Below are 121,896 nucleotides of genomic sequence, written 5' to 3' on the forward strand. Positions count from 1 at the left end.
CCGACACTGCGGAGCTGGCAAGCACTGCGGAGCTGACCTTCCAGTCACCAAAACGGAAAATCTGATGAAATAGAGGGCTTAACTAAGGAATACAGCTAACTGGTTAAACTACAGTCCTGGAGACCTTTTCTTTCATGAGCTGGTAAGGTAATTTTTAAGTATAGTCCCGATAATCAACATGCATTTTTTCCCCTTTTCTTGGTCAGTCCCAGTGATTTTCCTTTAGGCATTTCAGTGTTTCAGCCACTGCTTTCCTTTGCCTTTGATGTTTACAGCACAACCTGAATGGAGTCGAAGACTATGAAAATAGCTGGCAGATGCAATTTACAGTCTTTCCCAACACCCTGATATCCACATCAGCTAGGCAACAAGTTTCAGAAGATAATAATAGTTTCCTCTTGGTGTAGGCAAATGTCCTTTGCAAACATCTGCAACAGTAGAATCAGCTGCTACGCCCATTTCTCATCCCTATTCTCAACTGCCAAAGATGACTGCCTCTTCAGGTCTTCCACCAGATACTCTCTTCTTCTCATTCACTACTTATTTCAGTTGGGACAACCTCAAAAAACACCTAGTATTCCAATTTTTTAAGCTAATCCCTGTCTCTATGACTGAAACAGGTTGAAGAGCAATCACACAAGCCACTCCAATGGCAAAGGTGCAAAAAGAAAGGAATGAGGAAAAGGCTGAACACAGAAATATCATCCATGAGCACAGCTGGATCCAAAACCTCATCCCATCTAACACCCTCCCTCCTCCCGCTCCTGCCAAGCAGATAACTATTCACTGCCTCAGAGTTTCAGCATGTCCTTTAGGGAGATTCACACCACCTATGATTGTGCTTTGAATTTTCTGCTCTCTTACATCCTCTCAGTAATATTTAATCTTTTTTCTTTTCTTTTGGCAACATGAAGAATATCCCATATCTGTTCTGAAGAAGGAGAATTATTTGTTTGAGGACTGACTTGCCAGAAATACCTGTATTTTTGTTAATGAACCTCAGAGACTGTTTCCTTTAAACAAGGAATTCTGTGAGAAAAAAATAACCGAAATATGCTCCTGTTTTTCATATCAATATTGAAGCAGTTTGCCCTTTTTCTTTATTAATTTTTTACCGTTATGAAATGATCAAATCCCTTCTTTGCCCCTCAATCTCATAAATTCTAATTTAAGCTGCCATTCTGGAGAAGAAGAAAAATTAAAATTTATTATTTTTATTTCATAAGGTAAGGTGGCCCCAAACATGAGCACATCTGAGTAGAAAGGTGGTTGTTGACCACCTAGTACACTCCCTGCTACCATGCTGGGAGGAAGTTTATTGCATATGTGAAGTATCAGACTGGTAGAAAAATCAAGACCTATATTTTTCATTGATGCAGTACAGCACATACAGCAAGAGAGAAAAAAAAAATCAAGCTCTATATGCATACACAGACCTTGTCCTTCCACTTGAGACTCCTGACAGAGTGCAAGCTACTGCCAACATAACAACAGTTTTCCTGTTACAGATACCACTCTGCTTTGAGCCTGATTTGTCATCAACAATTCACCTCACATAGGACACCAAATAGTGTCCCTCATGTGAAAACAACTTGTAAACTAATAAATAAGAGGAAGAGATATTTAATAATTGATAATGAAATGGAGTAAAACCAGTGACCTTGGCAGGAAACATGCTGCGTCTTATTAGCAATTGCCAGAGCCAGTCATCCATCCTCCTTAAATCCATTTCCTGAATGCGTTGCATCTCTTGAATTTATACTGCTCTGGCATCAAACCATGAACATCACATTTCTGATGTTGGCTGTCTTGCAGTCTGAATCCAGCAGAATTTGCTCCTCCTACTAGCAATGGCCTCTTTGTCTATTTTTCCTACATACAGATATATATGCTTCTCTAAATTTTCCACAAAAGTCTAGCTGTAGAAATATTTGTGGGTTCAATAATTTTATTGATCTTGGTAGCCTCAGGTTGCATAGTGCCTAGCACAACTGGAGTTTATGGACTGCTGGCATGAGGTATATATTTTAGAGTTCTCCTTAGAAGCTAGAGGAAAAATGAGGGCTGTATCACTCCTTCTACAGGTTTTATGGTGGAAAAAAGTGCATTGTAGACAATGATTACTCAGTACGTTGTGCAAAAATCATTGCCAGGGACCAAAAAATCACCTCCTATACAGTGTTGTTGGCAGTACAACAAACATTCTACACCAGGATTTTTATAAGTAATATTAATCTTTCCTGCTGGAATTGGCCACTGTTATTGCACTGTCATGGTAAGGCTGTATGTTTAAGCCATTCAGAAGTGCTCTCATTTTAAATAAACTATTTTTCAAGTATCTTTCAACCATACCAATTGCATCTACATTTCCTTTCTGCATCTTCTAGAGACTTAGCAGGAGCGTTCAGCCTTTTGGAAGGGATGCAAGATTAACCATGTTTACTGTGTATGTACATATGAATATATATTCATACAAATGCAAATGAGCATATACATGTTTATATTTGTGTGTTTCTATTTTTATATATACATATACATACATGCCATAGATGTGGATATAGATACATAAAACTTTTCAGTTGTGGCCATTGTGGCCATTGTAGCCACCTTTGAATCCATTGCTGGACAAATGGTTGACCCACTTAATCTTTTCCTAAAGAAATGCCTTGCTATGTTATTTTTGGCTTCACTTGCATTTTAAAGCACTCACCCCTAAATTAGAACTGGGGAGGTTCCAGGCTTCAGAAAAAGGCTAGCATTCACCAGTGTCCAGAACAAGAGCAGCCTGTTCCCTCAAATAAACCTTCCTAATCATTTTTCTTAATGTGTTTGTGTATCTTAAGGGCTCAGCAGCAGCATGGGAACGGGTCAAGTATTTTTGATGATTTCATTCCTTACACCACACAGCTAATTATTTTGGAAGGTTTTTTTTTTTCTTTTCATCTTTTCATTCTGTACAAATATGGATTGATTTTTTTTCCTCTGCCATTGCCTGCAGCAAAGTGAAATGCACACATAAAATAACCATATAAAAGTCTAACAACTTTTTTCAAAGTGTTCTCTTACACATCCTCCTGGAAGAAAATTCACAGAGGTTTGTTGTTGGAGGTGTAGGTGATGTTGCAAGAGGAGGGGGGCTAGAGTATTTATACAGCTGCCTAGATTTGGAACAGTTTTAAAATAATAAAACTTCTTATGAGGATCTGCAAGGAAGGGAGTGAGCAGGAGAGAATTTGGATTCCATGAGATTAGACTATATGCAGTGTCAATGGTACTAAAAAATAAATGAGACTTGAATGAAAACTGGAAAAAAAATTCTCTGCATGTGTGTTGAAACTCATTAGTGAATTTTGATTAGTGACTTTTCTGTGTTTGCTTTCTGAAGACATTTGGGGGTTTGAGCTGCAGTGCCATCTTTATTGTCCAGGTCTAAAACTGAAATAACCTCTTACACTAAGTTTCAAGTGGCAGATGCACTATCTTCACTAGCCACTTTGAGGGATGTTACATACAGCACAAATAAGATAATTAACAGAAGCATCTCTCTGGGGTGTAAAAGAAGCCAGCTGCATACTCAGACTTCAAATTCAGGAGGGCTCTCAGGTGTGGTGGAAGCATCCGGTTCAGTGGTGAACAGCAAGTTACATTGTAAAATGAATGAAATTCAGACATAAATTATCCCGTCAAGATAGCCTGCCACTACTGGAAATTACTCGCAGCAGTCTGCACTGGTGTTGAATGATACATGCTGTTGGTTATTTTCCACTACCCAATACAATCTAAAGTAATAGAGCTATTTACATTAAAGTACATAAATTACTTTACTTAGCTCTGGGAACACTGACATTTTCCATCCGAACAACCACTTGGAAGGTTGTACAGAAGTATCCACAGACTCCAAAGTGTTTGCATTTTGGCAGGGCACCACTGAAGAAGAGCCCTATGGACTCTGCTTCCCAGATGGGCAGATTGGCCCGTTACCTTCCTCCGAAAGCCTTTACAGTAGCTTCCCTGGCACCCCTCCACACAGGCGTGTACCGGCTGCGCTGCTGCAGCACTCGCTCGGCGCCCACCACCCAGAGCACCTGTGACTGCAGCCCCCTCGGATCATCTCGAGGCATTTATGGTTTCCCCCTCTCTCTTTCCTAAGGGCAGAAGTCACTAATCTCGGGCCAGACCTCTCCTCTTGGCACCATGAATGCAACATTCAGATGAACACAAAGTGAGCTGGAACAGGTCTTCGGGGGCTGAACGTCTGACAGACTAAAGCATACATCTACTGATTGTCTTTGTCAGCTCTTAGTAGACAATGTTTTAACTTTTACAGGTAAACTGAATGCTGCCATTTCCAATACATTTACAGTAACAATCTCTCTCATCATTAATTCTACAGACTTCTATAGATGTTAAAATGGTGTTGACATTTAAAGCACGCCAACTCTAATACTTGCAACCAACATAGATGTCTGCATATTTGAAAATAAAGTTCCACACTTGTCGTGGTTTAACCCCAGCCAGCAACTAAGCACCACGCAGCAGCTCACTCACTCCCCCCCCCCCCCCAGTGGGATGGGGGAGAAAATCAGGAAAAGGAATAAAACTCCTGGGTTGAGATAAGAACGGTTTAATAGAACAGAAAAGAAGAAACTAATAATGATAATGATAACACTAATAAAACGACAGCAGTAGTAATAAAAGGATTGAAATGTACAAATGATGCGCAGGGCAATTGCTCACCACCCGCCGTCCGACACCCAGCCAGTCCCCGAGCGGCGAAATCCCTGCCCCCCCCCTTCCCAGTTCCTAAACTAGATGGGACGTCACATGGTATGGAATACACCGTTGGCCAGTTTGGGTCAGGTGCCCTGGCTGGGCATGAGAAGCTGAAAAATCCTTGATTATAGTCTAAACACTACTGAGCAACAACTGAAAACATCAGTGTTATCAGCATTCTTCACATACTGAACTCAAAACATAGCACTGTACCAGCTACTAGGAAGACAGTTAATTCTATCCCAGCTGAAACCAGGACAACACTGCTGGCAGTTATTCTGGTTTCTAGGATTCAGCATTTGTCTTGGTAGGTAAACATGTATGTGTGTATTAGCAAATGCATGGAAAACCGAAGAGGCAATTTTAAAGGCACTCCCCTGCAATTTCTGAGTAGCAAAAGAGGGGATTTTGAAAACTAGTAGCTGTCTCAGAAGGCAGAGGTCGAGCAAGGATGGACCACCCTGGAGAAGGTCTATAGGGCTGGCAACATGGCAGGTGGACTCTGGGAGTCACTGGCCCTTTTCTCTTTGAGGGGCAAAAATTCTGGCTGCATTTTCAGGCTTTGCCAGTTTGATTTATGGTTTATTTTCCCACGGATGTGAACTTGTACGAAGACTGGTCCTGTCAGGGTGCTGAGAGCACTAACAAACCTCACTATTCCTGCCCAGACCTCACCCTGGGGCTCCCCCCACCCCTGCCCGTGGCCCAGCAGCCCATTTCAGCCCATCCCAGGGCCATGGGTCCCTGCCACAGGAGTGCTGACCTCCAGCTCCCCACAGCCCTACCCTGGCACTTCACCCCACCGAGCCAGCCTGACCTGCTGGCTAATGTCCTGGTGTAGCCTCAAACTAGCCTCATCACCACCAGCTTGCCTGACAACCTGGGCTAAGCCCAGCTTCCCACCCTCCCTAAGTCTGCCCTGCTCACCTCTCTCGGGGACAGTGGGACTGGTTCCTGGCTGGCACGTCCTGCTGGCTGGATCATCCCCTTTCCATCCTGCCCTGGCTGCCCCCGGATAGGTACTATGCAATGTTAGCTTGGCTTTGGGAGAAAGGCTCCCTTGGAGAGGAGCAGTCTGCAAATGCTTCACCTGGATCATCTTGGAGACTGGAGCCACCTGAACACTCAGAGGTGCTTGTTCTACAGTTAGACCAAGAAACCTTTTCTTCCCCGGGCTTGTCCTGACTGTCTACATCAGAAATACATGTATCATTAGACCCAGAGACAGGGCTGAGCAAGAAGGCTTAATGAGGTACTGCACACTGTCAGAACAGTAACCTTGGAGTGCATATTCCCAGTCTATGGCAAACATGAAGTCAAACTCATTAGCACAGCTCTCTGCTGCTGAGGTCATGGGCAGACCCACAGCAGAAACAGCAGCAGCTTAAGATCTTGATTGCCCAAGAGCTGATTGATACCAGCTTTTTTCTTTCTTCCTCTTTTGCATTGCATCCCCTCTCCCCCGTAAAAAAAGTGGTTTAGCAGTCTAGTTTCAAATGGCCTATGACTGTGGGTTTAAGTGTATGGTGAGGCAATACAGCTGAGTGCCTCTGAGAGCTTGCAGGTTCTAAAAGGGGATCAATCCTGCCCCCACCTCTGCTGCCTCCAGTGCTTTTTCCTGGCTGTTCAGTCCTTCACTCTCTCTTCTACCAGCTCTGATGCTAATCCAACTGCAAGGTAAACTCACCCAGCTCATTAATCCAGGAGAAAACACAATGGGTCAAGGGCTACCTGAGTTAGTTTTCCACTGAATTAGTAAATTGAATTTGGCTTACCATGCTATCAGAGAAGCATCACAACAAATACAAAGCACAAGGGGAGTGGGACTACTCTCTTTTTATAGTAGCAAACTGCTAGATAAGCTTCTGAACATTGTCTAACCACACATAAAGGTGCCAGACCTACCACTGATATGACTGAGGGTGTAAATTCATATTATAGACTTGTAAGACCTTCCAACATAAATGCCTCTATACAAATGCATGTAGCATGGGGAATAAACAAGAGGAGTTAGAGACGTGTGCATGCCTGCAGGGCTATGATCTTATTGGCATCACAGAGACGTGGTGCGATGGCTGCTATGACTGGAGTGTTGGCATGGAAGGATACAGACCCTTTACAAAGGACAGGCAGGGGAGATGAGGAGAGGGTGTCACCCTCTATGTCAGTGACCAGCTGAAGTGCATGGAGCTCTGCCTGGGGATGGATAAAGAACCAACCAAGAGCCTATGGGTCAGAATTGAAGGGAGGGCAGGGACAGGTGACATTATAGTGGGGGTCTGCTACAGGCCACCCAACCAGGAAAACCAAGTGGATGATGCCCTCTATAGACAGATAGAAGCAGCCTCATGTTCACAAGCCCTGGTTCTCATGGGGGACTTCAATCACCCCGATGTCTGTTGGACGGACAACACGGCAGGGCATAAGCAATCCAGGAGGTTCCTGTAAGACATTGGTGATAACTTCCTTCTCCAAATGATAGAGGAGCCGACTAGGAGAGGTGCTATGCCAGACCTTGTTCTCACCAACAAGGAGGGGCTGGTGGGGAATGTGAAGCTCAAGGGCAGCCTTGGCTGCAATGACCATGAAATGGTGGAGTTCAAGATCCTTAGGGTAGCGAGGAGGGCACACAGCAAGCTTGCTACCCTGGACTTCAGGAGAGCAGACTTCAGCCTCTTCAGGGATCTGCTTGGTAGGGTACCATGAGATAAAGCACTGAAGGGAAGAGGGGCCCAAGAAAGCTGGTTAATATTCAAGGATCCCCTACTCCAAGCTCAGGAGCAATGCATCCCAGCAAAGAGGAAGTCAGGCAAAAACTCCAGGCGGCCTGCATGGATGAACAAACTCAAACACAGAAAGGAAGCCTACAGAGGGTGGAAGCAAGGACAGGTATCCTGGGAGGAATACAGAGAAATTGACTGAGCAGCCAGGGATCAGGTTAGGAAAGCCAAAGCCCTGATAGAATTAAATCTGGCCAGGGATGTCAAGGGCAACATGAAAAGCTTCTATAGGTAGGTTGGTGATAAAAGGAAGACTAGGGAAAATGTGGGCCCTCTCCAGAAGGAATCAGGAGAACTGGTCACCTGGGACATGGAGAAGGCTGAGGTAATCAAAGACTTTTTTGCCTCAGACTTCACTGGCAAGTGCTCCAGCCACACCACCCAAGTCACAGAAGGTAAAGGCAGGGACTGGGAGAATGGAGAACTGCCCACTGTAGGAGAAGATCAGGTTCAAGACCATCTGAGGAACCTGAAGGTGCACAAGTCCATGGGACCTGATGAGATGCCTCTGCAAGTCCTGAGGGAACTGGCAGATGAAGTGGCTAAGCCACTATCCATCATATTTGAGAAGTCCTGGCAGTCTGGGGAAGTTCCCACTAACTGGAAAAAGGGAAACATAACCCCCATTTTTAAAAAGGAAAAAAGGAAGACCCAGAGAACTACAGGACAATCAGTCTCACCTCTGTGCCCAGCAAGATCATGGAGTGGATCCTCCTGGAGACTATACTAAGGTACATGGAAAATAAGGAGGTGATTGGTGACAGCCAACATGGCTTCAATAAAGGCAAACTGTGCCTGACAAATTTGGTGGCCGCCTATGATGGGGTTACAGTATTAGTGGATAAGGGAAGCAACTGAGGTCATCTACCTCGACTTCTGCAAAGCATTTGACACCGTCCCGCACAACATCCTTATCTCTAAATTGGAGAGACATGGATTCAATGGAGGGACCAGTCAGTGGATAAGGAATTGGCTGAATGGTCGCACTCAAAGAGTTGTGGTCAATGGCTCAATGTCCAAGTGGAGACCAGTGACAAGTGGCATTCCTCAGGCATCAGTATTGGGACCAGCCCTGCTTAACATCTTTGTCAGCAACATAGACAGTGGGATTGAGCACAGGCCTAGCAAGTTCGCTGACAACACCAAGCTGTGTGGTGCGGTCCACACGCTGGAGGGAAGGGATGCGATCCAGAGGGACCTTGACAGGCTTGAGAGGTGGGCCCCTGCAAATATCATGAAGTTCAACAAGGACAAGGGCAAGGTCCTACACATGGGTCAGGGAAATCCCAAGCACAAATATAGGCTGGGTGGAGAATGGATTGAGAGCAGCTGTGTGGAAAAGGACTTGGGGGTGTTTGTTGATGAGAAGCTTAACATGACCCAGCAATGTGCACTTGCAGCCCAAAAAGCCAACTGTATCCTGGGCTGCATCAAAAGAAGCATGACCAGCAGGTCGAGGGAGGTGATTCTGCCCCTCTACATTGCTCTCATGAAACCCCACCTGGAGTACTGTGCTCAACTCTGGGGCCCCCAACATAAGAAGGACATGGACCTGCTTGAGGGGGTCCAGAGGAGGGCCATGAAGATGATCAGTGGGCTGGAGCATCTCCCCTATGAATGCAGGCTGAGAGAGTTGGGGTTGTTTAGCCTGGAGAAGAGAAGGCTCCAGGGAAACCTTATAGCAGCCTTCCAGTACCTAAAGGGGGCCTACAGGAAAGATGGGGAGGGACTCTTTATCAGGGAGTGTAGTGATAGGACAAGGGGGTGATGGTTTTAAATTGAAAGAAGGTAGATTTAGATTAGCTGTAAGGAAGAAGTTCTTCACTGTGAGGGGGGTAAGGCACTGGACCAGGTTGCCCAGAGAGGCTGTGGATGCCCCATCCCTGGAAGTGTTCAAGGCCAGGTTGGATGGGGCTTTGAGCAACCTGGTGTAGTGGAAGGTGTCCCTGCTCATGGCAGGGGGGGTTGGAACTAGGTGGTCTTGAAGGTCCCTTCCAACCCAAACTATTCTATGATTCTATGATGATAAGAGGAGGAAAATAAGCAGCTTGGAGCAATCAACTATTAAAATGCCCCAGTTAGCTCCACCAAATTTTGGTGTGCTCTGACCATGCTAGGATGAAGCTAGTGCATTTTATTCCATCTTTGCTACTACCTAAATGCTAGTGCCAGGTCAGCAATGCTGATGACATACAAGGACTTGGTACCTGCATTCCTGAGCCCATAGCTGTGGTGTATTGAGTCATCAGAAACATAGTTCTTGCTCTGCAGACAAGAGTCCTCAAAACAAGGGGATGAGAATAACTGGGTAAATAAAAGAATGAAATGTGAAGTAGAGAGAGAATAGCTGCGGTGGCAGGGAGGGGAGAGTAAACGTTTACAGCTATTTGGCAGCCTTTTTTTTTGAAACTCTTTGTTTTGCTTACACTATGAGGACTTAACTTACAGGTTAGTAATGATAATTAGCAACCAGAGTTACTGGTAAGATACCTTGAATTACTAGCATCTATATGACTGAGTTAGGATAAATTGTAAGGTAATCGTAGACATTTGTCAGACCACACCTTTACCTGACTGGCCATGACCACTTTGCCTTTCCACACATATTTGTTTTGTGTTCATGAAGTCATCAGTTATTCCATTGAGACTATTTCTTTCTGCGTATGGCCCTGTCACGCTTATTCAGCAATATTAGAACAACACAGTGCAATTCAGACTGCTTCTTAGTAGCAAGTAGTGAGTCCTGACCTGAACTGATTAAACAGATATTCTTCTAATTAAACAACTCACCTTCGGTGTGATACAAGGCAAGAAAAGAAAAATTGAAGTTATATGTACAAAAAAGCATACACTATCTTTTTGATCTTTTCTTTTCCCTGACTGCATACTGTATGAGATATGCCACATGGTATATCTTATGCTATGTGCATCCTTATGTAGGGGTGATTGATAATAAATTAATAGTGTATTTTATCAAAGAGAGCATCTGAAGTTAAGCTCTGAAGTCAAAATGCAGACCTCTAACTGCAGCTTTTGGCTGAAAGTAGAAAACACTTGGTCCTTCATTATTCACTTCAAAAGGAGCTGGTGGAGACTCAAAACACTTTTAAAATAAGTTGAAAGTAGGGGTCCTAAATGTGATTTAATTTTTTAACAACATCTTGCTCCCCTTATCATGAAGATTGGTGCCAGCTGAACGTTCTAGGTGCTGTGGGCAACACCTTGCATAAGCATGCATAAGTGCCTGCTTGAAGTAATGAAAAATTAGACTACTGATCCTGGGGTGTCAGAATTTTGTCCAAAATGTCTATAATCTGCGTGGATACATTTCTACTTTTAGATTTGAAAAATGCATAAGAAATCTTCACGTGATACCTCCTCCTGCCCACACTGCAAAGTGCAGCAGCAGGAGGCTAAGGAATTTACAGAGCTAATGATTCTGTTGAAAAAGAAATGTATTTTTCTTGTTAAGCTTGACTTTAAAGAGTGAGAGAAGTTTTTGTTATGACTTTCTAAGCTGTTGATGGTATGGAGGACAAGGAGTTATTATCAGTGTGCCACTGAGAATCAGGAAACTTTGATTCTAGTCTCGGCTTTGCTGGTAGTTGCAGCATCGCTTCACTTTCAGGAATATATAGTCTTGTACAGTAGCTTTCAGTGACTGATGAAGCTCCTGAGTATATGTGAAGGAGATTTCATCCACATGGAAGCATCATGCACCATTAAGGCTGTAGTACAGCCCTAGCATGGGAGTTATATCAGGGGCTCGTGTTCAATGTTACTCTGTGGAGACTCCAAGCACTATTGCCACCCTTGTCAGGCAGAGAAAGACAATAACTTGTGTATGCTGGTACCATGTGGCTGGAGTCCTGACACAAGCCTCTAGGCAAAAGGTAATACAAATAAATTGTAGTGGACAGACGGCTTCGGAAAAGGAAGGCTCACCCTTTAAGGGACAAGATGCCTGTAGAAATAAGGAAGTCAAGTCCTGTACAAATATTTAAAATACTATTAGTATTTTGATGGTTGAGGATGTGATTGATTTTTGCTTTTGTTTGTCCCCTTTCCATTAGTTTTTTAATCAAAATGCAATCTAATCACAGTCAGTTACTAGAGCTCTGCTGACAGATGGTAACTTGTTAAGCCATGGTTGTGTGATTGTGTTCATCATTGGCCCATACTCTGTGCCAGAGCCAGTAGCCCTCATCTGGTCTCAAAATATTTATTAATGTAATTTGATTTGGCTCAGAAATCACTCTGGCCCCTTCTTTACCCCTACTGTGAGACTTTATCTTATTTCAGGTTTAAGTTAATGACTGGCCAACTAAATACAAGACACTCCTTAAGCCTTTTAAGTTTTGTCTTGAAGGCTAGAAGATAAATGAGTTTAGAAGTAGTTTTGTTACACTGACACGAAGTAAATCACTACACTTTTCTGTGTATTTAAAGTTTTGAGTACACTTGAAGAAATGTCAAGTTACAGTGGTTCAAAATCATATCATCCTTCAATCAAGCCACAGCAACAGGCTGAGTGCATGCTCCTGTAAATTGAAACACAACAGCTTAAATCTCCCTTTGCTAGTTAACCTACAGATTAACCCGTTTCATTAAAATGTAAGCCACTATGTGTTACCTTGAAGTTAGGCTGACCTAAGACAGTGTCTGTGGTCAGTTGGCACATCTCAGCTGATGGGGATAGTCGTTAAACCACTCACTATTTCAAAGTGGCTTCACATGCTAAGTGCATTAACCATTTCCATATTTTAACCACTTGAAGGTTGAAAGGCATTTCAATTTGAAAATTTCTCATAGCTCTAATAAGCTTGATTCTTTTGCAGTCTGCCTAAAAGCAGTGGAATTCACCTTTTGGAACAGATGCACAAATGGATGTGTCTTTGATGTGTTTAGAGCTACAAAAGTTTGATGTTTTCAATTAAAGCAAGTGCTATTTACTTCTATACTTATGGGTAATAGAGCACTTTTGACTTTTACAAAGTGCGTGTTATTAAAGCACTTTGCTAATGTACAAAGGCACTTTCATAAAACAAGGAAGAAAAGAAGCAGTCCTCTTTCAAACTGTCTCTGGAAAATGAGATGAAAGTAAAAAAAACTTGCGAGAAAAGAGTTCTTTAACAATAAGAGAGCTGTCTTCAACTGTTCCCATGTATGATTTCAGTCATCATCTTTATACCTAGAAGCACTTTTATAAACATTCGTAACAATTTAAACATATTCTGTCACTCAAAACTTTTCACGCAAGGGCTCTTCACCCTACCCTTCTTGATGAGGCCAGAAAACACTTATCTTGTGGTTTCCAAGGTACTCCTAAGATAGTACAATGGAAAAATAATATGGTATTGTTAGGGTTCTGGAGTAACTATTACTGATTTATTACTTAATATCATTACTGAAACTGTATGTAGACCTCTTACTTCTGTGTATCCCAGTTTATTCATTTTCAGCAAATATTTCTTGTATTACACTCTGGAATTGCAGTTTTCAGGAATTAAGGTCCTGATTCAGCCAGGCACAAAATGAGTTTAAGTCTTTTCTGAAGCCATTTTCCTCTTCTACACTTCTTGTTCTCTCTTGAATTTAGCACTGGCAGTGACAGAGTTCCATCACTCAGACATTTGCACAGTCACTATTATGATAACACTATTATGTTAGGTTTGTGGTGGCCAAGCTGAAGGAAGGACTGGTGTGTTTTTCTCCAAACCTTTTCCTGTTAGGCCAAAAAAGGCTTTTGTATTTCTTCTATTCCAAGTAAAGCTGAAAGGCTGTTTATAGAGGAGAAAAAAAATTATTTCCAACAAAATACCTCTCAAATTTTGAGTGTCTCTAAAATGGCAGAGGAAAAAAAGTATTATTCTTCAGGTCATATAACAATGTTTCCAGTAATGTGGCGTTTCTAATGGAGAAATCATCAGCAGAGATGTTGTTATTTTTCTGCAAAGACCTTTGTGCAAGATGATTAAAACCTCTTCCATTTCAGTTTCAGAATAAGGCAGAAGGATGGACACCTTACCCACTATCTCTTAAACATGTGTATTGCTTCTTGTCGCTAAGAAAGGCGTTTTAACCTGGGAATGATGATTACATGGCATTATTTTGCTACTGCAGTGGTACCTTCAAAACCAAAAATGCCCCATCCTAGTTCTCTCTTAAAAAACAGATTCTGATGACTTCTTTTTCACACCTTGTCCCATCAATCTTCCTGTCTCTAAATGATTTCTCGCTTTTCATTCTGTTGTGCTTTATTGTTTCATAATGATTGATTTTTCATCTCATTGGTGTAAGTAGTCAAATAAATAGAACAAACAGCTAGAACAGATGATTAGTACAGAGCATGTAGAGAAGCACATACAAAGGAGTTTGTCTTGCAGGAGAATCCAAAAGCAAAGCATAGCTTTCAGTAGCTGGACATGTGAGGCCAGGGTCAAAAAACACCTTTTGGGAAAAGGATGCATTTTTATGCGTCTATGTGTGTAAGTATTTATTTATTTATTTATTTATTGTAGAGTTAAATGTCATTTCATAAAAGCATCAGCTGCAACCAGAGATGCTATTACAGGTTTTGTATTATTAGCATCCAAGAGTGCTGGGGGTAAGGAAAAGGTGCAGGAGCAGCAGGGGACTGTTGCCATAAACAGGATTTCACAGAGTCATGGGTCTTTCAGAGACATCTCCAGCTTACATGACTTCTAAAGTTAGCATTATTTCTCCATTCCAAATAATCAGAAATAAAACATCAGACAGTAAACACTCCCCCAGTGACTAACTGTGTTGTTTGGGTCTTTTCTCCCCCCCTCCCCTCCACCCCCCCACTACTTTGCAGAAAGAAAAGACACTAAAAGTTCCTTCTGTGAGTTGCCAAGGTGCTCCCAGCCCATTGTGCAGAATCATTGTCAGGTTAAATTAGGGAGTACAGACTCCATGAGTGTAAAAAAATCAATACTTGATGGAAGATTGCTCCCCGGAAAATCTGTTTTGATTCCAGGATTAATTCGCGACCAAAGGCTTCTGCAAAATGACATGCCATTAGTCAGAAAATGAACACATTCTACCCTTGAAATTGGATGGAAATATGTCAGGTGATTGACCTATTCATTCTCTTCGCTCTCTGGGCAGAGAGAGTAGGTGTGGTAGCTGTGAATTAGGCCCGTGAACCAGGTCCATTTTCCAAGCAGTGAAAAAAAAAAGTCCAATGTGAATTGCAAGTATTCTCTAGGCCATTGTTGTAAAGCTATTGCAAATGCATTCCGTCAAGGTAAATGCATTTGTCTGGAAGGCCTGACTCTCTTGTGTTTTCTAAATCTCAGAATAAACCATACTAAAAATCTTAAAATAAAGCAGGGATTTTTTTCCTTCTGCAAAAAAGGCTTGCAATATTAATGACAATGTAATATGTTTGCCATATATAAAGTAACATTCCACCCCCCTCCTTTTGCTCACCAGTTTCTTCCACAAAAACTTTGACAAGACAAACCTAGTGCTTGAGCTGCACTGGCTGGTCTGTGTTTAGGCCTCTCTGAACAGTCCCTGTGGCAATCACAGCTGCCAGCCATGAGCTGTGCAAGCGGCCTCTGAGCTGGTTTCCTAGCACCATGCAGCCAGTGTGCTTCCCTGCCTTGCAAGGTGCCAAACTCTAGGACAAAAAGGCATTTCAATCTTTGCGTTTATATATTCTGAGCCTGAACTATGTCTGCTTATACTGTTGAAACATGCTGAATATGTGGAACAGAAAGGTCGTGACATGAGATATTTGTATTTGTTTATCTGGTGAGGAATTGCCAAGGTGAATCTAACCTCTTGGTAGATAGACTTTCCCAGTAGAGAGAGAAGTTATGGGCAGCAGCATTAGACCTTGTATCTGGAGAGTGGGGAGTCTCTGTGTCACTCACAGTGACCTGACTGAACTGCACTGAGATGGGAAAGGTTGCTCCGATATGTTAATGAATGCAAAATCGCTATGTAGACTTAGTTCTTTCAGAAAGAAGTCACCACCAGAGTTCTCTTTTTGTAACCTCTCTGAAGAACATTGACAGCAGGTACATCATACCAGGATTCAAGAGATCTGGAGCTTTGCTTAAAAAAACTCCTGGAAAACCATTTATTGAGAGAAAATGCCTGCACAGGTAGAATGGAAGCAACAAATAAAATCACCAAAAGGTATGTTGGCACTGACTGAATACTCAATAGTAGCCTAATCCATCAAACTACTAACCACTGACATATCAGGGGACTCAGTCTCTAAAAATTGGACACTCTTATGGCTGTAAGCCCCCTCCAAAAATGGCTTTAAAGTAATTTTGGAGAATTTTGGACTTGAAATTCTGCAGTTGTTATCTTCCATTTTAGTTGTGATACAGTATCTGTTGGCTTACTCATAAAGATCCCACAGTAAAGGTTGAACTTACAAAAAGTTGTGATTTTTATGTGCAGTTCTGGTAATTCTTTCATTCAAATTTTGAAAGTAACATATTATGTAAAGGGTAAGTCTTTGAAGGTGATGATCCATGTGTGATTACCCAGGTTGAAGTGTTAGTGTGTTGGTGGATTAGTTCTTCTACGTGCTGTTTTTCAAGCTAAGTTTTTCAACATGGCCATCAATATCTAGGGGGGGGCGGGGGGGGGGGGCGGGGGGAACTGTTTCTGAGCAGTACCACAGGAGTGGCTTGTGGTGGTGATATTGGAATGCCCAACTAATCTGTCTTTCTCTAATGATTTCATGGACTAAGCATCTTCCAAGAAAACCATTTAGAAATACAACACTGAGCTTAAAATCAGCAGGACGCATTTCTCTCCCCAGATTACAGTGATCCTCACTGACAGCCCACTGCAACATTTCTATTATAAATGTGCACTGGACTAATATTGTAACCTCCTGGTCAAGCATAGAGGATTCTGTTAGGCATGTTACACAAAATTAATAGTTATCTCTACTTGGTAGGAACCCTGGAGATGTAAAACAATCAAAACAGCAATAGAGAGTAATGTCCTATGTTAATATTACAGAGTAGGACCAATTGTTCCCCCCAGAGTCCATAGCCCAACCATACTAGCAGAGTCTTATCTTTAATCCAAAAGTCAGTGCAGTCACCGCTCCATTTGAAGAAACAATCACTTTGAATAGATTTTGTCTCTTCTGCCGTTTTCTCATCTAAAAGCAGGATGTCAGGTTTCCTTGTCTTGGAAAGATAGTAACCTCACAGAGAGGGAGTCATCCCATGCTAAGACAGGAAGGTTGAACTGTCCTCCAAAGTTCCCTTCCTCTTCCTATTAACTTCAAGAGGGATCTTAAAAGATTAACTTAGACTGGATGCCAAAGTGCTAACATTAGATAAAATTAATCCCATTCTTCATGCCCATATCCACACACCTGTAGAAGAAATATAAAAATGACCATCTCTCAGAGGCACCAAGAGGGTTCCCTAATTAAAGCCAACGTGCTGTTCTCAGTGGCAAAACTCTCACTGATTTCGGTGGAAACAGGACCAATCTATGATGTGTTTTGAGCCCAGTGGATGCTAAATGTGATGCAGGTTAAAAATTACTTGGAGGCAATTTGGTCACAGGCTTAACCTGCAGCAAAACAGGTTAGATTAGATGTGAGGGAAAAAAACTTTCTTAGGGCAAGGCAGGTGGACAGCTGTGCTTAAGAGCCTACCTAGGCAGTCAGGATTGTTTTAAATGCATTTGATTCTGATCCAAACAAGAACTTAATTTTTATAATTTTGTAGCAGTTTTGATACTCTCTCTCCTTCATTTTTGGGAGGGGGGGGCATTTAGAAACTTATCATTGCAGAAGATGTGCAGGCATTGAAGGTGTGCAAGAGGCTTCCAAGTTTCAGTAGCACAAGCTATCAGATGTTATGAAGGTATAATAACTTTTGGGCTGCAACTACCTTGTGGGTGCATGTTTCCAGACATCTGCTTATCACTGCCTTTACACTCCAGGCTCTTAATAACTCTGCTTTCACTTTCTCTAAAGCCATTTTCTCACTCATTTCCATCTCTCAGTCCTCTCATCTATACTGCCTGAGCTTCTCTCCCATTTTGTACTTTGGACCCTTTGGGCATCTAGTCTCAACTCTAAGGGCCACTGCTACAGGTTGCTAACCAACTAGTCTCCATGATCTATGTCGTGGTGTAACCGCAGCCAGCAACTAAGCACCACGCAGCCGCTCACTCACTCCCCCCCATCCAGTGGGATTGGGGAGAAAATCGGGAAAAGAAGTAAAACTCCTGGGTTGAGATAAGAACGGTTTAATAGAACAGAAAAGAAGAAACTAATAATGATAATGATAACACTAATAAAATGACAACAGTAGTAATAAAAGGATTGGAATGTACAAATGATGCGCAGGGCAATTGCTCACCACCCGCCGACCGACACCCAGCCAGTCCCCGAGCCGCGATTCCCCTGCCCCCCCCTTCCCAGTTCCTAAACTAGATGGGACATCACATGGTATGGAATACACTCTTGGCCAGTTTGGGTCAGGTGCCCTGGCTGGGCATAAGAAGCTGAAAAATCCTTAACTATAGTCTAAACACTACTGAGCAACAACTGAAAACATCAGTGTTATCAACATTCTTCACATACTGAACTCAAAACATAGCACTGCACCAGCTACTAGGAAGACAGTTAACTCTATCCCAGCTGAAACCAGGACAATCTATTATGTGAATAGAAGGTTGCAGGAATGAGGGGCTTTGCCTAAACATTTTCAAGTTCTCTTGAAATATTTCCCAGTGGAAAAACCCTAATTTGAGACTAATGAGCTAAGGTTTGGGGTTTTTCTCTTATGAGGCAGCCACCATAACTAGGTTGTATATTAAAAAAAAAAAAGACTGGCATATGCAGTTCTGTGTGTGCTTTTGTGCATCTCCTGTGATGATATGTCAGCAGAGCATCTTCTCCTATTTTCAATACTTGTTAGCCAAGCTCTACTCTTAATGGATCTAGAACTTGAGATAAATTGGCAAATTATTCTGAGTGTTGGTGGAGCTTGTCCTTCAAAGAAAAAAAATTGCTCCAGAGAGCATGGAAAAATATGTTCAGATGATGAGTCTAAAATGGGCTTTGTCAATTATTTAATTAATACAGCCAGTTCTGTAAATAAAGCCCTTGACCATGGAGGTCCCCTAGATCTACAACACTGAAGTACATACTCTGAAGAACTCTGCACTACCTCATTTTCCTGTACACCCTAAATATTGGTAATGGTTTCTGGCCCATCTTTCTATCATTCCTGTACATGGCCACAGCTATATACTCGTAACTGTGGTCATCAACCCAAATTTTGTTATGTACAAATACAAAGAAACACTCCAGTGCTTCCACTGTGAACACCTTTTTTTCCTGTTCTCATCTGGATCTCTCATCTCTTCCAAAACACAGGAGTAACCTTCCCCTATGACAATTCCTGCCCAAATCACAGATACGGTAACCGCCTACATTCAGTCCAAAATCCAAACTCATCTCCACCAGGCACTATGAGCAGCCCTTCCCTCTTCTTCCACCCATAATTGCAGGCTACATGTCTGCCCCGTGCCTGATCATGAACTCTTGAGCTCTCTGGACATCTACATTTGAATATGTGACACATACAATGATCTTCTGGACACTTGAAATTTAGGAAAAAAGTAAATTAAACTTTCCTGATGAATATGCCTAAAAAAGGAGGTAAAGTTGGAGTGAGACTGAAATCTAGGTATCGTTTTATTAAAATGCTATTAAAGATGTAGACATTTCTTTCAAAAGACTGAAAATAGACCTTGAAGCCAATGATTACCAGAAGAGCAAAAATCCTGTAAAGCCAGAAAATTGACTGTATGGTACAATCAAGTTTCTTTGTGAGGTTCTAAATGCTTTCTTAGAAAAATTCCTATAAATTAGTGACTCTACAACAAAATCTAAAGGAAGGTGAACTCTTGGCATAGCTTCCAATCACAGTTTGCACATATAGTTCATAACAGTTAATGACATTTTTCTTCTCTTCAATTTCACATAAAAAGATAAAAAGGAAAACTGCAAGAATTTGTCTATAGCATGATAACTGTGGTCAATATCTTGCTATTTGCTCTGTCAATGCCATCAAAATATTGTTTAATAATTTAGAAGCAAGCATGTAATTTTCTTCCCCAGTAGTAGCAAATTAGGCACTTACTAAATAATTGACAAAAATACTTAATTCTAGGGATGCCTTGAGGAACATACTATTAGCTGACAGTTTTTAAAACTTTTCCTTGCATTAGTGATTATATTTTTAAAGTATTTTCATGCCAATTCTTACCAGTGTAGGAAACTGCACAGCTTGATACTTCAACCTTCTCATTTTCAATAATGAACCACCTTCTCTCACAAAAATAGAGAGGGAATCATGCAGAGGATTCATGAAAAAGTAGATATATGGGGGAAGAATTCACATAGGCAGGGGTATACACTTTCAGGCTCCATATCATAATGTATTAAGTTTACATGCCTATTTCTATGAAGATATTGCAAAAATTAGAATTTCAAGGAAAAATGTCAACAATTTAAAAGAACTACAAATACAATTTTACAAGCAGCTTGAAAAAGACAGTTTTAAATAATGCAGCAAACTATATCCTTAAAAATCTTTCTAAGAAGAGCAAGCCCATAGTTTCACGCAGTTCCCTTCTTCAGACAAAGCTGAAATACTGATATCAAAATGCATTAAAAACACCTGTAACCTGGAAATGTAAGTTCCACATTCTCACAAAACCCAAGGAGGAATTCCATGGTGAAGCAATGTCTGATGATGAAGTGACAGTTGTACATGTGGGATTCTTCTTTTGGGAAGGAAAAATATAACATTTAGCTGAATTCAGCTGTGTCCCACCCAAGATACTGAGGGATAACCACCTCCTTTGTTTGAGGATTATTTTGGGTGACTGTGCTTTTCGAGCAAACAGAGCCAAGGGAATTGTATGCCATTGTCTGCTTGCACCAAAGGTGTTTCTAGGTATTTCAGTGAAAAGACTAGTGTAGATGAGCTAGGCAGAGTTGCTCAGCAGTAGAAGGCTCAGCAGTAGAAGGCTCAGCAGTTTTGTTGGAAGAATATTTGATATTTTGCCCTCACTTATTTTTGCAAACACCTCTAGGAATAGAACAGGAGTAGATCCAACGAGGACTTTAACCAAGATCACTATAATTTAATTGATGATTTCCACTAAGTCTACATTTTTTTCTCCAGGGAAACAGATGTTGCTGAAGTATTATTATATGGGCTCCAAGAACTGGTGACACGAGCAGCTCTGGTGCCAGCAAGAGCCGCAGCAGAGTGCTCCAGCACAGTGCATGGGGGGGGCTCCTGAACCTGGGGAACCTTGGGGGGAGCTGAGAGAGCCGCCGGGAGTGCATCGCTTGCACGACAGTGGCTGAGGGCACCTGGGCAGGGCCAGGACCAACAGTGGCCAAGCCCCCCTGCCACATATAAAAGAAGCCCTTAGGGAGCACCAGCAACCAGGCCATGGCACAGCAGTTTGTGCAGCTGGGCATGCAGGAAGGTCACTGAAGTTCTGCCAGCTCGACCAGGGAACAATGGTATTCACCCAGCAGAAAGCCATGGCCTCTCTAAGGTCTGCAGCCACAACTGAGGCAGCTGCCCAGACAGAGCTCTGGTGGGAACACCCTGCCACCCCGGGTGTCAGGCTGCAGGCTGTGCCCTGCTCTTACACCAGTACTGCATGGCAGCAGTGAGCACACCACAGGAGGTGCGCCCAGGGAGAGGAACTCCTCTGCTTGGTGACAGGGCTCTGGGAGGAGGTGAGTGGCTTGAGGAGTGTCGGGGAGTGCGAGAGAGAGACTGACTACTGGAATCGCACCCTACCTTCCCTGAGACAGGCACAACAGGCAGACAGGACGCATGATATGGAGGATTCCCTATCCTCTGTCCGCCTGGCTGAACACGGTGACTCAAGGGATAGGGGGCAATGCCGACAAGTTCCTGCCCGGCGCAGCAGGCGCGTCTCGTCCGTGACTACCCCGTCTTCCCAGGTGCCCTGGCATAATAGGTATGAGGCTCTGCAAGTGGAACCGAACGAGGATGATGGTTCATCTAGCACATAGGTGTCACCGAGGTTAAGTCAGCCTATGCCCTGTGTCAAAACTGCTTCCATAAAGAAAAAAAGACTGGTCATTGTCATAGGAGACTCCCTTCTGAAGGGAACAGAAGGCCCCATACGCAGACCAGACCCGCTTCTTAGGGCAGTCTGCTGCCTCCCTGGGGCCCGGGTTAAAAGTGTGAAGAGAAAGCTTCCTACCCCAGTACGGCCCTCAGATTATTATACATTATTGATTTCTCAGGTAGGCAGCAATGAAGTTGCAACAAGAAGTCCGAGGGCAATCAAGAGGGACTTCAGGGCCTTGGGACAACTGGTTAAGGGATCAGGAACACAAGTAGTTTTCTCCTCTATCCTTCCAGTTGCAGGGGTTGATGAGGGAAGAAACAGGAAGAGCCAGCAGATCAATACCTGGCTCCAAGCCTCATGTCACCAGCAGAATTTTGGGTTTTTTGATCACAGGTCAGTTTACAGGACACCAGGCCTGCTGGTGACAGATGGGATACACCTGTCTTCAAAGGGGGAAAAGGATCTTTGCACAGGAGTTAGCAGGGTTCATTGAAAGACCTTTAAGCTAGATTTGAAGGGGGAAAGGGATAAAACCAGGCACGCTCCTGGAGAAACAGGCTGCTCATGGCTTGGATGGGTATACTCAAAGACTTGTGGTGAATGGAGTTAAATCCAGTTGGTGGTCTGTCACAAGCGGTATTCCCCAGGGCTCAGTATTGGGGCCAGTTCTGTTTAATGTCTTTATCAATGACCTGGATGAGGAGATCAAGTACACCCTCAGCAAGTTTGCAGACAACACCAAGTTGGGCAGGAGGGTTGATCTGCTTGAGGGTAGGAAAGCTCTGCAGAGGGATCTTGACAGGCTGGATCAATTTGCCAAGGCCAGTTGTATGATATTCCACAAGGCCAAGTGCCAGGTCCTGCACTTGTGTCACAGCAACCCCATGCAACACTACAGGCTTGGGGAAGATTGGCTGGAAAGCTGCCTGGCAGAAAAGGACCTGGGGCTGTTGGTCAACAGCCAGCTGAATATGAGCCAGCAGTGTGCCCAGCTGGCCAAGAAGGCCAACAGCATCCTGGCTTGTATCAGAAATAACGTGGCCAGCAGGACTAAGGAAGTGATCATCCCCCTGAACTCAGCACTAGTGAGGCTGCACCTTGAATACTGTGTTCAGTTTTGGGCCCCTCACTACAGGAAAGACATTGAGGTGCTGGAGCATGTCCAAAGAAGAGCAACAAAGCTAGTGAAGGGTCTACAGAACAAGTGTTACAAGGAGTGGCTGAGGGAACTGGGGTTGTTTAGCCTGGAGAATAGGAGGCTGAGGGGAGACCTTATTGCTCTCTACAACTACCTGAAAGGAGGTTGTAGCGAGGTGGGTGTCGGTCTCTTTGACCAAGTAACAAGTGATAGGACAAGAGGAAATGGCCTCAAGTTGCCCCAAGGCAGGTTTAGATTGAATATTAGGAGATATTTCTTCACTGAAGGGGTTGTCAAGCATTGGAACAGGCTGCCCAAGGAAGTGGTTGAGTCACCATCCCTGGAGGTATTTAAAAGGCATGTAGATGTGGGACTTAGGGATATGGTTTAGTCGTGGACTTGGCAGTGCTAGGTTAACGGTTGGACTCCATGATCTTAAGATGCTTTTCCAACCTAAACAATGCTATGATTCTATGATTCTGTAATTAAAATATTCACTTAGAGATTATTCATTTTCATTCTCATCATTCCATATCTTCTGTTTCACTTTGTTTTGTATGTGCAGAATCATTTCTTTTTGCCGGTCAATGATTCTGTTTTACTAGTAGCTGGTCAGTAGATGGCAGATTAATGTTATAGCTAAAGACTTCAAGTCCTCAGCTTCAAGCTCAAACACTGCAAGATCCTTTAGGCAACATACTCCCTAAAATTTGGCACCTGAGTGCCTTTGAGGATCTTGACTGTGTACACTAATTATTTGCCTTAGTGTTTATTTCTAAGCAATCTCTGAAAACAGCTGGTTATCTACTCTGCAGAGACACTAATAGGGAATTTAAAGACTTAGTACTTGCTCAGAGGGTAGGACACAACGTTCCTTCCTGCTCTTAGTTTCACCAGATCTTTTTTCCAGTGTAATGCAGTTGGTTTTAATTCCATAGTGATGAAATTACTTTTCTACCCATGTCACAAAGCTCAGACTCCTGCCCTACGTACTGTACGAAACCTATCATGTAACCTATGAGGCTCTGTTGCTGAAAGCTCAGATATTTGTATTTCTTCTGTTCAGGGCTTCAGCTGTTCTGACCAACTGTCACAAAAGTGAAGGTGTGTGTTAGCTGTTACTTTGTTTTTTAAAAAGAAAGAAATTCCCTGTGCTTAAAAACGTTAGTATCTAAGTGGTACAAATTACAAGCCTTGCCATTCACACCTTCCCGAGGTAATGAAGTGGAACAGCGGTAAGTTGCCATCTGCTGCTGTTTGGCTGTAGACAGTTTTCTGCAAGACTAAGTTAACTGGTCAGTAGCACATCTGTTTTTCCTGTGATCTGTGATGCTTGTAATTGCCCACTGCAAAAAATAAAAGCATTATTTTAAGATGAAAATTGAGAATTTGCAGCAGATGATTGTTGGAGGCAACAAAAGCCGGCAGGGCGTCTCTGAGATGGCAATTTCCACAGCTTTCTTATGTTCCACCTCTGGCTGGTATCTTGGAGGAACTGAGTGTCCCTGTTTCAGTAAGACATTGTGGTCTCTGCCTTGTAGGCTGGAGAAAGAAAATTTGTAGTGATTCTACAGGTTCACAGGGATAGGACAGACTCAATATTTCTTATGTTTTTTCTTTTCAAACTGGCTAATTAAAGTGCTAACATTTGTCTCAGCAGAGTTCAGCTTTAGTAGATCACTAATAGCAACTCATTACCATAAAACACTTTCAGAAAGTAGTCAAAAGTATTACTAAGATTTAGAAATCTAAGCAGAGTCAGAAGTATTTTTTCATCTGCTTTTAACATATTTGCTTTTAAGAAAAGGGTCTACCTTATTAATAAGGCATGTTTTCATGTAATGGTTCAACAGCCATCCTTGTTGTAGATCTGTGAAAAATCCTGTGGTTATAATAGAGAAACTAATTTGATTTGGGATTGGGTTTGGAGGGAGTGTTTGCTTTTGTTTGTTTGTTTTGCCCATATGGGTCCTGGGAAAAAAAAAGATATAAAAATAAGAGTAGTGAATAAAAGTAGTGAATTTGCAGGGTTTTATGAGATACTCTTGGAGAAGAGGTATTACCTTTCACACTTATGGAGGTTTTGTTCCAAAGTTAAGAAATAGCTTTCTTTTCAAAGACAAAATATATTTCTAAGAATCTTGGGTAATGGCCTGATTTGAGCAGCTAAAGCTGAATCCATGAGAAAATTCATCCGCATTAGCAACACAACTTTGCCCTTGTCATCTACATGTCATGCATCCACCTTTAGCAACAGAAAAGCTGGACAAAAGCTGAGAATGAATGATTCCAGTATGACTGTGTTCTTAAAGAAAACATCATACAATAAATAAAATACTTTGTCTTAGTCACTGTAAAAAGTATTTGCTATATTATACAGCTATCTGTGACTAACCTACCTCTCTCAGACAAAGATACAGGCAATATTCATCTTATTCACTACAACAGCTGAGAACCAAGTAAGTTTAAAAACAGAAATAACTATAACTGTTCCCTTAGATGTGTTTATTGTAGGAAAGAAACATGGGTAGCATATAGATTTGACTTTTATGTGTATGCATGAAAATTGCTAAGGGAAGTTAAACTGAAGAGATTAAACCATAGTCATTTTTATGTCTGCTTTAGAGCAGTTTTCACAGGATAGGTCCAGCTGAGGTATAAATTTCATCTCTCTTACTTATAACTGGTGGAAATCACAAGTGACAGATCATTGTCAGCCTGGGAAGCAGTGGATCTGCAAGGAGGCCTTGCTCAGGACACTGGGTTGAATAAGGAGGTAAAGCATGTGGTAAATAACAATTGTCTCAGTCAAATAAATCATTTAAGAAGCTAGTAAAACCCTTTAAAAGGCTTTAAATAAAAATGCCAGTGAAGAGAGATTTTTTTTAAAATAGGTTTCTTTTGGCTTTTTAGAGCAATAGCATAACTTTGGAAGGAGGTTATCTGGTTCAGCCACCCTGCACACCCTCAAAGCAGGGACAACTTCAAACTTCAAGAAGCAAAGTATATAGCTGGTTGGTGAAATTTTAAAAAGTACATATGATTAGGGGAATCATTTTTGTCTGTAATTTATTATTACAGTCTTGTACTCTTTTTGTCTCCATCCTCCAAACTTCAGTAGTAAAAAAAAGAATAAAGTGGAAAAGGAAAATCTAAGGCTGTTCTCATTATGGTAGCTGTGAAATGGCACTTTTATGATTCTAGCACATATTTTCTATATCATAACTATGTCTAGTTTTGTTTGGTTTTCTCTGACTTTCTCTATCCTAAGGTTTCCTGAATAACAGCCAGTGGTGGTTTCAGCTGTTACAATGCATGGGCTGTGGGTCCAATTACATAGACTATATTGTCACTCCTTGTTTCTCTCACCACATTCATTCTTTCCCCAGAAATGAAAATAAACAAGTTAGAAAAATTAAGTCTCTAACCTTTGGGGAATAAGAGCATGCAGCCTGTTAATTGCAGTGAAGTTATTTCAGAACAGAAGGTTGGAAGCTCTCAGAAGTTCTTCTTGTGAATAGGTTCAGAGAGAGATGAGGCCAGTGGCAAAGCCTTCAGGGACACTTGTGACAGATAAGAGAGGGATGTAGCAGACAGTGAGGGAGACTTCACAAATATGGTGGAAATAGCTAGAGGAAAATCAGAAGCCAGAAAGGAAACAGTTTATGAGAGGGGAGAGACCAGTAGTGCCAAAAGCAGCCAGAAGATTAAAAAGGAAAAAATAGACAAGAAGTTCTGGGTTTTGCCCCAGAGGAAGACTTGGGTGATCTTTAGCAAGAGCAAACTCCTATCGAGTACTGGGTTTACAATTAAAAAGACATAGATCAGATGGAAAGCAGGAAAAGTATCAAGGAGTTAAGTGATTGGCTAAAGAGGAAGGGTTAACTGAACAAGGCTCACATGTAAAAAGGTAAGGAAGGTAAAAACATGTTTTTGTGAGACAGTTGCTAGCCCAGAGTTGCTAGCTGTCTTATTTTCCAGGTCTAGCTCCTATGGCTCAGTGAAAGCATAGCTAGCAGAACAGAAATTGAATAGGAACCACTAGTTAAGGCAGATGCTAAATGACAAGGGAACAAAAAACTTCTGAGGATCATCTAAAACGTGTAGAACATATACTGTATCATATATTTTGCAAGTGAGCTTGCATGAATACCACAGCTGAATTTGTGTTTGGGCATGAAAAGGGGAAATAGCACACCTAATTTCCGAGCAGACACTGATAGCATTATAAGCCGTACAGAGTACATCATCTCATTACAATATAAATCTTTGCCCCCCACCCACCGATGTTTCTTGTTCCAGTAATCATTTGTAGTGAAATTCCAGGGAGAACAACTAATAGAGTCACAGCAGTACACCTGCATTATAACAGGAGGGGACTGTGATTACCGGAGAATAATTTAAACAACTCAGGATTAAGTGATGCCCTAGCTGTTCTAGTCCACACAAAGACTTCAGTGGACTTGGCAATTCTCATTTCAAAATCACCCACTGCCCACGGAATTTTTTGCAGTTCTCTGTGTAGAATAATGCACTATTGGCTCATGAAGAAAAAGGAAAATATCTGGTACTGTCCCAATTAGAGGGTCTCACTGTCAGTTTTGCCATCCACTGATTCCCAATATGACAAGAATATCAACATGACCTCAATTGAACTATCCATGTTCTGGGCAGATTAAGCAGTAATAAGCAACACACCGGATAGCATCAGATAGGGTTTGTTCTGCCTACACTTTGGAGTATTGGAATGTGGCACCTGTTTAATCAATACTTGTTCTTTGCAGAATCTGTTGATGGGGATATTTGCAAGGGTCATTTTTATAGATGTAATACATAGGGGTAAAAGGGTCTATGCTTGTTAATCTCAATGCCTTGTTATCTATAGTTAAAGTTGGACTACTATCACTGTGTATAAATGGATGTTTCCACCTCTTCTCATGAATGTAAACATAGGCTGCCTCAGTAGGCTACAGCTAAAAATTCCCCTTTTCACCTCTCACAAAAAAAGACCTCACTGGAGTAGAAGATGAGTAGACTAGTGTATCTGACATGAACCTAGGTATTAATAAGGAACATTCTTAGTACACTTCCCACAAGGCGTGGTGAAATTTTTGTGAAAAAAGAAATATAAAACTATATTGCAGATATCCTTTTAAACTAAAACACTATCACTGCTAACGTGAGGTAAAAATTGTCATATTTATACCCTTGGCTGATTCTATACTTCAACTTTATCCTTGAGTTCTTGGGTGTATATTCATGGAAAGATCATGACCTAATGCTGATCAATATATATAAAAATTGATTCATGTCTAATGTAACTCTAGTGCAGTTGATGGGCTATGTCCATTTGTGGTGTAACTACAATGACATCAGTACAGATATTTCCAGGATAAGTCTCACCTTGTTTCAGTACAAAGTCTGGGAAAATGTAGAAGAGTGTTATTAGAAGAATTCATCACTTATCAATGTTTCCTGGCCACATCACAGAAGTTAGCACTTTCACTTTTTTATTTCTTTAGACAATCAACAAGTTCAGCTACCATGTAAATGTTCTAAAACTCAAAGCTGGAGGGTAAAGAAAGAGGTTTGTTTTAGTGGCAGCATGCGGAAGCTTAAATGTGTCTTAGAGCAGAGTTGTCTGAAACTGCATTAATAAAGCAATGTGGACAGGACAATGGCAATCAGAGGTAGAATTCAGGACAGTAGGACAATACAAGCACACCTTTATTTTCCTTTGAAATTTGATACTGAAATGAATGTACAGCATAATATATAAATTCTCATCATGTCTAACAAGATATACAGCTGTGTCATGCAAATTTTCCTACAAACTTCTTATCATGAGTAAGTGTCCTGGTTTCAGCTGGGATAGCATTAATTTTCTTTCTAGGAACTGGTACAGTGTTATGTTTTGGATTTCGTGTGAGAATAATGTTGATGATACACTGATGTTTTCAGTTGTTGCTAAGTCATGTTTAGACTAAGTCAAGGATTTTTCAGCTTTTCATGCCCGGCCAGCAAGAAGGCTGGAGGGGCACAAGAAGTTGGGAGGGGACACAGCCAGGGCAGCTGACCCAAACTGGCCAAAGGGGTATTCCATACCATGTGACATCATGCCCAGTATATAAACTGGGGGGAGTTGGCCTGGAGGGGGCATCGCTGGTCAGGAACTAACTGGGCATTGGTCAGTGAGTCATGAGCAACTGCATTGTGCATCACTTGTTTTGTATATTCCAATACTTTTTATTATTATTATTATTATTATTATTATTGTCATTTTATTATTGTTATTATTATCATTATTATTTTCTTCCTTTATGTTCCATTAAACTGTTCTTACCTCAACCCAAGAGGGTTTTTTTGTTTTTTCCCTGATTGTCTCACCCCATCCCACTGGATGGGGGGTGCGAGTGAGCTGCTGCATGGTGCTTAGTTGCCAGCTGGGGTTAAACCACGACAGTAAGGCAGAGCTGGATTTCTTATTTCTCATTTGGTAGCCATGAAAGGCCTTGACAGATTCCGGTTCCTTCCAATGCGGTTTTCTGTCAGTACAAAGAAAACTGACAAAGAAAACAAAAGGCAACTGATCCTTGGCCACGCCTGATAATTTTTCCATAAATGTAAGACTTTCCAACTCAATGGCTTTACAGTTTCTACCACGTCAAGAGAAAAGACATACAAGAATGCTGTCTATACCCTGGCAATTTCTCCCTCCCCAGTAGCCTATCAAGAGCTACTGAAAGATCATGAAGCATTTCTGTATGGAGCTAGGAATGAACCATGTATATAGAGGCGCCATGGCTTTCCAAATTCTCCCATCTTTCTGTCAGATGAAAGGGGATTTGAAGGCATGCCCATTTAAACCCTTTTCAAACAATATTTACTATTATTACTGAACTCTTTGAGATTTCCTGCTGTTCCCACAATTGAACATTGTAGTTCCTTAAGCAATACTGACTGTCTTCAGCAGAGATTTGGACTCAAAGACAATCAGAAACTAAAATAATACTGATGGTTTTTCCAGGTCAGCCACCTCCCAGCTGATCAAAGGAAATTATTATGTGGTAAACATAGTAGGCAAGCCACCATGCAAGCAGAGAGTATTTGGCAGCTCAGGACTGAACTGTATGTTTATGGTTTAAAATGGAAGTTGGCAAAAACCATCCTGGAGCTGGTCCCTAGCCATTTTTTTAACCCTTTCTCCTCTGCTGTTTCTGTTTATAAATGATAGCAATACACATCTTAAATGTGTTTTAGTCTGCCTCCAACATGATGACAACTGAGAGCTCTTCTCTGATTAGCAAGCTGGGTTGGGAGTGCACGCACGTGGCCACTCCGTGCTGAAAGTCATAATGTCATCTTGCAGGATCTATTTCTGAGCTGCTGCTGACTTTTTCCAACCCCTTAATTAGCGCTCTATGTGCATCTTGCAGATTAGAGGCAATTCTCTCTCCATAATTCAGCATTTCAAGGAAACTTTGTAGCTTCTTATTTATCTATCAGAGCTATATTAGTGATACCTTCAGCTTTATTGTGATCTCAACATATATCTCTTCCAGGTGTGTTACTTCCATCATACAGGTTTAAAGTTTTCTTTAGTTTAGTTCTGGTTCTCTCCATAGTTGCTCTGAGCCTCCAGCCATGCTCAGCTAGTGTTTTTTCCCAGATCAAAACAGCATTCCATTAAACCTTCATGCCTTCCATCCCATCAAGATATTGATGAATTTCCCCGTAAAACACCCTGGGAGATGAATACATGCCAGCTCCACTTGCTGTTTTTGCCAGACTGAAACTTTGAGCTCTGCATGACTTTCTGCCTCAGGTGGCTCATAGTGGTTTGGATTTTCTTATGTCTTCAAGTTCAGAGCACTGACCATCCTCCATAGTATTTGGTGCGGACTGGTTGATTTTCTTTGCCTGGTGAACTCAAAATGTTTCATGAGGGTTTAATTCTGATTATTTCTGTAGTAGCCCCCAGAATTTTTTTATTCTGCTCACAGACTCATCTCCTGCTGGGAACATATCTAGCCCTTCAAAATTGCTCTTCAGCCTCAGTTCTGTCACAGACTGTTCTCTGGTTTCACCTTCAGTTTGTATTTTTCACCGTTTGCAGTTGCGTGGTGCCATACTCTTCAAATTTCCTTATAACAGCCATAGCATTACTTTCCTTTTGTCTGACATACATGGAGATTGTTAGGCACATAAAGCACTTCAAAGACAGCTATTCTAGAAACAGGGCAACCTTCTAACTGATTTCCTCTGTTGCTGGTATCTTAATACAGATGCTTGCAAGCACAGCGTGAATGCTATTTAAAACTTCCTGTGAGTTTTCGAAATCTCCAGAGAGTTTTGGCTCCAATGAGCTTTTAGTTGCTCCATTCTCTCATTCCAGCTCTTTTCTTATTCCATTTTACAAAGACCAGGAGGTGATCAGCAATCATTCAGACCTTACCACTCCCACTGGAATTCTGCTTTATTTGATTGTCTTTGCCAGCTGCTTGGTGCACAGTCACAGGGAGCAAAGCAGCAAGGACTCTTGCCATATGTCAGGAAGGAACACACAACTGCTGGCATGAAGGAAGAGGTGACAAAAGTCACTGGGAGCTCTGTAAGGAAGCAAGTAGGGAATGGCAGCTCCTAGTGTGTGATGCAGAGTATAGGTGATCAACCCCTGGCTCTGACACATGCCCTCAAATCAGTAAAGCATGCAGCCCTTGGTGCCTGTTGTTTCACATACAGCAGCTCATTTCTTAGCTGAAGAACATGCGCATTGCAGCTCATGCTCTTGTCAATCACAAAAGAGCCAAGCATTCAGCTGCTACCATCAGGGCCCTCCGGGCTCTAATAGCCATGACCAGCCTCACCTGGAGCCTCCTCACACCCTCTGCCCATTGGCCCAGGATCCCTCTTTCAGCTCAGACCAGCACACCCACTTCTTGTCTAGGTTGAGTTGTGGTGGTGTCTATCTCCGCTTGTGAGCCTGGCCTTGTTTCCTGGCTGGAGCTGGGATATGTGTTGTACGTGGCTGGACTTCAGCCCTGCCTTCTGGATGGACCTAGGACCCACAGCATAGCCTTGTTTCCCGTACTGTCTCTGGCCAGACCCTGGACATGTTTTTTTTTCCTTACCATGTCAGAGGCTGTTGATGGACCCTGTTTCAAACCTCCAGTTCTGCTCACCCAGATTGGGCCCTGTGGGATTGTACCCTGTCAGTGAGGGCCTGGTCTGCTCTGCGGTCACCTGTGGCTCCTCGCTTGGCCCCTGTCATGGCATAGCCCTGCTTATGCTGCTCCCTGACAGCTACAACCTCTTCTCTCCCTGTAGAGAAGAGCAACCTTACGCCATGGCAGCTCCTGATAAAAGACAGACATAAGTAGTACCTGTAAGTCAATGCAAGGAGTTTGATCTCCTGCTATGTGACCTTTACTTAACATGGATCTATGCAGGGGCCATAAAATACAAATTTTCATCTGTGGTTTTTCAGTGAAAAGATTTATACTTGCCACATGAGATGACCCAGAGTCAGATTGGCTGGTCTGTACTTTCCCACCCTTATATCAGAGGGGAATATGGCCTAAATATGTTCAGCTCAAGCACTTCCCAGCTGACATGTGTTGAGCTGAGATATAACAAGCTTAAAACCAGCAGAGGGTATAGCCGAGGGAATCAGGAAGGCAGGAGAAGTTCTGTGACAACTTTCTCAAATGCAAAACTTTAGTCTGAAGTCCCTAGGGAAGACTGTCAAATCTCATTCCACAAGCACAGAAAGGAAGGGAAGAAAGCAAGCAAGCCACTGTCCTTAATGTAACAGCATCTGGAGAAGCCATGCTAACAGCTGAGAATAGTTGAGAAGAAAGGCATATAATATGCAACAGGTTTTTCTAAATGTAGTTGGGAATGATGTTGCAGTATACAGACTTCACATATAATGCAAGTCCTAAATGAGGCTCCTGCTGGGATGGGTGTTTGCCCAGCAGGAAGAAGTCACAAGCAGTTAAACAGCCATGCGAGACAGGAAGAAAATCATACTTCTCATTTTAAATATTACATCTGAACATTCAGTTACAGAGCTACCAGAAATAACAGCACAAACAGTAGCAGTGGAATCCTGCATTTAAACACGTGATTTTCTGCTAATAGGTCTACAAGTAAGTTTCCTCTGACATGTAATTAAAGGCACTCAGCCAGATAGGCTGCTATTCCAGTTAAGAAGTTTTACATGAGGTTTACTCTGAAGCCATGTGAAACACTTCAATGAATGCCAAAGGAATTCATAAAGATTTTCCAGTTTGTTTCCAATGTAGGAATGTACTTCATTACCTATAATATTGTTGCATCAAAATAGGATGCAGAAGTTTCCAGCTAATGACAAAACCTGTTAATATTTCTCTAAAGCATTTATTGGTCCAGCCTTTCATCATAAGCAACAAAACTTGTGCGGAAAGAGTGATATTGGTGGTTTTTATTTGTGAGATTTCCCTGTGTGTTTTTCCTCAAACTGAAAAGTATATGAAATTCAAACTTTTCTATTTGCTCCCTAAATCAGTTCTTATCTGGAAGAAATTTTTAATTCTGGGTTTCTAAAATAGGCATTTAAATTTCTGTGAGTGATTTTGTTTAAGAACAGAATTATAAACAGTTCTGTCCTTGAGCAAAAACAGTGAAAATATTACTGTACTTCTATCTGTGTTGAAACAGTGAAAAACAAACAAACAAAATCACTAAAACAGCCTGTGAATTACTTTTCCTGAAGACTACAGATATTAAAATAACTGTCATCTGTTAACACTGGGTCTGCCCCTATAAGGAAACAAATGGAAGGTAAAGCAGTATAACTGTTGTACTAACTGAATGCATGAATATTTCTGAGTTACTAAACTTAAACCCAAGTTTTCATGCTTTTCCTTGTCACTTCCTATGTCAAGTTTGCTATATGATCCATTGGGTACTAATAACAAAACAGGAAAAATAAATTGACTTTTATTTATTATAAATTACTACGGAATTGCATTAGCAGATTGGGTAGTTTCTCAGCCCCACTCTCTCCCTTCTTGCCTTTGTAAATATTCACATCCTAATGCTTTGGGTGTAGATACAACAATTTTGGTATACAAAGCTTTTTTTATTTTATCCATGTCTACATGGCATTAGATCTTTGATAGCAGTTACTGAAATCTGCATTTCTTCTTACTGAGGTTTTTCTACAGCACAGTCCACAGAAACAATCTGTGCAAAAGGCACAAGCCTCTTAAAGTGTAACACAATGTAACATTCTACCTAGTGTAAAGGCTGAGGGCTAGCTTCATTCCATGGGAATGTGGTGAGGAGCTTGACATAGGCTCCTCTGAGGAGCTAGTTAAAACTTGATTTCTAATGCGGTGGCACAAATTAAAAATCAAACTTTTTTGTTGTGTTGTGAAACTGAAGTGTAAAACTACATTTTGTGTTACATTGGGGATCAGGTGCCTGAAGAGACAGCAAATAAGCACTGTGCTAATAGTGGTGAAACTGAAAATTTTTTTATGATGGATTTGTTAATCTCCTATCTACCATGGATGTAAACAGAAAAAGAACATAAGAATTAGGGCAGAGGACATGGAAATCAAAGTTCCCATTTATTTTCCACTGGAATTCAAGGCAAGAATTCTCTACTTGCCCACTTTGACTTTCCATTTCCTAAGTAGAGTTCAGTGATTTTTGTTGGGTTGGTTTTTTGCAGGCAAAAATTCACCTTGACACTGAGGTTCCTACCAGCCCTAGAATATCTCCCAGATGAAGTTTTAACAGAAGCCCAAAAGCAGAGACCAACGGGCCCTTATCTGAATTGGGCTGACCCTGTTACCATGTTTTTCCAGCATATTAAGTAGCAACATAAATTACTGGTATAAAACAGCTTAATATTTCTTTTTGTTTCCGAGTGCAACCATCTTAGTCACGGTATCTGCATAATCTCTAATTATAGACCTTTTACACAGATAAGAGGAAAAGCTCAACCTGTTTTCCTCCCTCTTCAGTGACAATTGTAGAGAGCTGGTCAGGAGAGTGCTCCATCCCAAGTCTTACAGCACCACCTGCTGTTCACTGCTGTGGTTTTAGTCTATTTTTAAGTATATCTGTATAGAAACTAGCTAAAAATATGTAAATTTAAAAAATACTGTTTGGGGGGGAGACCATACCCAAGACCTGTATGAATAGGAGCCTGCATTGAGAGGCTGGAGCACAGAAAGTATTACACTTGTGATAATCCAGGGTTTTGTCCCCTAGGCCAGCCTTCCAACCATGGCTTTGGGAAGGATAAAGCACTGTGTAAACAGAAATTCTTCTCCCCTGAGCTGAAGAAACCATAGCACCTGCTCAGCTCTCTGCCTCCTCCATTGTGCTATTGTGAGGTAAGTTCGGTCTGGGATCTTTCTGTCCATAAAGAAGTAGTATTCAGTGGGACAAGCACCAGCCTAAGTGAGTCTTGAGGTGGGTGCTACTTGCTGTGGCTGTCTGTCCTCCAAAAATCTTTTGCTTCTCTTTGTTTTAATTCCCTCCTCTGTAAAATGTAAACTAGGCAGTGCCCAATGGATGTTGCACTGGGCTAGGACTTGGAAGATCTGCAGTTCCTAGCTCTGTCATTCACTAGCTGGTTAATTTGGGGCACTGCCTGGTTCCCCAGTTTTCCTACCTGTAAGATGTGACCAACAGTTCCTAGTTTGCTAAGAAAAATACAGCTGTGTATTGGTCCTTTGCTAACTCTGTGGAAGATATGAGAATATATGTCAAAAAGATTGAAATGCTCAGGTGGCCAGGTTCTGGAAAAATCTACCTGCATTTGATAGAAGAATCTATACAGTTGGACACACTTTAGCTTTGTCACTGTACCCAGGATATGTGAAAGGCCTCAGACCCCATTATGTTCAGTGGCAGGCGAGGCAATAAACCCATGAGATGAGTGAGAAAGACCCAACCTAACGAACACAGTTGTACATCACTATAGAGAATCTGTGAAAAATGTTAAATGCAATGGTTCTTACAAGTAATGAATTCGTGTATGTACTTCAGTGAATTTTCTGTTTATACAAGAGAAATGTAGGATGGAATTAGACAAATGTTATTTTCTGCTTACAAATGCTTTCTTTGCACCATGTTATATGAATAGTTCTATTATTTCATTAGTTTTCATTTCTTCATGGCATATTATCAATGAGATCTTCCCATTAGTATCCCCTGCTCAGTGTTTTATATAAAGAAAATAAAAGTTGTTGCATTTTCTGCTGTTGTTATGCTACTAACTAGTGGTTAAACTACAAAATGAAATATTCTTGCTGGATCCTGCAAGGTAGTCTCAAAAAAACTTAATGTTTTCAGTCTGTAGGTGCTATCTGATGTCAGTACTCTATAGTCAATGCCCTTGAACACTAAATATTTTATACAGAATCAAAGAAGTGATGATGTCATCCATTTCCTTATGATGTCAGCAGTCTCGCTGTTAACTACAGTAAAAGCTGCTGGAAGGATCTTTATGTAAGAAAATGTGAGGTCACTGTCAATATACTGCATACTTTCATGCTATGACCATGAAAGAGGTCAGGTAAATGGTGGCAGAGCAATATGCTGCATTACCCATTTGAGGAGGTGGGACCAAGACACGGTTGACCTAAGCAACCAAATGTCAGGCCTCTGTGGGGTGTTAGTAGAAAGAAGAAACAACAATGATGGGATTGAGCATCTTAGTTATCTTGGCAATATCTTCTTTATTTCTGAAGCAGTGTTCTGCTTCCCTAAACACTGTAGGAACCAAACAAGACTATTTCTTTAGTCATGGCTTCTTTAGTCAAAGAGGATTCACCTGGAAAGCTTCCTCACATTGCTTTTTCTTATGGCCAGCTTCCCAGATTCTATTGCTGGGGGTTTTTTTGCTGACCCCTTAAATTCTCACCTTAATACTGCAGTTGCAACCATCCAATACAGTTATGCAAATCTTTTCATGGGTCTCTAAGTCTTGTACAGTACACTTGCATTGTCAAATAGCTTAGCTCTCTGTCATTGTGCCAAGTCCCTGTTTCTTGATTATACTTAGTGCACTTATGTTACATTGTTACAAGACAATGCTGTCATTACTTCAGGTATTTTGAAGGGTGGGAAAAAAGGAAAACTTTTTTATTATTATTATCCTATGGCCACTATATTGGGGCTCAGGTCCAACACTGTATTGTGGCTGTTCTGCTGCAAAAAGGGACTAGCCCCTTGAGCAATGTGGATTCAGGCCACTTGCCTCTGCATGGCTGATAGGCCAGGGATAGCCTCCTGAGGCCATTGCCCTGGGCAATGTAAAGCTGCAGAGTTGGAGGTCCCTCTAGGCTACACAGATGAGCCCCATTTAGATCCTTTGTGGTGGTAGAACTCCTGCCATTTTGGTGACCTGCAACCAGAGGGCAGCCATTGCCTCAATATTAATCCAAGTCCATTTTAGTGAGATTTAACCTTAACTATAAAAGCATATTTCATTTCTTGCAGCTTCACAGACTCCTCAGCATGTTTTCATGTGCCTATTACTATCTCCTAAGTCATTAAGATGGTCTTTGTTTCTTAAATGACAGCAGAAGACTTTTGATTCTCTCCTTCCATCCGTGCACATAAGAGGACACAAAAGAAGCATGATTCTTCTCCTCCACTGGAAATCATTCTCTACAGAGAGTCACTCTTCAGTCATTTTCCCATTCTTAATACAGCACTTGTCTTTATACAACTTGGCACCTGATCCCCAGCAGTACAGGATGCAATTTCACATTCCACACAGCTCTCTTCCATTCTGCCAGTACATATGCAGCACACACATGTGGCTCGCTGATGTTTTCATATCAGGAATCTTCTCTCCTTTCAGCTGTAATGGGTCCAACCAATTTCCCAGCTCCAAATAACACAAGGTACTCCTTTTCTTTTCATGAATTTCACCTAGTGTGTTGTTGCTTTGAACTTGAATAAACCAGCAGGAAAAACAGAGCCCTATACCACCATACTTAAAACAGGCATGTCATTTTGCACCTAAAGCAACAGAACTTTATTAGGAAGCTGTCAGATATAGACAGACAGATTCAGGAGATTACAGCTGCATAGGTCAGCGGGAAAGAGCAGCAGTAATAAAGAAGACAGATGATCTGCAGTACTACTGATTGTTGCTGCTATACCAACAGAGGTGCAAGTGCTTCTAACACATCTGGAGAGGCTAATACATTTGTCCTAGAGGTATTGACTGAATATGGAGTTACACTGCCCTAGACAATGCACTGTGGAGTGTAGGAGGGAACAAATGTGCCCCCTAAAGTCTCTCTAACATGCAGTGCTTCCTCATCCTTTGTGGTGCAGCAGGGACTTTTTTGCTGCTATAACCCTACATGTAAAAAAAGTGTTATAGCAAACATTATGCAGTCACTTACTGCTAAGATTGACCTCTTTCATGCTCAGTTAGAACATTTTTGCTATCCCAAGAGTTCTAAGACACACACTGCAATCAAAGACTATTGCAGGAAACTTCTCCTTTAATAATGATCTTGCTTCCTTTTTTCTGCTCTCCTAACATGAGAGAAGTGACATTTTTCCTTAATAAGAAGGATTGGAAGGGCTGAATAAAACCAGTCCCCAGCACCATAGCATACTGCTGCTGCTGTTTCAGTGGAAGCTTTGTCTCATTGACAGTTACTGTCACTAGCATCAATAATTTAAAGCCACAGACACTGTGAAGTTTTAAATAATTTAAAAAATATAATTCACATCCATTCTTACTGCTGCAGCTCAGTCAGGATCCAAACTTTTTTATACCTGTATTTATACTAAGGAGCACACACAAAATAGCCAGCCTGCACCGGTTCCTTCAAAACAGCTCTTATTATTTTTATTTACTTAACATTTCAACATTATGTTCTTGAGAGCAGAAGCTCTGGCATACTGTAGCACATTGGAACAGCAGGTTCTGGAATTCTTTCTGTTAAAAGGTTCCCTAGAAGTATGGGAGCATCATTAAGTCACAGAAAACCCTTAAATAAATAACAATTTGACAAAATAACAGAGTTCTCGCTGCTTGCCAGGATGTTATACAAAAACGTGTTGAGTCAAAGTATGATTGAGATGTGCTGCACCTAACAATTCTTCCTCCGAGAAACATTAAACAAAAAAAAAACAAAAAAAAACCCCAAACAAACAAAAAAAACCCCAAACACAAAAAAAACCAACTCATTCTGAAGTTACCTGGGACTTAAAAGAGCTCTACAGGATTTTTTACCTCTTCATAGAATAAGAAATAACGCTGGTTGCAGAGAAACCTTGTAAAGTTTCCCTTAAGCACAACTTTCTGACAAGGACCCTTTCCAATAACTTCAGGTTTCTTTGCTGATATGAAGTATTCATAAATCAGATGCTAATTAGTTATCTGAGTTTAAAGCTATGGGGCTAGGTAAATCTCCCAAGTGACAGGTGCCTTTGAACCACAGACATTCCAGTATCGTTGAGATATATTGAGGGATTACTTCTTGTTTTGTAAAAGGAAACATCAAGAATCAGTGCAGTTGTTGCTCCTGAGAATATTCTTGTCACCAACGTAATTTACATTGCGTTAAAATTTTTTGCCTGTATGGGTTAGGTTGCTTTACTGAGTAAGGCTGTTGAACTCAGTTACTGATACACTGTTTTTTCTGATGAAGATCATTAAAGTCTTCTGATATGGGCCTCATATAGGGTTTGGAAAAGGTTTTTCCTGTTTACTTTTTTTGTTTATTGTTTCCCTTTCCTTTTATGAAAGGAAGAAAAAGTTGTGAATTTCTCTAAACATTGATGCTATAGCTTTAATAGGCTATCCGGGGGGGGGGGGGGGGGACGGGGACGGGGACGGACACGGACAACAACCTTGTCTCTGACAGGAAGTCTTTGTTGCATCTCTTTTCAGTTGCAACAGTAAGTTCCAGAGCCTGCAGAAGAAAAAGTGGCATGTGTGCTGACTAGCTATATAAAAGGTAAACTAAAATAGTTGCAAGGGCATGAGAAATCCCTAGATACAGAAAGGAAGAAAAAAAAAAAAAATCAAGGTTTCAAAAGAAGATTCTGTCTTATTTTCTACAAACTTTTTCCAAACTCTTTTCATTCCACTTGTACTCCCTGCAGCCTATGTAGAAAGCTTTCCCTTTTCACCAGTAACATCTCAGCCCTAAAGAAGGGTTGCCCTAGACCCTGCCTAGTGGGATCAGATTAGATGATGGGGGATGTTTTTATTCATCTTGATATATTGATTGGTTTTGTTCATTTTTTTTAAACAATCCATGTCCTTGTTTGCTCTTACTGCAATTTAATCCATTGTGTGGCCTACTCTAACCAGGCTGTTGTAATTCATGCAGAATTCAGCTATACTTCTACATACAGAAACGTCCAATAAGACTCACATCATCCAACCTTCCAGCTTATCTTTTTATGCGTTCAGACTTCCCTGAAGTAAGTGAAAATCTTCCTAGTTGTTTCATTGTATGGGATCAGGCTTTTTTGTTTGGTTTATATGAGTAAATGCACATTTACCTCTGAGCTAATAGTCTTGAGCAACTTTAGAGTCAATGGAGCAAAAATGGACACTTCTAGGCAACAATTAGCTATATCAAAAAGCATGCCTTTAAATTGTCTATTTCTGCCCAATATCTATAAGGGCAGGCAAGGATGACTTCTTCAGATGTGTAAATACCTATATGGAAGAAACAAAGTTGTGTGAAGTGAGTCATATCATGTCCCTGTCATTCTGAAAGACATGGAGATCTTCCAAGGGACAGACCAAAAAACATGCTTTAGATGCAGCCTTCAAACATAGGCAGAGCACAGTACAATTCCTAGTGTCACTTCTAGTTTAGCCACAGCAAAACTTTGCATAAAAAGTCAAATACTTCTACAGCAGGTGGACAGGCAGGACCTTTTAATTTAGCCAGTACTAGTCTGAGTAGTATGAAAAACAAAACTCTCTAGACATCTCAGACTTCTGTATATCTGAATGATTAGCCAACTTCATGGGTGCACCTGGAACTGACCCCAGACCTTCAAAACTTAAACTAATATGCTTTCCGTTGGAAATTGTGAGTAGTGTCCTCATGTCTTGACCTTTTAGAATTAAAGACCTGATTCAGAGCACATTTTACTCCCTTTGCCTTCAATAGCAATTCAAGCATGGTGCCAGCTACAAGATACACAGTAAGTTTCAGGCACCCCTTTCTTACCAGACTACCCATCAACAGATTGAAATAGAAGACCACAAGGCAACACACACACACCAATTTCTTCTAATAGCACATAATGTCTGGCAGACATACACTAGTATCTGAGAGGGGAGTGTCTTAGAAAATGAACAAAACTATCATGTCCTAGCACATGTCGCTCTGTGTGTTACAGCTGACTAAGGGTTAACAGTCTGGAGCAAATGCATGGTGAAGTGTTTCACTGTGTAATGTGATCAGCAGTAAGATTGTTATAGAGCATGAACCTCAAAGCTTCATTTAGACTACTTTAAGAAGGTTTTAAAATATTTGGATCAGAATGGAAATATCCAGGTATTGAAACTGGATTTGAAAATCTACTGTAAAAATCCCTTAGTGCTTCCAAATGCAGCCTTTATCTCTTTATACCTACGGAAATGCTAAATGCTTTATTCCAGGTAGCAGGGGTCAATAATAATGTTGAGATAAAGAAGCCATACAGCTCCAAGAAAACTGAGTGGTATCTCTAGTTGCATCCTAAAATTCTTGGATAAGATTCTATCATTATCTGGAAATACATGAGGAAATTAATATATAGATCCATGTGTCACAGAAATGTCAAGGTCTAGGGTCCTCAGTATATATTTGATGGGCCTTTCTTATTCAGAATTACTAAAGCCTGGTTTCATGCTGCAATAATCAGAAATCCTTAAGTTAGATCTTTCTATAAATGAATGTCTACAGCTATAAGCACAGAAATTTTTACTGAGTTACCTAGTAAACCAGAAGAGGGGTTCACGGTTCTAAGCAAGGATTCTATTTTTACCACCTCAGGTCGTACATCATAGGTCAGATATTTTTCAAATTACATCAAAGAATTGTTTACCATTTCTCCTCACATTTGAGGAGAAAAGAAGGCTCAAGACAGAAAGTTACCAATTCTAATTAATCATGTGGCTAAATCTTTAAATTATAATCCTTCTTGCACTGCACATCTATGCATAGGATACAGAACTTCCTTTTTCTAGTCCCATTTTTCAGGTAGTTATTAAAGGGAGAGCTTTAAACTGACATTCCCAAAACTGTTCCTAAGAGTTCACTCTTCTATATGTTTTACAAATGTCCAAGGCTCCAGCATCTCTGTCCTTGATGAACTAGAATTCCCACTGAAACTTCCCCTGGAGGACATTATGCTCTTTCTACAAATTGTAGTGCTGAGCACTGGCCAAGCAGAATAGCTGTTGTACTCTGTTTACAAAGTTGTCTGCATAGCAATGGTAGATTAAATAACATTTATGTAAGCAGCCTATTAATGTGTTATCAGATCCTACGATATCTTATCGTTAATGTGAAACTGGCCTAGTTTTACCCCATATGTCTTTGTATATTTACCTTGGATGTCATGATAGGAGTTCATTGTTGGCTTCCACTGCAGCTGGAGAGAACTTGACATCTTGGGTAGACCAGTGTTCTCCTGGTGATGCTTGAACATTGCATCAATTATACAATGTGACAACATTTTTAATTTATGTGTTCAGGAAAGGCCTTGATGTTAGCCTGGGTAAATCTAAGCTTTGGTGTCCTTAACTACTGAGTAGGCAACAGAGTTTGAGAATTGGTATTTGATACTACTAGGTTCCTTAGATGTTTCCCTAGTATTCGCTGTAGCTTCATCCTGTGGCCTTACTACACCTACAGCCCACCGCTCTACTCCCTCAAGCGGTGGAGGAACATGCTGTTCTTTCAATCTTTTTAGTCACTTATCTGACTCATATCTGAGTTAGATATTAAGAAGAAGCAAGAGTGAGAGGGAGAATGGATGAAGAGTGGGATCAAGACAGGCAAGTTCAGATTTGGAGGCCTCAGGATAAGACTTTTGAGAAAAATATTTTTTAGCTGAGAAACGTGAGAAACATCACCTTTGCAGGTAGAGAATGTGCAATGAATTCCTTTATATTGTATGCTTGTCTATACACTAAAGTGGTTTCTCCACTTCCAAAGCTTCAATAAGTAACAGTATTTACTTACCAAGAGCATTGCTTTTCAAAAAGTTATTTCATATAAGTAGACTAAGATTTATCTATTTCATCCATATTATTACTATGACACCTACAGGCCAGAGGAGAGCTGTGCAAAAGAGTGAAGATTATTTTTAGGGAAAAAAAAACATTTTCTTGCCCACTCCATCACAAGAAAAGATATTTATGATGAGGCATATACTACTCATGTTACTGAGTTCACATGCTTTTCTTTTTTTTCTTTTAATTTAAAGTGGAGCAAAGAACTGCTCTCCTAAATCTCTCCAAGGATATCTTTAATGCCATAGCTGTAGATTAGTGAGGAAGAACTTTACAAAAGGATTGTATAATTCCTGAAAAGCCTATTCACTCTGAATAGCTACATTGTTCCATATAAGAATGCACAGATATTAAAATATAGTGCTTTTCTCAATGGCTATTGAAAAATTACTGCCTGAAGAGAATTGTGACAGTTTTTATCTTCCTCAAATTGAAAGAGGTCAGGAAAAAAGGAGTGTTTGCAACAGGGTAAAGATGCTGTAATTTCTGTTTGCCACTGGGTCCCACAAAAACAATGAATCTGAGTTGCCTTGGGCTGGTGAGACATGGTGCCCAACCCAGCTGCAATTACAGCTTTAGTAGCGACTCTACGAAATGAAAACTTGTTCAGGAGAACTTGAACATATGGGGATGGAGGAAAGGTGTCAATACAGAATGAAGAAATAGAAAAGGCATGGTAAAAATTTTATCCGCTGAAGGCCAGATATATCTTTTCAGAACTGTCACCAGTCTTGTTTTCCTGTGAGCTCCTTAAATATGTGTCACATTACTGGGGAAACTACTTGGATAACACAGAAAAGATCAACTTGAATTAACACCAACTACTATCTGCTTTTCAGCTCTTAATAATGTACAGTATAGACATATCACAGTCTTAATCAGTTATCAGAGCTGCTGTCCATACTTCAGATACATCAATATTTTTGCTCTTTTTGTTGTGCGTGGCAAAATATCTGGTGTCTGTTTTCAGGGTTTCCAAATCTCCCAATCTTTACTTGCTTTGTCCTCCCTTCTTCCTTTCATAGAACGGTTTCTGATTCTTCCTAGGCACCTCTGAGTACTTCCCAATGGGAAGAACCATATCATGTGTGAGAAAATAGAAAGTTTATTTTAACCTACTCTGTGAAAGAAGAGGAGACTCCAGCCAAAGCTCTATTTATTTTAGTGAAAGACTTCTAACCATGATTGCCGTTAATATTGCCATTACCAAGGGACTCAAGGAGACGGATTTAGAGGTTATTGAATATATTTCACTACCAACTCCATCTACCATCTCCTCTGGTCACTCTGGATTTAATTCAGTTTACCAGAAAACAATTTTCCTCTCGTAATCTATACCAAGCAATTGGTACCACTGCCTCCTGTTCTTCACTGTTACACTTTAACAAAGTGCTGTGCTATAACTAATTCTTGTTTGCATTGTCTCTTTTTGAGACAATGGTCTCTGGTTCCAAACTCAAGTTATTTTAGCTTTCCTTCAGCATCATGTCTCAAGCTTACTGATTTCCTTCACAGTTGAAGGAAAATAATTCAGTTAGCTTCATGACAGAAACAGAAGGACTTCTGGAGTTAGTATTTTTGCCTCCTGGGTTTATCTAAGGCTATTCTTTGTTTTTATTCTCCCTATATATATTTATGGAGCTGTGTTAGTTATATTTCCATTTGACTTTTCATGAAGAGCATATCTGACTATTAGCTGAATTTTGCAAGATTAACAGACCTAGGAGATTTTCAAGCCAGTTTCTACATCTGTACATGGAAGGATTATCAGGGTATCTTATAGAAAGATGTCCTTTTCCTGGAAATTTGTCAAAAGTTTTTCTGGTATCTACTGTGGGAAAACTCTTCCTTGAGGATGTATGACCTAACTCCTGTTCATAAAGCTTCAGCCATTGAAGACTGAAAAGACTATTCCAGTATCTGAAATGACGGAAGGTTTCTCATGGGTTCCAAAATCTTTGTGTGCCTTTCTTATTCCAGGAAGGGACTGGGGGCAGGGAGGGAGCAAGATCAATATTGCCCAAACAAACAATACCATACATGTCAGTGTCCCTCCCTGGAAACCAAGGGCCAAGATTTGTTTCTCGTACAAGAAGCCACTTGTAACACTGATCTTTGCAACACTCAACAGTGAGGACTGAACCTCGGACCAGCGGATCTAACACGAACCAGTCTACTTTTCTAGGGAGGAGGGATTGAAAGGTTTAGGCAGATATTTTTTCTTATACTACTCCTATATTATGCTTATAATACAATATTAAGCACTCTGGGCTTCTCTATGTTAATCTCTCAGGCAATGAGATTTTAATGGCTTGTTTAGAAGAAAAGAAGTCTTGCTACTAAAAAAGTTTTCTTGGAGACTGACCTACTTTAGCTTTTTTCCTAACTTTAAATCCCCAAATCCAAGACTAGAAACACAGCAAGATACGCATTTTGGTTGAAGATCTTATCCCTAAAACTAAAATCCAGATCATTTCAGGCTTTTCTCTTAAACTATTATTTGTAAACATAATCTGCTTTCTTTACCCTTAGCAATCAGTTGTCTTCTGTGATGTTTAATATTGCTCAATTTCTTCTTTCACTTATAGAGCATCTTTATCATGCAGACACTCAAATCTGCGATAAAAAAAAAAATTCCTAAGAAATACTGTGACAAATAAAGACCATCTGGTAGGCACAAACATAAATGAGATGCAAACCAAAAATCTCAATAAACACTGAATCACCATCAATCTAGTATACATGCAAAGTCCCAAAACAACAGAATTATTTTGCAGTGAGTAATGTCTTGCCAATGGGGTACTATGCACAGTGTGATTAATTTTCACAGTCTAATGAGTTCCCCCCACCAAAAAAAGCCAGTCCAAATTTATTTTGCAGTATCAGTCTTAAATTTCATTCATTTACTCTAAAGTACATTTGTTGTGATTTTTATCTATGGCACTGTACTGGGAAATGAGTTTCATATCCATACACAAATTCTCATTATTTTAGCTTCAGAATCTGTAAAGTTCCTTGCTTTCTGTTACAGAGGGGGGAAATGTATACAGCAGGAAGACAGTGACATGGTTAAGGCCAGGCCACTACTTCTGATCCAGCAAAGAAGGAATAATACGTCAATTACCCACAAAGATTTGACTGAAGGTTCTTTTTGTCATAGATGTAAAATGCTGCTGAACAACCCACACCTTATAATTAAACATTGAGGGCTAGCCTGTGCCCTGCACTTGGCTGGGGCACATGGGTTGAAATCCTGCCTACTGAGTCAATGAATTGTTGAATCAATGTCAGCAAAGTCAGAGTTTCACCCAAGGCCCACGCCTCGCTATCACACCCTGCTGCCCAAAAACAGGGCCTGAGAACTAATGAAGGGATGGCCTGGACTTCTTGCAAATCTACTAACAGCTAGTTGGAGGGAAAGACATAATATCCTGTTACCTCCTGTGTACTGTCCTCTCAGGAGGAAGATTTAGAAGCCAGCAGCTAATCTGCCAAAGAAAGGTTTTATTCTCATTTCAAGGAATCTTTCTTTATTCCATTCCTAATAGTCATCTCAAATAAATAATGATTTATCCACTCTTCTTCCATTTTCTCTTAATGCTAATGACTGCAAAGAAAAATTTCAAAATCAAGAGTTTAAACCAAAGAAAGCCAATGAAACTCCCCTTACAAGTGTATACAGAACAAACAGGGAAATGGATATAATTTCAGAAGTATTTCAAATTACCTATAATTTTAAATTATTTATTGATATTTAATGAATGAGTGATACACGCCGTTACATTATTTAGTAGCAGAGTGCTCTTTTGAAGGGCTTTAGATTCTGTAGATATTTTTACACAATACCTCTACTTTTCTTTTCTTTATTTTTTTAAGGACTAAATACTTAGGAAATGTGCACTGAATGGAGTAGAAACAGAGCATCTACCTCACTTTTTTGATTTCGTTCAGCTACTTTGAATCTACTGACTCCTAATAAGGTACCAATGCGGAATCTAAGCCCACAGTAGAAGTTGAGACTGTCCTTCCACTTCACGAGATGTAATGTGAAGAGTTAGGACCTTTTCTAAGTTCTCAGCTACAAAAGCGACAATAAACTTGCTCCATCTTATGAATGGCTCTGCTCTCACCATGCTCTCCCCCCATGCTGCTATGCTGTATAGCATTGATGTGGCATCTGCTGTGAAATCCCACTGGCCAATGCCCCTAACTTTTACCAGAATTTTGACGCAATTTAGAAATGTGGTGAGCTGTAAGTGCAGAGTAAATTAGTATTTTTCTTAGTGGTTATCCTAGAGTTCATAATCATCTTACTCCACAATACCATCCCTACCACAGCTGAGCTCTAAGGCTACGTGGTCCCCACAGGTAACAACTACTGTCATACAGATGTCAGAGAGAGCTCTAGAAGAGGATTTGTCCCAAGAACAGGAGAAAGATACCAGAAAGCCAGGTTTTGGGAGATCTTTTCCCCACATGGTCTGCACTATGCCTAAAAGAGCATTAGGATCATTGTGTGTTTAGTATTAAAAAGTATCATCTGTAGCACTGTACTCCCTAATATGTTACCACATCCTTCCCCCAACACTTTCCCAAGGAATTGCATTAACATGGAGGCTACACTCCATGAACTGTGCCCCACCTGTAGCGTTCGCCACATATCAAGGTGCCACGATTAGATCACTGATCAACCCGCAGACCAGGGAAAGAGACAGATAACACACACAGTGTGAACGCCAACTTCCGCCTTTTATTGTGCAGTTAATTCCTTTTATACTAACAAGGGGAGGCGGGATTACAGGTACATCACAAGGCTGCGACTAACCCTCTAACTTTCCGTGACATCGCGAGATCTTCCGAACACCGAACCCTACACCCACCCATATAATTCTTCCTATTTTCTACAGGTAATAATTTTTTTTTTCCTCAAGTGAGGCAATATTTTACCAAACCTGCTTCCTTGCTCTCTTTATTTTACACCACACCAGTTATTCTACCCTAATTTCAAACACATTTTGGGCCCCATTCTTGTGGAAGGACTGGTGGTACCAGTGACCCTTCGCCATTCTGAGCAATTTATTTTTCCTCCCATCTTTGCCTATGTATTTGCACACTGCATGCTACTCATCCACATGCTCCCCAGTTTCTGATTAGAGCTGATTGGGTCATTCTTACAAATTACAGGAATTCTCATCCTTTAGTATTAAAACAAATTATTCATATTCTTTACAAAATGAGCAGGTTTATTGCTGCTGGTTAAATAATATGCCTAAAATACATTGTTTGCAATGTTTTTTACCCATCAATCATTTCATGATTTATTCAGAAATATTTGTATTACGCTATCTTTGGCACTGGTTATTTGGAGTCAGGAAGATAGGTAAATATCCTCTTAACATATTCTCCCTCAACAGAGACTTGGACAGGGAAATGGGGACTGTCGTGTGGGTTGCTTGCTGTGGGTGTTGTGGGAAATACTTAAAAGTTTAAAAAACAAAAAAAAGTAGATAAAAGAAAAATACTAAGATTAGATTCTTCTGATTCTAACTACAGTGTAACTTCTTTCTTTCCCCTTCCTTTCAGAGAGGGAAGGTGCTGCAGTTTAGTAATGAATTTGCTGTACACTGAATCCAGACTGAATCTCCAGGAGAGGGAGACAATGAATAGGCTGGTAGGAAGGATTGAACACTGATGTCAATTAAACCAAAACCATGAAATAAATGAGGATTTCAGTGGTTGTTCTTCACAGGCACTTCAGTTTGGTATGCAAGGGAATGCTTCCGTTTTATTGCAATAGTAAATTTCAGAGCACAGAGAAAGAGAATATTGGCATTTCAATCAGGGCAGCTTCAAACACACGCGCGCAGCCCACTCAACTCTGTTGAAAGCTTTATGAAAGAGAGCCTGTAGGATATCCAAGAGATTACTTACAAGATTCTAAGGGATGGATTTTTACAAAATCCTTATTACACAGCCTGGTGCCCTTGTTGAAGTGAATTTGAAATATGCCCCTGAGTGCCTCAGAGTCTGCAGACAATGCTCGTAGGTATCAGGGTATACATGCATACCTACATTTAGTACAACAAACAGACATATGCTTGTTTCAAATACAAAAATAAGGTGTCAATCTTTGAGATTTTAAAAAATCAATGGTGTTTGTAGGGGCCACTATTAATTTTCATTACCCCATCAGTCATTCAGGAAACAAGGTTTGTCTGTGTTGCTTTAGCTTCTGAAAAGAGAAAACAGCAATTGCACAGGAGTATGCACGTAGGAGTGACAGACGAAACAAGGTTTTACATTTTCAAGTAATCACAGACTACAGCATCTTATGCCTTAATAGATTCTGAGAGTTTTCTTGAGAAGCTAATATTGCATGAGGATAAAATGTAGCCCTCAGCACATTAGCAAAACATTTATACACTACTTTCTTTTTTGCTAGAAAAAAAGGGACCTATTCCACATGTGCTAAGATGATTCTCAGAGGACCTGCAGATTTTCATTGGCCAAATTATTAAATCACAGTCTCTTTAATAAACTGGAAATGCCTTTGCCAAACATTGTGATAATGGGTGCTCCTCCATAGAATATGATAGTTCACAAAAAGAAAAAAAATTGATTTGTTACATGATTCAGAAAAAGCCTTTAAAATGTGAATTTTTTTATAAAGTTCTGGGAACAGAACTGACAGTTAATTTCAGTGTATAGCATGTCTACAAATAACAGGAATAGACCTTGATACTAATATTCCACAGACAGGTGATACTCTAAAACCTTACAATTTACAATGTGATCAGTTTGCAATTGCTACATAATTAAAATTATAACACAGTTGCCATTCTGAGGTGTATTTTTCACCTGAGTTGAACTACCCAAACAACCCCGTTGCAGCGAGATAAGTTTCTCAGAGGAATTGATATCTGTATGGGAGTTAGAAAGAGAAATGACTGGAATCTGGATTTAGGAAGAAATAAAATGAGGTAGCCCATTTCTATAGAGAGCTTTTTGCTGTGTCTGCACAAATTGCCTCAAATTAGCTTCCCTTAAATTTCATCTCCTGTAACTTAGAGTGCCCGTCACATTGCCATGGAATTAAATTCTCAGCCTTCAGGTGGTGCTGAATTCATTCTGATTTTGCTATGTAATTCCTGCATTACTTGTAAGATTGTTTATAGTCAGATGATACATTGAGTCAGTGGCAAAATACAACATATAGTTTTGCTGAAGGTGTGACCTCATTTATTTCACAAAACGGAAGGATGGTTTGTAACTCTTTTTTCCTAGCTCTTTGCAGAACTTTGAAGCTCTTCTTTATCACTATTTCAAATATGAGCCAAGCTTGCCTGACATACCCCATTGAGCCACTGTACTCACTGCAGCTTTTGGATGAGTAAAAAAGGCAGCTTTGGACTTTGAATGTATCATCTGATTACTCTAAAGTCAGGGGCTGAGCTTGTAACATGGCCACTGCTGTTTCAGTTTTCTTAAGGAGCTAGCAAGTCTTCTGCTGCTGAAAATTTGATGAGAAAGTTCACCTTCTCTGTGATCCTGCATGCTGAGAACTGCATCACCCTCATTGCAAACCCACAGAAATCAACAACTACCTGAATAGCAATGTGCTTCTCAGCATAAGTCAGGGTGACAGACACTGACCACAATAATTCAATGAAAAAAAAATACCTAATGTTACTTGTTTAGATGGTGGTTTATTGTTGGGTCAGATTAACTGCATTTGTTTGTTCCTGAGCAAAATACAATGGCAAAGTATAGGCAGGTAACTGCATGTGTGAATGTATATAGTTAAGTCCTGTGAAACAAATGTGGAGTAACTATGAGTAACCGTGCTCAGTCTTTTCCAGACTAGTAATATTCAAGATGTGCCAGGTCCAATGGTTTATCCTGTTTAAATGTCAAATTCCCTGTTCTGTTAGCTGCATGGCACCTGAGTTGCTATTGAAGATAGCACCTTTCACTGACACCAATAGTAATTGTGAAAGATGAGCACCTGTACTTGCAGGTCTGAGAAAGTAACCCAGGAAAGTGGTAAGATCACATTCAGTGGAAGGCAGGAGAATAAATACCTGAGTATTTAGCTACATGCCATCACCTCCAGTTGGCTGAGCATAAATCAGAGACAGAGCAGTCAGCAAAGTGGTACTTGCTCTTCCAGCGCTGGTTAAGGACTAAAAATGGAAGAAAGACAGAAGCTAGGAGAAGGGAAAGTCATGGCCCAACTGCCCTGCCAGGGCGGTGCAGTAACATCTAACACCCCACCTGGCTGCAGCAGCAGTCGCAAGGTAAAAATGGGCAAAAGGGGCATAAACATTTTGCCGTGCTCAGCAATACACTGTCCTGGGCAATTGTTTTGTCTCACCTAGCAGTGCCCTCATCAGAGAGCTCTGGTAGCAGTTTACAGATGACAGTGGCTCTGCAGGGGGCTGTAGCTCCCTGTGGGAGGGAGCCAGCCCCAGTGTATAGCTGGGTTCCAAGAGGCAGAGCGATGCCAGCTCGCTTTCTTCCACAGCTGAGGATATGAATTGCCCAGCAGCCTTTGTGCTAGCACAGGCTAACAACCAATTACATGCTGCAGATATGGCATACATGCTGTACTGAAATTGTTCACAACCCACATGCAATTCAAAAGCCACCATTTAACCACCCTTGTCATAACCTCAACCTTTCAGAAACAGTGCTTTGTCACTGAAACAATTGTTTTCTCATGGTTTCAGGTGCCAAAGAAATCAGTGAACTCCACAAGTTTTATGCCTTCTAGCAGCTCTATTCACTTCAGACAATTGGATCAGCATTGTACAGCTGCTATTCCTGCAGTTTTTCATCATTTGCCTGAGTTTATACAAGGGATAAAACAGAGGGCAATTCATCTCTTAGCCAAAGGAAAAGAGCTGGCATTTCTCTCCCATTGAAGTAATGCAAGTGTGATAAAAAGTCTGTGTGATTCTTAGGTAGAATACAGCATTTTCCTTGGACCAATTACATTTACAGTAATTATTTGCATATTATGATCAATTATTACACAAACAAAAAAGGCAGCTCTGCATCAAAAAATGTAACCAATAAAGTAGAAAAATCTTATTGAAGGATATCTGAGTCACAGAGCTACAGGGTCCCTATTTATTGATGATACAAAATTAGTCAGACTCATCACTGATACTACAATTTCAGTAGACACATGATTCAGCTACACAACCAAAACACAGAATTTATTACATTTTCTTGCCCTTATTGACATAACCTTTTTCTGTTCATGTGGAATTTCACACTGTAAAATCTCACTGTCAACAGACTGAAGACAATTAAGAATATTCCTTCCTTGCTTCTCTGTTGTATATTCTAAAAAGGATAGTGTAGTCCCATACTACACTCTGTTCTGTCAGCATTAATCTTGAGCTGGAATGTGTATATAGCTCGTTTTGACCTCAGCCATACCATCTTTTTTGCAACGTTAGAGTTGTTTTTGAAGATCCAGAATGAAAATACGGACTACATCTGGGGACAAGAAATTTCACCCATTTGAGGAGCGAGCAAACCAAGGAAAATGACAGATGGAGGGGAACTGCGTTGGTGTTAATAAACTGTACGTGCTGCTCTGTTTAGTACACAACAGTTCAGAGTACAGTTTTCAGACTGCAAGCCTGGCTTCCCTGGGGACATTCAAAGCAAGCCTGGGGAAAGGAGGGGAAAAAAAATTATTACCTTGCTTAACCACTTCCATTTATAATTCAGTACAAGTCAAACTGCTGGCAGTCCACGGAATATTCAGGGAAGGTTTCTTTTTTTGCCAGGATCCAAAATGGTAATGATTCTGTAAGTAGGAAAACTGCCCTGTTGTAACATTTAACTATCAGAGTTCTGTGCTCTGGTAATATGGGGGAAGGAAGAGGCAGAAAACTATACTTTCTCTTGAAAACACTTGTGTGAGAAGTAATGGCAAAATGGTTATAAAGATTCCTGTGGTGCTTTGAAGTGAATGTTAAGACATTTATCCTTGATATATTCATAAATTCCTAGCTCTCTTCCATATTCTTCCATTTTCTTCTGACATTAAATGAGACATTTTGACCCAAAGGATTGTGTAATATTATCGTATGTTATTAAAGAAGAGATTAGATATTAGAGAAGTGATCTCACAAAAACGGGGAAATGATTCCTATGTATTACTTACCTTCATCACAAGAGGATGATAAGGCTTTACTAGTAAATTACCTTAACATCCTGAATGAGAGATGTTCTAGGAAAACACAGAAATGTATGTTTATTACTGTGCCCTGGTAATAATCATTGATCCTAGGGGTTTATTTTAACCCTCTTGTTTAATTTAGGATCATTATAGTCTCCTGTGCTGTGAGCTGCAATATTTAAAACCTCATTAAGCCTATGACCTTGCAGTTAACCTGTTAGCTCACTGTTTCCTTGCCTGTGGTAGGTCTGGAAGCAAAGGATTTAAGCACTGGAGGTCACTGTATTATTATTGCAACATTCAGCCAGCTGTACACAACCCCACCATACCTCGCATGAAGGAAAAATGCAGAGAGCCAAGATCAAGACAGAGACGAAGGCTGCATGTAAGCATGAATGTGTGTCTTGTTGCTGTTGTAGGCAGTCCTACCAATGCCCTGTTATTCACCATATTCAAGGAAAACAGCCTAGAATCTGGAAAAGACTACAGACCTGACCGTAGGCAGAATACGCATTTTGGGAGGGACTTATGGTTTAAGGCTCTTCAGAAACTTTGTGTGATGTTTGGTGACAATGCATATACCATCTTTATTAAATATTGATGGTTTTCAATCTCCTCACATTTCAATAGCTTACTATTTTCCATTATGTTTCAGTCTTGTTTACTACAGAGAACAAGTGAACAGCGATTTAAATGTTCTTGAAATTCACCCAAACACCATTTAACAGCTGTGATTTCTTAAAAGGATTGTATTACTCCCACAATTAGAGCCAATGAAACATCGTTCTGTCAGTCCATGACAATAAGCATATATGATTGGAGAACAACTTATGGTGTAATAGTCCTCTGCCTTGGACCCTTCACAAGCCTTAGCTCAACTCTGCCAGAGACAGCAGTACACAGCAGTAGAAATTGCCCTAGTGAGAATGTGACCATCCTACCCCACAGAGTAGCCAATACACAGCACAAGTCCTGGCTATGGTAATCAACCACCCTTCAAAAATCCTGAGATCTTGAGGCATCTTTGTGCATTATGACAAAATCCAGTGGCTGTTCCCATCAGTTTGGGTTTGAGGCACTGACAACTGAAAGACAAGAGTGTGTAACAATGATATGAATGGGAGCAATGCTTTATCTGAAGCATTATGTACAATAATAAAGGTGTAAAGGAGCAGCCCATGTTTATTCGTGGCTGATTGCTTAATGGCAAACCTTACCACTAAGCTGAAGCTGACAGAAATCTGAAATCAGAATTTCCTGCAACCCCTTGGTAGTCATAAGCTCTGCATGACTTGTACTGGCTCCTCTGTAACCTCTCCCCAGTACTGCAGGTGTGCAGGGAGTAACTGCTGAGGCAAGCATGTTCATGGCTCAGAGGTACCTTTGGTATAATGGGTACCATAATCCTAAAATTAGCCAGTTTTTATCTTAGATATGGCAGTGACAAACTTTACAACATGTCACAAATCAACTACTACTTTGTTTTTCACATTTTCAGGTAACTTTTCTTTATTCTGCAAAAATGCCAGAATTGTTTTGTAGCCTGTGAAATATTGTTCTTGTGTTTTGATCCTTTGGCATGTGTCATTACAAAGTGTCACCGTAATATGCAGACACTGCTTTATTTAGAACATACATAGTTGTGGAAAACATCCACACCCTGAGGCACTACACCTCACCCTCAAGCCCTGCCAGCAGCCCTGTCAAGGCCATCACAGCATACAACCAACTTGTCTTCAAGTTGCAACTGCACTTCATAACCCAACAATGCTGCTCTACATATACAATGATTCACCAAATTATCCACCCACAAATATGAAGAGAAAGGGGTGGGAATATGAACTTTCTTCATTGTTTCTCATGGTTATAAGGGTTAACCAAACACCCATGTGGAACGATCAGCTTTGGTAACTGTAAGACATTTAAACTGAGATAGTGTGAATTTGGGAAAATCACAGTGACGCTGAGACATTACCTATATATCTTTTCCAGAAGAGCAAGAGGCTGAGGGGACAGAGTGCAAGAGGATAAGCAAGGGGTTAATGCAGGTTTAGTAGTGCCATTATGACTGGTCATGAGGGGTCACGAGTTTCTGTTGCTAGAAGGCTTTTCTGTGACCGTGCATCTGTGCATGCAGGCTATATTCAGCGTTGTTGCCTGTTTAAAAAAAAATGGCAGAGCTAGCTAAATAAGCCTCTACCGGACAGGAGGTAGAAGTGATAGAACTGGGCTAGGAAATCAGCAGTCATGGACATGTATAGTAACTGCTGAGCAACAGATATGCACAGTTCTGGCCATCCAGAGGCACCAGTGTCTTTTCATCCCGACACACCAGTTTCTAGACAGATTTGGGTTGCTTGGCCACTCATACCTCAGCATGCAACCAGCAGCGAGTGTCAGAGAACGGCCACGAGCAGGACAGGCTGTCTCTGCAAAACAAGAGGGACAAGGGGAATGAGAGTTCTGTGGCTCTGTGAGTCACAGCATGCAATCGTTCATCTCTCAGTACGTGCAGTGTGAGGACAGGCTCTCCTGTCATCCACAGCAGTGTCCCTAGCCCTGCTGTAATGAATCTCTCCAGCCATCCGTGGGACAGGAGGTGGGACACCCAGCAGTCACTGGAGGGTGAGTGTGGTATCATGGCCAGCCCGGTAAATGGCAAATCAGCCTCTCCAGCTGAGGACCAAATATGGTCCCTCTCAGGGACCTGCAGAAGCACTCAGTACGAGGGCATTTACTGTAACAGGAGTTGGCAATTTGAAGAAACACACAACTTGAATTCAAAGTTCATGTATGGTATGTTGATGAAGATTAACCAAGTTTAAACTTATGCTCATAATGTTACAAATATTCTGATAAGTTAAAATTTTATATATAAGCTGGGTTTGATCAAAAGGTAAAGACTGTAGAATATAGGGGTTTGAAGCTCGCAATGTAGTCATCGAAACTTAGGAACATACAAAATGTGCTGTATACAGTCATAAGAAAATAAGTATTGTCTAAAATTAGTTAACCATAGAAACTTTGACCCATTTGTTAGTTTGTAGTGTTTTGTCCTAAGAAACTAAGAGAGATCGTTATGGACCTTAGTTCTGTTGCTTAGAAACCCCACTTTGATCAAGATTCCAGTTAGTGGAATTAAGTAAGATTAACCAATGCATGTTTTAGTATAAGAATATTGATAAGGTGGTGTGACTGAGGGCCAATCACTAGAAACGTTAAATTCAAGAATTAACATTGAATGTACTTTTATGTAAATCTAATACATGATGGCAAGAATCATACTGCGCAGAATCACATAAGAGAGGTCAACTATTGGACAAAGTGAGGAAGACTATGGAAGACCACCAGAGGGCTTCTGAAGACCACCAGAGACATCACCACGCCTGCGTAAAAGGGACATTTACATATGCTAATGATTTATCAGACAGTTGATGATTATGTGTGACATTCCCCAGATATTTAGTGAATATGTATAACAGGTGTGTATTTAACCTGCATGATTAAACCAGACAGGTGCACACACTAGGTGGAGTGATCCCCTGTGTGCCCAGCGCTGCAATAAAGAAGTGCCTGCTTCTTAACTTCTCATTGCTGTTAAGGAGTTTTATTCCGGATTTCGGCAACAATAAGCGAAATGCAGCACGCACCGAGAAAAACACATTATTCTGTTGCATTTATGTCAGAAGGATATTACTGTTTTCTCTAATAGAAGCAAGGAATTAAACACTTGACTCGTGCCGGCACCCTTCATATTAAAAAGGATTTATTATTGTAATGCCTAAATCTTGTGGAGGACAGCTTAAGGGCACGCCTCACACACAAGTACCTTGAAGATTCAGAAGCCAACAAGGCAGATTTTTTTAAAAAATTCCACAAGTTATGACTGAAAAGAGGACGAAACCTCCACCCCCCGGGGAGCACGCACCCCCAGGGTTAGCCTGAGGCAGCCACACGCCCCTCGCTCCAGAAAGCCGGGACAGGGCTGCACAGTAACGGCTCCTTCGCCCAGCCGACGGCCTGCCTCCTCTCACGACTCGCACCCCTCGGCGGGCAGCGGGGCCCAGCGGCCCGGCCACCCCGCCCCGCCTCCTTGAGGAGGATGCGAGGCTGCGCCCGTACTCAAGATGGCTGCCCGCCTCCACTGTCTCAGACGGGCTTTGAAGCCACAGAGCTGCTGGTTAAGATGGCGGCTCCTTACCTGCGGCCTACGCGGAGCTTGCCCTCGGCCAACATGGCTGCCGCGCCCTTATTACTTCCGACGGTAGTGAAGCCTGCTTGCCCTCAGTTAAGATGGTGGCACTCAGTATGCGGCGGAGCGTGGTGGCGAGGCTGCTGTGGTGAGGGGACGGGGCGCGGGGCTGGGCTGGCGGCGGGGTCTGAGCGAGTAGCCGGGAGAGGCGAGGCGAGGGGAGGTTGCGCCCGCCGCCAGCGGAGGGTAGAAGGCTCCCCGCAGCGCGGCCGCCTGTGGGGACCTGGGCGCCTGCTGGGCTGAGCGGCCGGCCGTGAAATGGTGGGTCGGGGCCTGGCCGGTGCCGCGGCGGGGGGCCTGTGGGCTCGGCCGGGGTTTGGGCAGGGCGTGGGGACGGTGGGGTGCACCTGTGGCCCGCCGCAGACGGCGAGACTCCAGCCCGTTGTGTCCCGGGAAAAGTAGCGTGGCCGAGGGCGGCATGGCTCCTGCCGCCCTCGGTTCCCTGAGAGCCGTTGGCGCCTCTGCGAGAAACAGCGTTTGTGGGTTGTAGGAATTTCCACCGATGCAGTGAATTAGTTGTGAGTGGCCTCGTAAGGTTTTTTTCAGTGGAAAATATGAAATAATCCAATTCTGTTTTCTTCTCTCTGCAGTAGAAGTAGCTAATTCTTTATTCAAATTATAAAGGAATGTTTCTATCCAAGATTTATAAGATGGTTAAGTATTTGGCATAATCAGGAAACTGAAAATCAAAGGTGAAAGTCCTTGCCAGTTATTAACTCTGCAGACAGTTACCTGTGTGTAAACTTAATGCGCCGCATGGAAGCTATGTGGAGCTGTTTGTCAGCTGCTATCAGGATCAAGTCATAAAGCTGTTTCTGCCTGCTGTTCATGTACTAGCAACATTTAAAAACACTAATTTGACATGCATATGCATGTCAGTGCCATAAGAAGGGTAGAAACTACTGTGTTAAGTTGTTCTAATAAATTATAGAAGTTGCTTTACCAGTGATGATCTGACTGTCTTCTCTTGACAGATGCACCTTGATGCTAAACAGCATCTGTTTGCCATGTGGAAACAAATGTACAGGTTGAATAATCAGCTCCTGACATGACTTCTCTTCAGAACTCAATTTTTTTGCCTATACTTCTAATCTGACACTTCGCCAGAGGGACTTTTGAGAGTTTCTCAGTACTGTTTTTACCAGATAAACAGAGGTCATAGTCATCATTGCTGTTATGTCCTGGGTACAAGTTGCAGTCAGCCAATCCAGTGAGGATATATTTGATGAAGATGCAGATGAGATGTATCTACTACAGAAAGAATGGAACAGCACCATGAAAAAAAGATTGAAGGTATTTCTATAACAATGATTTAGTAGTCTTTTTAACCATTTTAGATTTACTGATACATACCTTGATAAACATATGGCTGATTTAAAGCAGAAAACTAAGAGTGGCTGCTTAAAAGTTATTGTATAGTTTCTTCTGAATGTCAGGAAGGTTTAGCAGGGATTTACAGAAATTCTGTCCTAGTAGTCATCAGAGCAAAGCACTGTTTTACCAAGACATTGGCTCCCTCTGTACAACCATATACGTTTGTAAAAGGCAGTGCTAAATTCTGATGTGAGTTATTTGCTTCATACTTGTGGGTATACCACTAGTAGATGTAGGGCAACACAGCTAAACAGTGCTAATAAATAAATATGAGATGTTTGGTTTTTAAGTAGAGTTCTTAATCAGTCAGATTTAAGATGTGTGACTCCATGTGGAACCACAATTGGACGTTGCGGTCTGGGTAGCTCTTTGGCTTATTTATTCTAGTGAAAAAAATATTTTATGAAAGCTGGTTTCCGCAGCCCTTCCCTCCGTGGTATTCTGCAGGGAACAAAACAAGTACATAAATCTAGGTTACTTCAACAGATACGTTTTCATTCAGAGTGGGGCCAGTAGGGCTCGTCTGCTCACGGGTGAACAGCATTTGGCTGAAGAACATGAATGGAAGCTGTTGTGTAGGCTGTTGATGAGGAAGGGTGTTACGACAGAGCTGTTGTGCTATTCTCCAAGGAAAAGTTTCCTGCATCTGAGTCCCTTGAAATGACTGGTTTTCTTAAGGGGCTGTTTAGTGTTCTTACACAAATTCCTCTGGTATTTTATGAGTAGATACTGCAAAATCATAAAATGTTATTGAGGTTAGAGCTGTATATTGGGTGAAATAAAGAAACATTCTTGTTCCTGGCTATTTCTCTAGCAAAGCCACTGGTTTTCCTCTCTCATGAGCAATTAGAAGTTTTCACTCTTACAACTTGCAATTTTGGTGTGAAAAAAAGTTAAGAATTATTCTACATTATATGGTAATGTGATTAGAATATAAAGAAATTAATTTGCATTACAATCATCAGCTGTTTCTTACAGAAAGCAATCACAATGTTATCTGTATTTATATGTGACTCACTCCATCACCATCTTTTTTCCAGTATAACTCTTTAATTGAGTGAGATCCGGCAAACAGAGAAGCGAGGCTCAATAATTAGTTTTGTGAAAATAGGTATATGGATTACAGACAGGAAAGTACCTCTGCTAAAGGGGAGGCTTTGCAGCCTATATATTTTTAGATGTCTAGAAATCTATATGTGGTATTCTTTGAGGAGTTTTTCATAAAGGAGTTGGTCATCATGAAAGCAAGCATGCTTTCCTGCAGATTTGTCTTGTTTTTTGATGTTTCTAAAAATACTTTTCTTATTTTCTGACCTTCTGGGGATCCTTTTGGAAAAGAACTGGATCTTACAGACAGTAAATCATAATGCACTGCAAAAAGCATGTTTTGGTTTGGCAGTATGGGTGTAGCTGGGAGGGATGTTCAAATCTAGAAGCTGTAATTTAAGAGACTGAATACTTGTTTAAACTTTTTTTATTGTTATGAAATTGTCAAAGGTCCAATTTTTCATTTTCTGAACAACCTATTCCACTACTCCTATTATAGGAAGGCTATAGGGATGGAATTGAGGCTGCGAAAGAACTTGCACTCCAGGAAGGTTTTAATCAAGGCTACAGACACGGTGCTGAGCTGATGGTTACATGTGGCCAGTTCAGAGGAACCCTGAAGTAGGTTACAAACTCCTTAAGGTAGTGTGTGTGTGGAGAGTGTGTGCGGAGGGACCATGCATGCAGTTTTTTGTTTGTTTTAATTAAAAAAAAAAAAAAAGTCCATTTTGAATCTGTCCAAAGTGAGCAACCTGAGAATTCTCACATCTTGAATATAGGGAATTGCCTACCTGGGTGTAGAGTGATCATTCTTAAAAATCGCCCGTCAGCAGCTCTTCCAAAATTATCTGAATCTACTTCTTTAAGTTTAATATTCAGTTCTACTGCTTGAATTTCCCAGAAAATGTGAATGAAACATATACATTTATGTAGTATAGAAATCTTGTCACATTGCTACCTCCCTTCAACAACTGGAGGTCTGTGTGGGTACATGTAATCACTTTTGTTGTTGTTCTTCTTCACTTTTCAGTGCTCTCTTATCCTGGTGTCACTTTAATGGATGTGATTCTGCTTTAAGTAAGATAAATAATCTTCTTGATGTGGTTGGAAAGCATGAAGAAGATGTGCTTAAGTATCTGAATTCTATTGAACAGCCACATGTCGGACACATTTTAGAGTCTGTTCAGGATATGGACCTTAATCACACAGCTCCAGCTGGGACAGAGTACAGTGAAGTTATAGCTGGAAAACATGAAGATGTTGGCAGCTTTGGTGAAAACACTTGTAGAAATAATGGTGAGGTTGGTTCCTTGCAGTCTGAGTGCAGCAAGGCAAAACTCTGCACAGATCCTGAAAGGTCAGCCCTTGCTTGGGTTAAAGAACAGACTATTTGGCTGGTAGAGCAACTGGGCTTATCACTGGATATACTCCATCATGTCCAGCAACTGGAACATTAGTTTTTCTGTCTTTTGGTTTTTAAAATTATCTCAACTGGATTTGATTCTCAGTTTGTGGACCATGTGCAGGCTGATGCATGGCTGTGACTCTCTCTAGTCACTTCATAAAATACAGGAATTTTTCACCTTTTATCAAATTTGTCCTCTCATCTTTTGTAACCATTGTGCAGTGCACTTTCACAGTTAATTATTTTTTCCTCCTCATACAGTTATATTTATTTCACTTTTGCTGAAAACACACCATTCTCTTCAAATGCAGAATTACTGACAATTCCATTGGTTTACTGTTAGACCATCTACTCTTACCCTGTTAGACCACACTGAACATGTTTCCAGTCTAATGAACTTCCTTGTGTTATTTTTGTATTTATTTTGCCAGTTGCTCTAGACTGAACTCTCTCTCCCTCATTCCCATACTGTTTTTCCCAACTTTTCCCAGGGTTATTCACCTTCTTGTAGAAACATGTTGTCAGCCACAGATGCGTATTTCTGACAACTCTGTATTTATGTGCCAACGTTCTATATTTGACTCCTTTTCCTGTTGCTTGCCTTGACTGTAGCTGCAAATTGCTCTGGCCAGGAAGTCTTTTCTTTGTGAATGCCTCTCTGCTTTACACTAATTAAACTGATTTACAGTAAGTGAGGAGTTTACTTGTTCTAAGTTGCTTTACTTCATGTCTGAGACAAAGCAGGTCTAGACAGAGACAAACTGAAATTTTGAACAGCTGACTTTACATAAAAAAAAAATTAAAACACAAAACGGTTTTATACTTTGAGGCCAGAAAAATGCTAAGGTAAAAATTACTTGATTTTCAGAGACTTGAGTTTACAACTTTCTTACTAAAGACTATTATCTTGCCATAGAGATAATAAGTAAGTAAGTAAGTTTGGCTGCCATTCAGTACCACTTCTCCATTAGGGGAAAACAGAATTGCAGTTAAGAGTCTCTTATGGAACCTGTTTCTGAAATAGTGGACAAAATAGGGCTGTCTGCGTTAATTACGTGTGTACAAAATTGTTCAAACAACTTTCTTTTTCTCAATTTATTTAGCATAATGCTGACATGTATAAACATTACTTTTCTACAGGTGCATGTGTTATGTTATAGCCTGTATCACATATGTTAGACAGAAATTTCTTCCATACTATGGTAGAATATGGTGCAGACTAAAATAAAGGTTACTAGAGCAGTGTTAGACTTTCCAAATTTGGAAGTTTAAAAATGCAAGTTCAAGAGTATTACTTCTGTGTGTTTAATAGTGTGCAAAGAGGAAACTCCATTCACAAATTACTAAGTAGACAGTGAGCTTGCCAAGTTCTCTCCAACTACTTCTGCAAAAGCAATCTACGCCAGGGAAAATATTGCTTTCTTGTTTGATTATCAAACAATAGATTGTGTGGTTTACTTATTTATCATAACAGCTTCTGTACTAGCTGTGGAATTACTTTCCTCCACTGTGCACAAAGTTTCTGTGCTTACTGTGGTACTACTTTTTTCCGTGTTATCATGCAGAGTTTCCAGTTCGGCTGTGGAGAGATTTTCTTTTGGGCTGTCTGTAATACTTGGCTTATCTGTTACTATCAAATCTTGCTGACCAGCCACAGAAAGACTTTCTTCAAGACTATTAGAATCCATAATTTGCTCACTTGGTGGTTCAGGTTTTTGTTTCATGTCTACTTCCACATCTTGTGTTTCACTATCAGCTTTCACCTTGGCAGCGTTCCTGAAAATAGCTCTCATGACAACTGGGACTGACATGCAACTGAAAGAAGAAATGAAACATTAGTCACTACTATAGACTTCATCCATTCTTCAACATACTACTTTTTTTAAACTGTGGCTGACACCTGAATGATAGGTGTAGTGGAAAACAGCACTACCTCTTTGCATCCTTTTGCCTAGTACAACCTAATAGGTGTTACATTGTAACTACAATATAACTACATGTCCTATACCAGAAACATGTATTGACTCAGCAAAGTCAAGTACTGGATCTTTGAGTTTAGCAGTGCAAAGAAGCTTTGATAGAAAGAGTGGGAGGGTTTGGTTAAAAAAAAAATAAAAGTCATAAGGGTGCTTTTAATGAAAACCTAAACTAATAATATCAAAATATATTAATTCTTGCTGAGTTTTATAATTGTAACTTTCATGTTTTGTATAAGACAGGTACAGAGCATATCTTCTATAAAACACTATCTAGACTAGAGGAGTTTTTTTCCACTGTAGCAGTAGTTACCTGGTTCTGGGAATAGTATCCTGTGACTTAAGACAGGGCAGGCTAATTAAACAGGTCAAAATCCAGCCTGCAGTGATCTTGCTGTCACCAAATAGATAATAGTTGTGTACTAGCTTATGCCTAATGAATTAGGCTCTCAGTCCTTTCTTAGCATATGTTCATATATCACAGCAACTTGCCTCTCTTGGAATTTGTTTCAGAAAACAAGCCAGAGACAGTGTTGTAGATGTGCCGTATACACGTGTATTGGCTTTGTGTGGCAAGGTTTTTGGTAGCAGGGGGAGGTTACAGGGGTGGCTTCTGTGAGAAGCTGCTGGAAGCTTCCCCTGTGTCCGACAGAGCCAACACCAGCTGGCTCCAAGATGGGCCGTCCAAGGCCGAGCCAAGCAGTGACAGTGGTAGTGCCTCTGAGATAACAGAATTAAGAAGGAAAAAGAAGTTGCTGGGACACAGAAACAGCAGCCAGAGAGAGAGTGAGAGCATGTAAGAGAAACAGCTCTGCAGACACCAAGGTCAGTGAAGAAGGAGGGGGAGGAGATGCTCCAGGCGCCAGAGCAGAGATTCCCCTGCAGCCCCTGGTGAAGACCGTGGTGAGGCAGGCTGTCGCCCTGCAGCCCATGGAGGTCCACGGTGGAGCAGATCTCCACCTGCAGCCTGTGGAGGACCCCATGCCGGAGCAGGTGGGTGCCCAAAGGAGGCTGTGACCCTGTGGGAAGCCCATACTGGAGCAGGCTCCTGGCAGGACCTGCGGATCTGTGGAGAGAGGAGCCCACGGAGCAGGTTTTCTGGCAGGACTTGTGACCCCACGAGGGACCCACGCTGGAGCAGTGTGCTCCTGAAGGACCGCACACCGTGGGAGGGACCCATGCTGGAGCAGTTTGTGAAGAACTGCAGCCCGTGGGAAGGACCCACATTGGAGAAGTTCATGGAGGACTGTCTCCCATGGGGGGGATCCCATGCTGGAGCAGGGGAAGAGTGTGATGAGTCCTGCCCGAGGAGGATGAAGCAGCAGAAATAACGTGTGATGAACTGACCGTATTCCCCATCCCCCTGCACTGCTGGGAGGGGGGTTAGGTAGAGAATTCAGGAGTGAAGTTGTGCCTGGGAAGAAGGGAGGGGTGGAGGGAAGGTGTTTTGAGATTTGGTTTTATTTCTCATTACCCTACTCTGGTTGATTGATTGGTAATAAATTGAGTTAATTTTCCCCAAGCTGAGTCTGTTTTGCCTGTGACAGTCATTGGTGAGTGATCTCTCCTGTCCTTATCTTGACCCATGAGCCCTTTGTCATATTTTTCCTCTCCCCTGTTCAGTTGAGGAGGGGGGAGTGATAGAACAGCTTTGGTGGGCACCTGGCCTCCAGCCAGGGTCAGCCCACCACAACACCTCACTTTCTGAAAAGAAGCACTGATTTGTATTAGGTAGGTGTGGAAAGAGTCCTTTCCATGCTATTCTAAGTTATACCAGTCATGAGAATGAAGACTCTAGCTGATGACAGAAAAGCATATTTACAAAGGAAAAAAGCATCTTTATAAAAGGTGAAACTCTCTTCATTCAAAAGTATTTCCCTGCCCCACATGCTTTCCACTAGAAAGAAACACTTTCCATCCCTATTAATGCTTAAAATTTTTGAAGGAGATACTTAAGACACTGAAGTAACTTATTCTCACTATTATAACTTTTTACTAGAGTGAAGTTTTCTGGTTGCTGAGTTTATGGCATTATGAATGCATATGATATTTCCATTAAATGGACATCTGAGGTTCATTCCAACTTAGGAAATAAAATGAAACTACTTACCGCTTCACAGCTCTTGCTATAAAGTCATCACTAGAATTTAGAGTTGGATCTTGAGGATTTAAATGAAGGCGACATTGGACTTCTCTGGAGGTTATAACATCAATTAGCACTAAGAAAGAACAGAATATAAGTATTTCAAAATAAACATTTTTATAAACATTGAAAACAATTCTTTCATTTTGATTCTTCAAGAGAGGTAAGACTGAAGTCAATGGGAAGGGGCTTGCAGCAATGCTCTTGCATAAGACTTGCTTTTTCCTAATATGCTTAAATCAGAAATAGTAGAAGTTACAATTTATTAACTAACTGCAGGCCAAGACAGAATAGGATTTGAGTATTTGCATTCACTTTGTTTTATGCTGAATACAGAACACTTCTTAGTAAGCAGTTTATACACAAGTGCTACTTCATGTTTTTCATGGGTTGCACACCATTGAGAGTAGCCCTTGGAAGGTATTTGTAACTGAGAAGTGTAGTGCAAGAGCCTAGATAGAACCAAGTACCTTGTCAGCCCAATAAAGAGGACAGTATCAATTATTCCACACATACCACAGGCTAAATTCTCTTTCACAGGATGAAGGAAAAAGACAGAAAAGCTGGTGTTCTTGTGTGGTACCACTTCAAAGTAAAGCAGTTCTGAATCATCTAGAAATAAAATTACTATTTAGTGATATCCACCCATTGAACCTGGACTCTGGCTGAATCACATACCAGAATTTAAAGAATACTGATACAGTAGAATCTAATTATTCATTACTTTGGCAACTTAGTTTATGCTTATAGAAGTGTCAGGCCTAGGAGTTGTTTTTTTAAATATTCAACAGAGTGTAATACTGGAATTAAGGATTTTTTTATCATTTAAAATACTCCGCAAGTAATGACAATTTTGGCAAGGGAGCAGTAAATCTGTTAACACCCTGCTTAGAAGCTAGTTTCTTGCTAATACTCTGCCGTTACTTTCAACCACATGATTTACCTTCATTTATATGCTTCTCAGAGACACAGGTGCTAATAAGGCTGTTATATGCCACTTGATGTCGAAGAATTTCTATTACACCGGGCACACACTTCGGATGGCTAAATGGGATTTTACTGATGAAGGCTCCTGCTAAATCTGATTTTTCTGAGCCCTTGTTTATGAAGTAACAGTGCTTTGGGCAATCTGGAAGAGACTGAACAAGTATGGTGATATTTCAAGCACTGAAAACAAGAAAGTGAAGCTTGATGTTATCAGGCAACTGCACAATCTGACAGCAAAAATAATTTTGGAAGGTAAGACTTCTAGCATGTCCGTCGTGTCTGTCTGCATTTCAGTAGAAATATAATCCTTAGAGGAAGGTAAAAGGTCCACTCTCCCAAATGCATCCAAATTAGGCAAATATACCCAGAGCCAAGTGGTCAGGTGTTCAAGTGCCACCAATTCTTCCAACTACTCTTCAGAGCCTTGTAGGCTATAGAAATGTTAACAACCAAGATCTTCTCTCAGAAGAATACCATAGTATTGCTGCTTGATGGTTGTACAAATAGGATAGCAGTTTTGTCTGAAATCTCTTCAGGGTGTCATATGGTGTTCCTCCCTCTATCACTAGTGCTTTCTTTGGAGGAGCATGTTTGGCTAGAATATCTCCCGATGATTCATTTGAAGAGGAGGAAAAGAGGAGACAGTAAGAAAAATTTGCCACCTGTCCATGTTGACAGTGATTCTATGACAAAATTAGAAGTGCAATATTGTGTTATCTACTTCAGGATGCCAAATGGGAACTGTCACCTTAAGAACAGGGCAGGGCAGTTAATTAGCAGGGTCTACATTAAGAAAAGCTGAAGAGCAGAATAAAAGAGCTTTTCCTCGTGTGATCATGGAGCAAAAGGCTTCCCCTACATTCCTTTCATGGTTAGAATTCAATTTAGTAATTTATTTCTAGAAATAAAATCTTTAAACTCAGAAGCAAAACAATCTCCCAGCAAGTACTAATATTTTAGGGAATTGCTGAAGAGTTACAGAGCCTTTCTACATGTATCTAGTAGAAATGAAAAATTCATCCCATCTTATGGGTTTTACAGAGAAGAGCTTAGCTAAACCATATTTTAGCATGGTGTAAACTTGCTGCTACCTTCTGTACCACCACCTCAAATTCCAAGACCTATGTAGCTAATAGGTGTTGCTAACACTGCTAGTAGAAGAGAAAGAAGTGCCCTATTCTTTTGTTTTGAATGAATTGCAAAATTAATGTTTCCTAGCAAAAAAAAAAAAAGATATTTGAAGTGTGTCTTGTAGTTGCCCTGTATGTAAGTCTGGCAGAAAGCATCTTAGCCACCATTTTCTATTCTAAAACTTCTCCTCTACATCTAATGTAGCCTAAATTAAAAATTGTTAATAAAACAGTTACTAAAAGGGAAGCCATCTACGGTTAAACAACCATGGCTCTAGATAGTAATTGACATCGCTGTTGTAACACTTTACGCTTTTCTTCCTGTCAGTCCCTTTAAAAGGAATCAGTATTCCTAGTGTTACCTAATCAACAAAACTTTTTTGTTAAAACAGCGTGATATGCGATGTGACATGCAGCATGATAAAGACCTTCAAAAATCTAGGTAAGTACCATCTTGCTTCTCACACCAGCCAATAAGTTTCCTTCTTTTTAAGGCATTAATGATAAAGTTCTGAGCAATTTTTAGAAAAGTAAATATTTGGGTTACACACTAATTAGTACGACTTCAGCAGCCATGCACACAGTGTTTCATTAATGAGGATGAGAAGCGCACTTACTTGAAAGGGTCTAATATTGCTTCGTAAATAACTTGAACTATTTCCTAAAGACTATTTAAATACTGTTGGGATTCTGGGAAGTCTGTGTTGCTTGCTTATGGGGAAATGTAATTCAGTATATATCTTGCACAAGGGCAGAGTGTGTGTCAAATGCACATTATACTCACCACAAAGAAACAGGATTTTTGTGTAGACAAGTCTTCACTGCATTTTTCTTTAAGGGTAGACTGAACAATCAGATCATATAGAGGAGCTAGTTTCAAGCCAGTAATCTGAATTCCTGAAACCAGGTGATTTGTTTTTATTAGCGTTTAGGTTATGACTGTACATGAAAGCTAATATTAAAAACAAAACCAATGTTTTGAAAAGACAAAAACAATCTCCTTTCTTATTCCCTTTTTTACTAATGGGAATTTGAGGTAGAGTGTTTAACAGCTTTGCCTGTAATTGTCATATCTTTCTTAGAACTTTTGTGTTTTGCACTGGTTGCTAAAATGTTACACTTGGGTTGATAGAACAGAACACATTCTGCCCCAGAAACGAGTTTTTCCTCTTACACCATTAACACAGGGAAATAAAAAGCAAATAAGACATGCATAGTCACAGAAGTACTTAGTCTTAAAAACAATTATAACATGCCTGTGAGCCTCTGTATCTCTTCAATACTGGATGAGGACATAGGAATAGGCTGGTGAAACTTCAGCACAAAAAAAGCTGGCAAATCCATGCTGAATTCATCAGTCAGTGGCAAAAAAGCAGGGTTACTGGGGGGAAAAAAAGTCAGAATGAAAGCTTGTTACAGGAATTGACATAACAAGGACTCTTAGTGCAAGGCCACTGTCAGATCCCTAGTAGTTTACTACATTCCATGCTTTGTCTTGAAAAAAGTCTTCCTTTATAAACGCAACTATAGCCTTTAACATTTTAAAACAAGGTTAATAATAAGACTAGCAGAAAGGAAAAGAGAGCCACCAGAAACTGAGGAACAGTGCACAAGGGTGTTTGCTATAAATTGTTCTATAGTGATTTATTTTGGAGAATTACTTCAGACTTTCCCTCCAGCCTAACAGTGAAGTAGAGAGAGATAAGGTGTCAGTATCCATGGTGGGATGACAAACTATTTTGTATAGTTAAGGTGTAATATCACTCAATATATGCTTTATTTACTCTGAAACCATGCAGGAGTTGCTTGTTGAATACTAGGAAGTTAAATAATATTGTTCCAGTGGCTCCTTCCGGCTTCAAATCTATGAATAAATCCATAGTTCAATGCAATTGACACAGTTAAATATGAACACAATAATTTTGAAGTCTGTTTGGGAAAACTGTAAAAGCCACAGGTTACAGAGGGTGTTGGTATAGAGCATAATGTCATCAGTAAAAATGAGCTTCTTGTTTTAGCAGAGGCTAAATGTAAATTATGCTGAGGTTAATGCCAATGACTTCTAAGTCCGTTTCTGTATTGAGAAGTGTCCAGAGCCTCACCTGTCCTCTTCAGCTTTAGAATCTACAAGCAGTGGAGAAAGAGGAAGTTTGTGGAGCGTATCTGTGCCTTCAATAGTTACAACTGTTTTTATTCCACATACCTGGGAACCTGAGGGAGAAAGAGAACTGCATTGTTTTCCTCCTGTCAGTGTAAATTAATCCTATGCATACAAAACACACAATGGTAAGGTCTTTTAAAAGTCAGGTCCAACTGACAGCCACAATGGCTTGGGCAGCAAGGAGAAGCCTGCATAGACCACACCCAAAACACCAAAGTTGCCCAATGGTGATAGCAGCAATAGCTGCTTTTGGGACATGCCATGAAACAGATCAAGAAACCACCAGTCATTTTCATGCTGGCTAGGCAGTTATTTTGTTTGATGTCACTCTCACTTCAAATTAGGTCAAAAGCCAAGATATGGGAAAGTAGTTTCCTGATGTATGTTATAATTGTGCTAAAGTTCATCACATAAATCACTCTGCTAAACTAGAATTTTAAATCTTATTTCTGAGTTTCATTAATGAACTTCGCTTAACGAAACAGGTAGCGCTGAAAAAGTTATCACGTTAGTTATTTCTACTTTTCTAGCTTTACCAGGATTTAGTTCTGCTTCCAAAACTTGATAGGGAGAAATGTAAAATTCAATGTTCATAGGAGTTCCTGAGGAATTAAAAAAAAAAAGGTTACTATACATGTCAATAGAGGAAATATGCTAGGCATCTGGACACAAAGAGGAAAAAACCCAAGAGCAGTGTAGATGCGCAGAAGGGGATTCCTCGTAAGAGTACATCTCTAATTACAGTATACGTTCAAATCACAGCATTTTCTTAGTCCGCATTTAACAGCTAAACCCTCAGTGTATAAAGTCATCAGACATCTTTGAAAAGGCTAGATTAAGTTTCTGTCTCTTGCACAATAACCTGTTGTTCAGCCTTTAAAAAAAAACTAGCTGAACTGCTATCCTTCAGTGACTAGTCTGAAATAGAAGGGAAAGTTGTGGTAGTTGCATAAGGGACACTCACATCAAGCTGTGCAATAGGATAGCAGTAGCATGTATTAGAGGTACTTTTATGAACTATCACACGTTAACGGTTAAAGCACACTTCTGACAGTGTAGATGAACCAAAAAACCTTACCAACTGACTGTATTTGCCTTTTAGGCAGCATGACTATTATCTCAGCTACTACCGCTGTCATCTCATGGTTACTCCCAAACTGTGGTTTCCCACATAACCTCAGAATATTGCTGGTTTTGCTTTTCGGCTGCTGCAAAGTCAATGTTGCAGCAGCTGATAAACGACCTGGCCTCTTTGTATTTTCTCCTTCTGTGTATCTCTACACTATCTGAGAATACAGACACAGTAAGTCCCTACAGCATGTTTTATTTATAATAGAGGATCTTTACTGTAAACAAAGATCAACTCAGTAGGGTTTTTAATTACAATTCATTGAATCCAGGAAGAAAGAAAAGAAAAAAAAAAATCACCTCCAGTTCTTGGCACCAGGTGTCCTACTTTTCCGTGAAGTACTTCAGTAACTCTGTTTACATCCTGTGTTCTAGTTCAAAACACATCTTGATTAGTGTTTCCCGAGTTGCAGTGCTAGCTAGGCTAACGTAAAGGATAATTTGCACCCTTAATCAAAGGGAGACAATGCTTTCTTGGAAGTAGGTTGTGTCTCCATTTGTTATGACAGCTTCCAAAACATCATCATTCCACTCATGCATCACTCCTAGGACTTGGGCTTCCAGTTTCAACCCTGTATCTGAGCTGTTTCATGCTGCAATTTGATGTGCTCTTTACCAGCAATGAAGAGGGACAAAAAATATTGGAGTGGCAGGTTGAGCAAGGAGTGAGGAAGTAACCTGGATAAACTCAACCAACCAATCTCTAACCTCAGATGTGATCGTACAGCTGAATACATACAGCCATACAATCACATAACTGTGTATTAAAACTCTGCAGTGCATTAACTTATATCATAGGTGGGACAAATAATCTATTTAACTCATAAATAATATTTACTGAGATGTCAGTGATCAGCAAGGATATAGTATATTTATTTGTTCATGGAGTTGGTATGCTTCATAAGGGAACACTGTAGAAAAATAAGCCAAGAGTGTGTTTCACATTACAGAAGGCCATGCTTGCTGAGAGTACTTAATGGGCAAGATATCAGAAAAGATGCTTCAAAAATGCAGAAGGAAAGCACTGACCTCAACTCTGATTTTCTGAAAAGAATGAAAATCATTGTACAACTACCAGGGGGTTTAGGAAAATCCATTCCCCATCTGTCTGTAACCCTACTCTTCGAAGGGAGAAATGAGAAAAGGAAGGATAGGAGGAAAGTTAGCATTCACTACTCCTGATCTAAAACCTGAGCACAAAGTGAGTTACCCAAACAGCAGGACCCCTGAAAGGTATATTTTACTTCTGCCACAGGGAGATTTAAACATGACTGCTGGCTTTCAGATGCACTGTTTGCTCCTAGTGGGTGGTCACATGTGCACACACCCAAGCTCTGCAACCAACCAGTTTCCCAGCAAGTCTCTTAGATAAAGCACAGGAGTTCAGTAGATCGTCTTGTTTGACATGCCTGGGGTTGGCAAACTGCAGAAAGGCTTCAAGCTTTCCAGTGGGAGAAAACTCATTAGCCTTCCACATCCTGCTCTATAATTAGATCAGTTAACTTGTTTTTTAGTGAAATGAAGGGGTGGGAGTGGAGGGAAAGGGAGGAAGAGGTAGCCTTCAAGTTACCTGTCTAGAAGAGACATTGAATAAAGATCTTTTTCAAGGGCCTGCAAAGCAAAGTATCCCTTAGCTTTAATTTCGCTAGGAGAAAGAGAAGACAAATTATTATTTTTGTAAGTGAACAAAAGCTAGGCTATGAATTTTAAGTTTTTCAAGTAAAAATAAGTTGCAACCTGTTTCCTGGAATTTGATACAGATTTGACAGGTCTTCTAGAATCTTTCCAAAGGCATCGTAGTTCTTCATCCTACCAAAAAGAAACAATTGCTATCATGCTACTAAATGAGATGGATAATAAGTCTTTTATATTTAACTTGCTAGAAAAAGCACCGTTTCAGAGTGCCACAGGCCCCCTCCTTATCAGATCTGGCAAGTAGCAGTACTGCTTTTAAAGAAGATAGCAGGAAATGTGAATCCTTGGCTCTGCTGCAAAAAGCAATGTAATTATAGCTGACACTGGTTAAACACACACTACTGAAAGCAATAGATGTGCACGATACACAAATTTGACAGCTCATCAGCTGCAAAGCACTTTTCCTAATGTTCCAATAGAGCTAGTCACGTAGTAACACTTCCCTAATACAATGCACTTGTACATGGTTCTTTTCATCAAAATATCAGGGAGTATATGAATATTGCACTTCACAGCACCCTGTGAGAGAAACAGATCTTAAATACAATTGATAGATACATCAATCAAAAAAAGAACAGGGGACAAGTGGCTTGTGTAAGTTTGTGAAGGAATGGTTCAGACTGCTCAAAACCCTGAATTCCCGCAGATTCTGATAGCCTGGAGGTCTGCTCAGACTAACCCACCAGGTATTTACTCACCTGCTTAAGTGGATTTTACAAGCCTTACTAAACTCTCTAGTGCTGCAGTCACACAGAGAAAACACGAGTACTCAAGAAAACACACCTTCCCCTTCCATGCAGATGCGGCTGCAATGTGGATCAGCAGAGACCAAATAAGCCTGCCTGGACTTTAACACTGGGACAAATCCTTTACAAACAGAAACCTAAACAAGTTGCTCAGCTTTTCCATGGCTCTTTCCAACTGGACTAGTGGTGAAGCAGGGAAAACGGAGGGAAGCAGGCATGCAGGTACAGGCACAGACACAGCACCAGCCTCTGGATTAGCTGGCTGGTTCATCATGATTTTTGTTACTTTGAGACTCACAGGAAACATTACGCATACAACACCCTTACAACCAAATAAAATACTACACCAAGAGGTGTAGAAGTGATACTTGCACTTCATGCCAAATCCTAACAAAAACAGGAGGGCAGACAAGTAGTACCAACAGTGCCAATGGTAACTATATGCCATCGCTCAGAGCCAAACTGCTGGCAGTTAACATCACTGGGAGTCAAAAACCTAGGAAAATGCAAGACATAGCTGTTTACACCCATAAAGATAATATAACTTGAATTCTGAGGAAAGAGAGGGCTGGAAAAACTGATGGTGCATTCAAGTCCACATAGAAGAGAGATTAAATATGCAAGGTCAATGATTATTCTTTTTCTCTTTACTTTCCCTCTCAACTGTTCTGCCAAGTTATTTAAGTAAGAATCCTATTTCTTAAATATACTCATTATTAGTAAAACGTGGAACCTTGATCATGTTGGCTGGAGAACTTCTAAATGGACTTTTAAGGTGGTGGCCTGACCTGGAACAACAACTATTCATACAGAACAAACTGTGGTAATAAAAAAAATTAAAAATAAAAAAAAAAAATATATATAGTGCCCTACTGCTACATGACAAAATTAAAGTAACATCTCCTTCTATGCATTTGCAAAGAAAAACAGGGCAGGTGATATCATCTTGCTTTCATTGCTGTGACAGAAGCCTGAAGGACATGTAGTTAAGACATTTGCATAAGGACAATACAAAGACTATTTAGTATTTTATGGAAGGAGAAGGGGAAAAGTAATATCTGGTTTGGATCTGTAAATCTGCCAGTGCTGAATTGTCATCATCAGTCCATTTCCAGAATTACAGGTCCAAGTAGTTCTACAATTCTTGCAATCAACACGAATGCCAGTATTCAAAGGCTGTGTTCAACTGGCAGCTAGAGCCTCACTCCATTGAAGCAGATGCAATTTAGCTGTTTTCAGTGGAATGACTTGAGAAATAAGTAATGCCTGGAGTATCTTTTCATATTTATATTTGTTTCAGTTTTAGCCTTGAATTTACAAATTGGAAGTGGGTAATAGCAGTTACAACAACCACCAACCTTCAATATGGAGCACTGGAACCAACATCCCACATAAAATAAAATCCCCAAAGGTGTCAGTTCTTCTGTTGTTTTCTGGATTCATATTATTGTTTCCTGATTCTTGCTTTTTTCTTTTTTCTTTTTTTTTCTTCAGTTCTTACACTGAAACCATCCTAGCCTTGACTTCTCCACAACACTCAGAGAAACACAAGACTCAGGAATTCCTTTCCATTCAACAAGAGACTCTGCACATGATTCTTTACCTTAGATGCTGCACCAAGTCATCACAAACCTACAGGAATAAGAAAGAGGAGTTTCATGTTTCTTACCATACTTTGTGAAACATCTCTTAAAAGCATGTCATTGGTAATGATAAGATTGTTTCCCATGACTTTTGATTAGCTGAATGGTTAGCTTAAAAAAAAAACACCAAAAAAAACAAAAAAACACCAACCAACAAAAACTAGACTAACATTACAATAGTTAAAACATGATATTAATATAATAATTAGAAGAACAAAGTCTCTGTGGAAGAGGATAAAATTAACAGAAATAATTTGTTGATAAATTCTTTCCAGAAAAAAAAAAAAATTGCACTTTGCCAGTTTTTCTTTTATTGGCAGTTACTGTGCTAAAATTCTCTGGATATGCATTTTCATCCTAATAATATTGTCCAGCACTCACTGTGCTGTGATCAACAGTCCTGTGCTGGTTAAACAGAACAACTTGAAATTCCTGGGCTGACTGCAACTGAAAAAAAGGGACTAAATTAACTCCAAATTATTATAATGCTTTGGATACTTACTGATAAAAATCAGAGTTTATGCTCCCCCCCCCACCCCGCAACAGCTTGCTGTTACATCTTTGATCTGAAGGATTGTCTGTGACACTGAACAACTGCAGAACATGGTATGTGAACTGCAGAGTGATATTTTGCCAATCTTTTAATGAGAAATTTTGCAAGAAAAACATCCCCTTTAGCTGGAATACACATACTCCTAAAGAAGGCAGAAGGAAGAACAGAATCTCTGGTAACAGCTCCAAGACATCCTTTGGGATTGCACTACACCTTGGCAGGAAAATATCTTAAGAGCCTGTTATTTACTGTATATTGATAACATCGAAGTATGACAACACAAATATTTATGAAAGGTACTATAAAACTCTTGGCAGGTGGGCATGTCACCTGCGTTTTACCTTAACATTTAGCACTACAGTGCTTAATATCTGTAACAGGGTTGTAAGTCTAGGTGAGACAGTCAGGTGCCTAAAAAGGTAGCTAGTGTCATGCACAGGCTGGCAGGTGTGACAAGACCAAGAGGAAGCCAAAGACTTTCTGACATGGCAGCTGGAGGCCAGGTGGGAGACTACAGGGAAGTGAGAGACAGAGAAAATTGACTTTACCACAGGAGCTTCTCCAAGGTGAGCCAACTTTACATCCACCACCTTTCCATCCTTCTCCAGCTGAACTTCTACATAAAACATGTTCGACGTTATATAGCAGACAGTCCCACTGGGGCTAACATGAGCATTAAGCCTGAGGAGAGGGAAAGAGAAAAAGAAAAAAAAAAAAAACAAAAACGAAAAAAACCCACACTTGTATATCTAAAATTTCTGTCACATGAAGAAAGGAAATGAGTATAGTTTACTTGGTCGTGGGAAGAGACACCAGGGATGCTTCAAAAATAACTCTTCCTTGGCTCGGCTATTGAAAACTATCCAACCAGGCAATACATTTGTGCTCTGCTCTTTGCATTACTATGTTGTTTTGCTGAAATCTATTTACCTCAGTCTGTAGCTTTGGGACCTAGGCATGCATGCCCTCTCTTCACCCAACAACCTCCTCCACAAAGGGCTAATCAAAATAGGCAGTTACACCTGTTCCAAGTAATACACTCCATTAGAACACAGAGCTAAAAAAAGTATTGTTGATGAGCCATCCAGATGGTATTCCTCAGTGGACTTGGGGCCATGCTTGCTCATTTGCATTTATTCGTAAACAAACTTACCCTTTTTGTTTGGATAAAGATTCCAATCTGTTCATCACAGAAAACAAAGATTTAGCTGCAAAAAAAACAGAAATGTTATTTAATCAGGCTGCAATGATCAAGAAGTAGAACTAGTATTATCCTTCTTTAAAGCGTATGATTTAGGTAATGAGAAAATAGTATCTCTTGCATGACTTCTTGTTATTAATGACAACTATTACCCTATGATTAACGAGTGCTGTGCTGGGTAGAGCTCATTCTCAGACTTAGAGAATTAGCTATAGCCTGAAGGCTTAGCCCAAAGATGAGTCACAAGTCTCTTGTGTTATATCCACCTCTGTGTTTGTACTTTTGACCTCTTTGTGCAGAACATCACCAGTAGAGAAGGAAGGGTAGTTTCCATAGAATATTAAAAAAATACCCTTTGAGTTATCTGACAGCTTGTTACCATTTAATGTCCTCTGTATCTTCTCCATGCAACAACGCAACGGATCATCTGGAGCATTACTGACAGGCCGTGGCTTATCCTAGCACATTTGTGAAAACAAGAGACAGAGAAAGACTACTTAAATTATTAGCCAAAAAGGAGTATCACTGCATGCGAGACACAGAATGCCAATGCCCGGTACAACAAAACACTACTTATTTCTTTTTGTCAAACATAGAGGTGACCTATGATTGTAGCTGTCTCTAAAGTGGCAGCACTGAATGGGTTCATGAAGACCCTATTGTGCAGTAATTATATATCAGAGGCCTTTGGACCAAGGAGCGGCTTTCCATTCCCTTTTCTTTTGAGCTGAACACAAGCTGTGTCAGCCAATTTCACTGTGATACTAGAGATCAGCTAAGAAAATACTTAGACTTTTATTTTAGGAGGAATCTGCCTGAGTGAAAACGAGAGATCAGTAAGCACCACTTGTGTGCTTGGTTAGACTCAGGGTGCAAGTTCCAGCTGAAGATATTAACTTAAGTAGCAAGCAAACTCTCCCAGCTTCTCTTCTAGCTCTTGTCTGAAAAATTCTCATACTTCACACTTCAATTCACACAGAACATTCGCTGCTGAAAAGTTTTCACTCAGGACATTGTTTTCAGAGTAAGGCTTTAGTTAAGCATTAATAAAAAGAAGCATGGAAACAAATGTAACTTTTTATACTAAGCTCGCAGCAGTTATGCTAATCTGCTTTTTACAAAGATGATTCTTAAATATAATTAGTACTGGAAGGGTGGGAGACATGGAACGACTTAAGGTATATCACTGCAGGAGAGAGTCTAGATAGCAGGTTTCAGGCCAGTTTCTGAAAAACAGTCTTTTCTCTCATTCCTATGGGCAAGAAATTGCCTTTACAGACTATGAATATGTTAATTATAATGAATGGAAAATAACCTAAAGTATTAAGACAATCGGTGCTAATTCCTGAAGAGTTAAAATAATGCAAGAAACAACCTCTAAAGTGTTAAAATAATGCAGGAAGCTCTTTTATCCACTGTTGTAAGAAAAATCAGGAGCCAGGTTATAATAGGCACCAGCTTTGGGGGTTTTGGGGGTGTGGGTTTTTTGGGGGTTTGGGGAGGGGGTTGGGTTTTTTTTGTTTTTTGGGTTTTTTTAAGTCAAGCAGTTTTTGAACCATCTTGACAAGCTGCTCTTACACCATATATCCTCTCACCTAATCTGCGATTCTTACCATGCAAAAATGGACAAGTTTCAGAGTTTCAGTCCATGGTTTTTGTTGGTATTTTAAATGCAACTGTTCCATTAAAGCATTTGTAGAAGTAGTTTGTGCAGCACCTGAAAAACATGTCAAAATATTCTAAATATAACAGCATGTATTTACATTGGCAACCAGAAAAGTTGGAGGAGGAAAAATATAAAAACTTGATAAGGTCATAGGTGTTATGCTTCCAAAGAGGAGGCAGAAAAAAATTTAGTAGACTTTTGCATACAAATATCTAATTTTTATAAGACTTCTGACAGAAAAAGGGCAGGCAAGTATTCTCAATATTGAATACAGAGATGCAGCCTGATCTTCAGCTTGTTAAACAACTAGGCTTTCTTTACCTATGCACAATCTCATATCTGTATTGTTAATACATACCAAGGCTTTGCCATGGGTTTTAGGCACCCAGATTTCTACACCCACCTAGAGCTCATTAGAGCTAACTTTGATTAGAGAGAAAAAAATCAGAGATAATTTTTTATGATGGGGGTGGTGAGGCACTGGAGCAGATTGCCCAGAGAGGTGGTACATGCCCCATCCCTGGAAGTGTTCAAGGCCAGCTGGATGGGGCTTTGAGCAACACGATCTAGTGGAAGATATCCCTGCTCATTGCAGGGGGGTTGGACTAGATGACCTTTAAAGGTGTCCTGGTTTCAGCTGGGATAGAGTTAACTGCCTTCCTAGTAGCTGGTACAGTGCTATGTTTTGAGTTCAGTATGTGAAGAATGTTGATAACACTGATGTTTTCAGTTGTTGCTCAGTAGTGTTTAGACTATAGTCAAGGATTTTTCAGCTTCTCATGCCCAGCCAGGGCACCTGACCCAAACTGGCCAACGGTGTATTCCATACCATGTGACGTCCCATCTAGTTTAGGAACTGGGAAGGGGGGGCAAGGGAATCGCGGCTCGGGGACTGGCTGGGTGTCGGTCGGCGGGTGGTGAGCAATTGCCCTGCGCATCATTTGTACATTCCAATCCTTTTATTACTACTGTTGTCATTTTATTAGTGTTATCATTATCATTATTAGTTTCTTCTTTTCTGTTCTATTAAACCGTTCTTATCTCAACCCAGGAGTTTTACTTCTTTTCCTGATTTTCTCCCCCATCCCACTGGATGGGGGGGAGTGAGTGAGCAGCTGCATGGTGCTTAGTTGCTGGCTGGGGTTAAACCACGACAAAAGGTCCCTTCCAACCCAAACTATTCTACGATTTTGCAGAGAGATAATCTCAATGCAGAGTTGTGACTACTTTTTTTTTTTTCTCATTGGGATAGCAAGGAAGGAGAACGGGGCCAGAAGGAACATTTTCAGTCCATCATCAGTCTACTTCTAAATATTCTTTCTGGCCTTCCACAGAATCCAGAGGCTCAAAGAAAGTTTTTTGCTGGGATGTGGTACACCCATAACCACTAATTTCATCAGGAATAAGCCTGGAGTAAACTTCTTAATACATCAGCCTGAGACAGGCAGGAAGTCTCCACACTGATTAATAAGAGGAAATTGCATCCATGCCACCAATTCTGCTCTGCCTCTTAGGACCAGAAGAAACATTGCAAAGTGCTTCTTTGACCTAGAGGGCACAACAGCCACAGAGAATTGTCCTCTGTGACCTAGCAGTACTGCAAGGGGGGGAGCGAGACAGACTAAGAGAGGGACTGCTATACCCTTTGCATACACCAAGCAGGTATGCTGAGTGGGGACTGGCAACATCTTCCTCCTGCTGGGAGGATGAGAGAGCAGAAACCACATTCTCCTATAAAGCAGGCCACCTCCACCAGCTGGACAAACAGAAAGCAGTGGACCCCAACCAGCTCTTGCAAGCAACCCTACTGAGGAACATGCCCCCACTAACGTTCCCACTCACCCACACCTTGATGCCTACAGGAGGGCTGCAGCCCACCCCATACCTCCATCTGCAATCACACCACAAGAAACCAGGGCTCCTATTTGTAGCACCTGCACCACAGCACCCACAGGTGCTGTACAAGGCAGAAGGCTTACTCCTCACAAAACTGGTCCCCAGGGGTTGGCGTTTGAACTTGAGAAGCTTGATAAACACAGCAACATCACCTTTCAACTCTGCTAATTTTCAGAAGGAGTGAAGCACCCTGTCAGCCATGCTCTTCCACATCTAAGTCCTAAGGAGAAGGCATAATGTCTGTCCTCACCTTTTCAGAAGGTGTAGTATTGTCAGGAAAAGGCTGAATTTAACTGAGAAAGGCAGGAGGAGGTATGGTAGCAACAATCACTCAGCAAAACAGGGAAGCACTCCACAAGGGAGCTTTTAGTCTAGTTCAGGGGTGGATTGGGGGGGGTGGGTGTGGAAAGACACTATAGCTATCTATAATGTTTGCACTGTATTTGTGCATCCTTTTGTGGCCACCTCGTATTGTTAGTCTCCTTGTACATAGGAATCAGTGCACGATGGCAGTATGAGCTTCAAGGTTTAATCCTGGACCTCTGTATAGGCACTAGCTTGAAACTCAGTCACCAGGGAATGCCAGGTCTACAGCAAAAAGAGCATGTCTCCTACATAAACCCTGTGTGGCAGCGTTTCAAGATGTCTTACAGTATACTTTCTGTTTTCAGCTGTCACCAGTCATGCTGCAGTGCCTGAAACAGTCTCATAACATGTAAAGAAGATGATCTTGGACTTGTATGCAGGTACATGAGCAGAAAGGAAATAGTCCGGTGGCCTCACTAAGATTACAGAAAAAACTATGTGTGAACCTAGGAATCCCAGGAGAAGTACAAAGTATGTGCCAAAAAGTGATATTTGTCTCCAAACAGACAGGTATCAAGCATATAACTTAGGGAAAGTCAGTGCAGCTGGAAGAGTTAAATATGTTTGCTTTTCAGCTTTTACAAAGGAGGTGAAAGGTGATCAAGGAAATTGATGATGTAATTCCACACTTACGGTAGATCACACTTCCCTAAAATTATTATCTTGGTTTATGCTATTAAATATTCATTTGTTTTTAAAACTGACATTAGAAGTGACTATAGGTATTACAATGAGCTTTAGCTGTGTGTTGGTGCATCCACTTAAAAACATTTTTTCAGCATTTCTAGAGAGGCATTTTAGCTTGGATTTGCTTGAACAATGTATTGAAATGTTTTCTGGTGGGCAAGAACATGTACTATGGCACATGTAAGGTAAGTAGGTTGCCTCAGTCCAGATCACGTGAATGGATGTGTGCATATATGACATACCACATCTTGGTAGTGTTTAATATTTTTGTGGTGATTTTCATAAAAGTTTGCCCTGATCCAGAGCTCATTGGAGTCTCTGTGACCTTGATACTGACTCCAGTGGTTTGATCATGTCCTGAATAAGCAAAAAAGTAAAATATTTGCTGACCCTCTTGAAGAGAACACTTCCAAAATAATGGAGGGATACATGCCACTGCTTACCTTGTCTACACAATAGCTGTTCTGCAAATAAACAGAGGACTTGAAGTTTAAGTAGTCACAGTCCAGCATGGCTGATAAGCCTAAAATTCACTTTAATTTTTAAACAAAATAACCTTTTCCATTGTGCTCCAGTGTATGTATGTATGTATGTATGTAGATGAATTTGCATCATTTTTCTGCAATATAGTGCCAGGTTTTCATAACAAATATTCCAAGACAAGTAGTAGCCTTCATATCTACATAAAATTGTAACATTGGTGAAGATCATACATGAGAAACAGCAGCTTAGGCTTTGTCAGAAAGCTCCTCGGATCAAGGTGTTGTTCCAGTATTCAGAACTGTCGTATCAAATTAACACACTCAAGAGAAGAGTTAAGAGTGCTGAATAATTAAAAATGTTCTAATTATAGCATCTCAGGCATATTAGATACACAAATGTTTACCTGGGTCAGTTCATGAAAAAAAAAAGCAACTACCCAAGCGTTATCATTAGTGTAAAAGGTAATAGGAATTACCACATGAATCCTGCATGCCTACCTGCTCTAGATCACTCTCTTTGTCTGTTCAGCAAAAACTGCTGCTGAAAGAAACTTTCATGTGCACAGTTACAAAATAAGTTGTCCCCAGACAAAAAAATCTTTTCTTACTCTCAAATAATTTGAGGTTATCTTATCTCCTTTTAAAGGGTTAAAACTGGTATGCTTCTTTAGGGACCTTTTGAGAAATTCATTATTATTACCACTTTGTTTACTTTTGTAATGGTTTTCTGCATCTTGCTAAATTTCTGACTCCATAACATGCTTTACAATGCACGCCCTGGGAACATTGTGATTCATATGAAAATAACATTTGTAATTTCATACTTCTTGCATTTCTGATGTTTTTTCCATTTCATTGAATGGCACTTTGTTTTTCTGAGAAAGCGTCAATGTATTTTCCATTCATATTCTTGCATGAATTCAAGTAAACTATTTGTTTCAGTGCAAATACTCTAGACTTAATACAGAACAAGGGAAAACTTTGCATACTGTTGATACATTTTAATGACAGCAGTTTGGAAAAGATTCCAGGAATTCCATATTCAATGCAACATTGGTGTATTTTTTTGTTTCTGGTTTCTTTTTGGGGGCTGGAGGTTGCTTTTTTCTATTAATCTTACACCCAGTCTTGATCTTTTTTCATCTAAAGAATAAAAATAAAAATAAATCACCAGCAATATCTTTACTGGCCTGCTTCCAGCACTTTCTTGAAATTGCATCTTTCCAGAAACCCTCAGCTGAACTGTTGATCAGAGAAAACAGCAACTACATAACAGCCCACAGTAAGTCTAAATACAGAATTGAGGCCTGGGGCAGTCAGTGAAAACCAGTGGTTCCAGTTAGGACTGCAGGATGCGCAAGAGGTGTTGCTGTGATTATCTGAGTTGATACCTGGTCAGGAGATCAGAGGTAATACTGTGTTCTTTCACAAAGTGCCATGGGATTTTAGAGTGATCAGCAGTGATAGAGCTATAAAATGGGCATGTAACTGGTACGTGAATCAGTGTTTATAAAAAATGGTGAGCATTCAAACAATTCCTTTATGTAACCTAGGTGCTCTTCTATCTAAGGTAGGTTAAACCCAGTGCTGCTTAGCTTTTATGAATCATAGCTTAGTCTGATACAGACTATAGTTTATGGCTTTACAACCCATAAATACTACAATATGTTTTGTCATCTTTCCTTCACTCTACATCTTCTCCACAGTTATGGAGTGTAAATACTTTGTTCCTGAGAGTAACATCAGAATGTTGGTGTCTGCATTTTATTTCACTACAGCCATATAGACTGAACCAGTTTTACTTCACGACTTACTGAATAGCACTTCTGGCACTGTAATCTGAGGCACTTAACAATGGCAGGCTTTGACTGTTTCCTACTCCTTCACTGAAGGTGATTAAAATCCTTCAAAGCCAAAGGCTGTTTAGACAGACATCAAAAAAATGGTTCGTAGCAAATAGACAGGGATGTAGAAATGCATTGACACTGACAGGGCATATCTTTTCCTCAGAGCATAGTCAAGATACAGCTAACATTTGATTTCTCCTTGACATTAGTATTATAATCTCCAAGTAGTTCTTGTCTAAGTCTTTTCCCAAAGGTACTAGAGACGTGCAACCATGATTTAAATCACCTCATGAATGGGAGGGCTGGCTTCACACGTGCACATTTCCTTTTTACAAGGTTTCATAGGACACTATAACTGATGTTCATAACTGAACATTTGTTGCTTATCCTACATCTCTCATCTTTCTAAGACTCTTCTGATCATTTTTGTAACTAAAATCAGGTGTTGCACCATCATTCATGTTCTTTACTGACATCAGTCAGCTGAAATCAATGGAACCCATAACTTAAGAGCTGCAACAGCTCTACTTCAAGGTAGAAATAAAGTGAATACAGCTGGAACATAATCTGCAGAATTAGTAATAACCATAATATGTTGAATGTCCACATCGAAAATGTTACTGTTAGAAGGGGGGAAAGAATGGGAGCCAAGAGTTAGCTGAGGAACTGAAAATCATGATGAGCATTGAGGAGGTAACTGAGGTAGAGAAGAGGTGAAATAGAGGAAGAGAATAATTGTGTTTAAAGGAGATTTCCACCTGTATGTCTCAAAGTTAACCACACAGGAGGGCAGTTTAATTATCTTATTTTTCCAGATTGGGAAACAGAGAGATGGGGAGAGGAAGTGACTCCTGAAGCTGGCCACAGCCAGAGAACTAGAAACCAAACCAGAGTTTACCTGACTTCACTATAGCACATCCCCACCAGAAGTAAGAAGGAAACCTTCAAAGAAAAAGAAAGAGATGGGGAAAGAGACTGGAGCAACACAAGAGGAAAGGCTGTAAAAAGACATGTAAAAACTATGAAGTAAGTGTGAAACCATATAAAGTGTGAAAAACAGGAGTAATAGAAAAGGAAGGACATTGAAAGCAGAAAAGGTATAAAAAGGAAAAGATGAGAGAAATAATTATATAAACAACTCTAAGATTAGAAAAAATATTTTTACAATTTTTTTGTGTTATTTTCATGACAGAAAAGTGAAGTGTCTTCAGGTCTACTTTGAGCTATTTTAAACATATATTGGTTTGGAGATGATTGTTAGGCTTAAGTGCTCTGACTGAATATATATCAGGATATGGGTTATATAACATGCAGACTAAAAAAAGAAACAGCACACAGTGGCAAATACTGATTTCAGTAAAATAGTATGTGGGAAGGACATATTTTTCAGGAAAGACAATACCATAAAGGAGCTCAATCCCAACAAACGCCAGTTAAAGATGTTACATCAGTGTCATGTAGACAGGTACTCCCTATAAACTACATATTTTACATTCTTCTATATTGGTTAAGCAATTTGATACTGCTTTTCATATCTTATAAAACCAAAACTAATTAAACTATGAAAACTTTTTATAAATACATGCAATAAACATTGTATTATACATTTTAGTGCCTGTATATATTTAGACACTTGGTAATTTTTTAACTATGTTCCTAATAATGTTTTTGTCTATTCTAATGTCTCACAAACCAACTGTACTGTAACCCTCAAATCTCAGATTTCCAGATTCCTAGTCACCTACTAGAATGATGTAATCTCTCCTAGCTCTGTTGAATGACAAGATGAATGACTGCAAACTCATCATTACTCTTGGATTCATTGTTATTCAAGTCACTTCACTGCACTTTCTCTATAGGCACAAAGCATTTGGGGATGGATTATCTTTTCAAAACGGTAAGAAAGCTATGAGTGCTAAGCACCATGACTAGCTCAGATGGAGTACTGAGAATAATGTCATTTGGACAGCTAAGAGCTAAGCAAATGCAACTATCATCCCAATAGTTTATTACAGTAATCCCACTATCTTGTTTTTAGGGAGCATGAATCTGTTTGCAAGTGTAGGGGGACACCTGTGACAGGTTTGGAGGCAGTCACAGATGATGGGAAGCTCCTCCGTCAGCTGACAGATTAAGATGTCTTTGCATTGAGCAAGAGTAGTAGGAGCAACAGCCCACACAACCTTTGTGTGTGTGTGTTGATTTGTGGTGTTCAATATCTGGACTGGACTGCTTCATTTTGAGAATAGCTTATGTTTATCTATGCACATCACAAAAATACTCCCTGAGTTGTATGTGCTGCAAAAGCATAGAGAAAGAAAGACTATTCCTGCCTTGTAGAGCTTAACTTCTAACTATAAAAGGCAGGTGAAAGCTAGGATGGGAAACAGACAGACAGTGGACTGGCCAGGATCAGAGCAGATTAGTGATACTGTAAGAGTATGTCGTGGTTTAACTCCAGCCAGCAACTAAGCACCACGCAGCTGCTTGCTTGCTCCCTCCTGGTGGGATGGGGGAGAGAATCGAAAGGGTAAAAGTGAGAAAACTCATGGGTTGAGATAAAGACAGTTTAATAGATAAAGCAAAAGCCGCGTGCAGAAGCAAAGCAAAATAAGGAATTCATTCACTACTTCCCATCAGCAGGCAGGTGTTCAGCCATCTCCAGGAAAGCAGGGCTCCGCTCCTTCACACGTAACAGTTACTTTGGAAGACAAACACCATCAATGTAAATGTCCCCCCCTTCCTTCTTCTTCCCCCCAGCTTTAGATGCTGAGTGTGATGTCATATGGTCTGGAATATCCCTTTGGTCAGTGGGGGTCAGCTGTCCCAGCTGTGTCCCCTCCCAACTCCTTGTGCCCCCCCAGCCTCCTCGCTGGTGGAGTGGGGTGAGGAGCAGAAAAGGCCTTGACGCTGTGTAAGCACTGCTCAGCAGTAACAAAAACATCCCTGTGTTATCAGCACTGTTTTCAGCACAAATCCAAAACATAGCCCTATACCAGCTACTATGAAGAAAATTAACTCTATCCCAGCCAAAAGCACCACAGAGTAGAATTAAGATTACCTGAATCCCAATCCAGTAGGCTGTCCCCTAAAACCTGGAGTTGTACTGCTTAACAGCAGGCACCAAAATAAGCTTTGTCACGTCAGATTCTCCTGCTAGTTTTTTGAGAGAAACAGGCATACTCAGAAGGAGATTCAGTCCCCCAATACATGCAGCACCCTCTCAAGGCAGCCATTGCTCTCTGTTGTGTAAAGTGGGAGCTACATACCAAGCCTGCACTTGGGCATACCAGTTAAATACCTCAAGTGTAGTATGTCCCTAAAACCTGACCATCCCTTACATACACACAGAAGCACACAAAGTTACAAACTTGGAAAGTATGAGTATGTTGATAATTAGCCAAGCAACAGTTTACCATATTCTTCACTCATTGTTACTTATGATTTCTCACAACTGGTACAAACTGGAGGCAGGTGAAAGCTTCTAGCTCTTTCCTTTTGTTGGGGGGGTGATTCTCCCCAGAATACATGGTGCATTTGAGCTGGGTGGTTTCTTTCCTTCAGTCCTGCTACTTAGAAACTCCATTAAATCACAAATACATTTCATGCATTTTTATGCGTTGGTAATAAAACGTTGTCTAATAAATTCTAATACAGTTGTGCCACCAGCATAAAAGAGAAGAAATTACCCATAATACTAGGAAATCCTACCTCCCTGTATTGATTTCAGTTCTGCAATACTTCACAACACAAAGGCCTGCACACCCACAGACCCAGCAGATGCCAGGCTAATCAATTCTGGGCTGAAATAGGGGGGTGCCCTCAAAAACCGGGAAGTGGTTTTGTTCCCTTTCTATTTCATCCCTTACAAAAATGAAGTCTTTCTCACCCTGGATGATTTATTGAGATCTAGAAGGAGGAATAGAAGTTTTATGCGTGGTAAGGTGATTTTCCAAAGAACGTGGTTCATTCATTCATGTCAACAGAAATTTAAGATAAAATTACAGTGTTAAATTATGCATACTTTAGATACATATTGTGTGCTGTAAAATGTGTGCTAAAGTAAGGGAACAAGTATTTTTGTTCCCTGGGAAAGGAAGTTGTACATCAGTGTTTCTCCCAAAGATTCAGACGTGTTTTGTCTGACATGTCCACCTTATCTTTAGCTTTTTAAAATAAATAAAATTCTTGTCAGTATCAGTTGATTTCTTAATTGTATTATGGTACATAATGCAAATACTACTAGGACACAATTAATTACAACTCTCCTTAATTACACTTTGTAATTTTTCTCTGCAAGTATTTTATGTGCAGAGCAGTACTGGCACATATGCTAATACATAACAAAGGACAATCTCTACATACATCCTTAGGGCCACGTTGCAAATGTCTACTATGCTGTCTATAGGGTTTTAGGTGCCCGCTGTAGCATTTAAACACCAAAGATCAGCGAGTAATTCAAACATGCTGCTACCTTGGGCTGCCCAACCCTAAGTTCCTATGCGGTCAATGGAGGGGAATACTTGCAATACCTACTCTCCTCTGACCGGTTGTTCTCTTACACTGAGGAGCCAGAGTCACACCCTAAAATGTCATGGGTGCTACAGAGATACTGTCACTATGGTCACTTGCTAACAATTGAATAGGAATTATTAATGTAATGCATTTTCATGGGAGTATTTCTGTTAGTTTTGGATTAAAGAGCTCATTTTTTCCACTTGGTTTAGGCAAGGTGCCAGGGGGCATTTTACAAACAGAGGATGAGGGGTACACTATAAACTGTTTTTTATTGCATTACAATATGCAGCTTGGGCCATGGACAAAAATTCAAAATAAAATGACATTTGTTGTCTTAAACAAGATAGTTCTAAAGGGAGATGAAAAGGACAAAGGCCACATCCATTAACAAGCAGCATGGTACAAAAGGGGCATTTCCACAGAGTGAAATAGGTGGTATCAAGGTCCTGGCAACCACACTATATGTATTACAGGGAGGAGGTTATTTTGGACTAGCTCTAGTCTGGTCCCGGACAGAATGCCCATTAGCAGTGGAAGTGCCCAAGGTGCACTCCTGCAGTGCATCTCAGTGTCCTGTGCTACACAAATCCAGTTTGCCTGTTCCAAGACCACTCAACAATGCAAATCAAAGCAGAGTAAATCAGGACAATCGAGAGCTTAGTTTCGGAGGTGTACTCCTGATCTGAACCATAGCACTAATGGCCAAAAGAATGTCTTTGATACGTTTTAGGCACGATCCAAACAGCTATTAAAATCAATACAAAGACTTGATTGACTTCAGCAATGGAGCTTCCTTTGCACACAATGTGAAGGGAAGGAGTACGATTACTGGTCAAGAAGAGATCAAGGGAACAAGAGAGGGAGAATAGGAGTGACTGCATGTGCATTTTGTCAACCACCAGTGACACCTTTCCCGCAACCGATGATTTTTAAAACTGTGTGATTTCAGGGCATGACTGAATGCAGGTGTTGAAGACAGGGAATAATCATTCTTGGCTTCTCTGTGCTCTAGGAAGTATTGAATGGCTGCAGACCACAGTATTAATGACACCTTAACTATGACTCAGCCACTCTTCCAACAGAAGGGTTCTGGAATACGTATTAAGAAGTAATACAGTATATAGATACTCAAAGGGCTGCAGACGTTGGGCCGGGATTTCTTGAAGACCCCTGAATCAATACGTGTACAGGGTCATGCTAAGACTCTTCCAACATTTTTGTGGTCTCATGAAAAGGCTAATCATATCTAACATGTACATTTTTCCATGTCATGAAATATCCAAACTGTTTTGTATCTTATTTTGGCTGTTTTGTAGACTCAGTATTGCCAGCTTTCCTTCCCCTCCCCCATTTAACAGAATCCAACATTTCTTTGTGTAAATGAACATATTTTGGTATTTTAATCAGAACAAACTGCATCTGGGTTGCTCCTTTATTGCTATCAGTTTCTCAGACTCTGTGGAATATGCAAAAATTAGCTCATACTGAAATGTGAGGCAAATGAAACTAAATCCTAGAGGGAGATGGATTAAACACTGGCTAAATGTCCAAGATGTCAAAAATTGCAGAAAACTGAGTACAGAGAACAAGGGAGATTTTAAAGTGTGCCTGCTTTGCAAATAAGAGCACAATGGCTGCATGATGCGAACATTGAGGTCGAAGATTTCCAGCTGAGGTGATAAAAACTGGAATTTCCAAACTTAGAAACTGCCTTCAGTCAAGTAATTGTGAGGAGGAGGGGAGGGCTCAAACCAATTTGTGTTGTCCCTGAATGCTTACAGCCTGATAAAACACGTACTGAGCTGCCAATTTCTATATTATGCTTACGTTCCATTACATCACTTACATTACGAGTTTAAATCATGCTGTGTTTATGCAAAGCTCCCATTTAAACCAATGGCTTAACAGTGGAAGGTACAGTTATTAAGGCATCGTTGTTATTATTATTTGAATTACTGTTACTAACATGGAAACTCTCTTCTGGTATCTCCCCGCTTTGTTTGGCATCTATAAAACCCTTCATGCACGGAGTGGTCCACAACTATACAAAAAGCCCCTAACAATTCTCAGTGCTTCATGTTCCCTTCTGCCAGTGACAATTCCTCTTAGACTCAGTATATTAAATGTTTCCTCAGCTTGTACTCGTCCCTTGAGGAAAGCTCATGTTCTGCTTTCACCACTAAAAATAATTGTGTGTATAAATCCAGCGACAGATGTCAGGAACTTATCTCCTTACCATGGCAGAACATGCCTCAGCTATTCACCAGATCGGGGATTAGCTAGGGGGAAGGAGGAGCGGACATGAAGCTATGATGTTTGTCTCACTGTCTCGCTTAAAAGAGTCGGCTGAAACAAAGGCGGAGACGCTGGCACTCTGCCACCATTAGGCTCCCGAGTTAACGTGCGGCGGGGATGACCGCGACGCAGCCCCCCAAACCGGGCTGACCTAGGCAGAGGGCCCGTCCCCCGCTCAGGACCGCAGCTGCGGCCAGGAGCAGGCCCCGACCCGCTCCGGAGGTCGGCTCCGCGGAACAAGACCAGCTGCCCGCCCCCGGCCCCCACCGCCGCCCAACGGCTCGCCCCGCCCCGCCCCAACGCCCCTCCTGGGCGGGGCCCCGCGCGCCCGCGCGCGCTCTGCCGGAAGCAGCTGCCTCCCGACCGCCCCGCCTCTTTCCGGAAGCGGGTGCCGCCCGCCCGCCCAGCACCGGCCGCCTGGCCTCTGGCCCGCCGCGCGCGCGCTCGCTCCTCTCCTCTCCCCGCGCCCCGCCCCGCCCCGCGCCGCCCGGCGCCCGACTCCGTCTCGCGTGCGCGCGGGGGGGGGGGGGGGGCGGGGCCACTCCCAGTGACGCTCCTGCCTCTGCGGCGGCCGCCGGCGCGGCGCGGCCCGGCCCCGCCCTCCGCGCCGTGGGCCGCGCGCGCGCGCCGCCGGCTTTGCGCGCGGGGGCGGCGCCAGGCGGCACCAGGGCTCCCCCCTCGCCCGCCCCGCCCTCCCCTCCCCTCCCCTCCCCACTCGCTCCTCCAGCGGGCAGCGGAGCTCGCCCCGCCGCCGCAGGTGAGCCGGGGGCAGCGCGGGGGCGACGGGCCGCGCCGCGGGCTGGGCTGGGCCGGGCCGGGCTGGGCTGGGCAGGGCAGGGGGGAGCCGCCTGGCGCCTGGCCAGCGGGGACTGGGGAGGGGGAGAGCGCAGGGACCCCTTCCCTCCCGTCCTCTCCCCTTCCTGCCCGCCGCCGGGGGAAGCGCTCCGGTGCGGGGGGAGCGGGCTTCCCGTGCCCGCCGCTCTCCCTCCCCGCCCGGGGCTCGGTGTCGGGGCGCGGCTGCCGCCCCCGGCCGGCGGTTTGTGCCTGCCGGCCTCACCCCGCCGTGTGGGGAGAGGCGGGCGCGGCCGCGGGCGGGGCCCGCAGCCTCCCGCGGGGGCCCGCCGGCCGGCCGCTCCCTGAAGGTTACGGGCGTCGACCTTGGGGGGGCCTCCCGCCTCAGGCCTGCCGCCGCCCGCCCGGGCGCCGGGGGCAGCGGGGAGGGGGGCGGCGGGGCCGGCGGAGCCGCCGGGGTGGCGGCGCGGCAGGGTCCGGCCGCCTCCTGCTGCCGCGGGGCGAGGCAGGTGCGGCGTCCCCGGGGCGCGGGGTGACCGCGGCCAACACCCGCACCTGCGGAGGGCGGAGCGCGGCCGCGCCTTCCCCCGAACAAAGGGGCCGCGCCTCGGGGCCGGCGGGGGAGGGAGCCGGGGCTCTCGTCCCCCGGCCCGGCCGCGGCGGCGGCTCCTGCCGTGGCAGCGTGTCAGCCAGCGGCCGGGCGCCGGAGCCGCTGTGCGTGCGTGCGTGTGTCAGTGTGTGCGCGTTGCAGTCCGAGGATGAGTAAGAGCGGCGTTTCTGTAACGTTTAGTTGCTGCTCGCTTTCGTGTGCTCTCCTTTTCTGGAGTGGTCCAGGTTAAAAGGCGTTGCCGGTAACTACAGCTTTTGCTTCCCTGCAACAAAAGGAAGAAGTACAATGTATGCCTATGAGTTCCCTAAATAAAAGAGCCTTTCGACGCTCACGCCTTTGGTTAGGTAAATAATTTGGTGTTTACTTTGGGGCTTCTTTTAAATGGAAGCGAATAGCTTCAGCTCCTTCCACTTAATTGAGCCTCTTTAAAAATGAAGATGTTAAGTGGGCCATCCCTATCCCAAGAGTCACCTGGAGAGAGGTTTTTATGTGTGATCTGTGTGCCTGCTTTGTAGCATCGCTGAACCGTCCTGCCAAAATGTTTATTTTCAGACTCAAAATGACCCCAATGTTTTGTGTCAAGCTTGCATTTCCAGTTCTCCTTGGAGAGGCACTTTGCATTCTGCAGTGAAAACCATTATGCTTCTACGAGTGAAAGGGATACATACCTCTGCTGGCATTTCAGTGTCTGAAGATAGGTTATGGAGAGGTCTGCACAAAAAGCTATCAGTCGTTCTTTGTCTTTTCCAATGAAAGTTAAACTGAAAAGAGAGGAGCTCCTGGGAGAGGGGCTGCATGGACTGGAAGAAGATACTGGCATTCTATTAGTTATCACAATAATAGTGATTACAACTGATTCTTAATTAAAAATACTCATTCTTCTTTTCAGATGACTTATTTAATAGCACGTACCTCAACATTTCAATTCTGGAAAATTGTGAGCGTGCTTAATAGAATGAAGAACAACTATGTGATACGTAAATCTCTGATGTAGCTTTAAACCCTTTAGTCTGTGCTTTTGAGACACTTGTGAAACAGTGTTTGTGGAAGCCTCTGAATGGTAGAAGTTACAGGGATCGCCAGTGCTCGTGGTGGTTACCCTTTTTTCTTATCTGTAAAAATGGGAGAATATGACATACTGTTGCACAAAAAGATCAAAAAAAGCCTTCAGTCCACTGCATGAGAGGTCAACTGTGGGCTTAAATAAGCTGTGATATTAAATAGTGAATGCATTCCTTTACTGCTGCAGAATCCTTGATCTCAGTCTTCGCTTTGTCATGTTCTTCTGAATTTGTGGAAGGGAAAAAATATAACCATTTTAAGGTGAAGTCAGTATTTTGAGTTGCATGCACTTTGGCAATCTTGAAATAATGTAATTATTTTTTTTCTTTTTAGACCTTAAAGAGAGAATTTTTGACTATGAAAGAGAAAGCTAGAATGTCTACTAGCTGTGAATTTGTTATCTGTGTCACCTGTGGGCATGTACTCTTCACATAAATAATCGATAGAAATAGTAGGAATAGTAGGCTATTTGGGAAAAAAAAAAAATTTGGGGTAGCAGGGCAGGGAGAGATGTGGCTGAGGGGACAAGGCAGTGCTGGCTAAAAGCAACCGAGGAAGAATAAAAGACTGTTAAGTAAGTGTTGTTGGAGACCTTGCAGTGGTCCATGTGTCTTCTGTATTCAGACTGACTTTCATAAGAACGGTTGTGTTCATAACCTCAGTTAAGTCATGCACTGACATCCCTGCATATACTTTTTCTATGGGATTACCCTGAAACAGGTGTGTTCTGTCTAAGATGAGCTTTTACTCCTGTTAAATTTCAAGTGCATCTGACTTGCAAAAAAATAATTCCTGAGGCAAAGGCTGTTGCTGTCTTAGAAACTGATGTATGGCAGTCTCCGTTATCAAAGAATAATGTAGGTACAGTGTCTTGTTACATAAAAAGTTGTTTAGGCAACTGCATTTCAGGTAATTGCCAACAGCATTATTTTCCCTGCAGTTTCACAATTGAAGAACAAATAATTGTATGAGAAAAATGCCGGAACTTTGTGATTAGATTTGTTTGTTTTGACACCCTAGCAAGGGCTATAGGATATAGTGGTCCTGGGAATAAGTTGCTGATCACATGTGTTCTAGACAGAGAACTCCCCACACCCTTGAGAGTGCTTACAGCCAGCTTACAGTAAACTTCTAATGGCTCCAAGCTATTGAAATTACTTTGCATCTAAATTGAAATCTATTTTAGGTGAACAAGGTAGTTTGGTAGACTAGTGACAGCATTCTTGTGAACATATTAAAGCCTGCCCACATCACACACACAATTATGGGACAACTGTTTTAAGTCTCCTTCCTACCTTATGAAGAATTCATGTGAGGGACCAAGAAAATAGAACAGTTGGTATAATTACTGTGCATACACTGAACGTTCTACAAAATGTTTTACATTTTATAAATTAAGTAGGGAAGAAATGGTTATATGTTATTAGTGTGTTGCAGTACTTAAAATCAGCTCTCAGGGTAGTTCTAAAATGTTATTGGTAAGTCTTACTGTCTGCAGAATCTGAAGTTACTTATAGTCCTTGTGGAGGTAAAGAACTTCGAGTCACTTTAACTATAGGAAATGTTCCTTGCAGACAGACCAGGGAGTTCTTAAATCCTGGTGTGCTTCTTGTCATGTTTTCTTAACTATTGCGACTCAGAAGGATTTGTCAGTGGGCACAGCTACTTGTTGAATCTCTTTGGTAGATGTGCAACCCACAACCATCAGGTTAGGCTTATATTCCTGAGTCTTAGAAGTGCTATGCAGCAGCAAAAAAATTCTGAAAATCCTACAGAAAAAACAGGACTGGATTGAAGGGTGGGAGCAAGTTGGAAAGAACATAGTGTAGGCTTGGTAACGCTGCCTTAGAATGACCCAATGAGAGAATTAATTGCCTTTGCCTAGAGGGTGGCCTAGTATTTACTACTAGTGTTTTGTTTAGGATTAGTTTTGTGTCTATCAAAATTCCCAGCACCTTTAGGGCAATAGATTGGTAACGCTGAAGTGTCTAGGCTACATGTAGAGGGGAAAAATGGAGAAAGAGGTGTGTAGGAGAGGTTAGACAACATAAAGAGGAGGTGTAATGAAAAAAACAGTTACTATAGAGAATTCAAAATAAGCTATGCTGTAATCAGTTTATAATGCTAATATGGAGAGGAGCCAAGAATGCAAAGAAGGTAGTACAAACAAGAGATCTAAAGAGAGTTGGTTGCATAGTAACTCTGCAGTTGTTATTTTAGTGGAATTGATGATGCTTATTTTGTGATATTGGCTCCTTAGTTCAAGCAATTACAATATACATTGAATTCCTACCAGTACAGTTCATTTAATGTATTGTATTTTTCTCTATAACAGTAAGTTTACTACGTCGTTTGATGCAAGAGTGTAGGAATGTCTGGTGCGGTGGCCCACAAGGTTTCATTAAAAAATGGCATGTAAATACACTGTATGACCAAACAAGTATTCCTGCAAATTATGGAGAATGTGATTTTGCGAAGGAGCTTGGCACCTGTGCTTAGTAGGTAGGTAGCAGGGATCAGCCATGCATTCAGGCCTTGGTACCTGTTTCATTTTACTCTCTGAAATGCTAACATAATACCCTTCTGTGCCACTGTTAGACTTGATCTTTAACTCTGATCCTTGTCTATAGCAGTCTGAGAATGCTTATGTATAACACCCACATATAGGCAGGCAGAAATGTTTCCATCAACATTAAACAGAGTGCAGTAACCATGGAAGTCTTCCAGATGTGAAACTTCTGTGAAGAGTGTTAAAAGCCAGCTATGTGTAGTATAGTCCTTCTCTTTGCTAGTACTCCTATTCAAGCCCATCAGACAGTGTAGAGTAAAGCTCATCTGTCATTTCAGAGCTGTACCAGTGTAGTCCTGTTGGTATAGCTGTGCTGTTTCCTGAAAGGGCTTTTAGTATGGAAGTAGTTAATTCCAGCAACACTTTCCCTAGTGGGATTTATTTCAGACCTCAAAATAAAAGAAACCATACAGACAGGAGAACAATGTTAATGTGACAGACTTCTGCAGGCATGCTGTGTCAGTCACAAAACCCACCCTTGACTGGTGAGGTCACGCCATGGAAGATGTTTGAGTAGATGGACCCAAGAAGCTCATCCTTAACCATCTGTCACTGTTACCTATGGAGATCAAAGTAAGCAAAATCAGATACTGAATTAAGGTGGTTATTGTGTGGAAGAGCTATTTTGGTATGACACCACTAAATTATAAAATTTTTACACACTTAACCACCTAAATCAATTCCACCTTTGTAGTGTAACAAGCAAATAAAGCTTCATTCCAATCCTCAGAACTCTTATATTTTAAGAAATAACTCTCTAAATTGCACACTCTTAACAATATCCAATTTAAGAGTTCATTGCAGTGCTTCAGTGACTGGTCCAGTATGGTCATGACTGGTAGCTCAGTACACCTTATTGCAACTTGAATTCTCTGACTTTTTATATGTTTACCTTTTTGAAGTTGTCACTGATTTGAAAATGAATATGAAATTTGTTTTACATTGATATAGTTCACATTGTGAAGTCAGTGACGCAGCACCAGTCTGCATGAGTACAATTTGTTAAAGCATCTTTCCTTCACGCTCCAAGTTGTGTTTTTTTGTCTGCTGCTGATCAGGCATGATGGCTTTGAGATTCCATTTCATGCATATGCACTGGAAGTAAGGTGTAATAAAACAGGAAAACTTAACCTAGAAGGAAAACAGCACTCTGGACTCCTCTATACAGTTCAGTATTGTCATTCAGAATTTAAAGAGCAGATGCATTAGGCTAAATATCAGCCTTGCAGAGAAGGACTTGGGAGTATTGGTGGATGAAAAACTGAACATGACCCAGCAATGTGCACTCGCAGCCCAGAAAGCCAATCGCATTCTGGGCTGCATCAAAAAGAAGCATGACCGGCAGGTTGAGGGAGGTGATTCTGCCCCTCTACTCTGCTCTCATGAGACCCCACCTAGAGTACTGTGTCCAGCTCTGGGGCCCCCAACATAAGGACATAGACCTGCTTGAGTGGGTCCAGAGGAGGGCCACAAAGACGATCAGGGGGCTGGAGCACCTCCCCTATGAAGACAGGCTGAGAGAGTTGGGGTTGTTCAGCCTGGAGAAGAGGAGGCTCCAGGGAGACCTTATAGCAGCCTTCCAGTACCTAAAGGGGGCCTACAGGAAAGATGGGGAGGGACTCTTTATCAGGGAGTGTAGTGATAGGACAAGGGGGTAATGGTTTAAAATTGAGAGAAGGTAGATTTAGATTAGAGATTAGGAAGGAATTCTTTACTGTGAGAGTAGTGAGGCACTGGACCAGGTTGCCCAGAGAGGCTGTGGATGCCCCATCCCTGGAAGTGTTCCAGGCCAGGTTGGATGGGGCTTTGAGCAACCTGGTCTAGTGGAAGGTGTCCCTGCTCATGGCAGGGAGGTTGGAACTAGATGGTGTTTAAGGTCCCTTCCAATCCAAACTGTTCTATGATTCTGTGAACTGCTTTCTGCTAAGCAAGTTCACCCTCCTAAAATATTATAAATTGGTTGATGTTACAAGGAAGAAAAGATGGCTACATGTAACTTCCGTAATGAAATTTGGTGTGGCCTGCAACATGTTGGAGTACCCCGGTAGGAAGGTGCCCACTGACTTGAAATGCATAAAATGCTAGTACTTGATTGTTTTTCCCTGTTTGACGAAGACTGTGGTAAGAACAATAATGAAAAATTAAAAGACTATGATAAAGAACAATAAGAAAGCTGCTAGTCTGAATTATTAATTTGGTTTGCATCAGTACTCGTTTTAGTGGATAGCATAATACAAAGGACTGGTTTGTAGAACAATTAAAAAAAATATATGTGCATTTGTTTTAGAAATATTAAAAAGGGTGAAGTTAACCACATGATTTTTCCAGATGCAGTGTTTGTTCTGGGAAGAACTTGTCTTGGGTGTGGTTGTGTCACAACACTTAAGCAGGAACTGTTGCTGTGTTTTGGACTTGGAGGAGTTAAATTCCAAATCCTAATCCAAGCTATGTCTCAGTCCTCTTTCTTACATCTTGTTTTGATAATATCTTGGATCTTTAGTGATGATCTCAATTTTTTACCCTTCTGCTACTGCTGCGAGGGGAAAATACTTGCTTTTAACCAATATATATTGCACATCTTTAATGTCTATGTGCTTTGTTAAAGAATCCCATTGCAGGCATTGCCAACTGGTATTTCCTGTGTTCAGAGCAAGGGAGGTTATAATTTGTAGATTGATGGTATTCTTCAAAAGGCCAGTAGCTGACCCACAAAATATTTTAGGAAAGCCTGTGTGCATACTCCTATGCAACTGGCTCCCTGTCAATCACTAGCTTTGGACATGTAGTTATTAGTTTTACTGATGGGCTTACAGTTACACTTAAAGGAAAGATTTTATAGTGCAGCTGGTCACCAAAATGCTAGAATTTCTCAACTCCTCTTTGCCCAAGAGCCAAAGAGTGAGATATGAAATGTTTGGATTTGGAATCATTCAAAAACCATAGAAGGTCCCAGATTTTTATTTTGAGTAACTTCTTTACTGTCCTGTCTCTTTAAAGTTTTTCATTGGATCTTATTGGGAAAGTTGATCTTTTTAGGTAACTTGCATTGGCACATGTTGAACTTTTCTAGTAGAAGCGCATCTTTTTCTTAAGATTAAATGAAGGTTAACCTGTTATCTGTTGCATTTTCTGTCTTGCAAAGGTTGAGCTTTATAGCTCTTGCAGTCAAAATGGATAGAGGAATGAAGTCTAACAAATGCATTCTTCTCTGCAAGGTGTATGAGTTAGAACTGAGGCCATGTGTATAACATGCATAGTTTAAGTGAGTTTCTTCAGGCTGGAGTATTCTGAAAAGCATTGCAAAAGCAAATTAGTTCTAGTCATCTTAAGTGTAAATTTGAAGAAAACCATCCATTGCTTGAGGAGCAAAGTTTTATATTGTAATCTTTCTAATAGATTTTGCTACAATTTTAGGAGGTAAGACTTTTTTACAGATATGGGAAAACATAATTCTGGGAGGAGAAACTGAAGCAGAAACAATCCTGTAGCCAAATACTAGGTTGTTTGGGTTTTTTTAAAATACAAACAGTGAAATACAATGTGATAAAATACTGAAATGGTCATAACTAACCCAGTCAGGATGGCATAGTTATTCTTGGTTTGACAGTAGTTTGAAGGAGAGATTTTCAGGAACATAATTTCTGTTTCTCAACAGACTAAGATCTTTCATGCTGACCATTGTCTGTGAACAACAGGAATGGGTTTTAACAACACTAACTTTTCCAGACTTTATGCAGGACTCTGACTGTGTTTGTATTAATGTAAAAGAAATAAAGCCCTCAAGTTAAACTGTAAAATTAGTTTCTGACTCTGTGGAGAACTGATGTTATTAGAAGTACTGCAGCTGAATTGGAAGTGTGCAGGTGACCAGCTGGAAATAAAATGTTTTCCTAAGTCAGCAGCAGTGAAGATTTTGTAGACTAGAGGAAATCCTGTATTACACCATGCAATATTGAAAAGGTATTAGGTCACATACTTCTTGCTGGAATTTAAAAGTTCATGTGTACAGAAAGGAATACAGCTCACACTTGGTAGTGTTTAGTGTTGTAACGTGTAGAATTAAATCAATGAAATGTTGATGAAGATATTGGATTTCACCATAGACTTCTTGGTAGTTCTTCCATGAGGAGTCTGACCTTTAAAATAAACCGGATTTGGTCTGTGACCACCACTGGAATTGCCTTTAGCTTTTGCATTGCATTTTTGGCCATAGGAAGAGAGACACACCTGAGACCCATCTAGTGATGTGCAATAGTGTACCATCCTTAATGGTACTCCTTGCCTTTGGAGTGTGGTTACAAAACTAATTTTTAGGTTGTTTATCAGATGTTTTTGATAGCTGCTTCACTTGATTACCCAGATAGATTACTTGATACCCAAATGAATGTTATTCTTGCTTCTATGTTCAGAAATTGATCCATGATTTTCACATACATTGCTGTATAAAGAACATTTTTTAGATAGCTTGTTCTGTTAAAACTTAGAACTTATACACTTACATTCTTGTAAGTCATTTAACAGTTCTGCAATGTTCTGAATTATCACGTGCATGATGAGGTATAAGAATTAGGAACAAAAAGCATTTTTTAAAAGTTACTACTTTACAATTTGAGAGCATTTAACTTGGAAATACCTTCTGTGGTACTGCAAGAAAAGTCTGATCAGTATTTTAAGCAGGGCAAGGTCAAAATCACGTTCCACTCTCACTTAATGTGGAAATTGATAAATTGACCTGAATATTAATAATTCCATACTAAGTTCATGAACTAAATGCCATCTATGTCTAGCTACTGCATGTTTTATGCCCATAATATGTGAAATAGCCATGAAACTCTACCATGTATCATATGATTGGCAAGCATATATTGAATTAAAAGACAATTAATTGCTGGATTGGGTCTTTTAGGTCTACTAGATTGACTCTACCAGTTTTTCAAATCATAGATGTAATAGTTTTAGAACAAACAGCATCTAAAAATGGGGACAGATCAGACTAAACAGTGTTTCAACTTCATGAATGCTGTATTACCATGCAACATCAGGTCTATGACTACTTGTGTCCTTGAATCACCTACTCAAAAGGTTAATTACAAGTCTTTGTGTGTTTGCAAATCAGTCTCATTCAGTGAGTTATGCATATGAAATCCTCTTCCCCTGAATAAAACAGAAAAATTATTAGGATTTTAGGAGGAGCAATTTGCTCTGCATAGAATGTAAACAGGAGGAGAAGTTACTGGAACAAAATATGGCTAAAAAAGTAATGCTCTTGCAATACTACTACAAAAGAGTACTTACGCATTTGTAATTGGGTGGTAAAACAGATGGCAAAGTCATAAAATGAATGAAGTCACTTAGTTTGCCAAGTCAGATTTCACTAATGAAATTTATTTGCTACAGCTGGATGAATCCTTAGAGGAATAGAAGTATTTTTTTGAAACGCAAAATCCAACATGCTCCTATTTTATTAGGTTCCATTTGGCTGGTGTATTGATGCAGTCTACCTGTGGGGAGAGAGAACGCTTGCCTGTATTTGTGAAGAGGAGATGGAGAATTTGGTGGTACCTGCTTCTTGATGTCTCTTGCTTAATGACCTGTGTTCGGTCCTGTGTGTTTGCACCATTTGTGCTGCAGCCTTTGATAAAAATGTGCTTGCACCTGCTGGAGCACTTGTTCCCTGCATCCTTCATTGCCAGCAACCAATTAATAAAATGTGAAGGATAATGTATTTTGGTATTCCTACTCTGCTTTTGTTGAAACTTCATACAGCTAGGCACTAACCACACGGAAGAAGGCAGTGCCTGCCACGAAAACGCTTTATTTGAAAGCTTAAACTTTTTCTATGTCAAGAATTTCATAGGAGCGTTATTCAAACAAGGCTCCTGTGTTCATTCTGTCTGTGCTAATACCTTGAAAGAATTTAAGGGTGTTCATGTGAGTTTTCACCGTAATACTATATGACTGGCTAATGAGGCAAAGTAAGTTGTTTTGAGCAGGATCAACTCCCTGACCTATCAGCATGGGAACTTGTCTCACTGTGAAGCGAGATGCCTGCAACACAAGGCGGCTGCTTCTACCAGCCGGAACCCTAACCTATAGAAGGGATGTGGATGGCATCCCTTCTGTAGATTCCATAACAGTGTTGAGTGCAGCCTGCGTGAGCCTAGTGGAAGCTTGTTTTTGCTTTGCAGATACCATTTGTTTCTAGATCTCTCTGTCTTGTGTTTACTTTCCTGCCTATAGAGCAGTGAAACTATTTGGGTGGAGTTTTGGGTTTGGTGAGTGTGAATCTTAAGTCATCCTTTCTGGCTGTAATAATAACCATATGGATATTTGCTTTTCCTAGAAAATACACATCTGATATTCTGAACTTCTAACTAAAGGAAGAGTATAGGGTTGTTAACAATAAATGAGATACTTGTTTTAGAGGAAACCTGATTTATGGACTTGTTCTGCCAAACCTTATTTTTCAAGTATGTCTTTTGGAAGCCTTTTTCAGACTTTGTTTAAAGAATTCACTTCATCAAGCCAATTCAAAATGCTTACATTTAAATCTTCCTTAAATTTCTTCAGTGAATGTTGAAGTCTAAGTGTACAGGGGCAAAAAGGACACAGTGATGTGACTGAGATTTCTTTTGAAGCATGGTTGACAAAAACCCTGGGTTTATGATACTGAGTATGCTGTGAGCAACTTTTTGAATGCAGAGCTCTTGAATTGCTTTTAAAAGTGAACTGCTGAGGCTCACGCTGCAAGCTCTGGCATATTGCCTTCAAGGGAACTCCATTTTTGTTGCTTTCCAGAATAGCTGGAAGCGGCAGCTCTGTGCAAGTGTGAGTGACGCCTGACTTACCAGTCAAAAGTTAGCTTCCAAATGTGCTTTCTTGCACTTGAAACACAGGGTGAAAATGGCTGTAGCGAGTATGTCTTAGGTGACACTAGCTCAAATGTGTCCTTGAAGTGCTTCCCTCAGTTGAACAGCACTAACTTAAGACACTGAGATGTTCATCCTTGTCGGCTATGTGTTGTCTCTTACATTTTATGAAGGGAGAAAAAAGTGTCTTTGTTCTATATCAAATGCTGAATAAAATTCAGTAGTAGCAGCTGCTTTACATAGCAGCTCCCATGAATGTGACTTGACTTTTGTCAGGAGGCTTGATTATGGGTATTTGGTATGGGAGCCTCTTCTGTAGATGTCCCCCTCTTCTGTTTAAGCCCTTCATTCCTCCTTAGATTTGCTTATGCTAGAAAATTGGCTGTAGTACCATCGTACCTGTTTGTCTGTCTAGCCTCTGAATCCATGCAAGTCTCTAGTGTGGGTAGCTTTGACAGGCTAGTGACATGTAATTAATTGTTCATTGTTCTACCATGACTGCTATTACTGTTAATTCTCTCCTCATGGTATATAAGGTTAAATCAATACAAAATGAATGTCTTCTGTTAACATTCTAGATTACAGACCTCCATGTTTAGAAATTTAATCTAAGAGAAGACATGACTCTTACACTTTGTGTTAAGGCAACACTTCAACACTGTCAACCTCAGAAAGGTAAGTTCCCTCAGTGATTAGAACAGACTGTGATAGGGCACCAGCCACGTAGTGAACTTGAGGAAACAGAAACACTATTCTAGACTGTCATGTAGTTATGTATATTACCAAAATTACTTCACAGTGTAACTTTAGTCAAACTATGAAAACAAGCTAGCTGCTTGTGTTAACCTAGGTGCTGTGCTTGAGTTTGCTGCTTTTCCCACTGATCTCTGGATCAGTCCAGATAAACCATTGCAAGTGTCTAGAATTCTTCCAAATGTCCTGTAACAGTCATCATGTAACTTATAAAAAGGGAGGAATCTTCAACAGGTGCTAAATTACGGTTGAGGAACTTTGACACTTGCATTGTTTTTCCACAGTGTTTATAGACTGGAGGTGCTGCAGTTCAGCTTTCCCTATGGTCAGCTCTGTGTTTTTCTGGTTGGTCCTTAGTGCCAGCAAGCTTGTTAGGTAGCTAATCTGTCCAAAAACCAGTATAGGTTAATTTTTGGCTAGAGCAACTTCCAAACTGCTTTGCCACCTAGTTGTTGCAAACACCAGTGCTACTGGAAGAAAGGATATGGCAGTATCAGTCAGACTATTGCAGGTTCAGTTTATATCAGCCTTGCAGACACACATGATTGGGCTCAAGTGTGTGTTTTGTCAGCTCTTTCTGTGGACAATTACGTAGCTGCTTCATTTTCTTCTCAGTACACTGCAAGGTTTAAAATCTTAAGACCTTGATTTTGTTCCAGACTATTTCTGCTGTTCAGTTTGTCAGGGTTTTCTTGTGCTGTTCCATATGGATTTCAAGAAATTTCTCTATGGAAGTGCCTCCCAAAAAGTCGTCTTGTGGGATGCCAAAGAGGCTTTTTGGAAACTAAAGGCTGAAGTGATGACTTAAAACATATGGAATACATATCTAGTCTCATTTCAGAAGCTGCTACATAGTTCATGGCTATGCCCAGAAGCTGGCACTAAGGCCCTGTGGAGCCTTGGGGAGACTGCTGGAAGGCTGTGAACTTGTTTACTGTTTGCTAGTGGTTTAATGATTACTTGTTGGAGGGATCACAATTCTTGTGATGATGTCTTAAGAGTACAGAGCTGCAGGCATTTGGGACCACTGTTCTTTATAGCACTGTGGTGTAATTTATAGGATGGATGGGGCCTCAGTTGCTTGGTGAAGGGTTCACTGGTTGACTCTTCCAGTTTCAGTGCCTGGATATGGTTACAGTTTGAAGTACCTGCCTCAGGAAGCTGGGACATGTAGGTCTTTTGCCTGAGGAGATTTGCTGCTGCTGAAAGATAGAACTTAAGTCAGTTTTCTACTGTTTACTTTTCTTAGTAAATATGTAGTCACCTCAGTAAATTTGTTTTGTGAGTGTGGGAGAGACAATTACCTTTTCTGGTGTGCCCTAGAAAGCTTTGGAAAGAAGTGTTCTTACCAAACCTCAAATGTGGTTTAACTGCATGTTAAAGTCATGGGAAGCTATGAATCCTAATTCCTAGTTAAACATGTTTATGTCAAAGGATTATTTTCAGGAGAAAGGAAAGGACTTATTGTGAAAGCATTTCTAACTTGTTCTGAGGTTGAGGTTCAGGCAGCCTGTTTCATTGTCTAATGAGACTGGTCATTTCTAAGGTAGGTTTGAATATTTGGGTTGAGTTTTCTCCTTCTCTAGGCTACTACTTAGAATTTATAGTGATTATTTAATATTTTAAATATTTGTTCTACATTAATAAAATACTGATGTTACTTCATGCAGAGCTTGACAGATGTTGCGTGTTTAAACTGTAATAAAAACACCAGTCAAACTCAAGACGTGGAATGACACTTATTACAATAATGCTGATCTAACCTAAAAAACTTCCTTACTCTCCAGTTCTTAAAACAGCTGGCCTCATGTATCCCATCCTATGTCCTCATGTATCCTATCTATTTCAGGGTCATGGGGTGTTTCTGCTGATCTAGTTTGAATATTGTAATTGGAAACAGCTGTTGGGAGGGTTAGACTCTGCTTGCCTGGAGTTGCCTCCCTCCATTTCCAGGAATATTTTTGTTGCAGGAATATCTGAGTCATTCCTGAGGTATCTTCCAGATATTTTGTATCTAGTATGCTATTCTGCGCTGATCACTTTCAAACAGAACATTCTCAAGTATAATTTTGCTGTTGTTAACCAAACTGAAACTACTGGACTCAGTGAAGTAACTGGATGAAATCGTGATATTTTAATAACAGAGAAGATCATATTACTTGATGGTCCCTGGGGACATGAAATATGTTGACACTTTTTAAAATTCTTGTCCTGTGCTTTTTCTCAGAAAGCTGAACTTGTAATTTTTAGGTCATGCGAGGCAACAGAGTTGTGAATGACTCTGTGGGAATTAACAAACTTTGGAGAATATTCAAACTCACTTTAGAAGATGGGGTTACTGTCAAATAAGTACTATAAATCTTCACTTCAGAATGAGATAAGTTGTAGCTAATGTTGCTGGAGGTGATAGATTATACTAAGTGTAAAGTACAGAGTAGTGCAGGTATTAGTTTCTTCAATTAAAAAAAAATCCAGTTATTTGTTTAGAAGAACATGACTCTCCATTACTAAATTTTATTTAATTGTTCAGTAAGTGATTGATGCAATATTTTGCCTTTCTGGAAGTATTCTGGTCAAAGCATACTAACTGTAGTTCTTAATATTGTGCGGGTAGCTCACATATTTCAATTAAATTATTCCTTTTCCTTCAAATGTATCAAATCCTAACTCAGTTAAAAACCAGAGTAAAAGCAGGTGCTGTGATGTATCAGCTCTCGGTTGTAATTGATGCTTATTATATAAAACAGTCTTCAGGGAAGAAAGTTACTCATCATAAAAGTGAGTGGGTAGTGAGGTTAATATGACAGTCTTGCAAATCTTTATGTAATCTTCTCTTAAAGGAAAGGAAACAAAAGAACTGGAATTCAGTTTTGATGTCATAGTTTTATGAAGGCTATAAAGATAACAATATAAGAAATTGTTTTGTAATTGAAGAAAGGCACCACTATCTCTACTTATTAACTAGAATCTACTGTGCTAACTGTACCAACTATCTTTAAACACAAAGCTATGTTTAACTAGTCCCCTTCAAACAAATGCCTGCAGCAAATCAAAGTCCTCCTGTTAAGGACAACTGTGTTTTCACAAAGCCTGCATTCAGCTTTATGTATAGGACTGCAGAAGATGCCAGCTGAATTTGTGCCTGTAATGATGTGACTTCGGTGTAATGCTTCTCTTTCCCTGGTCTGCTCTCATTGACATTGCATTTGCGAGACTCCAGGGGATCAAAATGGGCAGAGTAGCTTCTTGACCTCTTTTAGTCACATTCTCTAAGAAAATGAGTCTGATTGTATGCTCTGTTCTTTGTTAGTTCTTGGCTTACTGGCCAGTTTTGGGTACATTTTGACAGAAATTTAGGTGGCTTGGATGTGATTGCTCCCATAAATTTCCTGAATATGTGCTGCTGGCTAAAGAGGGAGAAATCTGTACCAGTGCTTCCTTTGAAGGAAAGGAAGCAAGGTGAGCTGGATGTCGCCCCATTTGGGCTGGTACACAGCTACTCTGGCCACTTTTTTGCTCCCTTGTAGTGTATGAATGTTGGGATTATTGCATTGAGGAGGGATGTAGAGGACAAATGGCACAGATATGTAAGGAAGCATGGTTTGATTAATTATTTCGGAGCAAGTTATTCTGTAAAAAAAAGCCATCTGAGAAATAGGACAACTTAAGAGGAGTCTTCTGAATTTGATCAGATGAGTGAGATGAATGAGGGGATAAAAACCATAAGGTTTTTTCACCCATGAGCATATTTTTAGGTCTCAATTTATTGGGCTGAAGAAGGGGAGGACAAAATAAAGACTAATGTAGAGAGATCGAGGATTCCTGCTAATTTTATTTTTTTTTCCTTCTTCCCTACCATGTGTCTGCAAAGATATCTTCCCTGAAAATATTGTCCCTGCAGATGAAACCCCCCCGTTTTTTTGTGCTGGCACCTGATCATCTTTCTTACTTTCGTGGATCTGGATAACCACTTTGTGCCCCAGGACTTTATGCAGCAGTTAACATGATGCTCGCTGTGTCCAAGTCTGTTACAGGAGCACTTTCCAACTCGCTTCTCTGGTGGGTGGAGCTGAATGTTGTGTTTAAATCCATGGTGGACCAGAGATAACATTGTATTTCTTGCACAGAGGACCTTCTATGTAAGGTGTGGAACTCTGGAGAAGTTAGTATTGACACAGGTACAAGCCAGTCACTCAAGACAGGCAACAGTTTTCCAACTCCACGTACAAGTTCCTGTTGCTACATCTTAGTCATGTAGGATGATCTTAAAAGTTATTTAGCTACCTACTTGTCTTTCCCTTGACCAGTTTTCTAGACTGTTGGGCAAGATGCCATTGCTGATGCTAACATGAATTTCTAACTCCTATTCCTGCAGTTCTTATTTAATCTAATCGCTCCCTAACCTGGCTCTACAAAAATGATCCTGGCTCCAACTGGAAGCCTGCCATTAAATGGAGCTCAGAATTGTGGAGGTGGTTATCTGCAAGCAGGCAATAAGCAGCTGTAGGAGCTTTGAGAACTGCTTATATTGGCTGAGCAGCCACTGAGATTCATTTTTTCGTGCCCTTATCTGCTCAAGCATGTTGGGAAGGGGCAGTTTCCTAGGAGTTTATCTGCAGCGGAGGTGAGGACTGATCAGTAGCATGGTGGTTAGACAATGCTTTCGCCCTTCTGAGTGAAGGCATGGCAGTATGTCGTTGAGCCAGTTAAGCTTTCACTTCCCTTCCAACTCCTTGGACTACACAAAGAACTGTTTAAAAATAAACTTTCATATATGCCATCAGATGTATTGCTGTGATGGGGATTACTAATGGGTGTGGTAAAAAGCTGACCTGTGTAAATGGATAATACAGCTATTGACAACACCCTGCTTGGCTCTGTGTGAAGCTCTCTGCTGTAGGGTGACATAGGATTCTACTGCAGGTTAAGCCTGTGTTTATCTTCTGACCCCCAAACAATTTTGCACTGTGGAGATTGAAGAAAAAAAAAATCAGAGTACACATAACATGGAAGTATGCTTTTTTGAGCTTCATACAATAGGGTTCTTGCCACAGTCTCTGCCAGTTTTATCATAATTATGAAGTAGGACAATTCAGAAGCTAGATATGACCTAAATTAATACTACTTAAGAAAATAAGTTGGACTACATAAATTAAGGGTAGAAAAACTTACTTTGCATGAAACTTCATCTCAGGTGCTTTACTGTTAATAAAACTGGAATCTATGTTCCTCTTTGCTTTTGAAAGCAGACTGAAACAGAAGTATGTGGCAGTAGCTTAAAACTTATTACTTTCAAGGTCTTTCTGCTCTCTGGCAGAATACTTGCTCTGAAGCAGTCTCTCTGGATTGGGTGTTTGCACAGTATCAGACTGTACTTGCTTTGTTTGTAACTTATGTCTGTTTTCACACTGTCTACCATTCAGCAGGCCTGAATTTTGTCAGCACTATATCTTTATTGGATTGTGAAGAACTTGAGAGCAAACTGACCTCCCTGAGCCTCTTTCCACTACAAAATGTGGCAGAGTATTTATGACAAGCTTATCTTTAAGATTTGAAGTCTGTAGTAGCATGAAGTTTTGCTGTCTTCAGTATCTTACTGGAATGTTGTTCACTGGCAGTTATTGATGACTTGATGACTCAGGATGCTGCTTTGACTGGTTGGGTCAGGTTTTTTTAATTCCGAGTTTCTTTCTTCAACTCAGTCTTTTATGCTTCTTTGAAGGGGTGTTATCAAGGCTTCTGAAAATGATTGGCTGCCATAAAATCTTTCTGGTTAAAGAATTTTCAGTGAAAAGGAGCATCATCACTAACTTGATTGTTTATAAGGATCTTATTGGTTGGACATCATTGTTTTGGCTTTTCAAGCATGTGTCAACTGTTGCACAAAGTACAAAAAGTGGCAGCTTCTCTTTGTCACACTGGGACACTACTTGTTGAATTGCAGCTTCTAGTAAAATATGAATTTTCACATTGCTCAATCTACTTAAAGACTGTAGGTTAATTTACAACAAATATTACTGTGAAACATTACTATTGTGTATTTGAGTTTTTTCACAGGTTGTAGTATTGATTTTGTGCAAACCCATCTGTTAGAGGTCCTGCTGAATTCGTTTGGACTTGTTTCAGTATTGAAGTGCTTATAGAAGAATAGTCTGTTTTGTTGCTTAATAAGGTAGTATAGGTCATATCCAGGTATACTACTGCTTCAGTTTCTGTGCTTCTGAGAGTATGTATTGTAATCTAAACTTGGCAAACTGAGCTGTTGTCAGTTGATGACTGGAATTCAGAGGAATTTTCTTTATATTACTTGTCTGAAATACATACTAAAAACAGTAAGCATGACTATCAGGACACATTTTTACTTTTAAAAGAAAAGTACAAAGACAAAACAATGTGGAGTAGTTCAAAATGCAATGTAGTAGGTTGAAAATGTACACATGGCTTGGAGCTATTTTCATGTTCTCGTACTCCCTCTTGAGTAAAAAGAAAGCAATGGTTCTTTTTAAGCCATGAGGGCCTAAAAGGAAATGTTTGGTTTTTCTCATCCATCTCCTTTTTAAAAGAGCTTGTAACATGATGTTAGTTATATTTCTCTGCTATCTCTCTCTCTCAAATTATAGAGATATGCTATATCTCTATAATTAGTACAGCAGCTTACTCAGCAGCTTATTTCACTTAAATTGTTTTCCCCAGAAAGATTGAGTGACTTATTTTTCAATTGCATTTTCAGAATTATTTGACAGCAGAATGAGTAGTGACACTGAATGTGATCCAGAGAGTTTTCTACATAGGTTGTCGGTTAACCTTGGTAGGCAGCTAAGTACCACACAACTGCTTGCTCACTTCCCCCGTGCCAGTGGGATGGGGGAGAGAATCGGAAGGGTAGAAGTAAGAAAACTAGTGGGCTGAGATAATGACAATTTAATATGTTTAAAACAAAGAAAACAAAAACCAAGAAAAAACAACTGGTGAAAAAAAAATTAAAATAAAATAATTGCTTGGCACTAGATGACCAATGCCCAGCCAGTTCTGCGCAATGGCAGCCCTGGCAAACTTCCCTGCCAGCTTTTATTGCTGAGCTATAGCATGGGATATCCCTTTGGCTAGCTGTCCCAACTGTGTCCCTCCCAAGTGCTTGCCCACCCCCAGCCTACTCGCTGGCAGGACAGCGTGAGAACCAGAAAATGCCTTGACACTGTGTAAGCACTGTTCAGTAACAGCTAAAACATCTGTGTGTTATCACTGTTTTCATCACAAATCCAAAACATGGCACTATATGAGCTATTCTGGAGAAAATTAACTCTATCCCAGCCAAAACCAGTACACCTTTTTATTTATCTTTAATTTGAGGAAGGATTGGCTTAATCTCTGATGAAGCTTCAGTCAGCATGCTTTTACACTTAACTGCCTCACTGCTAACAACCTTAGTGCATGTCCTCAACTAGGGTTTTTGATATAAGTTTTAAGAAAATGGTCATTCTTCACATTCTGATTAAGCTGCACAGAAGGGTGATTCATTACGCAGGAGGATGTAATTTTAGTGTGAGACTGTCAAATGATAGTGATGGCTAAAGGCAGTGGGTTAAAGGTGTCTTGTTACTACAGTGTATTATTATCTGATAGTTCTGTATATAACTAAACTGTGCTGCCACATGAACATGTTCTTTTTGTGCTTTCTAATTAACAAAATCTAAGTTACATCTGATTCTTAGTTGCTATTATACGTGTCTTCTATTTACATCTTCTGTAATGTAGATGTCATTGTGTTTCTTGGACATCAGAGCTTGTTTTGACCTTAAATCTCTGGAGGAGGGTACGTTCTGTCACTGTGCAGGGACTTTGCCATGTCTTAAGAACAGTGCAAGCAGACAGAATATTCTGTCTTCATGTAACACAAATACCGTTATATTACTGTTGGGATAGGTAGGGAATGAAATGAAGGTGCAGGAAGATAGTAGTTGGAGATCTGCTAAAACTATGACATGATTTTTTTTAAAAAAAGCTGATGGGATTGTTACTTTTTGTACGTGTGCACACACACATTAGGCTGTATGTGAATTCACTGTCATAGAGCCCTTTGGTATTGGTGAGGTGCAGAGATTTGTGTTTGAGCAAGCAGTTGTGGGGCTGAGACAACTATTCCAAATATACAGAATAACTCATTTGTAGCCTAGGAAGGCACATGGAATCTTTCCACTCTGCATAAATTAGATTATTCTTTCAGTTCCTGATTGACTTACTGAAACTGGGTATTTTTAGGTTTTAAGTGACACATTTGCTTGCTTTTCTCTGAAAAAGTACACTAGTTAATCCTTGCTGCTGCTGCTCTGTCTTGGTGCTTGCTATTTAAGCTGGAAATTCCTTCAAATGTCTGTTTTCTTTCCCCTGCAGCTGTCATATCTCATGTTTTCTTGTATGGTGTTGACTCACTGTGGCTTCCTTTTTCAATTCTTGCTTAGTAAACTAACAAGAATTCTTGACAAATACGGTGTCTCTAAGAGAAAACACTGCATACCAAAATGTAAGTCCTTTCCCTTAATTGCTCTTGGATGCTGTGAACCCACTTGTGCCCTTTCCAAACGGTGAAGGCTTTCTTTGCTCATGCTACAAAAAAGATGAGCTCAGTATAATTTGTGGAATGGCTTCCAGTGAAAAAGCAGATAGCTTTCACTGAAGATAACAGAACTGAAATTAAGTCCTTAGATATGTAGGGATTTAAAACAAATCCACTTTAAACAGTGCATGTGGTAGAAGGGAAAGAAAACTAATGATGTAATATTTTTCTTCTAGATTTTTTCATTTTATACCTGTGAATTTTCTGCAATCCAAAGATGGCAGCAAATAAGCCTAAAGGACAGAATTCATTGGCTTTACACAAAGTCATCATGGTGGGAAGCGGTGGTGTAGGAAAATCTGCTTTAACACTACAGTTTATGTATGATGAGGTAAGAATCTGCACTAGAAACTATCTCAGGATATGTCTGCTACATAGTGTTATTTAAACATTCATTAGTACAGTTATTTTCTGAAAGGGTCTAAATGTATACGATGTGGTATGAAAGTCAGTGATTAAATTGAACAAAAATTTTTTGAGATTAGTGATTTACCTTCTAGAGATACCTGTGAAGGTATAATTTGGCATTTTTCAGACTTCTAAGCAATTAGATGCTCTGTCATATTATCAGCATATTTTGTCATCGTTCACTAGACCTCTTTGAATTTATTTAGGTATGATAGCTCAAAGCTGCTTCAGTTAGGTGAGTTGCATGATGCCTGAATGATGACCAATTTTTTCCATGTTTTTTATGCTGCTGTTGAAGAGAGGAAATAAAATCTGTTTCTTGTTTCCTTTTGTCCAGTGAAAGTCATTCTTTTTGATTAAAAGGCAGATGTTATGGCCTCAGTGTCCTTTAAAAATTGGTACTAAATATATTCAAAGTCAGGACTGCCTGATAACATCTGGCTGTGCTCAATTATGCTGTGCTTGACCAGAAGCAGAGGCTTGGGTAGTGCACAGACATTGATCTTTTGCGTTTACCTCTAAAATTTCCTTGTAATGGCTGAAGAAAGCAAAAACCCATAGACTGGGCTGATGGAGAGCCTGCTTTAACTATGAATCATTTAAGTACCTCACATAGCCTAAATACGTATGCTTACTTATTAGTTACTGTAACCATGTCGGATGTTTGTTATATCCTTATATGCAAATAGAAGCATTTGCCTTGTACAGGCATGATTTTATATCGTGAAGGTTTTTTGTTTTCTAGTTTGTTGAAGATTATGAGCCCACCAAAGCAGACAGCTATAGGAAAAAGGTGGTTCTGGATGGGGAAGAAGTCCAAATTGATATATTGGACACAGCAGGGCAGGAGGACTATGCTGCAATTAGGGACAACTACTTCCGAAGTGGAGAAGGCTTTCTTTGTGTCTTCTCTATTACAGAGCTGGAATCCTTTGCAGCAACTGCAGACTTCAGGTAAGTTACAAGGCAAGATAATTATTCTAATTACTGTGAGATAATTACAAGTGATTTTTTTTGTTTGTTTGTTTTGTAATGTCCTTATGATAGTCCAGACTGGATGACAGCTCTTACTGTAGTCACATAAAGTTTTGAACAGATGCCTAGCCATGCCTTTGCTATCTGTACCGCTTCAGATACCTTCGCTGCTGTGTTTCTGAGTACTGGAAAAGCTATTGCCACAGAACAGATATATAGTAACGTCAGAAGGCTTCTGCCCTTTGTAAATCAGTGTTTGCCTGGCACTTTTGCTGAGAAGCAGTATTTGTGAGTAGGCATACTGCTATCCAGAGTAATGGATCTGAGAAAAATTGCTTATAGACTGTACTGAATTACATTATAGAATGTATGTACAATACCATGTGCTCCCTAGAGCTGTCTTTTTCAGTTCTTGCTTCATATAGAGGATTGTTGTGTTTCTCAACCTGTGAAGCACCACCTGGAACAAAAGGGCAGCTGTAGCATGTCCAGCTGTTTTATACTATAATACTTCATAGTTATAAAGATGATGTGACTGGATTCCAGTTGAAAACTGTGCAGAAGAACCACATCTGGTGATGTCTGTCTGCAAAGTCTTAGGTGATGTGAAGTATGCACTTTGTATTCTGGGAGAGTGAAATGCATAGTATCAACAACACAAGTCTTCCTACCTCTTAAAGATGTTTTTATGAACAACAATGGTGAGAAGTATCTTTGAATAGTTTGTAGTAGCTATGCGTTTTGTTTAAAGGCCTGTTGTAAATCTGTGCCTTTGGTTTTGCTTGGATGGAATTTTTCTCTGTAAAAGATACTGATATAAATTTTTGAATTTACAAGGCAAAAGTTCCACATAGCGTTCTGCATAGCATTCACCCTTCCCATCAAAGTCAGTATTTTACTTAATAGGGAGCAATGTGGTGAAAACAAAATTTGGAACTGGATCTTTCTGGTGTAATAAAGATTTAACAGGATAAGGTTTTTTAAGATGCTTTTCAGGCATGCAGCATATTTAAAACCCTTATAATTCTAAGAGACTATTAAACAGTCAAAAGTATATTACAGGTGTTTGATTTTCAGAGAGAGAGCCTATTTAAATCACTCACCACTATATTTAAAAAAGGGCAGAAGAGACAGGAAAAATTTTTTACCGGTTCAAAGTGTAGCGAAATAGGAGAGGAGATAACCTCTGAGAGAAAAGTAAAGAAACGAATATAAAAAGAAATTATCTGCCTCCCACAGAAGTAAGGCTTCTCAGAGATGCTGTCACAGTTCAGCTTAATTAGCACGAAGTATCAGAATATGTTTAATATCATCTCTAAGAGAGAGGAAGAAGTATTGGAGAGGGGAGAAAGTGAGTTTTTCCTTTTCTGGTGTTCTATTTATTTATTTATTTGTGTGTCTATATGTGTGTGTGTATATATTTGGGGGGGTGTGGGGGGCAGGCCTTGATTGGTTTGCAGGCTTACGCTAGGTATTGTCAATCACGGAGGACTATTTAGTATAGTTGAGCTCCCCTAGAGTGCAAAATGACCTGTTCAAATCTGTTTAAAATTCTGTTAATGCTTCAAAGTACATGATCTTCTATGGCTCTAGAAAAAGTCCCACTTTTCCAGCAAAGGTGAGTGTTGACAATATACATGCTGATACAGCAAAAATGGAAGAAAAAAATCCTTTTGATGAAGAGGTTAGAACTGTCCCCAATCCAAACCTGAAAGCGCCTTTCAAGTTGCCTTTGAAACTGTAGAACTGTAAATGCTAAAATGTAACTCAGAAAAATTACATTCTTTCTGCTCTGTGTAAAAGTAACCTGTATCTCTTGAAGGCACAGTTAAAATACCTTTGGCATTGTTGAGCAGCGTGAGGGAATACTACTTAAGAGACAGATATGAAAGAGAGGGACCAGAAGAATTTGGATGTTTGATTGTTTCCATGGAATTTTGTTCTGCTGAAATGGCAGAACTCCAACAGGACAGCTGTTTGTTTACTGCTATTCAAGGTCTTCGGTGGGGTTCCTGGTGTGCTCTGAAATGCCATTGCTCCAACTAATTATTTTTTTTTCAATAGAAGGCAGACCTACAATGACTAAACTTTTAAATATTTGAAAGGCAGCTTGATAAAATGTGGTCTTTCTTTGAGTAGACTTGATCTGGCTCTAACGATTTCTTTATTTTAAGTTCTAGATTCCAAGCTGGATTATCATTAATTAGATATTTCTTTTTTAGGAGATATCAGTCTTCAGAGAGGGCTCAAAGGAGAATATTGTCATCTGGATTGCTGATAGATTAACTCTTTACATGGTGAAATTGTTTGGCATTGCCTGAACAATTAGTGTTTAAAGCTACTAGCTCTTAGCAGAAGTTTTATTTACACAGATACTGCAGTGAGGCACTGAGTTTTCTTCTGGCCACGCTTCCTAGTCCACTGACTATTCAAACTACTTTTGGATAGCTACAGACCTTGTTAAAACATTTGCACTGATATTTGTTGGGGAGCGGAGGAATGTTGCTTTAATTACACCTCAGAGATAAATGTGGTGTTACAAGCTGCCTCAAATACATATTTGTTGGTTTAAAAAAAATAATGGGCTATCTGTAATTTCTCAGCCCTGTGAGTAGACTTCTTCCACAAGACTGCATGCTATTCAGAACTTTTTATAACAGCAGAAGGATCGGACCATACAGCAAATCAAGGACCTTTAGAATCCGTTAATTTTAACTCCTTTCAGCTTCTCTCCATTCAGCTTTAAATCTGGCAATAGGTTTCACCTCAGCCAGCAAAAGGAATTTGTTTCTCTGTGCTTTTTGTCAATCTTCCAGAAATTGCTCTATGATAAAGGGCTACATTTCACTACTAACTTTATACTCCTTTCTGAGACAAAACCAAAGAATTTCCCTCTTCTGGGAAAACTGTTCTTCCTGGTACTTCTAATGCATTTCCAATTAGAAGAAAACTTCCATTATTTTTTTAAGTTTTGAGGACTTATGTACCCAACCATTCGTAGTACTGAGTTTTAGCTGCAACTTTAAACCCTTCATCCTAGTAGTTCAAGCAGTAGAAGGATCTGTCCTTAAAAATCTGATGCATGTGCAACTTGTATCTGTACACTGAATGAAGATCTCTGCAGAGACGGAATATAATTTACTTGAGAAAGATTCCTGAAAGGAAGAGGTTTTCTCTTGGTATTCTGTAGACCATTTTATCAGCTTTAAAAAAGGCATATGCTTTTTATTAGGAAAAAATCAAATATAAAACTGAGGCTTGGGTAGCTTAAAAATGGCAATCACAAATAGTAATATAAAGACAATGGTAAATGCTCTCACCTTTATTAAAAGGAATGACATATAAATTCTCACCTAAACCAATCCTATTCGACTCTTTTAGTTTCTTACTGACTCACCTCCTTCCTTCCTGGAGGACTAGTTATCTGTCTCTGTCTTCATTCTGTATAATGTCATAATGAGGTTTAAGATTTTACTGGAATGTAAGCTTCATAAAAGGAATAAGTGGGTTTTCACTGTAAGATAAGAATATTTAGTTTGAGTTCTTTTTGTGTTCTAAGAATAGTACTCCATAAAAAGCTTAATTTTCCTTTTTTTTTTTCTTCCCCCCCACTCCAGAGAGCAGATCTTAAGAGTAAAAGAAGATGAGAATGTTCCTTTTTTGCTAGTTGGTAACAAATCAGATTTGGAAGATAAAAGGCAAGTTTCCGTAGAGGAAGCAAAAAACCGAGCTGATCAGTGGAATGTTAACTATGTGGAAACTTCTGCAAAAACACGAGCTAATGTTGACAAGGTAATAACTGGCCTCTTAATACAAAGAATATCTCCATCAGTTTTTACTTTATACTTCTTTTCCGTGGGTCATAATCTGTGTTCATTGTTTTAGCAATTATTTTTGTGAAATTTGAATCAAATGCTTTTCTCCCTTAGCTTGCGAGGAGTGCATGACTTAGTGACTTCATGTAGAACAGTGGAAATGTTAGGCATAACAAGTTTATCCCATGCTAAACTGCAAGGAGTCATTATACAAGACATTATACAAGACCTTATTATATTAAAAATTTGAGGCAGCTATTTTGGCCTAGACTTCTTACTGTGTTTTCTATAACTAGAAGACAATCTGCTTCTGAACAGTGAGGAGTGCTGTCTGATCCTCAGCCAGAATAAAACAGCTTACAAAAGCAGGTAAGGGAGGAATTGGAGACCTCTCTATCCTCGTTTAACCAGATGCGTGTTGTACGCTGCTTAGATGAAGAATGGATGAACCCTTTTAAGCTTTGAGCAGCCTAGAAGTGCCTCATGAGTTTTCAGGGATAAAATCTGGTTCGGAAGGTCATGAGATAAGAGACAGAGAATCTTTGTCTCCAAGAAGATAAATTATTGATCAGTTGTAAGCGTTTCAGCTATAACTCTGAAGGAGAGGACTTCTTGGAATACAGAGCTCAGAATAACTCTCAGCTTTGTAGACTGCAAGAGTAAGAGATGTGTGGCAAAGAAATAAGTAGTTTAGTTCAATATACCAACCTTTCCTTTCAGAGCTATTGAGACTTGATCACACATTGAAAAATTCTCTAATGTAAATCCTTACATATGAGCTGTCAATTACAGCATGACAGCTGTAATGCGAGTTCTCTTTTGCAGTAACTTAAACTTGACTGTTGTCTCGTGACAGTTGTCTTCCTGAAGAAATGGATTGTTCAGTACTACAGTGAAAACTTCATGCTGTTCTGTAGAGAAAATTAAGTCAAATAAATGCAACAGAACTCAGTCTCATTGTTGAATACAGCTCTGATTTTTTTTTGTTGCTGTTATAAAAACTTGTACATCTTTTAGCTTTGGTGCATGATTACAGTTAACATCTGTCTATTACAGTCATGTAGAAATTCCCAGCTCTTCAAAATCTGTTTCACTATCATTTAGCAGCTGGGGAAAAAAGTGTGTGTGTGTATATATATTTTTTTAATAGCTTTTGCACACACATGGTAGGCTACTACGCTGCTCCAAGTTTCTTTTTTGGAGCTGGTAGCATTATGGGTCCAGATCAGCATGTATCATATAGAATTAAGGTTTGACAGGCCGTAAAAGAGGCTTTGTTGGCATTAGTAAATACCAGGTATTTTTACTTACTTGGAGCATCTGAAGTTACGGGGTTTGTTATGCGAACTTAAATTACTATTCTATAAGAAATCTGGGTTCTCTGAATTCCAGAATAATGGTTTGCTCAGTTGGGGAAAACACAGTCGGCTTCTGCTCACTTTGGTAAAGGTGACCCACTATGCATCTTCTCACAAGGTTATGTACCCCAGATAGCTAAATACTGTAGTACAGTATCAGTGCTTAAGCAGGTTGACAGTTGCATCTTGCCATTAGCGCAGATTTAAATACAAGCAAGTAACGTAGTGCACATTCAGAAATCTAAAGGCAATCTTGCTTCTTGATGGAAATGTTTAGTTACATTGATTTTTTTGCAGATCCCGTGTAATGAAGGTTGATGTTTTTGCTGCAGTCCATACAAGATTAAAGTAATTGCAAATAAAAACCAACTGAGCTCTGCAGAGGAGCTTTTCAGCCCCTGCACTGTCCATGTTTCACAGAGAGGGATCAAGTCCCCTGACATAGATCTAGAGAACATCCCCTGAGAGAGAAAAGTTTTAGAATTGCTCAGCTGATTTCCTACAATGAAGTCATAAAGATGAAATGATTATTTGCTGTAGCCTCCTGCAAGTCAAGATCTGCTTTTCAAATGCATAAAGTAGCTTTAAGCAGTCCAATTATAAAAGTTTAACTGACAGTAAACCTTGTATCTTAAACACATCATTTGTGTATCTCCAACTTTATAATTGTTTCCTACTAAACCACTTGATGAAAATGAAGTTCATGTGTACTTTGAGATTTTAACATGGCAGTTGAGATTACCTGATCTAAAAAATTCTTTATGTAGTTGTATGATTGATAACTTGGCTTTAAAGGAAATGCTGATTGATTTTTTTTTTTTTCCCCTAGTCGCTTTGTGTTTAGACTTGCATCATGGGACATACTGACCATGAAATGTTCAGTGTGTGCTACTACTGCATTAATATGTTTCTAGAATTGGATGTTGCGCTTTTTCAGCCTTTACAGCTCATCACTGAAAAGACTTGAAACGTAAACTGATTTCCTTGAGTCTCCTCAGTAAGATGTAGATAATACATTTAAAAAAATCTTGGTTGGTGATGAGACTCTTGTTTCAACCGTTGTGAAAAATTGTCTGACAGGATTCATAAGCAAATATGAGAAGATGGGAACATTATCGTACCATGAAAGAAGCAGGATTGTGTCATATCAACTTGGCCTTCAAAACCAGTGAAAGATTTGTTGGATTAATATGCAACCAGTTTGAGCAAACAAATACAATTGACTTTATTCTAAACAACTGAAATGGTTATCATCACTGATAGCTTAAATTAATTCATATGTCTGTGACTGATTTTGCATTTACATTCTTAATCTTTTTTTAGGTGTTTTTTGATTTAATGAGAGAAATTAGAGCCAGAAAAATGGAAGACAGCAAAGAAAAGAATGGGAAGAAGAAAAGAAAAAGCCTAGCTAAGAGGATCAGAGAAAGATGTTGCATTTTATAATCAAAACCCTGAATTCCTTTCCTACCCTGACCATACTAATAAAAACCATAATTTATAAGCATGCCATTGAAGGCTCAAGTGACTGAAATTACTCTAACATGTTGGAAATTGTAATGTACCACTAAAAGCATGAATTGGAGCTGCACTGAGAGTCAAATTCACTGAAAAAAAAATGATGTGGCTTCAAGAGAAGCAAAGTTCAGTCCCTTTCATAGTTGCCTACCTTCTCACATTTCTTCTGAATGTAGTGTTTCATAGGCAGTCTTTTCTTTAATAGTGAACAGAGAGGGGAAGTATTACTTTGTGGGTTCTTGTAAAGCATACTTTTTTATCACTGGTAATTGTCGATTCATCTTGTCTTTTGTTGCCTTGAAAATTACAATTGTGAACGTGATACCTAACAAAGCGGTATGCAGTTGTTTTCCCATGGAGTTACACAAATTAGAAAAGAATAATGTATATGCGAACAGTTACATTGGGGAAAATTATATGTGGTTCTGCATTACCTGATTAACCTAGAAGAGTGATGTAATCTTTTACATTGAAACATTTGAATATGCCTTAATTTTAAAACCTAAACATAGCAGGTTGCTTAATCAAGGGTATATTTTCAACTTTGTTGCATGGAGACTGTCCCTGTGCATCAGTGCAAGACTGCCCTCTCTGTGGAGTGCAGTTATGTGAATGATTTCGCTAACTAGCTGTTTGCTAGCAATGTCTGTTCTTTAAATGTGTGCCATACTCTGGTATTGTGAATAATACAGAACGTATTCTGTCATCTGTAACTTGGTAGACTATACAGCATCTTAAAACTAAAAGGTCAGAATACATATAAGACTGAAGTCATAAGCCTATGGCACATCTAAGCCTGGAATGGTCGTTTAAAACTTAATGTGCTGATACCTTGAAACTTCCCTTTTGCGAGTAGATTTTTGTCTAGATGTTCCTTGGGTTTTAACTCCCTGGAGTTGGGTGGAATGGAGCTGATTCAGTAGTGCTAATGTGTTTTGAGTTAAGATGTCTGGGAAATTCTGGTGTCATCAGTTAATTTCTTTTGTGTTCCTAATACTCAGCTATGGGAACGTGGTGTGTTATGCTGAAGCTCTTTGCAGGTTTTGTAATGTTTAGTTTATGTTGATTTTCAAATGGGGAACATTGTAGCTACTTTTTTTAGTTAATGTTGATATTAAACAATCAGACATGCTTTGCAATACAGAAACATTTACCATGTGCATCCAAAATCCCCAAACAAAACATACTGCCTCAGTTGCTTCAGAACAGCAAGAATACTAGCACACAGTTAGTATGCTGCATCTTAACTAAAAATATACCAGAATGTTTGAGGGTTTTGGACTCCTCTGGAGTAGGACAGGCTAGATCAATTCCACAAACTGTTATACTTTTTATACATGTGTAAGCCTATAACTGACAGTTTAAAATGTGCTCAAACAAACTAGGTAGCAAATATTTAACTTTCATGCTAACAGACATTTTAGGGACTCAAGTCTTAGAAGTTATATTTGTCATGTTAAATATTTATCAATAAGAATTTTGTATGTGCATTTAGTAGACTGCCAAGTGCAGAATTAAGGTTACTCATGTAACTATGGCAAACAAGCCAGTCTTCATCTTACTGTGTACTCATTTGGGTCTATTTGGCCAGGGAGTCTAACCACTAACATTATGACTTGCTTTGGAACCTGTATACTAGGAACTGAGGTGTTATGAAGCCACTGGACACGTGAAACTTGTCTTGGCTGATGCCTTATCCTGTCCTTTTATTTGCTATTTGAGCCATTGAAAGATGAATAAACTTCCATTTTTTTAAAATGCTTGTGCAGTGTTAATTGATAACTATATTATTGATAAACTTTGCTGTAGCTGATGCCAGTTGTCAAGCTGTTAAACCTACATATTCCAGAAGCCTTTGTCGTGTGTGTGAACACAACTGTAGATTAAACCTAATTAGTCTGATAAAAAGCCACTTTGTAAAAGATGAGACTATGCATGTGCTACCTTTTATCCAGAGCTAATTTATCCCTACTTGCTATAACAAAGAATGTCAGAAAACAGGGAAACTGAGGTAAACTTCTT

General features: G+C 40.4%; 3 protein-coding genes and 1 long non-coding RNA gene across 10 annotated transcripts; 2 read left to right on the forward strand and 2 right to left on the reverse strand.

Annotated features, from left to right (window-relative positions):
* Positions 1-51,222: 51,222 nt before the first annotated feature.
* On the reverse strand, positions 51,223-57,583 carry LOC142043261 (uncharacterized). The gene is made up of 4 exons (XR_012653982.1): positions 57,535-57,583; positions 55,705-55,762; positions 52,850-52,958; positions 51,223-51,318 (listed from the first exon to the last, which is right to left on the reverse strand). It is a non-coding gene; the product is annotated as an uncharacterized LOC142043261 (long non-coding RNA).
* Positions 57,434-64,921, forward strand: YAE1 (YAE1 maturation factor of ABCE1). 2 transcript variants are annotated; one of them, XM_075054194.1, is made up of 4 exons: positions 57,434-57,673; positions 58,560-58,878; positions 60,506-60,627; positions 61,037-64,921. In XM_075054194.1, exons 2-4 carry the CDS (start codon positions 58,762-58,764, stop codon positions 61,461-61,463), a joined length of 666 nt encoding a protein of 221 aa, XP_074910295.1. In that variant the 5' UTR covers positions 57,434-57,673; positions 58,560-58,761; the 3' UTR covers positions 61,464-64,921. The 2 variants fall into 2 exon arrangements, with proteins under 2 accessions (XP_074910295.1, XP_074910305.1); XM_075054204.1 differs by lacking the exon at positions 57,434-57,673 and adding an exon at positions 57,801-57,846.
* A 500-nt stretch (positions 64,922-65,421) lies between these two features.
* Positions 65,422-100,115, reverse strand: LOC142037574 (mediator of RNA polymerase II transcription subunit 1-like). Its single transcript, XM_075042029.1, has 16 exons — positions 100,064-100,115; positions 78,388-78,491; positions 77,154-77,232; positions 76,727-76,781; positions 76,122-76,254; positions 74,981-75,009; positions 72,674-72,745; positions 72,507-72,581; positions 71,237-71,307; positions 70,345-70,410; positions 69,750-69,858; positions 68,904-69,028; positions 68,432-68,544; positions 66,474-66,669; positions 66,047-66,142; positions 65,422-65,606 (listed from the first exon to the last, which is right to left on the reverse strand). The coding sequence occupies exons 1-16, from the start codon at positions 100,113-100,115 to the stop codon at positions 65,494-65,496; spliced, it is 1,488 nt and encodes a 495-aa protein (XP_074898130.1). The 3' UTR covers positions 65,422-65,493.
* RALA (RAS like proto-oncogene A) lies at positions 91,077-121,632 on the forward strand. 6 transcript variants are annotated; one of them, XR_012653992.1, is made up of 6 exons: positions 91,077-91,288; positions 111,977-112,131; positions 112,954-113,162; positions 116,801-116,975; positions 117,295-117,367; positions 118,654-119,672. XR_012653992.1 is itself a non-coding variant. In XM_075054232.1 (6 exons), exons 3-6 carry the CDS (start codon positions 112,018-112,020, stop codon positions 119,800-119,802), a joined length of 621 nt encoding a protein of 206 aa, XP_074910333.1. In that variant the 5' UTR covers positions 91,083-91,288; positions 101,033-101,122; positions 111,977-112,017; the 3' UTR covers positions 119,803-121,632. The 6 variants fall into 6 exon arrangements, 5 of the variants coding, with proteins under 5 accessions (XP_074910358.1, XP_074910333.1, XP_074910325.1 ...); XM_075054232.1 differs by lacking the exons at positions 117,295-117,367; positions 118,654-119,672 and adding exons at positions 101,033-101,122; positions 119,680-121,632 and having other exon boundaries at positions 91,083-91,288; XM_075054257.1 differs by having other exon boundaries at positions 117,295-119,672.
* Positions 121,633-121,896: the final 264 nt, after the last annotated feature.

This window comes from Buteo buteo, chromosome 2 (assembly GCF_964188355.1).
Source record: "Buteo buteo chromosome 2, bButBut1.hap1.1, whole genome shotgun sequence".
In the NCBI taxonomy this organism is placed as follows: Eukaryota; Metazoa; Chordata; class Aves; order Accipitriformes; family Accipitridae; genus Buteo; species Buteo buteo.

Bases quoted from the DNA above. Each gene is read 5' to 3' on its own strand.
- YAE1 (XM_075054194.1), top strand. From the start codon at position 58,762: ATGTCCTGGGTACAAGTTGCAGTCAGCCAATCCAGTGAGGATATATTT. The intron at 58,879-60,505 runs GTATTTCTATAA...CTCCTATTATAG, and splicing joins CCATGAAAAAAAGATTGAAG to GAAGGCTATAGGGATGGAAT. The intron at 60,628-61,036 runs GTAGGTTACAAA...TTCACTTTTCAG, and splicing joins CAGTTCAGAGGAACCCTGAA to TGCTCTCTTATCCTGGTGTC.
- LOC142037574 (XM_075042029.1), bottom strand. From the start codon at position 100,115: ATGCACGTGATAATTCAGAACATTGCAGAACTGTTAAATGACTTACAA. The intron at 76,255-76,726 runs GTAAGTTTGTTT...CCCTCTCCTCAG, and splicing joins TCTTTATCCAAACAAAAAGG to GCTTAATGCTCATGTTAGCC. The intron at 65,607-66,046 runs GTATGTGTGGAA...GTTCTTTCTTAG, and splicing joins GAAAGAGAATTTAGCCTGTG to TGCTAATTGATGTTATAACC.
- RALA (XM_075054232.1), top strand. From the start codon at position 112,018: ATGGCAGCAAATAAGCCTAAAGGACAGAATTCATTGGCTTTACACAAA. The intron at 113,163-116,800 runs GTAAGTTACAAG...CCCCCACTCCAG, and splicing joins GCAGCAACTGCAGACTTCAG to AGAGCAGATCTTAAGAGTAA. The intron at 116,976-119,679 runs GTAATAACTGGC...ATCTTTTTTTAG, and splicing joins CACGAGCTAATGTTGACAAG to GTGTTTTTTGATTTAATGAG.